The following is a 144,179-nucleotide window of genomic DNA, read 5'->3' as shown; positions in this document are numbered from 1 at the left end:
CAAGGCGATCAAAAGCATACGGTTTTGTAAGTAAATGGATATAAGATTTTATGATCATCACTTCAAGCATAACAATAATAGTCTTATATGTATGATAACATGTCTCCCCGTGTAAACTTTGCATGAAACTCATTACTTCCATGTAGTCATGTTTTTATACATCATTTGTGAATCAAAGTGTCAGAAGAAGCACTTCTCTCAACTTGTATCGTTAAACCAACTTCATCACTTGGCCTTTAATCGAAAAATGATCAAAAAATTGGAAAGTAGAATAAATTAAAGTCAGCAATAATCACTTAACTTGATAGAAACAACTCACTGTAAACAAAACAATTTGAATTATGTTAGTGAATCAATCTCGAAAGGCCTTTTATCCAATTAAATTTCATTGAGTCCAGAAAACAAGGGAAACTATGAATGAAATTTAAGAATGATATTAAAACATCGTGAAATCATCTTGAGATAATCTCTTGCGATACTTATCAATTCCCTTCTTTTTTGTTTGGTTACAACTTATCAATTCCCTTCTTTAAAATATATATTTTATTTTCCATGTGAAACACCGTTAAATATTTGTTCCCCACTCGTTGCAGATTTTATGTGCTTAAATATGCGGAAGAATATTTTTATGAACCAATAGAAGAAAGTCAATATGATAAAATTCTGAAAAGTAATGATTGATTTGAAAATATCAATATCAATATAATTTTTTTTATTAAATAGTTTTATATTATTTTATATGTAAATTAGTTAGATTAAGAGATTAAAAATATAAGAATAAACTGATATTCTAAATCCATGACAAAAGAAAGGAGAAAAAACTGTTTGTTCTATATTTATGGCATAGGTGGCAGATTTGAAAAAATTTGTGAGAAAGATTTGAAAGAATAATTATAACGTGTGTATATATAATGGAGAGAGGAGGATTTAACAACAAATTAAGGGTTTCTTCCCTCAAAAAAGAAAAAAAAAAAAAAACAAATTAAGGGTTTCTTCCCTCAAAAAAGAAAAAAAAAAAAAACAAATTAAGGGTTTCTCTCTCGCTCTCGTTTGTATTCTGTGGCTCGCATCCAAACGTCTTCACCTTTCTGCAATCATTCCAAATATATTGTGAAGTCAAAGACAAATAGATCACTAGAATGGTAGAGTCCAACTCAAAACGACAGAAAGCATCGGAAGAGAATGATGACAGGATCAGTAGTTTACCAGACGATGTCCTCAACCACATCCTGTCATACCTTCCGATCAAAACTACTGTTGCCACCGGCCGTCTATCTCGCCAGTGGCAACACCTTTGGAAACATCTCCATGTGCTAGATTTCAATGAATATGATGACTACCACCGCTCTGATAACCGTAAAGAACAACTCAGAAGGTTCGTTGTGTTGGTGAACAACGTGCTCCATCGTAATCGCCATGGCATTCGGAAAATGCGTCTTACCTGTGCTCACTCCCTTGTCGATGACGACAATTTCCGTTCCCATACAGTTGACACTTGGGTTCGTTCTGTCATTGGGCCTCAACTCGAGGAACTCGAACTCGACCTCGATCTCTTTTCTGACGACTTCGATGAACCCCTTGATGGACCCGACTTCGATGAACCCCTTGATGGAACCGACTTCAAGCTTCCTCTGAGCCTCTTCACTTGCCCTAACCTCGTTTCACTCAGGCACGTGCTTCTATTTTTTATTGCTAGTTTTTCTTTTTTAAATGTCAAATGCCATTGTGGGAAAATTGAATCTTATACCTGTACGTCACACTTATAACAGTGTTTGAATTAACTTATCCATCTTCCATAAAAACTAAGGTTGGTAATGATAGGCTTCTGTGTCATGACAAACCATAGGAACAAAGTTAGTGCACCAAATTCAAGAACAAGTACTTCATAAAAGATGTCTTGCAGGGAATCCACTAAAAAAAATTCAAAGGTTAACTTGAGAATATTTTCAGGTATTGAAATACTAATCATTTTCAAAACATTGTCCCTAGCAACAAAAACTAAATTGAAATTATTTAGTCTCTTGTATAAACCTTGGCTATACAAAAAGTTGCAAGATCGACAAAAGACACATTAATTCTTGCTACATCAATCTTAACCCAACTATCACCAAACCAATGCTTAGACTTACTCTTCCAACCATAGTTTGTTTACTGATAAATGAAACCCAATATTTTGCTATGCACAAGACACAAAATTGTAACACCCCCTGATTAACAGCTAGAGAAATGAGGGTAACCCATAGTATTTATGTAAACTTCTACACACTAAGGGTCTTGAAGGAGAAAAATGAGGGCATCAAAAGTGTTTTGGAAGTTCTCTGCATCTATAAATTTGGTACATGTTCCCATAGTAGTTAATTGCGGATAGTAGTGCGTATCGGCCGACCCTAAAAGTGGGATAGTGGGATATCGTATAGCGGTATGACAAATAACGGTCACCAATATTTGATCATTTTTTTGGACAAATTATTTGGATAATACTATAAAGTTTAAAAAAAACTTATATTTAATATAAAATTAAATATAACACTCAAATCTCATAAAACATTCTTAAATCAAAACGCCAAAAACCAAAAGACAGAAGAACAACAAAAAAAACATAAAAGAACAGAAACCATAAAACAAAAGAAAACAGAGGAAAAAAAAAAACAGAGAAAGAGAGAAGAGATCTCCAAGTTGCGTTTTCCAGATGGAAGATAGAAGAGTGTGTTTCATGGCACATCTAAGAAGAGAGTAAGGGTTGAAAAATGTTAGGGTTTACAAAATCCCCAAAATACCCTGAAAAAGGATTTAAAAATATGGTCAATTTAGAAAATTTCTACTATAATCAAACAGTGGTTGAAGTGGCCACTACGCTCTGCTACACCACCGCTATAGCAGCTCAAGCGGCCGCTATATCATCCCGCACTGCTACGACTATTACCGTAGCGGTGTGCAGACGTTACGCTACGCGCGGCCGCGCTATAGCGTCGCTATTGACTACTCTGCATGTTTCTCCATTTTACTAGCTTTAACAATGTACATAAGGTTGTCAAAATCGGGACTCGTAAAATTGCAATCAAAATCGAAGGATTTTACTCAAGGACTTTGGTAATATCGATATAGGATAGCAAAATCATAAATTGTAAAATTGCAATTAAAATCGAGGATTCTACCAAAACAAAAAATAATGCTAAATATATGTTATGAAATTTCATATAATATAATTTGTTTGTTACACAGTATTCGTAGTGAAATTCATCTAAACATTCAAAGCTCTACGACAATAAGTTTACCATCACTGAAGATACTGCTAATTGACATCTTCGGTTATGTGCAAATCCCTATGGTGAATGCACTTCTATGTGGCTGCCCAAACATCGAAGCTCTAGATCTTAAATTTCTAACCAATAGCTTGGACAATGTTTTCCTTCCACCTACCTTGAAAAGGCTGAAAATTGAAATAGAGAGTGATGAGGTCGGTCCTTTGCTTGAAATAAACGCGCCAGATCTTGAGTACATCAACATTTACCAATACAGATTCAGCGATGTATTAAACATGAAAAACTTGCACAATGTTGTAGAAGCAAGTCTTTATTTCGTGCCTTTGTCGTATGATTTCGTCGACCCATTACTCAAGCTCCTCAACAATCTCTCCAGGACAAAACATCTAGTTTTGAGAGTTTCAACAACCAAGGTTTAGTTTTATTTCAGTTATTTGTTGTTTACTTCATCATTTATATATATAGAGTGAGTTAGTAATCATGATTTCTATCTATATAGTTCGATATGGTTTTGTACTAATTAATACTTGACAATGCGGACGAACAGTGGCTGCTTGGTGAACCCCGTGATCTACTTTTTCAAGATTTTTGCTATCTGCTTCATTTAGATATCATTCTTCCCTGGTTTGACTCCAATTCTCTTCTCAGCTTGCTTCACAAATGTCCTATTCTTCAGGTTCTTAAAATTCAAAATTATAAGGTATGTTTAATCAAAGCTTAATTTGATCTACAACTTTGATGCGAAATTAACCAAATTTTATAAAATAGATTACATAAATTAGAAGTAGCATCTTATTGAACAGTACACCACTGAATAAATAACATGATTAATTCATTCCTATGAATATTGCATCTTATTCAAGACCTTTTGTTGCCTACAGGAACAGTCACCAATTTTAGGATGGGCTCCACAGCCAAGTGCTCCTAATTGTCTCGTATCCTACCTTACCTTTATTCAATTTAAAAAATTTCAAGGATTTTCAGATGAGATAACATTTATTGAGCATGTTTTGCAAAAAGGACTTGTTTTAAAGACAGTGATTATTGCTGATATTTCTCTGGACCAAGGTAAGAAGTACGACATTCTAAAAAGATTATCGAATGTGCCAAGAGCCTCAGAAATGTGTCGTCTTACATTTGACTGAGTAGTATCTCCAAATAAAGAAATGGTGTGAACTCTAGATCTTGATGCATTTTCTTTGTCATAGTACACCAAATCAAATCTTGGTAACACTCAAAGTTTCTAAATTTTCTTTGAACTCGTTAGATGTTATGCAAAAGGTGCAACTTGTTGCAAATTAACTTGGTAATTTTCTATTTTTTGATATTATTGTCACACCAACTAAAGCTTTGTTTTTTAGGGACATTAATTAGTGTTCACTTTGATGGATCATAATCACCTTTGTCGATGAAGTACTTTCTTTTCTATTATTAGCTTATTACAAACCTTGTATTCATGAGTTTGATCTTCTATACAATCTAAGGTGAGCATAAAATAGTCTTGTGGTATTTGCATTCAAGCGATTTTTTTTTATGTTCGTGGATCAATTACGATTTTCATTCTCTGTAAATGATTACGGAATAAATTAGCGGGTTCAATCATAATTTTAACATTTCTGTTATGTATTTCATTAGCGAAATTGGAATAAATTACGTGGATCAATTATTTGTTGATGTCTTACAATAGGCACACTGCAACTGCAAGTACATAGGAAGAAAACTTTCTTTTGCACAAAAAGAGAAGTATTAATGTAGTTTACATTTGTTTGAATTACTCGGTAGAACCATGTTTGCTCAGATGATTTGGGCTTAAAAAGATGATAATGGTAGCAAAACTTTTAATGTGTACTCTGCATTTCATTCGGTTCAAAAATCTTTTGACAACTACTATGTATTTCCATATTTTGATGGCTTGTTGGCTAAATGAAATTTTTTTTTTCCTATTGATTGAATTTTTTCTGTGTCGTGAGGAGAATACAGGAAAGCCATTGAAATGTTGATCTTCTCTTTTAACTTTAAAAAATGGCTTTCTAATCACATGTTTGTAGTGCCCACCCTAAATATCTTATAGTGTGTCCGCCCCTGCGTCGCCTCTGTGATAACCCGTTTATGCCCACATCGATGCCATTGTGGTTGGTCAATCCACACCGTCGCTAATTTTTGCCGGTGGCCAAGGATACCACCACCCTTCCCCTTTTTTCATCTCTCTATCTCAAAGGTGAAAGCCAAATGTGTAAGGCTTTCGCAGCACTATCACACTTACCACATACCCCAATCTTTGTTTTTCTGTTCATCCACGTTTGATATAGCAATAGTACATTCAAGCTCTGAGCATTGACATTAGACACGACACTGACTCGTCGACATCGGGAATTTTTTTTAGAAAAATGAATTAACTGAATGCAATAACATGTGACCATGTCAGTGTCGAACACTGGACCAGACACACTTACAATCAGAACTCAGAAGTATCGGTGATAGAAAATATTCAAGATCTATAAAGCATAGCATATATATATATATACTTTGTCTTAAGAGGAATCCAAAATTTGAATGTATCATCTAGATAGCATATTGACTGTTAACCTTCTTTGAAAGCATCCTTGTAAGAATAATACAAACATCTTACATTATGTTATTGTGTTAAGTGTTAACCATTTGAAACGGAGTAAGAAACCATCGTAGATCCACCGAAAGAATAATGACAAAATGGTAACTTTTTTTTTGTGAACTGACAAAACGGTAACAAAATACAAAACATTTATGTGTGGAATGAATCCACGCATATATACTTGAATGTAACATAACAAAATGTCAGCTTTTTTTTGCAGATTTATGTCTTGTATTAAATTTGAAAGTTGTATATTACATTCTCAATTTTCTAGAAAAAATGACTGTGAAAATCACAAAAACAAAACTACTCAAGGTGACATGGGGAATTTTGGAAGCTAATTAAATGCTATCTCATAAACTTACTTTTCATTGTGTACTCTTTCTCCTCTGTCAACAAAGCATGTTGAATGCAAATCAAAGCCATGTTAATATGAATTCAATCATGTTCAATGGTGAATAAATGAAATGTCAAAGAAACTGAAACAACACAAATAATGTAAGGGTTAAGAAACTGAAGTTAACACAATTGTTTCGCATTCACCTATGTTTTCAACTATGTAAGAAAAATAAGAGAATGTTGTCTAATGAAGGTATCTATTTAGAAGATGATTATTTGGCAGCCGGCAAGAAGAACCCATCAACGTGAATGTTTCATCCCAATTGTTCTACGTGTCACGATATAGCACCGTGCAGCAATCAGGCCATCATGTATCATATTTGTGAAACAAAGCGACCCTTTTAAGTCACCTTCTCCAAACCGCGTCTCTCATTCTCTTTTTAATAGCCACGCATACAACTGTCATGTTGACATATATCTCAAATCGTTGTTTGGCAGCTTAGCTAAACAAGGGAAACTATGAATGAAATTTAAGAATGATATTAAAAAATCATGAAATCATCTTTGAGATAATCTGTTGCGATACTTATCAATTCCCTTCTTCTTTTTTTGGATACAACTTATCAATTCCCTTCTATAAAATATATATTTTATTTTCTATGTGAAACACCGGTAAATATTTGTTCCCCACTCGTTGCATATTTTATGTGCTTAAATATGCGGAAGAAAATTTTTATGAACCAATAGAAGAAAGTCAATATGATAAAATTTTGAAAAGTAATGATTGATTTGAAAATATCAATATCAATATAATTTTTTTTAGGCTTAATTGGACATTTGGTCCCCTAAATAATTATGAGTTTACATTTTGGTCCTATAAATTGTAAAACTCACATTTTGGTCCCTTTGGTTTTGCTCCGTTAGTCAAATTGATCCCCTCCGTTAGTTTTTTAATGTTTAAAATTTTTGATATGATATTCGTCGTTTGATTGCATGTCCATTATACCTATAATGAGCCATCGGTACCTAATTTTTCCAGCACTATCATCTTCTCTCTTCTTCTCCCTCACTCTTGTTCATCATCAAATATTCATACATTCATGACAATTCACAACAACCCATAAAAAAGAAGAATTTAAACCCAAAAAATTAATAAAAACTTGGAAACACACAGATCTAATTTTTTTTTCAGATTCTGGAAATAAACCACAACAACAATCAGTTCCCATTTCTCCATCAATCTGAGCTTTCTTCAAATCAAATCCAAATATATTTCACAAAACCAATCCAGCAAAACAAAACACAACACAGTAAAGAAAATTCCGGTGCGGCGCGGTGGTGGGTCGTTGTCCGGCATGGTAAACAAAACCAATCCAAATTTGTTATTGTCCATTGTCCGGCGCGGTGGTGGGGTCGTTTTCCGGTGCGGTGGTCGCCGAGAAAATTCACCAGTTCGTGGTTTTTCTTTTTGGGTTTTGTAGAGAATATGAATGAGAGTATGTTTATGGTGGTGGTTTGTCATGAAACAATTTGTGGTGATCTAGATCTACTTAATAAACCAAAGTGAGAAACAGGATTTTGTGAAATTTCTCGCACATAAATATAAACTGTTGAACAACTAAGTGACAAGTCAAGAAAATCATTTAAAAATACATATATAAAATATTGGGATGTTACATTTAAATAGTCTCACATCGGACAAAAGATAGTCTGAACATGTGTTTATAAGTATGGATCATCCTCACCTCACAAGCTGGTTTAGTATGGTTGTGTAAAACCAACCATGATTTCTAAGCGAGATGCATAGAGAAGAAATATTTCTTTTTGGTATGACAAGTCATTCTTCCTCATTTACAAAACTACTACTAACCTCTGGTAACTATTTATGCAGGACTGGCCTAAGGTTAAGGCAACCCAAGCCCTCGCTTTAGGCCCCCATATTTTGGACTTAGAATAAAGGTCTCACAATAGACAAATTTATGTATATATACAAACGAATAAAAGCCACACAACAAATTAAATGAATTCTACAACTTTGTCATGAAGCAAAGATGGTGGACATGAGGCTTTATGATGCTTACAAGACGTGAGGCCCCATACAACTTTACACTGTGCACTATTTGCCTGTCAATGCTGCACTTACAACACTTCCACTTACATAATGCAATATTTATTTTTCTTTTTAATTGTTAGAAAATTGTTGTTCACACTTGTTATAAGGCTGAAACACACCTATAAATGACCGTAATACCCATCGGCACTTAACTGCCACCGGTTTCACTATTCCTCGGCAGTTAAGTGTCGATGGACTGTTCCATTAGATCAAATAGTCAGTTGCTCCCCCTACTCACTATTCCATCATCAAGTTCCATACCACTTACATCTAAACCCCCAAATCCAATATCTTTTTCATCAAATCTTGATCCAAAATCATTGAAGAATCAATCCTAGGAGGTATCAACACACTTTTAACAATAAAAAAAGGTTTTGTTGCTTTTAATTGGTTTATTTTTTGTTGTTTTTGTGGTATTTGCTGTCAGTTTGCGTTAAACACTGACATGGGGACATCAGCACTTACTGACATCCCGTGTTGTCCATTTATGCACACAACATTCCAAAGAAATCAATCGCGTCATTAAACACTTGCAAGACATCTTCCTTGTTATTACAGTGAAGAAATAATTTGTCACTCCCCATAAGTGTCACAACCACATGAAGAAACCCCACATCCTCCACTCGTTGTTGAATAGGCAACATAGAATCCCCTGTTACAATTGTCGCTATAATACCGAAACTTGCCCAATACCAATCCTCCGGAAAGGACCTATACATAAGCATACGTTTCTTTAAAGGCTGAACCGCCGCATTATGCAAAAGCACATTTTCCACCAATTTTGTTGGTGTCTCCTTCAACACAATTTCCTCCGACTATTGCTCGCTCAAATCCAACGAATTACCTACACCTCCCACCTTTTCCTCTACCATCAAATTGTTGTAGATTGTTCATTTTAATTGGATTCAGCTAATTTTGTTAATTGTGGATGTCGGATCAGATTTCTGGTTATATTGTTCGTGGTGTATATGATTTGTTGCCATCACAGGAACAACCTCATGTTCATCAAAATATGGAGTTAATTTGGCATAAACAGGTTCCCTTAAAAGTTTCTATCCTTGTTTGGCGACTGCTGAGGAATCGTTTACCTAGTAAATCAAATTTGGTGGCACGTGGAATTATATCTGTTGAAAATCGGTTTTGTGTATCGGGATGTGGGCAGGTTGAAGATGTGAATCATTTATTTTTGTCTTGTCCAATTTTTGGTGCATTGTGGCCTTTGGTGCGGGCTTGGCTTGGTGTCGAAGGGGTAGATTCTCATGCTATCTCAGATCATTTTGTTCAATTTATTGAATATGCAGGTGGTTTGAAATCGCGTCGATCCCTATTTCATTTGATTTGGTTTCAGTGTGTCTCGGTTTTATGGAAAGAACGGAATGATAGGTTATTTCAGAATCGTCAAAGTTCTATACCACTATTGTTAGATAAAGTAAAATCAAATACCTTATGGTGGTTGAAAGCCAGTAACATAGTCTTTATTTTTGGTACACATAGTTGGTGGTCGAACTCGCTTGTAATCTTGACAGGGTTGTAATCTTTTGGTGATTGTTTTGGCACATCTTGTGCTTCAACAATTACAATGTTCATAGTAATATATTCCATTTTTGTTTCTTCAAAAAAAAAAAAATCAAAATAATATTATAAAGATGATAGAATAATTTAAATGAAATATTTTTTAAAAGGAATTTAAATGAATGAAAATAGTGTAAGAAAAATTCGGCTCAAACATATATGTATCCCTTTTATTTTATTGTGCAAACATTTATTCAAAAAAAAAAAAAAAAAAAAGCCGTACAGTCCAAAACTGAAAACACTGAGGGAAACCCTAACGGTGAAAGCGATCATGGTTCGAAAGTTCGAATTCCACCCGCGCTACAAGGTTGAAGTGAGCATGTACGGTTCATGGTTCCCTGCCACCATCATCAGACGTGTCTCCTCCAACAAATTCTTTGTCAAGTACGATCACTTAAACGTGAGACCAGCGGTTGTCGGAGTTCACCAGCTCCGACCAGTGCCCCGGACGGTGAGGGATTGGGAAGTAAAGATTGGCGACAAGGTGGAGGCATTTGGGAAACAACGGTGGCGGGAGGGCCACGTAAGTGAAGTTATTGGGAGTACTGGAAAGTTGTTTAGCGTGCGTTTTAATGACTGGAAGGAGATGATCGTTTCAAAGGAGAAGCTTAGGGTTCATCGTAAATGGATTAATCACAATTGGGTTCCCCGAATCACAAACCAACAACTCAAAAACAACAGTAAGGTATTTCTTTTTTTCTTTCTTTTTTTCTTTTTTAAGATAGTAATAATTTACCAAAGTGGAAAAAGTTGTTTCGATTCATATGTTATTTTAGTCCTTAAATAGGACAGAGTTTTATTTAATCATGATTTAAAGAGAACATCTTTGAATGTGTTTTTAGTCGGTTAGATTATCTTTTGTTATCAAAATAGCTTATATAACAAATACTTGTATTTTCGGTGCTTAAATGTTTAATCAAGTTCTTTATCCAAACAGGAATTTTGTAAGGAATTGAAGAGAGCGAGGCGAGCAAATAAAAGAAATATGATCAGTAAGTTACCTGACTGCATACTGCTCCACATAATGAGTTTTTTGAAAGCTCGAGACGCTGTTCGAACTTGCATCTTGTCTAAACGATGGAAGGATCTTTGCAAACGTCTCCCTACTCTCACATATATTCCATCTTCTGCCCAAAGTTTTAAGAACTTTAGCTCTTGGGTTCGGTCTAGTAGAGATCACTCATGTTCCCTACTTAATCTTACTATTGAAAATTATTATATAAATGGAAGTGAATCAGACCTATATACCCTCCTACAATATGTTCTTTCTCACAATCTTCAGCACTTGAATATTATGATAAATCCAAGCATTACTCCCAAATATGAGTTCCTCCCTTTAATCTTTGGCTCTCACTCTTTGACATTTCTTGAGCTTTCTTTAGTTAACGGGTATGCGAAGTGTCCAAAATCTCTTCACCTGCCTGCATTAAGAACCTTGCATCTTAAATGCTTCAACTTTGTTACAACTCACTATCACTGTGCTGACCCCTTTTCAAACTGTCATGTGTTGAACACTTTGCAGCTCAAGTATTGTTCTTTGATTGATGATGCACAAATCCTCTGCATATCTAATCAGACATTATCCAATTTGACTATATCCTACGTATTAGCTGACCAATTTTCGCTTTCTACTCCAAATCTTAGTTTTTTTACTATCTCGGAGTGTGCTATTTTTCGGCAACTCTTATCCTCCACATGTAATCTTTCTTTTCTTCAACAAGTAAATATTGATTACTTCTCCGGTGGTGACGGGAAAGCTTCAATCTTCTTAAAATGGCTGCAAGTGCTTGCCAATGTCGAGATTTTGAAAGTTGATAATGGTGTCATTCAAGAAATACTACGTGTAAGTTACTTAGCATACTTTCATCTGTCTTCTTTGAGTGAATAGTCATTTGAATATGTCAGGCGTGTAATAAAAATCATCTTCAAATATGTTAGCTTGATCTATGAATGAAATTAATTACAAACAAAAGAGACACTCGAGGATGCTAGCTATTGAACAATTTGGTCTTCTATCTTTTTTCATTGCACAATTACTCTTTTGGTCTATTTACATATGAATTTTCAAGCTTCAAATCTAAGATTCATATGCAAACATATATGAAAGACCGTAAGTTTAAAGATTAAGAGGTCATAAGAAAAAAAATCATGGAATTAAAGCTTGAAAATTCATATGCTAATTAACCTAAGGGTAAAAATGCAATGAAAAAAATATATAGACCAAATCGTGTTTCAATATATAGACCAAATCTTCTTTGCAATCACGTGTTAGTTATTTTATTTATTTATCTTCTTGTAGTACTTACTCAGTCATGCGTTTCAAGATATCCATTTAAAAATGTCTCCAATTCACTCTAATTGTGCAGGAGTGGCGTTCTAATCCCATTTCAAAGAAAGCTCAACCTCCATGCTTTTCTAGACTGAAGTCGTTCATAGTGCACAGGTCTTTAAATGCCAGTGTTCCAGTACGTCAGGTGGATATATTCGAAGTAGCGGATTACTTGCTTCAAAACACTACTCCAATGCCAAGCGTTGAAATCATAAGAGGAAATCTTTACATCCTTAGACCTGGTCGTTTTCCCTGCAGATTACCAATGATGAAATTAGTGCAGTGTTCTTATGGTACAAATACAACAATAACTGGTTTTCTTTAAACATATGGTTTTAAATATATTGATTTGGTTGTATTTGATATTGGTCCTGCTTTAAATTTAAATTTAGACTGTCTGTGTAAATTTTGTTTGATTATTCTTGTTCAAAAAAAGTAATGAAATTAGAAAATTAGCACTACTTTGTATAAGATTACCGATTTAAAACTCTGAAAAAACTTATAAAACAACAACTTGTTATATGACAATATATATTTTCACCATTTCATATCATCAATATCTAATAATTGCAAGTTACTATTAGAACATTTGTTTTTCATCCAAACAAAATATGAGAAAACAATAGAAAGTAAGTGTCGATAAAAATATACTCATGTAAAATCAAATTTAACTGTAAGTTAAGAATGCATAACTTATAGTGTTCCACCAACAAGGGACTATTTTTTTGCCATGTATGACAAGGGACTCTAGTAAATACCTTCTATTGTAAATATTGGTTCAGTCTTGCCACAAACTTCCTTATGCTGCTATCGGTTCGGCTGCAAGTTCATGCCCTCTATTAGTGAAGATGGACATGTGTAACATCGATTTCGTAAGTACAAATTGGTTTTTAATTTAATGAAAAGAAATGCAAACACATCCCCTGCTTTCAAATTAGTGCACTGTCGCCTTGAATGAGTAAACTAGCAGGCGAGTTATTCTGATCAGTATTCTTTTTATGCTGCAATAACCTTTGTACCATGTCTTATTTTCTTCTTTTTAAGACCTGAAAATTGAATGGTACATGCGCGTGAAATGTATTCAATTAAGCTTGAACTGGATTGAAATAGTTTCTGCTAGAAACTTTCTTGGTTTGTGATCAATATATAATTTGTTTTGTATGTATATGAATGGAATAACTTGATTTTGAAGGTGAAACTATTTACTTCCAATTCCAGAATCTTATTCCAATTCATTAGCAGAATTACGCTTCTTCCCTATCATGTACTATTTGAATATAACAACACAAAGTTTTTTATGTAATGTAAACATTAGGTTTTTTTATTGTGCAATATTATTCAGATTGTTGTAGATTGTTCATTTTTATTGGATTTAGCTGGTACCCGAAACCACCTGTCCTATATCTTGTAGCTCAAGATACGGACGAAGATCTTATGTAGGGTTTAAGTTATTTAGGGCCTAAGTCATTAAAAGATCTATAAATAACCACCTTAAGATCATTCCCAAGGCATAACCTAAACAGACTAAACTTATCGATATTGTACTCACTGCTGGTACAATTAGATTATCTTTTGTTATCGAAATAGCTTAGAATAAATACTTATATTATTAGTGCTTATGCTATAAACGTTTAATCAAGTTGTTTATAACCAGGAACTTCGTAGGGAATTGAAGAGACAGTTGCGGGAAAATAAAAGAAATAGGATTAGTGAGTTGCCAGACTGCTTATTGGTCCACATATTGAGTTTTCTTGAAGCAGAAGATGTTGTTCGGACTTGCATCTTGTCTAAACGATGGAAGGATCTTTGCAAACGCCTCCCTATTCTCACATATATTCCGTCTTCAGCTCAAAGTTTTAAGAACTTTTATTCTTGGGTTCTGTCTTGTAGAGATCATTCATGTTCCCTACTAAATCTTACTATTCCATTTTATATTTAGGAAGGTGAAGAAGACCTGTATAAACTCGTACAATACGCTCTTTCTCACAATCTCCAACACTTGAAAATTTATATCAATCGAAGCATTAAACCCAAATCTGAGTTACTCCCTTTAATCTCGACCTCTCACTCTTTGACATTTCTCAAGCTTTCATATAGTAGGCATGGCTGGGTTGTAGTGTGTCCAAAATCTCTTCAATTTCCTGCATTAAGAACTTTGCATCTCGAATGTGTCAACTTTGTTGCAACTCACCATCACTATGCCGACCCTTTTTCAAACTGTCATGAGTTAAATACTTTGGTACTTGATGATTGTAAATTGATTGAGGACGCACAAGTCCTTTGCATATCTAGTTATGCACTTTCAAATCTAACTATATCTTACGTAGCACTAGCAGCTCACCAATTTTCACTTTCTACTCCAAATCTTAGTCATTTTACCATGTCGGGTAGGTCTATTTTTCATCAACTCCTGTTCTCCACTTGCAATCTTTCTTTTCTTCAACAAGTTAAAATGCATGGCTTGTCATATGATGGCAAAACATCAATCTTCTTAACATGGCTCCAAGTGTTTTGTCATTTGGCTAGTTGCTACTGATCAACTTGGTCTTTAAATGTGTTTTCTGTTAGTTAGTTTAATCCGCTAATATGTCTTTCATTTGATAGTTTGATCTATGGATGAAATTAATTAGTAATTACTAACAAAACTCAAACTTGGGGATGCTATTGAAGTTTTTTTGCATTTGGATACTATAATGTGACATTGACTAAAAAACTTTTCACTCATTTATTTTAATGTTCATAATCTTTTTGCATTGACGTGGTAGATTTTCTTTTTTCTTCTTCTAATTGTGCAAGACTGGCGCTCAAATCCCATTTCAAAGAAAGCTCAACCTCCATGCTTTGTTAAATTGGAGTCATTGAAAGTGAACAACTCTTCAAATACAGGCTTGCATGATGAACAAATAATGGAGGTAGCGGAACACCTGCTTCAATGCCTAGAGTGTGCATCAAAAAATAAAATGCAGAACAACTCTTTAGAACATCATGTGCCCAATGTTTTGTATAGATTATAGATCTTCATATTATTTCCTCATATTTCTTAGTTTTTCTTTTTCATGATTTTGAGGGTTGATGTCTCTCAACCTTTTTATCTTATTGGATTAATTTTGTTTTGTAAGTACAAGTTTAGTAGTTTTTCAAAACAATTGTACTGCTTTTTCTTTATTGTACACCTGAAATGAAGAATTTTAAGTGGTCCCAATTAGTAGGGGCTAAGAAAATGTTGCAATTCCTGTGAATTTGAGAATTTACTCCTTTTTCTTGTCAAAGGGAAAATTGTTCTATGAACATCCCAATCAACTTATTGGCTTGTACTCAACCCTTACTAGCTAATTCCTGTGGATTTAAGAATTTTAATTCTTGGGTTCTCTCTTGTAAAGATCACTCATGTTCCCTACTTTTTTATTTGAAGGACTCGTGTTCCCTACTTAATCTTACTATTAATCTTTCTATTCGGGAAGCTGAAGAAGACCTATATATGCTCTTTCTCACAATCTCCAACACTTGAAAATTCATATAAATCCAAGCCTTAAACCCAAATCCGAGTTACTCCCTTTAATCTTTGGCTCTCACTCTTTGACATTTCTTGATCTTTGTTATAGTAGGAATAACACGGAGACAAAGTGTCCAAAATCTCTTCACTTGCCTGCAGTAAGAACCTTGCATCTCAAATGTGTCAACTTTGTTGCAACTCACCATCACTATGCTAAATAAACACAAATTATGTCTCTCGTTTTAGACTCTTCATAAATTATTCTTATAAAATATTGTATTTTATTAAAATATAAAATATATATAGACGTGTCCGTGTACTACGTTTTTTAGATTAGTCGTGTCCCGTGTCCATGTCCATGTCCGTGCTTCATAGTTTTTAAGTGTTGCCCTGATTTTTTTTGGTATAAATTATCTTGTAGTTGAGTTTTCTTGAGTTATGGAAAATATAATGTTAAATTGATAACTATGAGCCTTGCATAATCGATATTTGATGGTTTAATTGAATTAATTGAAGAGAAGTGCAGTGTAATTGTTTAAATTTCTGCTGACTACTATATTAATAGTCTTGATTAGTTTCAGTTTGTGCAATTTAATGCTTTATTTTTTTAGTGTTGCAAACTTTGACCCCCTCCAATTAGCTTTATGTTTTTCATATTATAATGTGATTCAGCTTCTAGTATGTTTGTAATTGTGATTCAGATTATAATGTGTATGTTTCATACCTAGACTAATGTTTGAATAATGTAGGTCCAAGACCTTCATTTGATTATCCGAATAACCGGTTATCTGTTTCTTTTTGGTTTTTTGCTGCACTACTTGATCACAAATTTCAGTGACTTTCAATTGGCATGTTTGGGGAGTTTCTTTCTGCATAAAAGTGTTTTCTTTTTATTTGGGCTTCCATTTATTTGGTTTGAGAGGGCAGAATGGCTCTCAAAGTACAAAATTCGGTGATATTATATGATATGAGTATTACTGCTGCAGCGTAATTTTTTTTTTTCCGGCCATCGATTTAGAGCATAGTATCATCAAACTAAAAAACGAAAGGCTAGTGTTTGAACAAACGACTTTTGCTCTGCGGTACATTATTTAAAAAAATGTGTTGTCAACTGGCGGCTACTTTTCGTAGCGCTCTAGTGTTGCGTAGAAAGTTTAAACAATGAATTAATGTTATACCTTTCATTATCAATCAATTTTAGCTTGTTGAAATCTTATTAATCAAATATCTAGATGTTTAACAGATTGATCTACCTAGTTTCACTATTCAGTAACATTCACGCAACAGAATTTGCTGCAATTGCACCTGAAACTGTTAGTTACTAATTAGCTACTTAATGAGTAACAGTTCTTAAGTGTTACGAAAAATACTCTCAAGTGTTATTGATTCAACAATAGCTTCAAACTTTGGAAAGTTTGGTTTTAATATAAAGCTATTAGAAATAGCTTCAAACTTCTATCATTTTGTTAACACTCATATTAATTCAACAATCTTAAACAAAAAAAATTGAAGTATTTTATGAATATGCAAGAAACAACTCTAAAATAACGTGTCTGTTAATCCATAAAACATCATCCCAAATATAACCTTTTATTTAATGCTGATGAAAATCATAACAAGAAGTAAAAAACCACAACCTTACACTCAAAACAGAAGAGTATCAACTTATTAAGTTTATTTTGGAGTTGAAATGTGTTCTTTTTACAACTTAAAAGGTTGCAATGCAGAGTTCCCATCAAGCCCCTTTGTCAAGTGGTGTGACATGTATTCTGCTAAGCTAATATCTGTATAGATTGGGGGGTTCTCTTCTGAGAACAAATCTTTAATAGGACCATAAATCTTTGATGAAGCTTTATCTAGATCATGGGAAGTTCCAAAGAAGGCAGCTACAGAAACTCTTGGGCCTTTATGATTTGATAACACACGATGATAAACACTACTGAAATTGTCATTTGATACAAGCTGTATGATTAACAAATAAATTGATATAAGTATATAGTCGTTACAATGTTATCTAATTAACTATGAAGTCTGACAGTAATTTCAATTTTTCTCCAAAATTTAGGGTTTTTTTTTGTGTTAATCCTCTAGCTCTAAAGAAAAAGGACCCTGGTATTTCAGAGTTTGGTCAGAGGTAAATAAAGTCTAACTGAAAATTGTTCCATCAAGAATTAAAGTCAGGTTCTCTGAAACAATTTGTCATTGGAGAAGCTCGTTAACCTCTTGAGCTCAATTACTATATTAATTCAGCTCATAGAATATGGATTTGAATTGTTTGTTTATATATTATTGAGACTTGGATATGATATCATAATTGTTTATAAAACAATATTAATGCTTTTTTTTTTAGCAGAAGAGAGAATTTGTTAGTAGTATAACTCTAGATCAAACCGTAAAGATTATTCCATACTCCTTTAGCGACCTAACAATACCATCGAGCTAATATTTGAAAATTGTACTATAGGCATTTATTTTTTCTGCAAGAACCCTGAAAGTACCAAAATGTTTCCAACAGTAGTTAACTATTGTTTGCTCTTTTTTAATGGCAGCTAATTGTCGTTGCATTCGGGTCTTATATCAGAATAGTAACATCAACCCCCCCCCCCCCCCCCCCCCCCCCCCCTTTCTTTCAAACACATGAACTCCCTCCAATCTCCCTTAAACCAATATCTATCCAATTTCTTTCTTCAAAGTCAAGCAACTTTTCAAGAATCTAACATTTGTTCATAATCCATTTGTATATACATTGTTAATTCTATATGGTCATTTTATTTTAAATTGGTGATTTGTTAGTGTTTAGGGTTTATGTAAATTTTTTTTTTTTTTTTGGTAGTAAATGATCAAATCTTTGTATGTTTTTATTGTGAATGTTGTTGAGACTAAGAAGTTCAATGTGGTAGTTTAAAACTTGAAATAACACAATGAACTCATAATGTATATTTAGCACTACATGTGTTTGATGAAATGCTTGAATGAGTTTTTTATTGATTATTTTTCATTTTATATGTTGTGAAGATATGGACAAACACATACCAGGAAAAGAGGCCATGACCGATAGCGCACGCAAGGATAGAGTGGCGGCGAACCTAATTCCTATCATGGGACGTGGTTGTAGGCATGATTTGGAGGGGAACCCACAGACGGATGCGTCCCAGGTTGTTAACCCATCTTAGACTAGTACTATGTGACTACTCGGGAGGAGTACAACCAGGCTGAGAAGCATCACGAGGAGGTTCAGCCTGAGCGACACGACGCATCGCAGCCCCACCACCAACTGATGCTTTTACTAGGGGACATGATGATAGGTCTCTATTGCCGCCATTCTCTAATCATGTTGCTTACATGATTTAGAATTATGTTGATGTAAGTATAATGTTTAATTTGGTTAATATATTTCTAACTCATTATGTTTTTTTGTTATTATATTTTTAACTGTTTATTTTTCCCTAATTATATTACTTTATCATTCAAATGTTCATTTTCGTTAATATATTTTCAACTTTTTTTTTTTGGTATTTCATAGTCACACCGTATGTGTAAGGCCATCAGGCATGAAAACAAGATAACTTCACTTACACACCCACCAACACATATGAACTGGTTCTGGACTCCAGTTATAGGTTTTCATCTTATCCCACTTCTTCATATTTGGTTCTCTACTTTGAGCGGTGACATGCTTACCACCTTGTATGAGAGGCGGCATGAGGAGACCAACAACTTACATCTGCCTACTGGAAAAATGACTGTCACACTTGATGGTGCGGCGTGTCTTCTACATCCGTATAGAAGAGAAGATGATAATGCAAAGGGAAAATATCTCCTTGGATAGGGGTGTCCAACTGATGACTAGCTAGCTAAGTGTTGGCGAGGACGTTGCGATCGATGAGTGTGCAAAAAAAGTTGGTGCTTTTGTAACTATTCCATGGTCGAAGAGAATATATGAGGAACTCCTCAATAGGGAAACTCAGTTGGAGAATGGATCTGGGAGGGAAGATGAGATAAATAATTGTAGGCAATGGTGTGTGAGAGCTTTGATGCTATATATGGTCAAATGCACCATATTCAATGATAGGAGCAACAAGCATGTTGAACTCAATTTTCTTAAGCCTATGCAGAATCTTGACACACTTCATGAGTGGTCATAGGCTGGGATATCGTTGGGAAAGAGCGAACAACAATTAATTGTCGTTGGAAATATTTTGATCTTTTTGGGGTTCCAGAAAGGGAAAAAAAATGAAAGCCTAAAGAGAAATTTTCCTAATACTCTGCCAACGACATCGACCTTGACATTATGGTTGTATATAATTTTCACATGTTCAATAAAAAAAATCAACTAATTAAAATTAGGTAGTTAGGAGAGGAATTTATAGGCTATGCCAAATCAATCTTTGCATCAATAGATATGTTATTTTAGCATAATTCAAGACCCAGTCGTGACATAGTACGAATCATAAGCTTTGTTAGGTCTAAAATTTATTTTGGCAGTTTGGTATGGCTTTTTTTTATGGAGAAGTCAGGTATGACATGTTAGCTCAATTAAATAAATATTTTGCATTAACATATTTAAATAAGTCGCCTAACCTTCTCTGTCAAAAAAAAAAAGTCGTATAACCTTCCTTTAAATAGGCTTACCTGTAGAAGATCTCCTATGTTGACAACAAGACCTCCGTGCGCAGGAGCAACATCAAACCATTGATTATCTCTAAGAACTTGAAGACCACCCAATTGTTCTTGTAGAACTATTGTCATGAAAGAAGGATCAGTGTGTTCGGACGTACCCATGGTTAATTCAGGTTCAGGACATGGTGGATAATAATGACCTTGAATGAAAAGTCCGTCTAGGTAATTCCTTTCTTTGAGGTAAGATAGATCCAATCCAAGAGTCTCTGAGAATAACTCAAGTATGGTACCCCCTAATGTCGTTATTTTCTTGGAATATTCAATTATAATGTCTCTACAAGTACACAAACAATTAATAAAATAATTTAAATAATTTGAACCTATATCAAAATTAAAGGCACTTATATCATAATAAAAGAGCTTTTCATCATATTGTAATACAATAACTTTCGGTGTTAAATTTCCAATGATACCCCATTTCCAATTATAAGAGTTTTACATTGTAAAATGACCATTATTGTCTCTTTAATTAATGATAATAATTCCCACTTCATTAATTTTTAAACTTATATTTATATCCCAATGGAATATTAATTATAAGTTATGATGGCTGGGGAGAAGGAGTTAAAGAATAAAATGATAAGAAATTTGAGCACTAATCCTCACTTCCAAAATAAGAACAATCACTATCAACGCTAACATTCAAAAATGCATAAAAGCTTTAAAAATTTATTGATTACCTAAATACTTCAGGAAGTTCCTCGTATTTGGGCGGATTGGGAGTCATGAAACATCCAACGCTATCTCTCCAGTTAGCAAACTTGTCTCGATACAAGCTAATAGTAGATAAATAAACAATTTTCTTTTCCATATCACGGTTGTAAAATTGTTTTCTTACTTCGGGATCTTGTTCATGAAACCTACGAATTCCATCAATTGTTTCATCCAATACATTAATGGGAATTCCATGATTAATCACTTTAAAAAATCCCCACTCCTTGCATGCAGTTCGAATTTGGTTAATTACTTCAACACGACGAGAAGGATAAATGTGGATGTCTTTGAGATCTATGATAGGAACACTCAACATTGAATTATTGATTGAGTTTTCAATGATGTTCGCTTCTCCAGAATAAAACATGCGTGGGATCTTTGTTACCCCACGCTCCATAAGACCTCTAACACCAAGTTTTGAATCATCAAAAGCTTTCACTTCAGCATTTCTATCATATGTGGAATCATCGGTTTCATGTGTCAAATTTGAGGTTTTGACCTCCATAATGAGAGAAAATACAAAAATTGAACCTTTAGAAGATAACTTTGATTTTCTGAATGCAAGGTCATATAATAGGTGTTAAACATATATAGATGTATATTTTTGTCAAAAAAAGGTAAAAAAAAGATAAATGTATATTAAATATGGGGGCATATCACATGAGAATGGCTTTTGTATGTGAGAATGGTGAGAATGAATTGCAGCCATTGGATTAAATTTAGATGGTGGAGATTTTAAATTTCAATTTAAACAACGCATGTGCATCCCTTTATTGTATTATTTTCCCTCGTCTTCAACACCCTCCTCCGCCCCTTCAATGGCTTCATGGCTTCTTTGTTCATTATCCCACCAGCCACAGTGATACCATACGACCATGTTCCTTCTGTTTGTGTGTCAAATTGAATTGATTTCGTTGAGCACTCTTGTCTCAATTCATTGAATTGAAGATTTTTATTTTTATTTTTTTGCAGATTTTGATTTGAATAGTTAAAATTAACTAATAATTACTTTACTTGCATCGTTCAGAGAAGAAAAGAAGGGGCAAGATTTGAATAGCTAAAATTAACTAATAATTACTTGCATCTCTTGTATTACTATCCCTCTTTTTGACCATGCTTTTTCGATTCAGTGTTGTATTACCCCTTTTTGAATTGATGAAGATGACTTTGTTCTTGAAGATGAGGAAAAGAAAATCAATCGTGTTTATAAAGATCCAAAACAAACAAACATAATCAAACTCAGAAACTGCATCAAGCAATTATTAACAAGCCATAGAATTTATGGCCATGGAGGCAGAGAGAAGACAACAATTATTATTGTTTATTTTTTATTTTTGAACAGATAAAAAAATGGGTTGATGAGAATTAATACAATGCAGGTGTTGTTTAAATTGAAGTTTAAAATCTCCACCATCTAAATTTAATTCAATGGTTGCAATTCATTCTCACCATTCTCACATACAAAAGCCATTCTCATGTGATATGTCCCCCGTTAAATATAGACTTTCTTTTGACCAATTTAATATAACATTCATTCTTGGTCAAATTCATTTAATACAAATTCAAAGTTTTATATTTTTGACCAGTTTAATATACTATTCATTTAATTTAATACTTTCCCTAAAAAAACATTAAAATAATACTTCCTCCGGTCTAATTTATAAGAAACATTTGACTTTTTTTATTCATTGTATAAATGATGTATTCGGTCTATATTTTATACAAAATACATCAATCACTCAATGAATCTAAAAAGTCAAATTTTTCTTATAAATAGGAGCGGATGGAGTACTTACTCCCTCCGGTCCTTATTATAAGAAAAAGTTGACTTTTTAGGTTCATAGAATAAATAATGTATCTTATTGTAAATATAGACTAGATACATCATTTATACAATGAACCAAAAAAAATCAAATGTTTCTTATAATAAGGACCGGTAAATATTGATTTAAAAAACCAAATTAAAATATGAATTATCTTGAAAGTTTTTAAGAGTGTGTTTAAATGGAGGGTTTACAAGAAGAAGGGAGGGGAGAACTTATATTTCTTTTTTAAATTACATATACTATAAAATATTTTTAAAACGTTGAAACAACAGCATGATAAATGATCATATAATATATCAATCATACTAGATTTATTTAAAAATAATATTTTATAGTGTTAGTAATTTAAAAATAAAAATTGAGTCATCTCGTCCATTCCCCTCATAAACCTTCAATCAAAAACACACTCTAAGGTTAACAGCCAAATACGTAATAAAAATCATTTAAAAGCAAATCTATAAGGCTATCCTCTGCATTTTGGCATCCTCTGCACTAAATCTTCATCATCCTTAGTTTCACCAGATTCTTGCATTTTGGCATCTCTTGGATCTTCTTCTTCGTCCTTGAAAGAAGAATATCCAATTGTTTAATATAACTTTGCTACTCTCAGTTGCTATTGTTAATCTAATTTAGTTACTCACTTTTGTTTTGCTATGTTATTCCAAATAATTTTAATCATTAGCTATTGGGTTCTTTTTTGTTATGCATGTATACAACAACAATATATCTTCGTTTTCAACTTTTGTATGCATGTTTATAAACATGTGCATCCTGATATTTTTGTGTATAATAAATATATGCATACTAATAGATATATAGTTTCATATGGTTTTTCCATGCAAAGTTGCAGTTTTATCCAAGTTATGAAACTTTTATGTCAGCTAACAAAAGCCAACAATAAACAAAAAAAAAAAATCCTTAATAAAAAAGGACAGATTGTTATGAATAAAACCATAGAATAAAACTTTGCTTTGACATTATTTATTTATGCATTTTTTTTAAAGAGGTTGCATTTTTTTAAGATAAGTTAACCATTAACATAAGGGTAAACAACCTTATATCATATGTTTAATTGTATCCTTTACTATTTATATTTAATATTGTTTGTAAGTGTTGTTTTGTGCTATGGGCACATGCCACTGTTTTGTTCTTCAGGGGATCCATCACAGACAGCCAGCAATGTACTTAAAAAAAAAAAATTGCCTTGGTGTTTCATGATGTCTAATTTGGGCCTCAAGTATCTCTATCTTGGGCATCAGGTATCTCTAACTTAGATCTCAATTATCTCTAACTAATATATAGTATACTAATAATTTATACAATGAATATTTTATATTTTAATATGCCCCTGTAGTCGAAACGGGATGTTGACGAATGTTGAGACTATATCTGAAATCATCAGATAATTGTAGTGGAAGGCCCTTGGTGAAAATGTCAGCTATTTGATAGCTATATGGGACATGCATAACACATTCTTGACCTTTAGCAACCTTTTCACGCACAAAAGGGATATCCATTTCAATTTGTTTTGTGCTTTGATGTTTGATAGGATTACTTGACAAGTAAACAACACTAATGTTGTCACAGTAGACATGAGTGGCTTTGATGATCAGACATTGTAGTTCTAACAGTAAGTTTCAAAGCCAACAAGATTCAGCAACAAAACTAGCAACACCATGATACGTACTTTGCTTCAGCACTAGAGCAGGATAAAGTTGATTATCGCTTTGCACACCAAGAGACCAAATTATTTCCAAGGTAAACAGAATATTCGGACGTTAATCTTCTAGTATTTGGACACCCTCCTCAGTCAGCATCTGTATAAGTGGTGAGGGTATCAACTAGGAAAGGAGAGAGGTGTAGACCATGGTGAATGGTACCGTTAATGTACCTAATAATACGCTTCAAGGCAATCATATGTTGTGTGTGAGGATCGTGCATAAATGGATACACTTGTTGGACGATATATGCGATATCAGGTCGTGTGAAAGTTAAATATTGTAATACATATGCAAGACTCCGATATTTAGATAGATTCACTACTACAAAATTGGGAAAATATAACGCCCTATAATATGGATTACTTGAGAGGCCACTGAGTTTTGCTTTACTATCTACGGGGCGTATAGACATGTTTGCAAAATGACATGGCAGCTTCTCAACAATCTCTTCGGCATATTTATGTTGAGTGAAAAAGAAACCACCTGAATGTCTAGTAACTAAGATACTCAAAAAATAACTAGCTAATAGGCCTTGAATCCTTCATAGAAAATTCACAAGTGAGCTTAAACATGATGTACTAACGAAGAGTATCAGATGAAGTAGTAAGGATGGTGTCATCGACCTATAAGAGAATGTATGCCATGTCATTGCCATTGTGATAGACGAACAAGGAATGGTCACATGCACTACGTGAGAAGCCCAATGTAGCATCAAATTCAGTGAAGCGTTGGTACCATACACGAGGGGCTTGTTTAAGGTCATATAGCGACTTCTTTAGTAGACAGACATATCAATATTGTGAGGATCACGAAAGCCAAGAGGTTGATGCATATAAATAGATTCATTAATGTTACCATGTCAGAATACATTCTTGACATCCAATTGATAATTACAAATTTAAAATTAATTTTCACTCAGACCATCCAAAATATATCTTCAATATGTTTTTTTTAATGTTTTGTGTCAAAAATTTATTATTACGCTTTGTATACATAATACATTTAAGCTAAAACTAAGGTGAACACTTGTGAGATTTTTTTAAAAGAAAAGGAATTGAGAAAAATATTGTTTTTGGTTTTTTATTTTGTAGTTCACTTCCATGAACATCCCGATCAACTTATTGGCTTTGGACATAATTTGTTATTGTGATCAATCCCTACTTAATTGGTGTGTATAATTTGTTGGGCTTAGCTTTACTAGCTAATTGCCAATGAGAGTTGTTTTTATCCTTCTATGACTTCTTTTTTTTAAAATAAAAAATTAAACTAACTCTGACCTCGAGGAGCAACACATTTTAAAATCTCAAGTCAACAAGACCGTATTAACTCAAATTGATTTTCTTCTATGACTTCTTGAAAGTTGATCTACGTCTTGAAGTCAGTTTTGTTCGGATTTATTCATCCAAAAGTAAAAAATATATAAAACTAAAATTATACATACATACATACATATATATATATATATATATATATATATATATATATATATATATATATATATATATATGGTGTTTATTTCTCTTGCGAAGTGTGATCTAATTCTTGTTATGAATCAACTTTTAAGAAGTCGTGAAGGGTTGAAAGCTATACCCCATTTTCTATGGTATTTTGAAAGTTGCACTACCAAAAATATTTAAAGCTCAAAGGATCCTGGTTTGACCATGTTTATGAAGATTTAAAAATACTCCCTCCGTCCTTATATATAAGACCCTTTTGTCAAAATTACGGTAATTAAGATAGTGGATATTTGTATTAAAGTTGTTTGTAATCACTATTGTTTTTACAATTTTATCCTTTAAGAAAGAAGGTTAGTTTATGTTTTCAACATGTTATTTATTGTTGATTGAAGAAAAAGATGTATAATAAATAGAGGCATATGTAAAGAAATAATTAATGTAGTTGGAAATAACAAAAGAGTTTTATAAAAAGGGACAAAAAAATTCTCAAAAAGGTCTTATAATTAGGAACGGAAGGAGTATTTAATTTCTGACGTAAATTGAATGAAGGCATAAGAGTATAGTGACTGGGTTTATATTTAATTTCTGACGTAAAAATAAAACTGTGTAAATATTTGACATGAGAGTAGTAGTACACAGATAATGACATGTGCTTTTGAAAAAGTGGGTAATAACTTAGTTAATTTTTTTCAGTGTTTTGACAGTATAACTATAAATACATCAAAGGATGATATATAAAAAAATTGCATAACATTATTTTAGCATTAAATTAGATAATTGTACTCCAAAATTAAATCCTAATAAAATACTATAGACCTAAACTCAATCATGTCACAACTCCATTACTCCAATAGTGGAGTGGTCGTTGAAAAATTAATTAAAAGCCACAAATGGAAGGGTTTATTGTATATAGTTGCAGTGTCCTTTTGTGGTTCCCATGGGCCAAGTCTGGAGTATAAAATGGCTGCTAATTGTGAGAATCTATATAATTTTCTCATACTTTAAATTACGAATGTTGAGAATCTAATCTAATTCTAATTATAGTAATACTTTAAACTTGTATTGGTTCCAAGTTTTAAAATAATATTAAAGTGTATCTTAAATTTGTTGGGTTATTTGTAGGTTGTCACTCCAATTTATGAGTGATATACTATAATATTTTTTCGAGTTATGATACATAAACATCCTTAGGTGGCAATACATCCTTTGACACCTACATAAAAATCTGACATGTGGCCATATGGACCCCGCATAAGTATACTTTCTCTTTCTTCTTCTCTTCTCTCTTCCTAATACATGGAGTGTATGCAATTAAAAGGTGTTTATGTAACATTTTCTTATTTTTTCTGATTGATCAATCATATGCAAAAAGAAAAGGATTTGTGATGTGGGTTCATATCAAAATTCTGAAGCTATGTTTGAACATTGCTTTCTACTACCAACTCAGTTTTATGTATGCATGTCTTAAAATCAAAGCTACTACAGGACTCGTTGATTTCACTTTTTCAACCAACCTACTTACCAAACAATACCGGTTAGTTACCACATGCAGTGTCGTATGCATTGCGACGATAATGACGATGGAAGTGGATAAATTATAGTTATTATATAATTAAAGAGAACTCTGATTAAAGAGTCTTAATCCAAGTTGATGGCGACTCAAAGGTGTTGGTGGACATGGTAATATGAAAATGCAATAGTAAAGGGAATTTTTATTTTTTAAAAACAGATCAGAATGAGATATATTACTTGGTAGATTATCCTTCCGGCACAAGGTGTATCAGAAAAGAAAGTTAAAATATATAACAAAAATTCAACAACAAAAAGCATGGATTCGTCAATACCCGCACATAAGAATGGGTTTTGACACCAATCATGAAAGCTATAATCAAACACTATAGAATTAGCCTTAATCCACCAAAAAGATAGTAACTTCACTTTTTCCAGTAGTTGAACTGGAGAGTTCTCTTTACCACAGAATATCATATCGTTTATTTCCTTCTACAGCACCAAAAAACTAGCAAACTAGACCAAATGCATGAAGGAGCACCTAGATTTGGTACAACCTGCGCTATTACCAAATTGATAAAAATGATCAACAATATTATATGGATCTGCTGAGTAAACACAAAGCCAGTTCCGAATAAACTGTCAAATTTAACCAAACAAAGGACAAGACAAAAAAAAAGATGATTCTCTAATTCCTGAAAACTGCAACCAGCGATGCACATCTGAGCCTCTGATGTAATAATGCCTATACGGTACAAGTTTGTCTTAGTGGGAAATCGATACCGAACAGCTGCCAGCTGAACACAGAAATCTTCAAATGAACATCCTTCCTTCATAAAAGAGTCGCAAGGACATGATCGATGAGGAACGACCTAGCAGTGAGAATGTGGTACACCCCACTAACTGTGTACCCAGCAACCGGATAAGGAGTCCACCTCCAAGTGTCATTAATATCAACATGTAACATAACAGACAATAGCAAATTCCTGCACTCTACTAACATATCCTCCTCCCACACCCACAGTCTCCTCCGCCGCATCCAAGCCTCACCACCTGTACCCCACCCCCAAGCAACCATTTGAGCCACTATACACAATTTATTATTTGAAATTCATATTTTTAAAGCGATAAATGAAATATTCTAGGTTTGAACCACTGCTATTGCATATATTATGCAATGTTGTTGTCAACTGAATTAATTTTATGAGGAATTTTAAATAATTTTTAATCAAATGATAGATCAATATTGTAGCATCATAATAAGCGAATGGATTAAAATTGAAATGTTTTTAAATAATCAAATCCAATATTATTTTTGTCAAATATTAAATTAGACCGCAATAAAATTGTGAGAAGCCAAAGAATATTTCGTAAAAAACATGTAAAATTAAATCAAAGTCTCGTTAATTTATTTTTCATTGTAATCTATTTATTAGAATTCACCTTTTTATATTAATAAATGAGGTGTTGAAACTCGAACATTAACTCGTATATATAACAATGAATTCTTCCTAGCAACGGAGCCATGCTCAAGATGATATAATTTGTTATTTTTCTAATCCAGTTACTGTTATATATTTTGATCCAAACTCACTTTTTTCTCTAAACAGGTTTTCCTTTCTCTCCCTCAATAATGTTTCTCCCCAGCCACTACTTTATGCATAAAAGAACAAAACAAAAGTCCACCTAAAATTGCCGCCACTGCTACCTAATACAAAATATTCTGTCCCTCTCATAATAAATATCATTTTATGTAAAAAAATATTTTAAAGTAATTATCATTTAACTTATTCTTTTATTTAAATCCACTTAAACTTGCCGCCACTGCTACCTAATACAAAATATTATGTCCCTCTAATAATAAATATGAAAACAAATACTTTAAAGTAATTATCAATTAACTTATTCTTTTATTTAAATATTCTATACTTTATTTGTAAGGTAGTGCTTATTATTTTATATAAATGTATTTATAAATTAAGTCATCACATCTCAATCGATAGAGACAATGCATTGTTATATATGGGGGTTGAGTCATCTCATTCACCTAAAAAGGGAGTTCTAAGCAGTAGGATACTTGAAAAAGGAAATTAATATTATATACATCATTATCAAATTATTTCATTATTTACTTATGATAAAAATTTGATTTTCTCTACTTTCAAACAAATTTGATCTTTTATAGTAACACGTGATCTGTCCTATAAAGATCAAAGAAAAGTAACAGTGATTTTTTTGAAACTACGGTTGTTGTCGCGGTGGTTTACGATGTTTCGGTGCGAAAGAGAATAAGTTTCGTCGCCGAAGAAGAATAGTGTCTGCAAACACGTTAGCACCCCAACGCTCAAGTCGATGTTTGGAAAAGGTGGATTATGTGCTAAAATTGTGTGAATGAAAGTAAGTGTACCCGAGCGTGACACTGAATCACACTTATATAACCATGGATAGTGATAACTGTCTCTAAGTTTTGTGCGTAAATGCTAGAGGTTGTTGGACATGGACGGACCTGACTCATAATATTGGTGGGGCATAGTTTTTTTTTCTTCAAATAATTAAATTACTTTTTTAGCCAAAACCTAAAAGCTAAAGTCAATTTCAATTTTAATATAGTAACCAAAATTGAGAGTTTATACAAAAAGAAGAAGGAAAAAGAGAGATGACCTAAAACAAATTGTCTGATTAGCAAAATAAAATAAAATTGGGAGTTTAAAGAATAAGAAAAGATTGCCTGCACATTACTTAAAAACAAGGACTCTACAATAAGGTTTAAAGCAAGAACAAATTTAGTCCTACATCGGGGCCACTCTTAAGACATTGAGAGATGAGTTAGGTTATAAATAAAGAGTGTACTAGCTCCAAAGATACAAACAAACAAAACACTATTGGGTGAGTCCCTTATTGTGTTACTTTGTTAAACTAACGTTCAAAATTTTAACCAAAAGCAACGCCCAAATGAAGAAAAAAAATATATTGGGCGTGGCTGGGCTGGTGTGGCACTTGCCACACTAGGCCTAGTTCAAGTCCGTCCTTGCTGTTGGAGATGATCTGAACGATGAGGATTGGCCTCAACACATTCACATGCGATGACACACACATGACTTTTCGTGCACCTTTACGGTGCTTTCTCAGGGAGAATCCGAACCTTGTCATTTTGGGCCGCTTTTATTAGGCTTATTTGCATTAGACTTTTAGCCGATCCAAAATAACATCTAAAAAAATTTGGTTACACTTCAAAATGACAAATATGTTATTCAAATTTTATATTGTAAACAAAACCCCTTCCAAACCAAGAATGCTCATTTTCTTAAACTCGAAAGCGTGCATCTCCATGAAACTTGAACGTTCATCTCCACCTCTCAAACCCCGAAGCATCCATATCTAATCTTCAATTTATCAAGTTCTTTATGTATCAAACTTTGTTTTTGGTTAAAAAAAAAAAAGAAAAAAGTATTTTTTGTGTTAAACCCAAACAGACCTAATCCTATAATAAGAATATTTGTTTGAGTTGGACCAACGAGTCCTTAAACATAATTAAAAATATATCATAAATTTTTATAACTAAACGATATTCTATTTCCTACAAATTTTAACATTTAGATTAAATTTTGGTATTTAAAATCTTTACATTTGAATTTACTTAAAACATTTTAAGATTAACACAAAAGTTTTAAACAATTATTTTAAAGAAAATATTAACGAGTGCCATGAATTTAAAATCATAAATATATTACCTAAACAATATCACTTTAGATTTGAATAAATTGATTTAGGTTAAACAAAACTTGAACTCATTCAGAAAAAATGCATGTTGAATTTGGTGACTGTGTTCCAATTGTTAATCCAAATCCATGAACTACCCTTATCAAAATCCAACCCTTCCATATCAACATTCTTAACCTAAGTTGTATTCATTTATCTTGAAAAGAAATAACATTAATAATCAACAAAATAAATAACTTTGTAAAGAAATAATATATTTTTCTCTCTCTCTCTCTCTCTCACATTGTACACTGAACCAGTCCTCTATGGGCGACAACCTCAACAAAAACAAATCTCCCTCTCTCTCTCTCTACAAAACCAACCAAACTGCAAAATCAAAATGATCTCATTCTTATCGAACAAACCAACTTTCACATTCACATTTTCTCTCACTCTCTCTCTCAACAATGTCTTCATCTTCTTCCACTTCCCTCTATCTCACCAACCCCCATCTCACGCGCCACACATCATCCCCATCCACCACGCGCCTCTCTTCTCTCCCATCCACCATCACCCTCAACCGCACACCAACCCCAACAACCCACCTCTCTCAATCCCATCATCTCCGTCATACCGCCATCCATGCATCCGTCTCCGCACCACCGTCAACCACCACAGACTCATCTCTCGTTGAGAAATCAGTCAACACGATCCGTTTCCTCGCGGTTGATTCGGTTGAAAAAGCCAATTCGGGTCATCCTGGTTTACCTATGGGTTGTGCTCCAATGGGTCATGTGCTTTATGATGAGGTTATGAGATATAACCCCAAGAATCCGTTTTGGTTTAACCGTGATCGGTTTGTTTTGTCCGCTGGTCATGGTTGTATGCTTCAGTATGCTTTGCTTCATCTTGCTGGATATGACAGTGTTAAGGTAACGCCAAAAAATTATCTGGGTCAGGTTGATTTGTTGAAAAGTTTCGAACTTTTGTGTTTTTTTGTTTTTGGTTTGAGAATTTTGGTTGTTTTGGTTTTTTGGTGTGTTGTGATCTTTCTAGTACTGTCATTTCAGATCAAAAGTGTGTTTCACTGTCCCACACGACATATATACGTGTCTTTATATGTAATCACTTTATTTTCTGAGAAGTATTTTGTTGTGTTGTATCTGATGTCCATATTTGTGTTTATAGTTATGTTCATGTCTTAGTGCTTCATAGCCATAGGTTGTGATTTGATGTGACTGTTTGGGTTAGGAGATTGGATTCTCCTGCCTCTCTCCACTGTCAACGTGATAAGGCATTTGAGACATTGGTGACCGTCTGATCGAGATTTGAATGGTTCATAGGAAAATAGATTTTACTTCTTATTTTAATTTTTAAAATATTAAACTTGAATATGAATGGTCCAATCTTGACCGAACAGCTACTAATGTCGCGAAGGGAAGTCTGACTGAGGGAACGCACCTGATCTTTGGTCTTAGTCAGTGGGTATGATGTGATGGATGTAGCTCTCATATTTTAGATTGAAGTATAGGAAATGGTACTGACACACACATATAGACACCTTTTGTGTTCGACACTGACACATGTATTTGCATAGGATCACTTTCTTTTTTATAATTATTATTATTACTAGTTTCATTGTTTTGTCTGGTGTCTTGTTTTTTATATTTGGTCTGATGTTTTTGTTAAGATCTAGTAAGTATCCTATTTTAAGAAATAATGTTTCTGTTGTTGTGGGTAATGGGGATGTGAGTGTTTGTTTCCTTGCATGTTGTTGAGTTCTGTTTGTTTATGTTGAAAGTTGAAAAAGTTTTACCATACTGGCACTTTTTGATTTTTGAATAAAACTAAAAGCAAATTACTCTTTTTAACACTCACCGGTAAATAGATTAATTTATTACTTTATTAAAGGTGTATTTTGATCTATTAAGGGATGGTTAGCGAGTTAAATATGAAAAGAGTGTAATATTAGGATTCTTTTGTTTTTGATCTTTGATTTACGGGAACTTGGGAAGTATTTATTTGCCTTTTCTTTTGGACTTGTTAACCATAAACTGAAGTGTTGTTATTATGTTTTGGTTTGAATTTTAGGTAGAAGATTTGAAGCAATTTCGTCAATGGGAGAGCAGAACCCCTGGACACCCTGAGAATTTTGAGACTCCTGGAATTGAAGTCACCACAGGTTCGATACAACTTGGAGTTTGTATTACCTGTTATGAGTTTCAGTGTCGTTTTTATATATTTTCTATTTTCATGATTAGGATATCATGTAGTCTATTTGGTTGCTGTTGTTTGTTTGTTTAATCTTTTCTTGCAAATTTTCCAGGTCCTCTTGGTCAGGGAATTGCCAATGCTGTTGGTTTAGCCCTTGCAGAGAAGCACTTAGCTGCCAGATTTAACAAGCCCGACAATGAGATCATCGATCATTACACGTAAGATGACTAACTCTTGTATTTCTCCTTTTCATCTTCTCTAAAATAATGGCCTTAGTTGTCTTCTGTTTTGCTTACGATACTTGTTTTCTATAGGTATTGTATATTGGGTGATGGTTGTCAAATGGAGGGAATTGCAAATGAAGCTTGCTCACTTGCAGGACACTGGGGACTAGGAAAGCTAATAGCATTTTACGATGACAATCACATTTCTATTGACGGTGACACCGAAATCGCATTCACTGAGAGTGTTGAAAAACGTTTTGAGGGACTTGGGTGGCATGTTATTTGGGTAAAGAATGGAAACACTGGCTTTGATGAAATTCGTGCTGCCATTAAGGAAGCAAAAGCTGTCAAAGACAGACCCACATTGATCAAGGTTAGTTTTAAAAGGCTAAAATATGATAGGTTTAGCTAAATCTGATATGCTTGTGAAACCAACATATTAAGATTCTGTTTTACAAGATGATGTGATTATACTCAGTTCCAAAATAAATGTCGTTTTATCTTTTCAAAGTAATATTAATTTATTTATTCCTATTTACTCTTAAATTAATAGTGTGTGCATCACTTTCAAGTCATTATATTCTACTATGCAAGTCATTATATTCCACTATGCGGCTATGACAATTGTTAATAGCCAATGGTGAATGAAGATAATTTTGTAACATTGTCACATTTATTCATTCATTTGTTGCTTTTCTTAATCTATCTAAAAAACCTTGAGCGATATTTTTCTGGAATGGAGGGAGTATTGAAAAACGCTACCAAAGTGATTTCTTTTACTGAAGACTGCATTGTGTTCCCCCGAGAAGCTGAAAACTAGATAGAATATAGAAATGAATTGAAGTAGCAAGTTTTGTGCCTATCAGTTTAATTAAGCGTTGTTTGTTGCTGTTTGCTGATGTTTATCCATTTCACAGTTCACAACAACCATTGGTTATGGTTCTCCGAATAAATCCAACTCCTACAGTGTGCATGGAAGTGCACTTGGTGCCAAAGAAGTTGATGCCACAAGAAACAATCTTGGATGGCCATATGAGCCTTTCCACGTGCCCGAGGATGTCAAAAAGTATGGATGATGTAGTTATAGATCTCCGTTTTCTACCACACTGTTGTGATTAATATGAAACTTAATAAGAATTGCTTTTTTGATTGCAGGCATTGGAGTCGCCACATCCGTGAGGGTGCTGCTCTTGAGTCCGAGTGGAATGCCAAGTTTGCTGATTACGAAAAGAAATACAAGGAGGAGGCTGCAGTATTGAAATCTATCATCAGTGGTGATTTACCTGCTGGTTGGGAGAAAGCACTTCCGGTGAGTAAATTCCAAAATTTTATCTTTTTTCATAATATTTACATGTGGAGTATGTATCGACCAAATTGATCAAGAATCTGATGTTAACGAGTGTCATATTGATACCGTTCCAATTTCATTTCAGACTTACACTCCAGAGATCCCTGCCGATGCCACCCGAAACCTATCGCAGCAAAACCTTAATGCCCTTGCGAATGTTCTTCCCGGTCTGATTGGTGGCAGTGCAGATCTTGCTTCTTCCAATATGACCTTGCTGAAAAAGTTTGGTGATTTCCAAAGTGATTCTCCAGCAGAGCGTAACGTTAGATTTGGTGTTAGAGAACATGGAATGGGAGCAATCTGCAACGGCATCGCTCTTCACAGCCGTGGACTTATTCCATACTGTGCAACCTTTTTTGTTTTCACCGACTACATGCGTGGTGCCATTAGGCTTTCCGCCCTATCCGAAGCCGGTGTTATATATGTCATGACTCACGATTCAATAGGACTTGGAGAGGATGGACCAACCCATCAGCCTATAGAGCACCTGGCAAGCTTCCGGGCAATGCCAAATATCTTGATGCTCCGTCCCGCTGACGGTAACGAAACGGCTGGAGCATACAAAGTTGCAGTGCTTAACAGGAAGAGACCCTCTATCCTTGCCCTTTCTAGACAAAAATTGCCTAACCTTGCCGGAACTTCTATTGAAGGAGTTGAAAAGGGTGGATACATCGTCTCTGACAACTCAACAGGAAACAAACCTGATGTCATTTTGATTGGAACCGGTTCCGAATTGGAAATTGCATACAAAGCTGGTGAGGATCTAAGAAAAGAAGGAAAGGCTGTTAGAGTTGTTTCCTTTGTTTCTTGGGAACTTTTTGATGAACAATCACAAGCTTACAAGGAGAGTGTTCTCCCTACTGCTGTTACGGCTAGGGTTAGCATTGAGGCCGGATCAACATTCGGGTGGGAGAAAATTGTTGGAAGCAAAGGAAAAGCAATCGGCATTGATCGTTTTGGAGCTAGTGCTCCTGCAGGAACAATATACAAAGAGTTTGGTATCACTAAAGAAGCTGTTATTGCTGCAGCAAAAGAGCTTATTTAGAACTATTAGTTTTTGTTCATTTAAGAACTTTCTCTTTTATTTTTCTTCTGGTTTTGCTTTTGCTTTTGGGTTTGATATATCTACACAGAAAAGGGTGTTTCAATAGCATCATGTTGTTGCTTGAATAAGAAAAAGGTTAGATTACTGTTGCTTATGATTGTGAGTTGTGAGTTAAGCTAAGCAACATTGATCAAAGTAGATTACACTAATAAATTTTTACGAAATAGTAAACTTTTCAACCGATTGAGTTGACATTGTTAAATCCAATGATGTTCATGACTGTTCAATTGTTCATCTATGTTAGTTGTATTTTCTTTCGGTTGTTGGCATTGTGAAATTGCAAATAAGCATATGTGTTTGGAAGAATTTATTTAAGTTGTTATAGGTTTGATTTTATGTTTTATGATGATAGTAGTTTTTATGCATTTGTATATAATGTGTTTTATATTTTCGTTTGACGAAAGGAAGGGGGAGATTTTAATATAGAAAATGTGATTTTTTTCCCCCAACCAAATAGACCCTTAAAATGATTTTTTTTTTTCCTCATAAAAATGAACTAGAAAGTTGCATTTCCATAAGGAGGTAACATTGAAGAATTTGAAAGTTGCATTTATACAAGGGTCTTTGTAGATTGGCTTATAGCTTGTGTTTGTTTAAGAAGGTAACCTAACTCATGTACCTCACTCAACATGCCTCCAAATCAAGCTGATCATGTTTGAGAACTTTTAAAAGGGTGAATTCAAGAGGCCATTCCTATCACTAAATCGTTTTACTTTTCCCCACCAACAATCAAATCAATCTTATAACTCTTCTTCGGCGTTATTTTCAAGTAGGGGTGAGAATAAGTCAGACCAATTTACAAAGGTCTACGATCTAGTCTACGTCAGATCCAGGTCAGATCAGACTTATTAAATAAAGAAGACTTAATTTTTTTTAACCATAAAATTTAGAATGATAGAGAAGTAACTTGCAGCACTAATTAGTTAGAACTACTTGGTAACTAATTGCTTTCTTATAACAACTTTTAGGACTTGCAAGTGTTTTTAGTTAGAGATTAGTAAGCATCATAGCTAGGTAATGGAGTCATTGCATTGTAATGCTTAAGAGTATGTTTTGATAAGAGAATGTTTTGAGATAATGTAGTTTTTAAGATATATTCAAATTCTTTTAGCAAATTTTTTCTGTTTGAGTGATTAATATGGATAATTTTCTATGATTCATTGATTGCAACACATGATAACGCTTCTCTTTTATGCAACAAGAGTGGGGATATAACATTATTATAGATAATTTTGTATGATTCATTGACCAATTTTTCATTATAGTTTAAAAAAGATAAATTTGTATCAGTTGAAAAAAAAAAAAAGGATATTTAAAGGGATCCCCCACCAAAATTCCCACATGGTTGGTGAGAACAAGAGTGTCACCCTCACCACACTTGCCTATTCTCACCAACCCACTCACTCAACCTCTTGTTTATTTTTTTTTACGTGTATCCACTCCCCTCTCACCTACCTACCTTTTCAATAGTATATGCTTTTTTTTTTTATCACTTATATATACCTAGTCCTCCTCTATATTTAATGTTCATTGTTTTTTTAAGGAATGTTCATTTGTTGATCGCATAAAAAAAATTGACCTCGATAAAGTTTTTTTCAAAGAAATTGTAATGGTACTAAAATTGATATAAGGAAATCTCAATTAATTGATAATGTTTTGCTGTGAATACACAATCACAGAGTATAATTGCAGGAAATAAAATTGCATGAAAATAAGGATATTAAAATGAGAGAAGCGGTTAGGAGAAGAATATTGACATCACACATATAACATATTCCTTCCATATCATAAATGTGAATGAAAATTGATTCAGTTGATATAGAATTGATTATTCACAAAATCGTGGATTTAGCACCCGTTTTTGATGTATGATTATATGTAAATACTTTGGAGTTCAACTTATCTAATTTTTTATTTTTAAAAAAAATCACACACGAACGCGCCTATATATGGGTTAAATATGTTTTTCTCGTCCTTATAGATATCGTCCATCTTCCATCTTCCATCTTCTTCCAATTTTTCTTCCTCTATTTTCATCTTAGCCACACACTTTCATCATTTCTTCTATCCATATCGACCATTTCTGCTAAAAATTCACAAATATGTCATAAAACGTTAAAACACCCATGATATCTGCAAACAAGAGTGTTGATCTTAGTGGTTGAGAGGATTGAGACGAAAAACATAAAGATTTCCAGCACGATCGATTGTTACATCTCCATGGCACATTCAATATCCTATTTCCTCAAACATGGTTCTTTAATTAGACAACTAGAATACATGTAATCTACATTCCAAAAAAAAAATGGTTCTTTTGCACCATCCTAGCTTATTTTCATATATCTTACATAAGAGTGTGCCTCCTTATTGTTCTTTTGACACCACCTTTTATCATCACAATTGTTGCACTTTTAGCGGATTTCATCTATGCAGTACTTGGATATGATCGAGGAGTAAAACCACCATTTTTTTTTGTTCCGTGTCAGTTTATAGTGCATGTGTCAATAATTGGATGACTATTTGTATCATTCTACTCTTACATAATTCATTGATTACAACAAAATAACTATGATAGTTCAATACAAAATATTTAAATTGGGAACTTTCTTGAGTGTTAACAAAAATATACGATGCCATATTTTACACACTCTACCCTACATTCAGCAATTTATCCTTAATGATTGCCTCAAGAAGCAATGTAAGCATATGCACCTTTTCTTTACACATCTCCATCGAAAATAGGGAAGAAAGACAACAAGAAGATGGAAGAACCAAAGTTTTTAAATTTGAATTTTTTGTCTTCTCATTTTTTTAGCTTTGGTCCATCTACAAATTTTATTTTTTTTTGGTTTTGGTTCCTCTCAGCTGTGACTGATCATCCACTTTGAGATCAGACTCGTTTGCCAAATCATCCACGGCCACATCATCTTCCATTGTCACATACACGATTTTGCAACTGATGATGATGACAGAGATCAAAACCAAAACATTTATAACTTAGAAAGTTTGTTTTAAACAAAAATAGATACATTGACGAAAACAAAAAACACATAAATTTACGGAGACAATTTAGCAATTTAAGCCAAAAATATTTTTATTTTATAGTATTATCTTTTCTCTCAAAAAATATTGTATAATTTTTTTTTTCTCTCAAAAAATATTGTATAAAAAATTTATTCTGTCATATCCAACAATTAATTTATTAATTTACTAAAAAAAAACAAACCATTATTAATAATTTCATTGAACCTATTCTTACATCTATGCAATCCAATATCATCAAAACATCACACATAGTCAAGATTTGAAAACATATCCCATTTTTCCTTGTTGGTAGGTGAAGTTCATGAATCAAAACTCCATCATTTTCACTCAAATTATTTTGCTATAAGCAATTCACCATTGTACAATTATTTGACAACTAAAACCCCCCTTTCATCTCAATCCAACAACCACCCCTTACACCAACTCCCAAAAGAGAGGCATAGAGAGAAAAAACAATAAATTGAATACCAAATCACAAAGAAAAAAAAATAAAAAAGTTTGAAACTTTATGCAAAATTGAAATGGCCCAGTTAAGCAAAATCAACAATCTAGTTCAAACTACTCAAAATTTTCACAATTCAACAAATTCCAACAAACTCAATTCAGCAAAATCAGTTTCATTGAGGTCAAGCATTTGGGGCTCTTCAAAATCATGGAGTTTGAAGCACAAAAATGGAGTCTTTATTGGAAATTGTGATGTGGGTAGGGGGAATTCTGTTGTGTTGAAGGCTTCTGCTAATGTTGCTGCTGCAGAGAAGCCGTCGACGGCGCCGGAGATTGTTTTGGAACCTATTAAGGAGATTTCTGGTAGCATTACATTGCCTGGGTCTAAGTCTTTGTCTAATCGGATTTTGCTTCTTGCTGCTCTCTCTGAGGTGAAGTTTTGATTTTTTTTGCTTGAATTATTTTGTATTTAGTGCATGTTTGGTTATGTGGTGATGAAAATTGATTTTGAAGTTTTACTTTTACTTAAATTATTTATGTATTTAGTTTGTGGTGACGAAAATTGATTTGAGTGAATAGATTCGGTAAAATTGATATTGGTTAAAATTGATTTGAATGTAAAATGATTTATGTTGGGATATGTTTGTGTAAAAGTTAAAGGAACAATATGTAAAAATCAATTATAGAATCAAAAGCTCCAATTTCTAGCTTCAAGTTAGAATCCATTATGGAGGCAGAATCAATTTTACTTGAGAGCAACCAAACATGTAAAAAATTAATTATTCACCTCTAGAATCAATTCTGGCTCCTCCAGAAGTGAAACCAAAATTACACTTTTGTACATGTTATGGTTCTGTGATTAGAAGCTGGAATTTGATACGTAGTTGATTTTGAGTATTAATTTGATGTTATGTCCAAACTACTTATTTGTACATTTTGTGGATATGTGATTACACGCTGGAATTTGATGTGCAGTTGATTTTGAGTATTAATTTGATGTTATGTAATTTAATTTGATAGTGAAAATGAAGCATTCTTATCCCATGAAAATAATAGAGACAACATAAAGTGTTATTTCGGGTGAACATAAAGTGTATTATAAGAAATGGGAGTAGAATTGTGTCTAGGTTGTTTGAATAGGTAGCATAAAGGCTGGGTATTGGACTAGATCATATAATTATTATTATTTTGGATTTTCTTAAATTTAGCCATGAAAGATCTACAACGGTAAGTTATAATTTGGGAGGAACATTCTCTGCCCTATCAGGACTTCAAATGTACACATTCGGAAAAAAAAAATACAAATTTTGTGTAATCCGAAAGTACCTTCCTCGACGGAATATGTGGTCCGGAAGTACACTTCCAGAAACATGGGGTGGAGAAAAGTTTTACCTATAATTTTTATGTCTTTTAATTCCTTAATATATGTCCTGTTGAATAGAGACTATTCTACTATGTTTTATTCAGGGAACAACTGTTGTAGAGAACTTGTTAGATAGTGAGGATATTCATTACATGCTTGAGGCATTAAAGACCCTTGGACTTCGTGTGGAAGATGACAAAACAACCAAACAAGCTGTTGTGGAAGGCAGTGGTGGGTTATTTCCTGAATCTAAAGATGAAGTTAATTTATTCCTTGGAAATGCCGGTACTGCAATGCGTCCTTTGACGGCAGCCTTGGTTGCTGCAGGTGGAAATACAAGGTTTGTCGTTTAAAAATATATTTAGTGTTGTTAAATAGTGGCTATAGAGGCACTATCATATATTGGAATTTGAACAAATCACTATTTTTCTGCGACACACTAGCACTTCCGCGCAGTGCAATTTAAACAAACCACTTTTATTTTCTGCTATCCGCAGTTGCCAAAATTGTGTTGAAGTAATAGTCATAGAACTGACCACAACAAAGTACATCTTCTCCTTCTATCCTGTTATAAAGCTCATCCATATTAGTCAATCTTCTTAAAATAAACTCTAACTATGTGTCTTTGTTTAACATGTCAAAGTCTAGCCTATAATGCATTTTATGAAGAATGCACCAAAGGATCATCAAAGTGATGATCTGCAACCTCACTACTTTCTTTTGTAGGAATTGTATATTTTAGCATGTTTTTTGGTCCGAGTCTCTAAATAGATCAATTCAATGTTTTATATATTTCAGATACATACTTGATGGGGTGCCCCGAATGAGAGAGAGGCCAATTGGAGATTTGGTGTCTGGTCTTAAGCAACTTGGTGCAGATGTTGATTGTTATCTTGGCACAAACTGTCCACCTGTTCGTATAATTGGGAAGGGAGGGCTTCCAGGGGGAAAGGTAAGGCTACCATTAGTTTTCATTTGAAGTTGCCTTGATACTTTATCTTTTCTTGTCCGTCGGTACTTTATTGATTGTCGATTTCGTATACCCACATGGCCACATTTCACAGTAACTGATGTGAGAGTTATCCAGTATTTCAAATGCACAGTCAAGTGCAACATTACAATTTGTTGTGCTCTATGAACTTCACTATTGGGAGAGTAAAGCTCTAACTAAGGAACCATCCCTTCCACTTCTTTAGAATAACTATTGTAATACACTACGGCCTTGTTTGGACAAACAACTTAAATAAGTGATTACCATACAAGTGCTAACGTATAAGCTATTTCTTAACAAAAGATAATAACGTCGAACTGTTTTCATATAAGCTAAAGCTGTTTTCTAAGCTATCATGGACATGTCATAAATTGTTTTCATAAGCTATTCCAAACAGTCTCATAAGTGCTTATGCCAATAGATAAGCTCAAATACATCAATTCAAATAGGCCCTAAGTGGTTTTCTAATCAGACCCCTCACTTGTATAGCCTTTCTACTATTCATATGTCTATTATGGATCGACTATCGAGTCACCAATTTTTCTTTGAAAAAAGAATTAGTTTACATACTTGCTTTAGAATATACTAAGCTTTTTAAATTATGCATTCACCTCCTTATTCTCTCCAAAGGAAATATCGTAATCACTGTCATTTGATCCATTTTTAATCTTATTATCCCATCTCACATGCAGGTGAAACTGTCTGGATCTATTAGTAGTCAGTACTTGACTGCTTTGCTTATGGCAGCTCCGTTGGCCCTTGGTGATGTTGAGATTGAGATTGTTGATAAACTGATTTCTGTTCCGTATGTCGAGATGACTTTGAAGTTGATGGAGCGCTTTGGAGTCTTCGTAGAACACAGTGCTAATTGGGATAGGTTCTTGGTCCATGGAGGTCAAAAGTACAAGTAGGTTTCTACGGTTTTGAGGCACATCACTTTTTACCGTCTTAATGCAATGAGATTAATAACTGTTGTTTTTCGTATCAGGTCTCCGGGCAATGCTTTTGTTGAAGGTGATGCTTCAAGTGCTAGTTACTTCCTAGCTGGTGCAGCAGTTACTGGTGGAACTATCACGGTTATAGGCTGTGGGACAAGCAGTTTACAGGTATTTATGCTGGACATATTCATCTGCGACTATTTTTTTAGTAAACATTTCCTTGTCTTTTATAAGAATCAATATCATCCTGTGAACAATGGGACAATCTTTAACCTCGCTCTTTTTATATATTCTCTTTCATTACTTTCCTACAATACTTATTAATTATTATTCTATACTCTTTAACACTAAAAAGAATCAAACAACAACAACAACCAAGCCTTATCCCACTAAGTGGGGTCGGCTTAACACTAAAACGAATCAATTGTCAAATAAAGAATTCAGATCACCAGATAATGATATTACAGTACTGGAACTGGTGATTAAGCTCACTAATACATTATTGGCAGCGTCATTTTATATGGAACATTGTAGGGACTTAGGTTTCCTTTTGTCTTTGTTCATGAAATTCTATCGTCGTTTGTATTTCTAGTTTCTTCATTGTAAGGTCTCCTGTCTTTCCTTTCTTTTATCTATACTTGTTTTCATTACTTTTGAAAACTTCCTTTTCCTTTTTATGTGAATATGATAATATCTTTCCAAATAAAGAGGATAAATGTTTAAATATTCCCTTAAACTGTTCATTAACATAAGAAGTTCAAACTTCAAACCAGAAAAACAGAAGCAAACGCTAAAGAAGTATAGTTCATTGTGTAGAGTAGTTTTAGTTGGATATCGATCAGTTTCTATAATTTTGAAACACAAGAATTTCGAATAATATTTAAAAAAAAATCAGAGTACAAATACTAATATGCTTATATAGACTACACTAAAGCTAACATACCTGGTTAATAAGTTGAATGCAATTAGTACACTAAATACAAAATATATGACTATGTTTTCAACTCTCCCCCTCAAGCCGGAAATTGATTCAATCATACGACTAGCTTGCAAGTAATTTAGCTGAATTATTTTGTTGGTGCTTTCTTTATTAGCATGTCTTTGAGTTGATGCTTCGAAGGAAGTACGTAGATTATAGTTATCAAACCACTATCCAACTTCTCCTTGATGAAGTGTCAGTCTATTTCAATGGGTTTCATTGTGTTATGCTGAACAAGATTATGAGCAATAATGATAGCGGATTTTTTTATCATATACGTACAGTACTTCTGTTTAACTTTGTCCAATTTTTTAAAGGGAGATGTAAAATTTGCTGAAGTCCTTGAAAAGATGGGAGCTAAAGTTACATGGACAGAAAACAGTGTAACTGTTACCGGGCCTCCACGGGATTCTTCCGGTCGGAAAGTCTTGCAAGGCATTGATGTCAATATGAACAAGATGCCAGATGTTGCCATGACACTTGCAGTTGTTGCACTATATGCTAATGGTCCCACTGCTATTAGAGATGGTATGGTTTAGCTGTTATTTTGTGCTTTAAGAGCTTATTTTAATACATTTGTTTTTATATGGCCAAGGAAATTATTATTATTCCATTAATACTAATATCTTGATCTTATTCTAGAATATCTTAGATTATGTCTTAGGATTATTTTCTTGACTTAGAGTATCTTAGATTATCTCATAAGATTAGTTTTCATATTTCTTAATTATTATCATATTGTTTCACATGAATAATATTTTCATATAGTATTTTTCTTACTGTATATTCCAGTGGACCATTTTCACATAATCACATCATAATTTTTTCCTCTAACACTTGTAGGACATAAGTGCCAGTGCTGCATATACTTTATACTATTCCCTACTTTTATGCACATGAACTATCTACTATATCATTTAGCAAACTTGTTTGTAGCACATAAACATATTTATTCTGTATTTCACCTATTTTTCAGTGGCAAGTTGGAGAGTTAAAGAAACAGAAAGAATGATAGCAATCTGCACAGAACTCAGAAAGGTGAGTCTCATGCTCCTGCTTCCTGTGTAGTTTCTTAAGTCACTGAATTTTCACATATAACTGATTTATTAACTTAACCCACTTGGGTTGGGCCGGTGGTGTTGGCTTGAGACCTTGGAGTGTGCTCATCCTCAAGGTCTTAGGTTCGATTCTCCCCGGTGTCAATTTGGGTGGGCTAGTTTAGCTTAAAAAAAAAACTATATTATTAACTTTGTTGATATTTCAGCTCGGAGCAACTGTTGAAGAAGGTCCTGATTACTGTGTGATAACACCACCTGAGAAATTGAATGTCACATCAATAGATACATATGATGATCATAGAATGGCCATGGCATTTTCTCTTGCTGCTTGTGGTGATGTTCCAGTTACCATCAAAGATCCCGGTTGCACCAGAAAAACATTCCCTGATTACTTTCAAGTCCTTGAGAGGTTTACAAAGCATTAAGCATTCTTGTATATTAAGTAGGCAAGAGAGAGAGAGAGAGAGAGATAAAATACTCACAAAGTTGTGAGCATTTTTTGGCTTGTAAGAATTTTAAAATAAATTGTATTGTTGAAATGAGGTACCATTGATTTTCTGTATGAATGTAGTTTAATTATTAATACTAACTTCGTGTCTATTTCATATTACCATGGCAAAAATTGATTTTAATTGAATTGATTTTAGTTAAACATGAGTTTAAAGTAGAATGATTGATGTTTAGATTCGTTTATGCGAAAGTATGTTGAATAATAAATTTGAGTGTAAAAATGATGACCGGCAAAATTTAGCTTTAAGATGAATTTAATTTCATAGATAAATCAATTCTAATCAAGGACCTTAAACGCATCCCGACCTGAATAAATCTTTTCCGGAGGAATGTCCTTCCGATTAATGCCTCTTGAAATTGTGTGTTGTGTGATGCAGAGAAGGAAATGGATAGACATCTATTCATGCATTGCAATGTGTGGTTGAGGGTGCTATATTGGTTACAAGGGGAGATGATAATGCGCCAAATTTGTTCAACCTTTGTAAGTAAGTGTTGGAATAGTATGTCGAGGAGTAAAAAGGAAACAAAGGGGATGAGACTCATTTGACATTCAACGATTTGGGTCATATGGAAAGTTAGAAACAATTGCATTTTCAACATCTATTCAAGTCTTTGGTATCGCTTTTGTTGATTTTAATGATAAAATTAATATTATTTACTAAATTATATTTTCCGAGTTACACTTATTTTGAATAGGAACTTGATTTATTAAAGAGTGTTTTGAGAATAATGACATTTAATAAAATGAAGATAGTTAGATTTTACTTATATTTTTTACCACTAACTATGAGTTCTTTTTGGTTTATATTTTGAGGGGAAAATGATCATTTTCTTATTTGTTGGCAATTTACTTGAAGCGTTTCTTATCTGATGCAAAATTGGTTTATAACTGATGTTTTTTGTTTGTGGTAGTGCAACACTAAGCTCTTTTTTTTTCATAGGTTCCCTCCTATGAAAGTAATTATATTCGAGGAGTATCAAACACTAAATATAAATGCTTTTTCAGACAAATTAAACAATTGAGAGATTTAGCTACCGGAGATATTAAAATGAAAATTTTGAGAAGGAAAATAATATCAATATGCATTTCAATGCACGGAAGAATATATATAGTCTACATAAATTATGTAATGTCCCTACCAACTGAGCTAAGCTCTCATGGATATGTTAATTGACTTTTACCGACTTATATATGCACTACATGAGATTTTTCTTCACCTTTATTCTATGGTTTGTCATATTATTAATGCAAACTCAATATTGACTACATGATAATATGCCTCGCAATCTAACTTAAATTTATATTAACAGTTATTGGGTTGCATCCAAAAAAAATAATTGCAATAGGGTTTTACATTCTTTTGCTTTTGAAAATTTATAGGATATCCTCAACCAGTTAAGGTTTGTGTTTGTTTTTCTTACAACTAGTTAGCGGGAACAACATTTTAAAACATGACCAATGACATCTATGTTTATAAAATTGTAATTTTTTGTTGAGAGGCACCTCGTAACTTTTTTGTTTATCTATGTGAAATGATTTATACATGAGTTTGGTGAATGATGTGAATAAGATGAAATATGTGAATGGTGTGATTTATGTAGATGATGTGAAAGATGCAATTGAAAGATGAATTTTTTTCAGAGCAATAGGAAATATATAATTTAGAGAAGGTTTACAGCTCATTTTGTTTCAATTAACAATTGTCTGGATACAAATGAATATGAGCTAATAAAACTAACCTCAATAAAACTATTAAAACAGCTTTTCGAGTGAAATAATACATAGTTTTTAATTTCATTTGGCAAATTTTTTTGACACTATTATTTTAGCCACACTAAAATATTAGTTTTGGATCTGTCCTTGATTCCACCTCTAGATATCACATGATTAAGAAAACCCACTTCTCGCAACCAGAAATCACACTTCGACAACTTAGCATACAATTTCTTCTCCTTCAAGATCTCCAATACAATTCTCAGATGCTCTGCATGCTCCTCCTCCAACTTCGAATACACCAAAATATCGTCTATGAACACCACCACAAACTGATCCGAATAGGGATGAAAGATCATATTTGTGTATTCCATAAATACGTCTGACGCATTAGTCATACCAAACGGCATTACCGAATATTTATAGTGTCCATACCTACCATTTGATCCATAAGATCGTCTATCCTTAGAACTGATCCATAAAATTTAAGCATACGATCAAAGTGTCAAGATTTTGAGAAGGAACAGACAGTTAAGATTCTAGCAATTAATGTCTTTTTTTTTGTTTCAACGTTAAACAATAATTTTTCTTACATATTAATGTTAATTGATTATTGTAGGCCAAAATGTTTCACTACATGAGATTTTTGTTTGCACAGTTATTCCATATTATTAATGCAAACTTAATGCCACATTATACGAGATTATGCATCTAACTCTACTTAATATTGTCTTCCAATTAAAATTATTATCAGCAGTACTAAGTCCCTTCCAAGAGATAATACTAACAGAGGTTATGCTTTCGAAAGTTGTAGGATACTCAACTACCAAATATTTGTTAATAATAATAATAATCCTGACCAAAAGAAAAAAAAAAAAAAAAAGGCGAATCTCAAAGAAACTGCACAGAAAATTTTCATGTAGTGCAATATTAAGTGAACAACAATCACTTAGCATCAATATGTAACTCAATAGATTCTTCAAGTTATAATTGTTGATTCCTGGGAATAAAATGATAGAAATGTATATGTCTATGTTTGTTACAAGTTTACTAAAATTTATTCCTTGGTATAAAATATTCTTGGGAATAGAAAAAAATTTCCAAGGAAAAGGGTGGGAATAAAGTTCCCATGGAGATGAGAATAAATTCATAAATAATTTACCTATTATAATCCCTATTTTTATGGTTCCTATGAATATTATAAAGCTAACCAAACATATTTTTCCTAAATTCCTTGTAATAAAATTCTCATCTTTATATTCCAAAGAATGTTATTCCTAAAAATAAATTTGGTAAACTTGAAACAAACACACCCTAAGGTATCTCGATGTTTAATTGAAATAATAAAAAAAAAAGATGTTTTAGTATTAATGTACCTTTCATTATCCACTTTAATCTCAATGTTTAAGTTTTTTTTTTTTTTGAGGGAATCTCGATGTTTAATTGTAGAATTGATCTAAAAAAGACATCCATATTTGGTGTCTACATTAGATGTGGAAATAGATACATGTCAAACGTATTAAAATAGGGAAAAGATTGAAGAAATGTTATGAGATTTAACTTGATGAGAATGAGAGAAATGTCATTGTGAGATCAAATTGATCATTGATAAGACTATGATCACAAAATAATCATGTAATGAGTTGTAAAGTTTCATTAATTATCTTTAGGTATAAAGGTGGATTGTATGATAGCTAAAGTCTAAAGAGGTTGTCCAAAACTTGTAAGGTCAAGGAGACCAGAAATGAAGAGAAAGTGTGCAACATCTGAGAGGTATCTCAGACACCATTATTAGATAATCTCACATTTTATGGGGACTGTTCTAGCCTAGTTAGAGTGAACCAATGTAACTTCTTTGTGACAGCTTCTTTATCCTTTATTTGATAGTTTTGCAACAAGCACAATCATCTAATCTCTTCTCGTATCAAAATGAATTTGATACATACTTCAAACCAACCGATCAAAACATCTTGTCAAGGTTGAGAAGCAATAAAAAAAGATTATTTGTTTTAAATTTTGATATTCGATCATGTATGTATGAAAAAAACTTTTGGGAGCGGTAGCACATTGTTGGTCTTAATGTAGTCCTTGTGATGCTCTTGTTATTTACTTTGGATTTCGACAAGTTATATATATATTACTGTTGGTAGAAATTCTCTAGATATAAATATTTTGGGAATATGCACGATAAATAGGAATGAGATGTATATGACGTAAAATATTCACATAAATTTCATTCAATAATAAAAAATGTGTTAAAAAAAGTATTGATGAAGTATTTGTTGAAATTAAATTATCTACAATTACAAAATCATTCATTTCACATAATCTAGATCGTCGAATCAAAATTAAATGGCCAATATTTTAACTTAATATTCATTTCAAAATAAAAAAGTTTAAACATAAACTATTCAATCTCAATCTAGTATTCTATCTTCGATTGCATGATTGTATGAATTGCTAAGAATCCAAATCCGACTATCGATGTCATTATTGCACATATCATCTCTGGTACTCTTCACTATGGGCTCGATTCATAGCCTATATTCACTAGGGCATGGCCTATGCAGTTTTTTTTTTACTAATCTTTGGAAGAGATTAATTTTTATGCATCGATAGTATAAATTTGTTTTACTTGCATATGAATCCAATCAAATTATAACATATGAATATTTATAGAGATGTTTAAAGAAAGAAATAACATAAAAAAGTGACATTATAAAATGATTTGATTGAATGCATGTGTAAATTTTTTTTACAATATCTATGTAAAACAAAAAAATTCCTCTTACTAATGTTTTGATGCAAAATATTTATGTTCCTCATGTGCATAGTATTAAGAAATTTATTGCTCATTGAAATATTGCATAACTAAGGGTGAAGTTCAGGACTCCATTCCACACTTCACATGGCCATCTCACTAAATCAATACTAAAAAAAATAATCATTAGTAGCACTAAAATGTGGGTGTTTTTAATAGATACATGTTATACTGCTCTAAATATTTATAATAAAAGATATGATATAACAATAAAATATGTACAAAGTTAAGCTTAGGTTTAACTCTAATCAATCATGGAAATGATGATAAATGGATTAAAAGAAAGGCAACCTTAATGAACTTGTAGCTTTGTCTCTCAATAAATCTCACATATTCACATTGCACATGGAAGGAGTGCTTAAGAGAGATACTATATTTTGTCCCTTACCTAAAAAGAGAGAGAGAGAATATTAATGAATTATTACAAAGAGTACTGCCACCACTTTTTTTTTCCTTTTTTTAATTTTGTTATTATGCTTTTAACTTTATATTGTTCATGTGTTTTTGCCTTCTCTGATAGTGATGATTAATAGGTGTCAAATTATAGTGATTGAGATTTTAGACTAAGACATGTTTTCAATTACTTACTATAATTTGTTTGTAAGCACTATTATTGTTTCCATTTTTTTTATCAAATCCAAATTACTTTTCAGAATTTATAGTAACTTAGTAAGTATTGGTTCATGTTTGGAAAATTTGCCTAATTCTTTTAAAAGATATTGAAGAAGAAAAATTATTACTAACAATGGTAATATTAATGATCATTTTACAACTTTTTCATATATGATTTAATCTTGTCTATTGAGATTACAAAGTCAAACACTTTTTAATGGCTATGCAAGTTGCAACGTAAATTAATTTCTATATACATAATTTTGATTCGGATTAAATTTGATCAATTAGAATCTGAAAATCAATACAATATAACAAAAAGTTCTTCTTGTAAAAGATTGAAGAAAATTATTATTAATTAAATTTATCGTAATGATTATTCTATAATTATTTTTTAGGAGATTTAAACTTGGTGAGTTGAGCATAGAAAAATATTATTTGTTTTACCAAATTTTAGTTTTTTTTTTTTTCTGTTCTGTTAATGTGATTTTCATTGAATTGGATCCATCGATAAAAGTGCCTACTCACACATACATACACAAATGTACTTACTTATGAAAACTCCAATATAAGATCCACCGATTATAATATGACACATTTTGTAAAACTATAAGTGTTTATTATATTAGTGAAGGAGGCTATCTTGTCTTGATCTTGTGATTATTTTGCACTATACCATACGTGTACTAGTGGTGCACATGGTACTTTGCTGCCCCTAACATAAATTGCAACATAAGGATTCTTGGTAGATGCTCATGCCTTCATTTTCAAGTTTGTTTGCATTTCAAGTTGTCCATTCAATGCATCTCTCTCTCACACACAACTAACAAAAAACAAAAATGTGCTCCAACCCTAACAAAAAATGTTAGATTATTTTATTAATCAAGGATGATGCTAACTAGTGTTATTGGAGCACTAGTTAAGGAAATAAAAAAAATATTTTTGTATTGAAAAAATATTTATTTTACATTTTTAAAAATTTAACTACACAAGTTTTAAGATGTTTTTATTATTTATTTATTTTCTTAACAAAGTCTCAGAAGTATTTGTTAGTATTTTCCTAAGTGTTTTGAGGTAAAAAAGCAAGTGTTTTGACTTAGCTATCGAACAAACTCTGAATTATCAAGACTAATCTCTTCTTCATTAGGGAGATTATCATATTTGAGATGTTATCGAGTGTTAAATGTGGGTGTCTCTTTTATTTCAGAGATTAAAACTTTGATTCGCTAGATTGTAACAGCGTATTATCTTCGTTTAGACAAAAATTTCATTGGGTGAATAGAGTGACAATTGTTTAGAAAAAATTTAAATCGACGATGTTTCGTCAATATATTTTGGAGGAAATTGAGATGAACACTACCAAATCAATAAAAAGTAAAACATGAAGATACAATCGCTAAAAAAAAAAAAAATTTGTCAAAATAAAAAAATCGCTAAAAAAGTAGATGTCAAAATTGTACGGTAGCCTTAACGTTGGGACCAATGTTAACGCTATTGTGCTATAAATTTATTGCTATTGTGCGATTTTGATATGAAAGTTAATTTATCAATCATGTAAAAGTTAAAAAAAGTTAACTTATCCCCCATATGAAAGTTAAAGAAAAAAATATGATTGATCATTTTATTGGCTTGATAGAAAAGTCTGAATTGAATTTTCTTTTGGTGATAAGTTTGAATTGAATTTTAACTTCTAAGAAGAGATAAGTCATAGTGAACATAAGATTTTTATCTACTTAGTTTGAGGACTTTTAAATGATCCGTTAACGCAATTGAACTCGATGTTAAGAGAAAATTAAGAAGTTTCTTGATGAAAAAGTTACGTCAAGGCATCAAATACACTTTGTGCATATTGTTTACTTTGATTATAGGTAATGCATGTAATAAATAATTCATAAGCTATTAAAATATTTGGACCCAACAACGTGCAATTAATTTTCTTCCAAAATAACTAAGGTTTTTAATGAAAGTAAAAACCTATTTAGTGAATCTAGCCATATTTGTATCATTTCAAGTCAACTTTCTAGGCTATATAATGTTTAATTTGGTAATATAATAAGTCTCATTTGTCAACTTTGGGATGTATCTATTTACCTCTTAAAAGGAGTAATTTTTAGCATGACTTGCACCCAAATTAGTAAAAAAAGAAGTTATTTCTAGTTTGACTATCTAAATTCTTTGAATTTAAGGGTTACCAATACATACTTTTTAATTGGTGTAAAAATAGGGAGTCCATATATAGCAAATAAAAAAGCTTCAAAATCTCATCCATTGCATTGCACATTCAATAAACCAACCATTATGTTCTTTAATTCTGAAACTTGAAAACACATCCACCTCCCAATTAAAAAGGAGAGAACTTTCCTCCATACAACAATATCCTTAAACAAAGTATCTACATTAAAATATTTTATTAAAAAAAAGCCTACTAAATTTAAGGATCTCCAACCAATCAATTTAGCATATAGCATATTTTAGAAGTAGATGAAAAAGTAGACATCTTTTACCACCCATCCACTTGTATTGGTTTTCTTGAATGAGACACCTTTTTGTTCTTTCTAACAACACAAATCCAAATCTTAATTCATTGAATTAACCTTTGAATCCAAGTTTCCTCCTTATTCATTCACATGTTCTCTAAAACTTTCTACCTCTCACACTCTTAATCCAATTTTGTTCTTCAAAGTTCAAAACCATTTTTTTTTAATCCGTGAAATTATTAAAAACTAAAAAACCATAAAACCAAAAGTGTGCCCACCACCACTTCCAACCCATTCATTCCTACAAGAAAAATAAGATTCCCAAAAAAGAAACCTAAAAAAAAATTCAAAAAAGAAAAAGAAAGCCAACTCACCCAACTCAAAAGAAAAGAAAAAAAAAAAAAACCTCATTTTTTTTCCTTGTTATAATTTTAATATTTTTTGGTTCTTTCTATCACTTTCTTCAATCTCAGAAACAAAGAAAGAAAGAAACACATCACCATTTAGAACCATTAACCCAATTTCTTCAATAGAAACCCTAATTTCTCAAATTTGAGGGAACCTAAAGAATTTTCTCAGAATTTTCAATCGGCATCGAAATTCATAGTAATCGAGGTAGAGAAATCGTGGGTATCTTTCAAAATCTGAAATTTCTCTCTCAATTTTTCTGGGTCAGTGAAAAAAATTAATTTTACCGAGAAAATCTGAGATTTTCCCGAGAAAATGTCTCAGCTGAAGCAAATGTCGCACGCTGATAACAGTGCTCCGTCGACACCGGGAAAGTTCAAGATGGAGAAAGCTTCTTACTTCAACCGTGTACGGTGGCACGCTTCTCCGGCAAAGCTTTGTCTTTGGAGTTTTGTTTTCTCAGCTGCGATCTTGATCTTCTTTTTCCGTTCTCCGGCGAGTTCTCCTCTTCCGGCGGACCCTTCACGGCGATCATTGAGGAGTCCTTCCAACTGGGGTGGTCCCGTTTGGGAGAAACGTGTCCGTTCCTCCGCTAGAGTCCGGTCACGGAATGGATTCTCCGTTCTTGTGACCGGAGCTGCTGGTTTCGTCGGAACACATGTCTCCGCGGCGCTTAAGCGTCGCGGAGATGGTGTTCTTGGGATTGATAATTTCAATGACTATTATGACCCTTCTTTGAAGCGTGCAAGACAAGCACTTTTGGAACGTACTGGTGTTTTCATTGTTGAAGGTGATATCAATGATGCTGCTTTGTTAAGGAAGCTTTTTGAGGTTGTTCCTTTTACTCATGTCATGCATTTGGCTGCTCAAGCTGGTGTGAGGTATGCTATGGAGAATCCTGGTTCTTATGTTCATAGTAACATTGCTGGTTTTGTTAATTTGCTTGAGGTTTGTAAAAGTGTTAATCCTCAACCTTCAATTGTTTGGGCTAGTTCTAGTTCTGTTTATGGATTGAATACTAAGGTTCCTTTTTCTGAAAGAGATAGAACTGATCAACCTGCTAGTTTGTATGCCGCTACTAAGAAAGCCGGTGAAGAAATCGCACATACTTATAATCATATCTATGGTCTTTCTTTAACTGGTTTGAGGTTTTTCACTGTTTATGGTCCTTGGGGTAGGCCTGATATGGCTTACTTCTTTTTCACTAGAGATATTTTGAAGGGGAAGACTATTCCTATTTTTGAGGCGGCGAATCATGGCACCGTTGCGAGGGATTTTACTTATATTGATGATATTGTGAGGGGGTGTTTAGGTGCTTTGGATACTGCTGAGAAGAGTACTGGAAGTGGTGGGAAGAAGAGGGGGCCGGCACAGTTGAGGGTTTTCAATTTGGGGAATACCTCGCCTGTTCCTGTTAGTGATCTTGTGGGTATTTTGGAGAGGCTGTTGAAGACTAAGGCGAAGAGGAATATTATGAAGTTGCCGAGGAATGGGGATGTGCAGTTTACTCATGCGAATATTAGTTATGCGCAGAGAGAGCTTGGTTATAAGCCGGTGACGGATCTGCAGGCTGGTTTGAAGAAATTTGTGAGGTGGTATCTGAATTACTATTCTTCTGGGAAGAAAGCTGTTGAGTGATGATGGATTCTTTTTTTATATAGGATCTTTGAATTCTTGTTCATTATGATTCTTGTGATTGTTCCCTTAGCATTTTCTCTGCCCGTATTGCTTGAATCGCCATGTTTCACACTTTGTCAAAGATGTACCTTATTAGGGAGGAACCTTTGTTTCCTGCACTGAGGAAGTTTTGTTGTTGTTGGAGACTGGAGATTATTCGCCCGGGCACCCTATTTTCCAGTGCCAAAGAAAACAAGATATATCATCATATTCTCTTTTATTCTTTTTTTTATCCTCCTCCTGAATGTAATTGTTGTAGTTTTAGAAATGTAGCATTCATGACTGATAGAGAGCATATGCTGATTGGTGGCAGTGTATAATTGTTAAGGAAAATGAGTAAAATCATCATACAATAGTTTGATTTCCAGTTTTCGGACTGAATGAATCAATAAGACATGTATTTTATTTGCATATGTAATTTTTCAGCTATAATTGGACTCCTGTATTAATAATTACGTGCACAATTCTATTACTATCCATGTTGCTATCACTAATGTTTTGGAATCGGTTCTGTGGCACCAGGCTCCCTTTCCCCCTGGAACAGCCGGCTTGCATGCAGGTATGTTTTGTCCGTAGAAAAATCTTGAGAGTAACTGCATGTAGTTGTTTCCGTTATTAGATTAGTACTTCTTAAGTGTATAAAAGTCGAAGGATTTGTTAAGAAGTGTTGTCGGCTTGATTTTGAGTTTTGTTGCTTTATGGCCATTTGATAGGATCAGTTTTTTAAATAATTTTAGGAATCAACTTGCAATTTCATAGCTCTTTGGTCTCTTTTTATTTTGATGTTCTTAATTCATTTTCATATATAGTTTTTCTTTTTGGCTTGTATCACCTATGATCTCTGTTAAGGACATTCTTATCTTATGCATTAATTTAAGAACTTTTGCAATCTATTCCAAGTATAAGTTTTGTTGTTTCTAAATTGTACATTTAATATTTGTAACTTTCTTTCCATTTCCTTCATGTATGATTTCCATATTTGGCTGGTTTTTATATGGAATTATTTACTTTTGGAATTGACATTTGCAAAGAGACGCTGCTTCCAAGCATTCACTGTTTAACTGGATTCTGAAAGTTACCTGAGTTTGTATGTTTCTATTTATGTATAGTGAATCTTCCATTTATATGTATAATATGAGGATATTTGTTTTGGTTTATTACTTTATTGAATGTCATTCTTATAGGTAAGAAATTTAGCATATTTGGTAATCATGATATATTGAATTTCTCTAGTTGAAACTTATCTGTAGTCAATTACTTGTACCGTATGATAGATAAATTGATTGCAAACTAAGCAAATTGAGCTATGTAATTATTAATCTTGCCTTAGGTATTTATTAAGCAAATGGATGCTTCTTGAAAGTATTGCCTTAGTTTGTTATATACACTTACCATATTAATATTAAATGTGTTTTTTTTTTTTTTAGGAAGTTAAATGTGTTATATTGTTGAATTTAATTTAGCAATAACTTAATTGTCAAGTTTCTGCTTAGTAAAGAAAGTTATGGTCTAGACCAAAAAAAAAAAAAGAAAGTTATGGTAATAGAGAAGCTCATTCTTACACTAATATGTTGGCTTAAATGTAGTTTCTGTCCCCATGTTTTGCCAAAATTGCAATTTTGGTCATTTTATTTCTAATTGCGCAATTTTGATCCCTTATTTCAACAATCCATGATTTTGATTATCGAATTTAATGACGTGACAATAATAAATTGTTTACTTGTAGCCCTTTGTATCAATTTAATTGATTTCCTTTTTGCTCTGTATACTTGGTAACAACTCAACTATGACCCTATTTTTGATGACTACCAACATTTATGCCCTTCATTTTCATGTCAGGTAGCCTAATATATTGACGCATCATCAAATTTGATGGTCAAAATCATAGATTGGTAAAAGTAGAACAAATTAATTGGAGGATCAAAATTGTACAGTTAGAAATAGAAGGACCAAAATTGCGATTTTATCAAAATGTGAGTATTAAAATTGAATATAATCCTTATACATATGTGGGTGTTCTGAATTAACAAGACCATGAACTACAGTCACATTCATTTTCTGAATCAGCCGCAAATTTTCTGAACAAGGTATTGCATCAAATTCTGAAACACATGCACCTCTGTTACATGTGAATGTGATACAGTGATACTAGTCCAACTATAATGGGTTGGTATATTTTTAATAATTAACTCAACCAACCACCTTGAAGCAAATTGCTACCATTACTGGTGAAGCTTTAATTATGATACTACATGTGATGGTTACCCAATGCCGTTCCTAACACGACCATGTGGACATTATGGATTCAGTTAAAAATTACATTTCAATTTTATTTTATTTGTTAGTGTAGCATATGTGGACAAAGAAATTCTAAAATTATTGGTATAATGAGAAGGGGGTGTCATCTTCATTGAAGATAATATGATGAACATATCACATCAATCAATGTTTTAAAATTTTAACCAGATATGGAATTGAATAGATTTCTAGATTATGACTCAATTGCTTTAAGTTGTTTGAATCAAAACAAAATCACAATTGAACCCACTTAAGTATGTAGTTTCAGATTCATCTGTGTACAAGTATTTGTTGAAAGTTGTATTTTCCTTAAATGAATCTTAATATGGTTCTTGGGGATAACTAGGGTTAAAATAAGGAGATGTGTGCACATAGTTATTGAAGTGAAAAATCAATATATCTATCCCAACTGAGCCAAATATCTATCCCAACTCCACCAAAGGTAGTTTTACTTACATCACCGAATATATTTGAATGTTTAAAACTGAGCCAATCCTAAATAGAAAAACTGTAAACGGCACTAACCCAAACTAAAGCTGCAAAAAACTGCATTTGATTCAGATGTATTTGGATAATTTTCTTATTCAACCGTATGATTTGGTTCAGATTGCAGTTTTTATTTTACCAACCAAATTAAATTGTAACATAAGATAAACATTAATTAAACATATGTCACATAGACCAATATTCATAGAAACTCAATGAAAATTTTTATAAAATGACAAATTTTTTCTCTTTGTTAAGTCTCTTCTTTGTTTTTTTCTCATTAAATTCTACTTAAACTTTTAGAGAAAGATAAAATCTTAGTCTTGCATTTCTTACCGAATATGATTACCTTTTGTCTTTATCTTTAATTTGGGTCTATGTTGTTGTAAACATTGCTGGTTGAAAATGAAATTGAAATATGGGATGAAATTTAAAACATTGCTGAAAATTTGTTGTGTTTTAGCTTTTTAACTTGATTTTAATGTTGTAAACAAAAAATTGTATTTTCGAGAGAGAAAAAACCGCACCAACCGATCCAACCTAAACTACATCGGTTTGGTTTGAATCAGATATTATTTTAAAAGTAATCCGAACCAAACCAAACTGCATACATTTTTATCTTACAATTCAGATAATTTTTAGTCTCAAAATCGAAGTGTACCGCACCGCGAACACCCCTACTTTTACGTGCATATTAGAAAGTGCGAAAAGCATTCTTTGTTGTTTGATGCTCTCTTTCGATCAATGATCATGATCATAAATGATAGATGCTCTTTTACCCTTTTACTCTTTCGGGGGATGGGGGGATGTGTCAGAGTTTGATTGAGCTTCTATATGAGTCTACAAGTTTAACGTGTGTAGTAGCCCCACTTGAAACATGCAAATAGGTCCTTCTTAATAGTCAAATTCTTCTGCATTTATGAATGTGCTTTTTTATATGAATGATTGAAGTTGAAGACTTAAAAGTCTGGGAAATCAAAACAGCCAATGGGGTGAAAGTTTAAGTTATAACCAAGAATAGCTGCTCGAAGAAAGAAAGATAGGAAAATAATCATGAATTGGAATTTATGGAATGTGTAGTTATAGTTAGTTAAATTCTGAATTATTTACCATGCTTATGATATACTCCCTTTCGATCATTATTATAAGCAAAAATCAACTTTTTAAATTCATTCAATAAATAATTTATGTATATTGTTATGAGAGTTTTTTTTTCTTCTTCTTTTGGATAAGCATTGTAAGAACTTATATAACAAAATACTAGTAGTATTGATGTGGGAGACATAAAATTCCAATAACTTTGTTAGATCCACATTGGATTGTGTTTCAACTTTAAATTGTACCTACTCCATAGGGGACCAAAACAAAAACAAAAACATATTTATAGATATTATGTTCTTTTCACTATGAATGAACACAATTTCTTTAGTACACTAACTCACTTAGTTGAAAAGGTGGTGTTGAACAGAACTGTGGTTCAAATATAAAAGTTTATTTATGAATATTTTAAAAAGTGTTTTTTGTGACTAAACTATATATTTTTTTTTAAGGGCATGTGACTAAACTGTTTAAAAAGTTGAATAAGACATTTGTCAAAAAAAATAAAAAAAGTTGAATAAGACATATATAATTAGTGGATTTAATCAAATGGATTTCGCATAGTGAAAATATATTATGCCCGTGAGGAAATCCTCATAAATAATAATAAAAAATAGAGAGAAGTATATTCTTGTTTTTTTTTTTTTTTTACAGAAGTTTATTCTTTGTTTTATTAAAACTGAAAAAAAAAAATTGAACTAATCTATAACAATATATAAAAAGAATAGATTTCTTTTGAAATGCATTTTTTCTTTTTAATTTTACTCTTTCATTTAAATATTTTTTTGTTGACAAAAATAAAACGATATTTATTCGTTCAAATAAGGAGATGTGTGCACATAAAAGGAGATGTGCACATAGTTGCTACTCCAATATGAATTTGAATTCTTCTAGTTATTGAAATGTGAAATCAATATATCTATCCCATCGATTTCTATAAGATGATTCACATTCTAAGTTAACTAAAGATAGTTTTACTTACATTACAAAATATACTTTTACATATATCTTAGAATATAATAAATTGTCGATCAGATTGGATGGTTGAGATCTATAACTGCGTAAATATGCGAAAAACATTCTCCAAATATTGTATTGTTTGATGTTCTCTACGATCAATGATCATTCATGATCATAAATGATAGATGCTCTCTTGCTCTTTTACTCTTGGAGGGTTGTCAGAGTTTGATTGAGCTTATATATGAAAGGCAGTAAGTCTACAAGTTTAATGTGTGTAGTAGCCCCACATGCAAATTGGTCCTTCTTAATAGTTAATGTTCTTCTTCATTTAAGAATATGCTTTTCTATATGTATGATTGAAGTTGAGGACTAAAAAGGTCTTGGAAATCAAAACAGTTTCTTGCATAACAATCTACACAAGTTAAAAAGAAATTCATGAACATTTTAAGTTATAACCAGGAATAGCTGCTCGAAGAAAGAAAGAAATATTAAGAGCTTTATTAATAAAGTTAAAGTTGTTTGCTAAACGGTTATTATTTTAACCAACTTAAAATATATTTTTAGTTTTTTTAATTGGAAATAATTTAGTTCTCTTAATTAGAAATAATATTATTTCTAATTAAAATAAATAAAATAGTAGTTAATAAAATATATAAGCAATCACCTCTTGAATGATCCAATATTGGAAGTTTTAGCCAAAACCACCAAATAAAGAGCTATTGCCAACACCACTCAACCCATAAACCCCGATGATGAGTGAACTAGGGTGTTTTAGAGCCTTGATGCCAACAATACATCGTCAGATGAGGAAAATGATACAACATCCTCTTGACAAAAAGGATGGTAACCGACCTAGAGCTCTTGCCAACACCAGTCAACCCATAAACCTCGATGATGTGTGAACTAGGGTGTTTTAGAGCGTTGATACCAACAATACATCGTCAAATGAGGAAAATGATACAACATCCTCTTGACGAAAAGGATAGTAACCGGCCCAGAGGTCGAATATTCCACATTGCAGTTTTTCGGTAACATCTAAAGAAATTTTGGCGGTTATTCCACTTAATCGATGACGGTGGTAAATCAAGTTAGGGAAGTCCCAGCGATAGCACACAACTTTGGAGTGGTTTGGATCATTGTGCAACATGTTAACTCGTTAATGACTTATTCACTTCTTCCAGCCAAATTTTCTTCGCCATTTGACTTTGCTTCTTCAATGGAATGCTTGATTCTTTCTCTTGCAACCTCCAGATCTTTTAAATCTTTAGATATCTTCATGAAATTACATTTGTAAAGAAGCACATATCTTGCTTGTCTCAGACTATGATCAACGACTAACTCAACTAATTTTGAACCAACTATAGTAATATTATCCATTATACTGGGTTTGAGTGAAGCTTGCTGAAATTCAAAACAAAAAATAGAATGATAAACATGATAACACTTTGGTTGCTGAAATAAAGTATTGATCAAATTCTAAATCCAAATGAGTGAATCAGCTTAACTTAAAAATCGTTAGTGTTTTAGAGACTAAATCCAAATTTTATCATAAATACGTTAACATAAAATCAAAATAATTTGTACTTGCATGAAATGTAAATAACAAATAAAATAAAATTTGACAAGCTATTTAGGTACCATTTGGCGTGACTTTTTTCAATGTTAAAAATTACTTTACAATTGAAACAAATATTAAGAGCTTTGCCAATAAAGTTAAAGTTGTTTGCCAAACTGTTATTTAACCAACTTAAAATATGTTTTTTTTTTGTTGTTTGATGAAATGACACGCACGCACGCGTTCGCACACATAAGTTTTTTTTAATTGAAAATAATTTAGTTCTCTTACTTAAAAATAATTAAGAGAACTAAATTATTTCTAAATAAAACAAATTAAACACTAGTTAATAAAATATATAAGCAATCACCTCTTGAATGATTCAATATTGGAAGTTTTGGACAAAACCACCAAATAAAGAGCTCTTGCCAACACCACTCAACCCATAAACCCCGATGATGTGTGAACTAGGGTGTTTTAGAGCCTTGATGCCAACAATACATTGTCAGATGAGGAAAATGATACAACATCCTCTTGACGAAAAGGATGGTAACCGACCCAGAGGTCAAATATTCCACATTGCAGTTTTTTCGGTAACATCTAAAAAAATTTTGGCAGCTATTCGACTTAATTGATGACGGTGGTAAATCAAGTTAAGGAAGTCCCAGCGATAGCACCCAACTTTGGAGTGGTTTGGATCGTTGTGCAACATGTTAACTTCGCTAATGACTTATTCACTTATTCCAACCAATTTCGATGTCATTTTCAAATTCTTCGCCATTTGACTTTTCTTCTTCAATGGAATGCTTGACTCTTTTTCTTGCAGCCTATAGGTCTTTTAAATCTTTAGATAGCTTCATGAAATTACATTTGTTAAGAGGCATATATCTTGCTTGTCTCAGACTAAGATCAACAGCTAACTCAACTAATTTTGAACCAACTGAAGTAACATTATCTATTATACCGGGTTTGAGTGAAGTTTGTTGAAATTCAAAACAAGAAATAGAATGATAAATATGATAACAATTTGGTTTTCGAAATAAAATATTGATCAAATTCTGAATCCAAATGAGTAAATCAGCAGCTTAACTTAACTTAAAAATCGTTGGTGTTTTAGAGACTAAATCCAAATTTAATCCTAAACTTAATCAATATGTTAACAAAAAATCAAAATAATTTGTACTTACATGAAATGTAAATAACAAAAAAAAAAAATTGACAAGCTATTTGGGTATTTGACATGACTTCTTTCAATGTTAAAAACTACTTTACAATTGAAACAAATAATAAAAGTTTATCAATAAAGTTAAAGATATTTGCTATTTTAACCAACTTAAATATATTTTTTGTTGTCTGAAGAAATGACACATACGTGTGCACACGCACGCACGCGTTTGCGCATATATATATATGACCAAACAATTATTTAATAATCATTTCTTCGTTTCCCCTAAAAAAAAATCATTAATTGATTGTGCTTTTGATTTTGCACAAATTTCACTACTGATAAACTAATTTCAATATTTTAGTTTTCACACACAAAACATAAGTATTTATGTAGACACCATAAAACACCTATAACTGTGTTAGATCCACGTGACATTGTGCGTTTCAACTTTTAATTATACTTTCGACCAAAAAGAAAGTTTTTAGATAAAGTTTTTGTTCTTTTCAGTTTTCACTATGAAGGAATGAACATCATTTCTTTAGTACACTGACTACTAGCTTATATTTGAAAAAGTTTATGTTGTAATACATGATCGTGGAAGTAAATCAACCCTCCATGTAACTTTGTTAGGGTAGTTGAGGTGGGTGGAACAGAAGTCTAGCTCAAATAAAAAAAAAAAGTTTACTATACATATTTTTAAAAGTTGAATAAGACATATGGCCTAAGTAATAAAATATATAGATATTGATGGAGTTAGCGTAGTGGAAATATATGAAGTCCATAACACAAGAAAATGTGTATGAGATACTCTTATTAGAGAATATATGTAAATTCCATCCGAACGAAAGAAAAAAAATTAGTACGTGAACATTTTTGATTCAAGGATAAGTACTTGAATATAATTTAGGCTAAATATAATTTAAATAGAGCATTAATACCGCAATATTCTTTTAGGGGATTACCACGATCTTATTTTTGAGGGAAAATACCACGATCTTAGAAGTTACACCAACAAAAGATGAATATTCTAAAGGCAAAAATACACTCGGTATCCCCACCTTAATTTTAAATAATGATGATATTGTCTTTTATCTTTTTAGTTTCATGTTATTTTTGTATTTTTTTAAGAAATTAAATTATACCATCCAAATTGACACTAGAGAGAATCGAACTTAAGACTTCGAGGAGGAGCACACTCCCAGGTCTCAAGCCGATGCCAACAGACCAACTCAAGTGGGTTATTTTTGTCATTTTAAGTCATTTGCATATGAATTTTCAGGTATCAAATGAGTAGTCATAGATTTGAATACTTAAGAGTATATAGTGAAATAAAACCATATATTTGAATCTTTAAAATTCATAAGGAAATTGATCAAAAGGATGAAAATGATAGAAAAAGGAAAAAATTGTTACTTGAAATTAAGTTAAGGCATAACGAGAGTAATTTTTCCAGTTTCAAAAAGTCATTTAAGTTGTTAATTAAATACATCTATTTAAAGTTTTTTAAGTTTAGAAGTTTCAATTAGGTCTTTAAAAGGGTAAGATGTATAAAATTAACAACTTAAAAGGCCTGTTTGAAACTTAAAATTTTTAAAGAACCATAAGATGTATTTGGCCTTTTTCTAATTTTAAACTTAGTGGAGCTACAGAATTTTAACTTTAATATTTGTCAAAAAAAATTAACTTTAATAGAAAAATTAATAATGAAGTTTAAGTTTTTTGTGGAAAAAATGTTGTAATTGGCTTGTAATAATTAGATAAAGTCCACTTATTTCTATCAAAAAAGAAAGAAGCGTTCTTTCAAGTTACGAAACTTATTCTTAAAAATATTCCTTGAAATACAAGGATGACAATTTTATAAGGATGTCAATTTTATTCTCATGTATTTAGAAAAAAAATATGTTTGACATATATTTAATATTTTCAAAAACATTTGTTATAGGGAGGTTAATATATAGTTACATATTGATTAATTTCCATCTTTATGGAAACTTTATTACCACTCTTTTTTGGAAAAGTTTTTCTATTCGTAGAAATATTTTATATACAAGAATTTAGTGAACTTGTAATAAAAATATGTATGCATTTTTCATATCAGCTTTCACACTTAATATGTTTGATCTAAAACAATGGAAAAGACACTGTGTGTCTTACATTAATAATACTGACATGGATGGTTACTTGGTAAGGTGCATACATATAAGCCATAATTGGGGTCTAAAGGTTTCAAATAAATTCATGGTGTAGTGATTAATCCAGCAAATGTGCGGTTCTATCACGTAATAAAAGTTATCAATGTAATGGAAATTAGTGTTGAATACCAATTTAATTCTCTAAATTCCATGACAAGATATAAATTCCAATCCCATATATCTATTTTGCTATGAAAATCAAGATTATATAGATGGAGTAAAATATGGTAAAATAAGGATGAGTTGGTAGGTTTTGCTATAGCTAGCATTATTTTATGCTATTCAAAATTGTAATTATCAATTACATTATACAATCTCGTTCTTTCAATATTTCTATTTGGTATCAGAACTTGTGGATTTTAAGGGCCACCTATCGATTCATGCATCAAGCCCAAAGAGTGCTGCTGGGCGTGACGGCCGATTCACGCACCAAAAGCCCAAAGACTGTTTGGCGTGACGGGGGTGTATTGGGAAAAACTCATGTCCTACATCGGATAGATAAGACTTTTGATAAGAGTTTATATAGAGGAGACAATCCTCACCTTATGAACCGATTTTTAAGAATGAGTCAGGCCTCCAATTTCATTAACCTATGCCCCTTTCGGATGTTACATAAGTGTATTTTGAACCAATAAATGAATGCGTCTATTTTCATGGCTTGATCGATTGAAAAAATTCATTAAGCATAATTACCCTACAACACCTCAATGAAATCTATAAATTTGTCATGTTTTGAAATCTTTGTTTTATCTTATAGATCCGACGTCAAACTTTATCCTGTTGATATCCCTTGGTCGTTGTTTCTTTGAATTTCAATTTTTCATACCTGAGGAAAAGATGAAGGTCTAGTCAATTGGTACTTACAATCTTTATCCAGGATTATTGCGACTTCCAAGTGGGAACCATACTTCAACCCCTACACACAAAAGGAATCCCATGTGCACTTCCCCAAGAATTTTGGCTTACAGAAACGCTGTTTTAAATAGCAAGTGTAGTTGGTACGCCCTTGTTGTTTGATGAAGCAAGGAAGAAGCGAGAATTTGGCCACGATGCTCACATTCTTGCCGAAATTGATCTATTTAAGAAATTTTTTGATGAGGTGATGGTGGAGCGCGAACGATTTGTGTTTTTTGTTTACATTGTTTATGAAAGATTGTATGAGTTTTGTTCCAATTGTTTCAACATAGGGCACTTAGTTTCTCTTCGCAACAAATTGCACCCAGAGAACAATGAGGATAGGGTGAAGCCGGATAAAGCCAAATTGAAGGGTGATTATTCTACATGGCATGTCTCCATTGAGGGAAAGGACAAGTCAGTAAAGGAAGATGAGAGTAATGTATTGACTCATGAGGACCAACATGAGTGTGCAATGAAGAGGAATGACAAACTGGGGTTAACGATAATGCAGGGCAATCTTAATGGGTCTCTAATTTTTGTCCAGGATGACGGATGAATTGTGTTTAAGAGGATTGCTGTGTTGAAATTTGCAGATGAAAATATGATAAACACATGAGGAACTTATTTTGCGTTATGGATTTGAAAAGATGAACTTATTAAGCCCTGACATATCTGAATTCAATGGAAAGAACGACTAAGTCAACAAAACTATGTTGCAAGTACCCTTGCTAAGTGGTTGAATATTTTATTTTTGTCAATAAATCGTTGATTCTCTTTTTTTTTGTTCAAAATAAATCGTTGATTCTATGTTGCATGAGACTGTATACTGAAGAGAGAAACTTCCATTGCTCAATAAATTCATTATTGATTGAGGATATACGAATGAGAAAAATATGTCAAAAGACGCTACTGTAGATTGAAATTGAAACCATTATATAAATTCATTATATAGATATTCTCATAATATCCCCTCAAAAAATGACATTCTCATAGTATATATGGCAATACATACGCTACTTTTGAGATAATTCGCAAGATTTGGCAACCCACTTATATATAACAATGAGAAAAATGTGTAGGGAGCGGTCAGTTTTCTTCAAATAAACATATACAAACTGGGAGAAAATGGAAGGAGCTATAAGATCAAACGGAACTTTAACAACCCTATAAACTAAAGTTAGTGTATCACACCTCTTCTTTGTTCAAACATCCTTATAAGCTAGTTCAATAAACTATCAGCAAACTATTGACCTTGTCAGGTGAAGGAATCATCATATCAAGTGAGTTTACGCCAAATTCCACCCTTTGAAGCAGTTAAGCACTTCACCCGATGAAAAACAAAACCTGTCTTTGGAGGTCTTCCATCAACAAGAGAATTTTCATATATGTCTTTGCACTCTTGTATGACCTGATTAACAAGAATAACATCGTCATTTCCAAAATCAATAACCTAAAAATTTCTCTGGAAAAGAACTTTCAGTTCATGATCAAATTAGGATTTTTTTTTTTGGTACAAAAGAGGGCCAAAGGCCCACAAATTAGAAAAATTTATTACTTCATATATATTTCCTTCTTCCCATTGTATTAAAAGTATGGGTCAACTGGTTCCCCAAAAATGATGCCCATAAAAATTGAATTCAATGTTAAAATTATACAGACCATGTTAAATTTTTAAAATTTTAGTTTGGGGAATATCTCAAGAAATTTTCTGGCACAGAAAACAGGAACATTTAAAATATTCTACAGTCAGTTGGTCATAAACACAACCAAATAAACACGGTCAAACTCTTATCCGATGAAGATATTTCTGGAGATCAATGTTAAGCAAAATGAAGACTGAATTTCATTTACCTCCTTGGCATCCTTCCGAGGAATTCCTTCTCGTAGACCAACAAGTTTCTCAACAACCTCAGGCTACAGTGACATAAAAAAACAGATTCATCAACAAGGTCAACTCAAAGCAGAAATCACCATTCGCTTATAAATCATATAAAAGGTCCTTTTCAAACTTAGTATTTCTATATTTTAATTTCTTTAAATCATATCAAAAGCCTTTCCAAAGTCAGTATTTCATTTCTATTGTATAAAGAATTGAAACTTCTATTTACAAATAAAAAACATTAAGTAAATAAATTATTTAAAACATATTGGGCATAGTCTTACCGGGCAGTCAGGTTGATGTTCGAGTATATTTGTATAGATGAGTGTAAAGGTATCCAGGCTCTCCGCTGAAGCAAGTTCCCTCAAGTCGCTAAGTACACTCACTCTGTTTTCAACTTTCTGATACAGAATGTCAAGGAAATTAGAGTAAGAAACTTGTGAGCGGTGCACAACAGAGACTGGCATAATATTAACATTATGATTAGAGGACAACAGAGACAAAATGTCTAAAAGAGAGCTTACAGAAACACTGATATGTTCTCTAAAGAAGTCCATGATGACCTCCTCATCTAGTCTCATCCGTTCAATAGTTTCTTCCTTGATGTAGTTTTTCTGCAATTAAAACTACAAGTGAGACTTTGGCTTGTTCAAAAAAACAAAAATTACAAGTGAGACATTAAATGAACAGAAAGCTGATACGGAAGAAGAAATGCACAACTTTGTCTTAAATAAGTACTGACTGTTGCTGTTTCATTGAGAGTATAACCTGTGTTAAAAGACGGTCAACATATACAACCACTGTTTCTTCTAGGCAAGCTTCAACAAATCTCCTGAAAGATCTTTCTTCAATGTACCTTGAATATAAGAAGTTAAAAATATTAGTTTTCCATAATAATCAAAAGAGGAGGGATCAAATTACACCAAAAGACCACTCATTTTCAACCCTCAATGTTATTTACATCTTGAATATAATTTGTCAAGTTTAATGTGACTCCCAAAAAATTTATTTTCTCTCCCACACGCACACACCATAATCATATTTCTTATTTTATCTAAAACCCATAATCATTTTTGTTCTTAGACCACAGGGCTTGGTTTGATCCTCCGTGACCTGACTTGTCCCTACCCTGTTGGAAAGTCCTCAAAAGTTGAAGAGTTATATGTTGCGAGGTTGGCTTCTTCTTTGGTGTTTGTCATGCAATTATTTTCTCACTGATGGTTCATATGAGTGGCTCCTATTCCCACTAATGGTGATTCTGCTGGTGACTCTATTCCCAGAGATGAATCATATTAGTCATGACTACTTTTCTTGTTGATGGTCGTTCTGATTGCAACTGTTATCATTTATGACTTCCGCTAACCCAACACTTGGTCTCAGATGCTCTAACCTCATTCCTTCATTGGTTTGGCCTTATCTCCGTCTCAGACGCACTGGTCTAGCCCCACCTTTGTCCCAGAGGCAGTTTAGTTTCGAGTTTGAACATTTTGAGTCTCCAACATTATTGGTTTGAAGCTTCCAGATGTGATTTCAAGAAGGCCAAACCTTCATTTGTTTGATTACCGCATCCCTGAGTTGCAGTCCCAACCTTTAAGTTTTCTTATTTGTAGAGAAATGCAATGTTTTCTTGTATTAAGTAAGCTGTAGTTTGAGGGGGACTGTTAGAGCATTTTATTTTATCTCTTGGGATAAGATTATAATGTTAGAGTATCTTAGGTGATGCCCTATAAATAGATGTTAGTGTTTAGTCTTTTGCAGTAAGTCATAATCAAGTTTATTATAACATATTTCTGTACTTTAGTTCTTATCAGTTCTATCAAATGGTGTAATAGCTTCCAAGATCCCAGGAGCCGCTCAATGTTAAATCAGTGAATGGAGAAGCAAAATCTTGAGGAATTGATGACCATGCTTAAATATTAGATGATGGTATACGAAGGAGAAGTGACTAGTCTGTGTGATTTGTTTTCCTCTGTTTTCTGCTTAATCTGCTTAGCAAGGGTTGACTGGTTCTTTGTGTTGCTTCCGAGTTGTATTCCTCTGTTTTTGTCCCGTCTTATTTCCATAGGTGTTCGGTGTTATTGCTTTTTGTTTTTGACTAGTCTAACCAAAATTTTAAAATGAAGCTTTCAAGATTACAAGTTTCATCATGTATGCCAGAGCAAAAACCTGACAGAAGCACGTGTGTACGAACTAAGCAAAAACCAAATTACTGAGATAAGCAAGTTGACTCACATTTTTACATCAGTAAAATAGTCGCCAAATGTTGCAACCAAGTACTCAGTAACCTGTCCCTCGCTCCATTCTGACATATGCAAAGCAAACCAAAAAATTACTGAGATAAGAAAATCAACTCACTTTATTATAGAATTGGTAAAATAATCGTCAAATGTTTCAATCATGGACTCGGTAATCTGTCCCTCACTCCACTCTGATATATGCAAAGCGAAAAAAATAATCATATTAAAAATATCAAATATAAAGCATGTGATTGATTAAATATAAAGCAGTAAATGAACCGTTTCTATATTGAACATTAGCAATAGAATGAGATAATGCTGGATAGCAAGGTACAATGAATCCAAATACCCAATCACTTAGCTGCAACTATAAAGAACTAGAAACAATAACCAATATTAATTACAAAAGCTTTTAACGATGGTTCAGTCAGTTATATCATGTTTCAGGCACTGCAAATCTTATTCAAGGAGAATTCATTATGGCACAAAAGAAGAGTTGAACAATAAGGATTTGACGTCATCCTCAAAATAACATTTAGCAAAACCCACGTAAGAGGGCCGCAAGGTGATGGTGAAAATTGCTTTACCTTTATGGTATAGTTTGACAAGCAACTCCTGGACACCAGGATCTTCAAATATTACACTTACTGTTTGATGCACAGCTTCCTATCATCAATAAGAATATTCAAATTATCAGAATACAATCTCTTCCAAGCAACATATATCATCAAAATGGTAAATGCAGTGAAAACAAACAAAATTCTAGTATAAATCCAAAGTAAAATACTCTTTAAACAAACAATACACATATGCTGGTGAGTGGATGAACTGACATGTGAACATAACAGACAGGCATGCTAGTACTTTCCAGCACAAGAGATCTTCAAGTAGTTTATTTTAGATCCATACTTTTTGTTACCCTTTTTGCAGAATGAATCCATGAGCCATGTTCATATTTGGATATAAAAGCAATATGGAAAACATTGTACAAATATTGGACTGACTGTCTGATTAACAACAATGGAGGAAAAAAAAAATGTGCACCAGGAAAATAGAACACATTTGCAAATGAATTAGCCTTTCAGAGGTTGTCAACATGTAACAATTAGCTTTCTAAAGGTTTAAATAAGTTGGTGTATGGAAGGTAACAATTACCTTTAAATGAGGGAACTAATAAACATCAATTTTTTAAATTTCTTTTAAATAATACATGCTACAATTTAGTCAAATTTAGTAGGCAGCATGCAACTTACAGTGTAGTGGAAATCTTATCTAATCTAATCTATCTAAGGAAACCATGGAAAAACAAATTAATATAAATCAAGAAATAATAACAATTAAATACAGTCAACAAGTAGCATATAGAAAGTTGCAGTCTTTCATACCTTAGCAACCTCCAAAAAACCCTTACAGGTATCTTCAAAATTAACCTGTAAAGAAACAGAAATTATGTATGAAGTCAATAAAAAGAATGGTTAGTGAAATCGCAGGGGACTAATGTTGTCTTACTACAAGGATCACAAGGAGTTGATAGACAATACAAGTTTCAGACAATGAATGACAGATCCCAACTAATAAGGCAGAGTAGTGGTCTCAAGGTTTGGAGAGTATTCTAGGAGGAAAAAATAAGAAACTATAGATTTAGTAATCTGTTTCTATTAAGGATGCTGATATCTTTTACTATATTATTCTAAGTTTCTGATTATCCAGGATGTTTGTTTGTTATTCTTGTTTATTTTATTAGAACAAAAAAGAGAATGGGGAATCTGGGAGAAGAGAGAGAGAGATGAATTTATTTGTTCATTGCAAATGAGTTGCTATTGTGTACAGATGATGACATTAGCTATGTACAGTTGGGCTTATCCTACACCAACTTTGAGTTGGTCGCCGCTGTCATACATAACATTTTACACAGCAGCTAACTCAAGAAGCCTTTCTACGTTAATGACTAACTGTGCTTATATCCATATTTTCACAGGTAGGACTGGTTAAGCCTGGTCCAGCTTTAGTTGAAACCATTGGATATCAATTTTTACTTTTATTTTTTAGATGGTTTTCAATCTACAACTCATAATTTCTCCCTTCTTCCCCACCGTCACCCTTTCTCTCTCCTCCCCTCCCCTCCCCTAATACCCCTCCACCTCTCTGCCCTTACCCGGCCCACCTCTCACACTTGCCCCCTTCATCTGAGTACTAGCCATAAAATTCTGGATTTCGCTTCTGCTTCACTACCATTGGTGGTTTCAATAATAGAATTGTGATTTTCACTTAAAACGTAATAACAAAACAACAATTATGTCAACAAAGCAATGTTTACAACAAAAGTAATGAAATTAGGAAAAACAACAAACTAAAGCTCCAAACCTGCTCTGCATAGTTCTGTGGAAGGGCTTCTATGGTGCTATTACTGAGCTCCATTGCAAGATCATAGCAGCGCAAGTTATTGTTTATCTAAATAAAACATTAAATTGCAGCTATATCAACAGAAAGTACTATTTGGAAACAGTCGTGTGTTGAAATAATAAGCCGGGGCAATCTTTAAGCACTTTAAATAGTAAGTTTTTAATGAAAAATTGTGTATTGAATGCATTGGAAATTGTAACAGTTGACATTTTAAAAGAATAATTACTAAATTTGGGATGCTTAAAGAGTGCCCCGGGGGCACTCGTTAACAAGACCCTTAAAAAAATACACTAACCATAGCACATAAAGGTTCCAGACCAATTTCAGAAGCTGGTTCTTGAAGTCTCTTCTTTTCAGCTGCTTGAAAATCAATCATCACCTGTAAAATAACAGTGTCATCTAATTGTGTTAAAAATGCTTATACTAATTGTTGTACGAGAAAACGATTACAATGCACATCAATTACTGTAAGAGTTTGGGATTAGGACCGAACTTATACCACAAAACCAGCTTGCAAGGTCAGGATTACCCAAGCATTATAAGCATTACAAAGGGCCTTATCTTGATAGAGTGTATCCAAGCCATTCATATAATTAGAGAATCAGAAAATCAATATACATCTAATTCTGTTTCTAAATTCTCCTAGCTCTCTGAAATTCTATATATTTCTAGGCGATGCAGATTCTAAACCTACCCCCCTCAACCCAGCACAATATAGGTGTTGTACCTCTGCAACGGAGCCAGAGAAGTGATCAAATAGCAGACCGCATTGGTGGCTGCAATTAAAGTGGATTTCCCAAAACCCCAACTCACACCCATGCCCAATGGTCCTTTAGTGTGGATGACGCGGGCATCCCAACAACGTATATAGGATAGGTACTGATACCATCATAGACTTCAGGTTTAGGCTGAACTCAACCCCACCGAACCAACTTGCAAGTGAGAAATGTCCATGTATCATAACCACTACAAATGTAATATATTTACGCGATGTAGGGAAAAACTAACTCTCTCTCAACAGCACACTGAAGGAGTTGTGCCGTTGCAATGAAGACAAATGAAGTGGCCCAATAAAACTAAGCCAGATTTTCCAACAGTTACATTACATCTATATCTTATCTGACATTACCTGAATCGTTGCCAAGGAAATTCGGTATAACATGACATCAGTGCTATTATCTCGGACAATTTGAACTTGCTCTCCAAGTATCCTGAATAGATCGACAGCAGCTGGGGTGTATAGCTTCCCATCTTCAGTTTTCTTTGGGGGTTGTGTTTTATCTGCTTCCAAAATATTCAAGTACCATTTCTAGAAAACATTAAGAGCAAAGCTTAGTGAGATAAGGAAATCATCCACGGAACACCATAGATTACCAAAGCAAAATGAATAAACAAGAAAGCTAGGATTACCCTTGTCGTAGCTTGCATTCGCTCAACATAAGAATTCATAAGAGGATCCATTGCACCACTCTCAGAGCACACTTGGGCCAGAGACTCATCAACACCCAAGCCAATCAGGTTATCTTGGTATTCAACCACCCACCCAGTTACCTACTTGAGACCAAAACAAAATAAGTATATTTTCACATAAAAGTTCAGGGGGAGTTAAAGAAAATAGAGAGGGGAAAAGAGAAAAGGTTACAAAGAGATTTACATGTATCAAGGAATTATACCAAAGTACAGAAATAGAAAAAGAAAAACTCATTGCAATACCAAAGATAAGTGCATTAAAGAAGTGGCAGATTCAACCCAGGGATGGTGTCGTAAGGACAGAAGTATATAATTGGAACAATGAAGGAAAGACAAAGTAGTTATTTTGGGCAGTTAAAGTTAAAAAAGGTAGGTAGTTAGAGGGGACTGATGAGATATATTAATAGGAGGAAATAAAGGTAGGAGGACCATTGAAGAAATGCATTTCAATATAATAGGACAGGTACTCGGTTGAGGAATGAAACCCTTGGAAGAGACATGTTTTCTGTCTTCTGTTTATTTTCAGTCAACAAAAAATAATATCTTTCCCTTATTTTCTATTGTCGGTTCCTAACACATCACAGTATCACACCGTTTGTCTGTAATATGAATGAATTGGAAATCTAGAAAAGTTCTTCCCAAATGCTAAAAAAAAAAAAAAAAAAAAGTTGGATCACTTTATCCAAGGAGAAAATGACATTCCAAGCATGTAGGGATAGTAAATTGTACATTCATAAAACTATAGTGAAATACCTTTAATATCTCAATATTTGTTAAATCATTTGATCTGTCACTAAGCAACCTTAGCATCTGAATAAACCTCTCAGTGTACAGATTTACCATTAGTTGGAATATTTCATATCTGCCAGAATTGAAAAAACATAATTAGAACAAATAGAATATGTACATAAAGATATCCCATACAAGCAAAAGCTTCCTTAGTTTAAGAGAAATGTATTCAGACGGAATCAAGAGAGCAGCAAGAAGAAAAGTAGAACACCAAGTTCAATGATTGATGAATTGATTTTTCTTGAGTCTATTCTTTTTTTAATATGGGACTCTTTTATCACAAGATGTAAACACAGATTCCAATTTTAGGGGAAAAGTTAAGGATACAATAGAGTAAAAAGGAAAGTGGTTTTTGCTTAACCAATTAGAAACTTGTAGTTCATGAATCAAATATCAATGATAAGAGTTCTATTATACTTCAATTATTGGTATAGAGGTATAGGATCAGCTTAGGACGAGTGCCTAGTAAAATATTCTTTATCTATGGGTAGCATCATCTCTATTTTCCCTTTCTCTCCATTGTCACTCTTTAAAGCACTCTTGTATATTAACAAAATTAATGACCCACAAATTTAATTAAAAAGATTATAGAATCTTAATAATATAAAACTAGACATTATACACAAAACATATATCATACTCCCTCCATCCCGGATTAACTGAGCCATTTGCTCATTTCACACAAATTAAGAAAAATGTATAAATGAAAGAGAGAGAAAAATTGTTTTAAGTCCTCTTGATAAGTATTGGTGCATTCTCCACTATCATAAATGCAATGTATAATATATTGAATTGGGAGATGAAAGTAGTATAAATTAGAGTTATAAAGGGAAAAAGGTAATTAATATTGTATTGAAAAGTGAAATGACTCGGTTATTTTGGGACACTTTTTTTTTTTTTTTGCAAATGGCTCAATTATTATGGGACAGAGGGAGTACCAAAAAAGAAAAGAAATTATACAAGGAAGCAAACCAAATCTCATAACGAAATTATTAATTAGCACATAGCAGAAATTATGTCAAGAAGCGGAGAAGATTAAAAAGGTAGTATATTCAAACCTTGGAGGAAAGCAGGGGGCAACATAGTCATAGATATCTCCAAGTTCCTCACCAATCTATATACCATATAAGAAACAAGGTTGCAGCACTAATCAGTAACAGGGAACAAAACTGGATCTCAAGTGGAGCAAGCAAAAACGGTATTAAATTTCAAATAATTTACCAAAACATTTTTATCGTAAATAAACATGAGATCTAGAGAAGAATTATCTAATACGAAACGACTTTGTAGCATTAACGGGTTAGTATAATGGACCAGTTCTACGAAAATATTGTTAAGAATGATGGGAAAAGATTTTGACAACAGACATGCATATTGGGAAATAAAAGATTTTGCTTTCAATAGTATTGTGTATATGATTGTGGGAATGCACACCTGTGATTATTTCTTTCCTTTTTAGTTACAGAGCATTAATGAGAATTATTTTACCCTGACTCTTATGCCAAGACTGATGTACAGAATCGACCCTGTATTATTATTTATTCACTCTCACTGTACGGTTTTTATTAAGTAGAAACTACAATTTATTTTTCCACTATATTGCCTACTTTCAACCATAGTTAATCCCAATCTATGTAAGGCTACATGGGCATTGTGGATTGTTTTTGAATCACGTCCATCACACTTGAGATCACTGTCACTATAGTACTGAAAGGGTTAAAACCCATCTTTGTCAAGGGTCTCTGAGTGTGAGTGTGTATGTGTACACTTTGAAGGACTTTGTTAACTATGTCTTATTTATATCGATGGTGATAGTGTGTTTAGAATTCGACGGTGACTTTTGAATTGTTAACTATGAATATCATTAATTTGGGTAATTTTATAATCGTAAGAAGCCATCAAGCCTATCTAGCATTCCACTAAAGCATCTTTGGGTGTACAAAATTACAAATATTATCATGCATCATGATCAATCTATCAAAAGAAGAAAACAACAAACAACTGATATAGGCTGGGAGAAAGGGGAATAAAATTAAAAAGTCACTGTAAGGATAATGGAAAGTAAATAGCTCAGAAGCTTAAATTCAATCAGTCAAACATTACCACTCGAGCTTCCTCTAATGCTGCTTTCAGGTCCTCAATCACAAGCTGATACATAAATGAAATTGAAAAAAGTTGCTTAGAGTATGGCAATGATGAAGAATTATGCAGGTGTGTTTAAGAGAATACGAGTGTGTGCATTTTCTTGCAGCAGGAGAACTGGAGAGGGTGTGTGTGGACCAGTAAAACTTAGTGACCTACCTCATTCAGAAGTTTGTCGAAGCGTCCTTCAACAGTCTTCCGAATTTGCTCGTAGCACTTATCCTTATAGCCTTTCCCCTGAATCTTCAATTTTTGTTGTGTTAAATTTTTCGAAGAAGCCATTGCGCTTGTAGATTTTCTGTGATTCATTAGCATTAACAAAATTGAGTAATGGCAGAGGGGGAAGGAAAGAATTTTCCTCTTTACAGAACAATTTGGTAAGGGGTTAAAAAAATCCATGGATCAGTTTTATCGATAACATTGTATTGGAAAATGATCCATGAATTTTCACTCATTTTTGCTCCCATACCAAAATGACCCTAAGACATTATAATAATGTTGAGAAATATTCACAATAAAACTTCAGACATAAAGTCTCATGACAATACAAGCAGGCAGAATGTGTTCAAACTACTACCAAATACTGATTTACTTTTTGAAATCAAACGTGTGGATAGAATTTAAATTACCCGAAAAAACAGGTATTGAGAGACAAGCTCAAGGTGCTTGACCTCCACTCTCTTGGCCAACCACCTTGACCTTGAGGGGGGGTATGTTACAGTACAGAGTAAGGGATATAGCATGTAGCACATTCTATTCCCACCCAGTAGTTAGATCAGGTTATTCAGCTGTTAACATAGCTGTAAGTAACTGAATCGGTTATTCTGTTATAGCTGTAACAGAGAAACTCCAAGTATAAATACAATGCATCATTCAGAATGATCTATCAATTAAATAATTTTCAGTTATCATATTCTCTGAATTGACAGGTATCAAGAAAAAATACAAATATATTTTTTGAGCAGTCCCAAGTAAAAAGATGAAATTTTTTAATTATATTAATAAAAGTAATAATGATCATTTACCAAAAAAAAAAGTAATAATGATCCTTCCAATAAGAAAGAGGTATGTAAATAAATGATAAGAAATCCTCTTAGAAAAAATAAGAAAACCTACATCACACTTTCAAGCATTCATGCATGAAGATGGCAGTTAGGGCTGTTGGTTCCATTATCAAAGATTTTTACGATCCTAAGATTTACAACATATCTAGGATAATGGAAGTCAATTCAAACTATTATAACATACATGGCACTTCTATGAGGATTTGCGGTTGATGCCAATGCACCATCCCCTTCAGCCTCAGCTAAATCCTCTGCAACCTGTTGATCAAGGATTTCTTGCATTTCAACAACCCTAGAATAGGTAAAACACAAGGAAAATGAGATTAAATTTGAGTTTAGAAATTCCAATTATACAACCAACCATTTAAATAAAGAAACAATGAAAGGAATGAGAAATAGAATTTTTTTAAAGGAAAATGCAACAGTCTATCAGCAACATACCGTAAAGCACGAACCAAAGTCTGTGGGCTGCAAACACAGGAAAATAAAACAAATAACATGATTAAAATAAAGAATAAAATTGAGGATAATATCACAATCACAGTATATAACTTCATGTTTAACAATGCAATGCATCAAAAAGTTCTCTTAAAATTTGTGCTTAAGGCCCAACTCACTCCAGATAGCCAGTGAGGATTGCCCAAGCCTTAAAAGGGCTACATAGCCCGTATCTCTAGCCGATGTTGGAATCTCATGCTCAAAACTAGTCATCTAAAGTCTGGACTAATGCAGGAGGAATAACAAGATCTGAACACAGCCCTTCATGGCCAGGACTGGACATCTGGAGCATGGTAAGAATGTGAGGGCAAAAATAGAGACATCTGGCCCAATAACCAATCTGGGATAGGTTATATTACCATCTTAGAATTTGGACATAAGGCCTAACTCACCTAACAAAACCAACCTGTAATTTGTAAGGTGAGGATTATCAAAGCCATATAAAGGTTACATAGACCATATCTCTAGTCAATGTGATATTTTGAACACACCTTCTCACACTCAGGATTGGACATCTGAAGCGCGAACTAATATGGGAGGAACGACAAGGATCTAAATAAGTGCTAAAGAAATATAATATAGATCAAATGCGTAATTTAACGAACATAATAATCAAATATGTCAAACCTAAAATCAACAGAAAACACAAGACTTTTGAATCTTAAATAGCACTCAATGGATAAAGCTCAAGCAGTTTCATAGTAAAACAATGTGCAACATCATTTGCTATGTTCATATTGAAGAGATGGCACTGACCTTTCTTTAGAAAGTTTATAGAAATTGCCAACATGTCCCCATAGTGTCTTCTCAAAGTTCTCCCAGGTTTGATCTACATCTTCAAAATATTCTCTACAACAAATACAAAAATAAGATGTTAACAATAGATATCGTTCGAAATTGTGTCCATAAATAGTTACTGTTGGATAGTGTCATGTAAATATTATAAAGAAAAATGCTAAGAATTGCCCTTGGGGCATTGTTTAGGAAACCAAATGAGGTAACTTTTGCATAGAAAATGATGTAATTATGACTATGACAAGTGTTTGACTTGTATTTCCAAGACAAATTTTCCTTATATGTATTCCTTAAACAATGCCCTTAGGGCACTTGTTAGCATGACCCTATTATTAAATAGGATAAAGTTAACAAAGTTTATTTGTGTAACACATGGACTCACTCAGATGCTTTTTCATTGTAATTCTCTCAAAGATACAAACTACTAAGCCTTAAAACTATAGATGAACAACAAAACAAAATAACTGAATCTCAAAATAAATTTTAGTTGGAGGATAAATAACCAACACATGTCTGGCCAATAAATAATGAATTTAGTAATGAGAATTCTGTATGTATATGGGGAGAAGTAATGGAACAAAATAACATAAATTAGACCCCTTATGGATACTAGCGTGTAGACGGGAACTATCAGCTTTACTCGTTCTCTCCCTTTTAGTTCCTCCTTTATATATAAGGTATAGAAAATTCAATTATTCAATTGGATAAAGGGAAAGGTTATAAATAAAATAGTTTAAGTGAAGGCAAAAAATGGATAAAGAATAACAAAATTGTAAATAACATAGTTTGAATAAATGGTAAAAATGAAAGAGAAAAATGCTACACCAAAATTTTGTATCCCCTTTATATATACTATATAGTAAGAATAGATACATATATAATAGTTGTTTGATTGAGTAAAAATTAGATAATTGTAAATGAAATAGTTTAAATTAAGGATAAAATTTGATGAGAAATAAACTAAACAAGAACTTGGGTTGCCTTTATATACAGTATAGATATTGAATTTACAGTTCTAAAAATCATTTTAAGAACTGAATTGCATGTCCAGTTCAATCAAATTGCAAATGCTCTTGATGAGTTTAAGTTTTTCCTTACCAGTTTTGTCTAAGAGTTATCAACATGTGTTCTCAGTTTCAATCCAATAACAGTGTAACTATAAAAGAATCTCACACTTTAGTTCATTTTCATTACATTATTATATTTCACAGGGTAAAGATATACTTTTGTCAAATGTTTTTTGGAGAAAAAAAAAATCTTCCAAACCTTCCAGAATGACATTCTTTAGAACCTTTAAAGCCACCAAATGCATAGCGCACCCCTCACACAGATTTTCCAATTGATGACAATAAATTATAACATTTTCACATAGTTTTGGATCAAATATATAAAGTATATTAAAACTTATTTTATCTATTCCTTAAATAGAAAGTTGAATGAATCCTGTTATATAAAAAATAAATATGTTTGATTCAGTCTTCTCAAAAACTAATTATCTACTCCAAAAGAAAACGCAATATTCCTGTCGTACAAAATCAAAATAATATACCAGCCATTAAATAAATATCTGGTAAAATAGCTGCAAATTGGGTCATTTCAATTTCAAGACTGCAATACCTGAAACCGTAGTTTAAAAATGTAGATGCCACTGATTAAGAATACCAGTGGGTCATAGCATAATTATAGATGAGAGCTTATGCATATATGGAAATTAAATCCAAATTATGTGGTGGTCCCCTCCAGGGTTCTCACAAAGCCCATGAATGTGGACACAGAACATAAGTAGACACAAACCTCAGTCTTCCAACCTCTTCCTTGTGAGATCCTGCTGCTGCTAATGCAAACCTTCGCTTTCCATCCAGAGCTGTTAACCTCTGCAAAATAATAAAAGGTTAGAGATATTATGGTAGGTCAGCTATAGTTGAAAGGGTTTATTTTATGAGCAGAGTGAAATAGGCTAGTGTCAGAGAGGTCATAACCAAATAAAAGACTAAATAAATGTAATTGAATGATAGAATAGAAGGCATTTGAGAAGGGATAAGATTGAATGAACAAATGTAATTGAATTGAAGGTAACATGTATATAAGAAGGGGTAGCCGGGTATGAGGGAAAGAGGCAATTATGTCATCGAAAGAGTGGAAGAATCAAGGCTCTCTCAAATTCCCTGAGCATTGTAATTCGTTCCTCTAGCTCATATTGAGCAGAGACACCTCAGTGTTCAATAAAGATCTTTTCTTTTTCAAATCTTTATATCAGTTGATTGTATCAGTAAAATCAAAAATTGACATTTAGGAAAAAATCAATATTTTGCAGTATAACCAAGACCAGCCTCCCTACTTAGTGGGATAAGGCTTGGCTGTTGTTGTATAAGTAAGACTTTTAGGATCCAAGACCAGCCTAACCTCGTAAGTATTGACAATTTCTTTGTCATCAGTCAAAGAATCCCGAGCCTCCGCTGCCTCAACAGAAATGGACATCATACCTTCAACATCCTATCAGAAGACCAAGAAGTCAGCCAAAAAGAAAAAAAGAAATGAAATATGACTCATATAAATGCAACTAGGTTCAAGTTCAAAACATGTTTACTAAAAATCATGACAACTGCAAGCAACTAGATTCCAAGCTCAGACTATGTTTACTAAAAAACATGATTTATCAATTCCATTCTAACAAATGGAAGATTAACTAAGTTATGAACCTACGACACAGTAAAAGCAACACTTGACAGAATACACTCAATACAGAATGGAATCTCCTCCTTTAACCATGATTCAACAGGAGATAAAGTGAGAGAAAATAATCAATTTTGTTATAATTGCAGGTGATAAGCTCAGTCCTACAGGAAAAAACAGGGAGGGGGAGTTCTATAACAACTCTAAGACTATGAAGCAATATAATGAATGTGAGACTAGCAATAAGGTTAAATAAAAGATAGAAAAAGCACCTTCAACGTTGTGTTTAAGTTATTTCTTGCATTGCTAAGTATCTTTATCTGGTCGTGGTTTTCAATTAATGTTTGGCATTCCTGACATAAGCTGATGCACCAGGAAAATCACAGTAAGCTAAAAGAGAACAATATCAAACGAGAAAGTTTACAAAGAGAAAACACCCACTCTCAAAGAAGTGAAAACAGTTTCATTCTATCTCATTGTTAACATACTTCTCAATGGCGAGAAAGTTTTCCCGAAGCTGGTTTATTGTCTTCTCAGAAAAGGAAAGTGATTTCAGTCCTGCCTGTGACTTCTCAACCTGCAGTAGAGTGTTTTCAGGCAAAGCACCAGAAGATATAAGATTGTGGAGCCCCAGTTGATTAAATATAAAGATCAGCAGAATCTACAATGCAGTTCATGTTTAATGGCTAAACTTTGGGACATAATAACAAAACAGTAATCGCACAAATACTACCAGCAATGCCATCTGTGGTTATTAGAATTAAATATCTGCTGTCCATGTTTTGAGATATTTTGAATAAAAACTGCCCTTCAGTTTATGTGTAAGGTAGTAGTTGCGCATTATTAGACTATGTTCACTCGGCGAGTGGTCCTTTAGAAGTTAGATCATGTCAGTCTTTTGCTCCCATAGATTAGTAAGAGCGTATTTTTTCTTTGGTATTAACCTATTTATCATCTATATTAGTTCCTTACAGGCTGCTTTACTAAGAAAATCTGCTTTACTAAAAAGTTTGAATTTTTTTTGCATATTCCTACAAGATGAAGTCAATTACATAGATTAAATGAAACTACAGTATTTTGTCAATAACTTTTCAGAAAACAAAACAAGGTATAATCCAAACATACACACTGACTTTGCAAATGATGCACATCATTTTACAACAAAAAATGAGCACTAGGGTTTGCAGCTACTAAAAGGTACGTTATTCTTTTCTTTCAATAACATGCATCTAACAGTATAGTATTCAGTCAATCAAAAAGGGAAGAATTTACCTGCTCTGCAACCATTGTACTAAGTTGTGCGTCATTGGCCTGAAAACAATAAAAAAAAAAAAACTTAGACTCAAGCAATAAAACTTTTTGTATAAGGCTTAAATAGGTCTTTCGTCCCTGCAAATATAGGCCATTTGAATTTTCGTCCCTGAAGTTACTAATCCTTCCAATCTGCCACTGCAAAATTTAATCATTTGACTTTTGGTCCTGATTAGGTTTTTTTTGCTGAGGTGGGCTGTCATTAGCAACGTGGTGCCCATGTGGCAAGGGATGATTGGGCGAGGCGGTTGGCTTAAATAGGTCTTTCGTTCCTGCAAATATAGGTCATTTGAATTTTCGTCCCTGAAGTTACTAATCAGATGTAATTAGGACCATTTTTCAAATGATTAATATTTGCAATGGCAAAATGGAAGGATTATTAACTTCAGAGACGAAAATTCAAATGGCTTATATTTGCAGGGACGAAAGACCTATTTAAGCCTTATCTAGTAATTGTAAATGTCATTACAGAGTACAAACACCCATAACAATAACATCAGTAAGATTTGCTATAAGATATATAAATAGGCCATAGCTATAAAGCTTGAATAGGTAGCCAACTCGGGAGGGATATAGAGTCACTGTGTTTCTGGTCAAACAAGATAAAATTAAACAAATAATTAAATATCTAATGAAAACTGAAAAAACAACAACAACAACAACCAAGCCTTATCCCACTAAGTGGGGGCGGCTACATGGATCAAATGACGTCATAGTGTTCTATCATAAACCAAATTTGGATCCAACTCATTGACCTCTAAATCCTTTCTAATGGTTTCTCTAATAGTTTTCCTAGGTCTTCCTCTACCTCTTGTCCTCTTCTAACTTGACTCTCCTCCATTTCATCTACTCTTCTTACGACGGCATCTACGGGTCTTCTCTCTACATGCCTAAACCATCTAAGCCTATTTTCTACCAAATGAAAACTGAAAAAACACTGTGCGAATATAATTGTCGGACTTATAAATCAATTATAAACTAAGAAAAGCTTATGACACATATAGAAAAAATTCTAAATCTTATTTAGAAATTGGTAAATTAAAAACATGATAAATTTACAATCTGATACTTTGATCATATTAGTTTTTCAGGGAGGTAATTACTCCATCATCCTTTCTATTTTTTTCATCTTACAGTAAACCCTATATTCAAAAACCTACATAAAACCCATCCTATTTCATATACATGTTACACTTAGATCTACGTTTGCTATTTTCTGAAAAGTGGAATAAGACTCTTACAGCATATTTGTGTTTGATATGCATTATAATTTCCCCTGTTAGAGTAAAGTCTTTGAAATGATTAAATATCTGATTAGTTAAAAGTATAAGATAACATTAGAATAACACAAGAATAAACAAGAAAATTCAAGGGTCATATCTTTAAAATAATAAGAATTAATTTGAAATTATTGGGATGAAAAGCTATAAAAACTAAATCATGTGAATTACTAATAAAATAAATCAAAACTAAATTCTTAGAATCAATTTTGCAAGAATTGAATGCTAAGAAGAATCCAGTTTAAATTTTTCCTAACATGATCTTAGTATGTAAAATAAAAAATTATGCAAAATAATTATCTATTTCTTTAATACTTTTCAATATGTAACTACTTGTCATTCTATTCTCGAAATACTAATACATTAATCGTACTAGTATTTCATGCGACAGTTTTATTAAGTTTTTTTATTGCAGCGACTTTAAAATTATTCTCTGTTTTGAAGAAACAAAACTATATGCTCTTATGTTTCTCTAATGTTACTACTATATCAATAGCATTTATACCCTTTAAGTCTATATTCTGCAGCTTTGTTTTCTATACAAGACCTGCTTGTTGCGGATTAAAATAAATGATTTTGGCATTCAAAAATTTTGAGATTATTTTTTTGAGATTTTTCATAGATTTAAAATAAAAAAACTATTTTGCGTTTGTTCGCCGAAATGAAAATCATTTAAAAATCATCGATCGAAAATTATTAGTATGATCTATGAGAAGCTACTAAACAGCTTCTCATTTGAAATGTTTAGATTATTTTTCAGATTATATATTTTTTTTTAAAGTTGTAACAAACGGATGAAAACTCTTAAAAGTGATTAAAGCATGGGTACTCCAAAATTCATGGCATACCAAAATCCGGTACTTGAAAAATGTAGTGTTACACTTCCTAATAAATTTGCAATTGATTTTAGTCCAGGCACTCAGCCTGACATCTAATTCATCTACCATTGTTTATGAGTCACCTTTGGAATTAATTTTTGGTGATTTGTGGGGTCCTACACCCTTTGTTTCGTCATGTATTCCTTATGATAATTTATATAATATATAATATCTTATATAGATGTCTATTCTCGCTATTCATTGTTGTATCTCTAACTCTAAATATGAATCAAACAAAAAAGAGAGGAGAGCAAATATATTTCACTCACATTCTGGAGGATTTAGGCATCAACAATAGACTCACGTTGTTTTCGTAATTTCTTTCAAGCACATACACAAGTTCTTATGTTAAACTTGAATAAATTCTTTCAAATAGGCTCTCATAGTCTTCATAAGAGCCTAGCTTTAGTACTGAATCCTCTTACTATCCAGTGCTACTGTCATAATATTGGATCTCAAATCATGGATAAAAAAGCTGCCCCAAACAATGCGGCATCAACAGCACCAATCCTTCCAATTTTTTCTCTCCAGTCACTTTTCACTCCATTCAAGAGCATCAGCCCAAGAGACAAAAAGTTAATGTGTATTACACCAAAACCGCATATCAAGAATCAAGGATAAAATCCATCCCCTCCTTAAAACTCTATTGTATAGAACTCCAAGTTAAAAAAAAATTAATTTGAGCCCCTGGCTTCATCTCCTACTTGACCAATACAAAGTGACCAATGTTGTCATTTGCAGATTGTTGAAAAAAGTGGTTTGTTCAAATTATGCTATAGCCGCTATTTGACAATACAACATCAATCAAGCCTAATCCCACTAAGTAGGATCGGCTATATGGATCAAATGACGCCATAATGATCTATCATATATCTATTGCGTTAATTAATCTCCAGGTCTTCCACAATAGTTATATATAGTTTTTCTAAGTCTTCCTCTACCTCTAACCATTCAACATTACTCTTGTACTAAATTATCTATCTCGAAATAATAGCAGTATGTTAAAATTCTGTTACACTAAAATGCTATAGTACTGCAATAGCCGCTATTCGATAAAACTAAAAGTAATTCGTCTTTTGATGAAACAACAACAGCTACAACTATCAAATATCCAATACATCCCTTAAAAGATAATATCGCACCTATATCGGCCAAACCAAAGCCCAAGAACCAAAAAACAAAACAAGAAGTCCAACCAGCTAAAAACAAAGCTAAAATATTGCACAACGCTATGTTTGGTTCCACGTTTGAAACAGCCAGAATTGATTCTAAAGGTGAAAATTTGATTTTTGCAGCGTTTGGTTCCATGTCTAAGAGTGTCAGTTTTGTAATTATTTTTTTACATCTAACATGAAAGCTACCACTTGGTTGCTTCTATAAAATCACATCCATGTCCGATACGCCACACTTCCAAACACATCTTTTTACATGTTTGATTGCTCTCACATACAACTTATTTTTCCTCCATAATTGATTCTAACTTGAAGCTATGATATGCAGCTTGGGTCCAAACGTGACTTTGACATTGAAATTTATTGTTCAACTGTATCCAAACATAAACCACTTTACATTCAAGTGATTCAACTTACTCACTTTTAAGTAAAATCAATTTTACAAAATCAATTGGTCTTAAAATACATCTAACATGAAAGCTACCACTTGGTTGCTTCTATAAAATCACATCCTCGTCCGATACACCACACTACCAAACACGTCTTTTCACATGATTAGTGCTCTCGCACATAATTTATTTTGCCTCCAGCATTGATTCTAACTTGAAGCTATGATTTGTAGCTTGAGTCTAAACGCAATTTTTACACTATTCAACTATATCCAAACATAAACCACTTCACATTATTCATCTCACTAACTTTCAAGTTAAATCAATTTTAAAAACTCAATTCATTCAAAATCAATTTTGGTCACCGCACAATCAAACATGCACTAAATCACAAATTCAATCACGCACATAAAACATAATTACATAACAAATAAAAAAAATAAGCAAAAGAAAGTGAGTCAAATAGATCTGAAACCTGTTGACGAGAAATGTAATCGGCTTTGATCGATGCAATTGACTGAAGAAGCTCCGGAAGAGGCAACAGTTTCGCAACTTCACGAACAGATGCTTCTTTCGCTTCAACACCGAGATCCTCCGCCATCATCATCTTCTGAAGGAATCAAGCAAAACACACAGTTCTTGAAGGATTCTAAGATTCTAGAGTTCGTGTGGAGAAATTCTTCACCGGTGATTCGATGAAATGTGAGAATTGAATTTGAGATTGGAGTGTTGGTGTGATGGTGATTTGAGATTTGGAAATGGAAATGGGAATTCTAGAGAGAGAAAGTGACAGTTATAGAGAGAGAAAGGTGGTGGTGGAATTGTCAATGTGAAGAACAACTGGTCAGAAATTGGCCGTGTCTGACCGGTGAAGATAGACGAGTAGTTTAGTCGATGAGAATATTGAATATTTTGGTTCAATTTTGTCTCATTTTTTATTTCATTATTATTGTTAAATAGTTTTTTTTTTTTTTAAATATAATCTGCTATTGATTTACTTTTTTGGTGATAAAAGATGGTTAACATTTAGGATACGAAACTCTTTTGTGTTCGATTTTTAATTGGTCTTTTATGTTCCTTGATGGAGCAACAATTTAGTCGAGATCTTGTTTGTTGATGTTTTCAAATGTCATTTTATTGTTTTTAAGCGATTAATGTGGATGGAGGAATTATGTCTCTTGATTTTATTTTATTTTTTGTCAAGTAGCTGAAACTCACACAATTAATTGTAGAGGAGTGAAGTGTTTGGGGTTCAAACCTCAACCCCTGCATATAATATGCAATATCCTTATCAATTGAGTTAAGCTCACGGAGATGTCTCTTTATTGTTGACTCTTAATTGTTGCTAATAGAATGTTAGATACTGTTGTCTTTTGTTTTTGAGTTACACTAAGAAACCTATAAAAAGATTGATAAAGAATGACTAATAAAATTATTAATATATATAGTGAAATAAGTGTAGTGTTTGATTATATGTGTCTAATTACACAGGAAACTATTGAGTATTTATATGTAAAAATTATATCTATCAGCTAAACCATGTGGCATAAAGTGTCAAGTCTCTGCTAGGTTAATTTTGCAGGTAGTGCGTGACTTTTCCTCGTTGAGGGGACTGTGGTGCACCACGCTCGACTATGTGTCTCCATATTCACGACGTGATCTTTTGACATAGTCTTTGGTGTGCAGCTCTACCACGGACATGCTTCTTCCCTCATTGTTCTTTGCGGTTAGTGGCGCTACAAACATGAAACATGGGTTTTGTGCATCAGTATTCATTGTCACCTAGCTTTGACTCAGTACGAGGTCTTGACAGCCCCCGTACATAGTTTTACTGGACTTGAGAAAGAACCAGCTTCTCTCGCTCGGCTATCTCTGTATTTGTATAACCTTCCATATGTTATGAAGTTTTTTCGCCTAAACGTTTAATTGTCAACCTGCTAATGTTGGCTAAAAGGATACTTTTTTTTAGGTGTAAACAAATCATGCAATATTTGCACTATTACCGTTTCGATCTAACTCTATTAGGGTGTGTTTGGTTTGAAAGAGAAGTTGGAAAAAGAGAAGTAGATAAGAAAGAGTTTGAGAAGAGAGAAAGAGAAAGAGATAAAAAAATATATTAGATTTGATGTGTTGATCGGTATAAGAGAAATATAAAAGAAAAATATGTTATTATTTTTAAAAGGACAAAAATATCTTTGAGTTAAAGACAACATATAATTCATGATTAGTTAAAAACCAATGGCATGTGAGACTTTTTAATCTTCTTCTTTTTTTTCTTCTCACTTTAGAAGAGAAAACAAAAAAAATATAGGATTCACTACTTATTTTTCTTTCTTTTCAATTTCTTTTCTTGCCAAACAAGAGAAGGCTAAGATTGTAAATTATAAAAAAAAAAGTAAAAACATAGAGCTACCAAAATTGCACTTAAATCTATTTATATAATTGGTATCTCATTATAACACCATGAAATAATTTGTTAGAAATAAAATAAGTAAATTACAAATTTTAAACATAGTCTAAAAAAAGCATCTCAATTAGAAGTATTTTTTGTCAAAAAAGAAAATTTAAGAAACCAAAAAACAAATTATTGATTTAAATACTCTATTAGTTGGGATCCATTATTTATTCAATGGAAGCCATCATTAGATATTTATTGAATTATCAGAGTCACTCGTCCAAATATTTTCTTTGTAGTTAGTGCGGCAACTCAATTCTTAAATTCTTCTTGTCAAGAATACATGAATGTTGTAATTTGGATTCTTAAATACATCAAAGATGCCACATGAAAAAGTTTCATTTACAAGGATAAAAAAAATACTAGGATAATTGGTTACTCGGATGCTGATTGGGCAGGTTCATTCATTGATAGGTGATCCAATAATGGGTATTATGTACTTGTTGGAGGAAACTTGATATCTTGGAAGAGCAAGAAAAAAACTAGTTGCAAGATCAAGCGTTGAGGCAGAATATAGGGTCATGGCACTAATAACTTGTGAGCTCATTTGGTTGAAGCATTTACTCGAGGAACTTCAATTTGAAGAAGCACGACCAATGACACTTGTATGATTTTAAACCTTGATTCACTATGGAGATGAAGTTAGTTTTGCTTGATTATGATTTTAAACAACGCGTAGGCTTATGTCAAGGCGACCCAAGAATATGGAGGTTTTGATTGTTATTAAAACTCACATATTTCATGTTATATATATATATATATAGATAGGCAGGATCTATTGACACCATGTGCAAGTCTTTAGACTTACACCAAATATAGGCCATTAGATTATATTGATCCAAAGGATGATATCACACTATCCTTGTAAAAGAAAAATTAGAGAATGGATCTTTACCAAAAATTGAAAACAAAAACTATTTCGCCAAAAATGATCTTTGCATTTTATCGTGATAAATCAAAGCCATTGTTGACCTCCAAACAACTATAAACAAGCAAGCACCATGATGGTTATAACCACTATATACAGCCACAAACCTTTGCCATTCATTCAACATTCATATGCTTGCGCAAGATCCTTTCTAAACCCCGTGATCATATGTATGTTCATCATATAACAAACTCAAATATTCAAAAAGAAGTTGAAATTTTGCGCTAACTAACACATGTAATTGATGAAGAGAATAGATTACCCAAAAACCAATTTTTTTTTGGTCGAATGCAATATAGAACCACAATCAGGGTACATTCACACAAAAACCAATAACCACAATCAAGCTATATTTGTACAACCACTTTTTTTCTTTGTAAAATTATGATTGTCTCAAAAGTTATCAATCAAACGGTTGTTCAAATAACAACTCTTAACTATAGCCTCAAACTTATCAACCAAAACAGGAATTCAAGCAGACATTTAACAAATACGAAAACACGTTTAGAATCCAATCAAGTCTCAGTGTTTCCCTTGCTTGAGATGTTTTGGCGATTTACTAATCAAAGTTTCATATGCTCAATAATTTGATCTTTTATCGAGTATCAAACATTATCCATCTCCCTTAAAATAAATATATATCCGGACAAATTTTCACCAAAACAGATACTATACCAATCTTCAATTATAAATTCAATTGTAAGACCATGGCAATAGCAAATTTAAAACTAATGCGATTGAAAGAGAGTATATCAATTAAAGGAACAAGGTCCATCATCAAAACTAACATCAAACGAGTCTAAACATGAATTTCAAATGTTCCAAAATTTCAAAATCACATGAAAGCAATTCATTTGCATACAAAAATAAAGTACACAGAAAGCACAACTACAATAATATCGCCGATCATCTCTTCAAGCAACAAGAGTGCTGGCAGTTGTTGATTCGCTGCAATAGTGGAAAAACCAAACAAGTATTAGAAATGAAATGCAAAATGACAATTCCTTAATTAAGAACAAAAATAAGAAAGAATAACAAAAACTCTAAAATGAAGTAACACATTAAGCAGAAATTCCATAGCTGATCGTAATAAATTGATTAATGTCACAAGGAATATGATACAAAAATTAAGATAGAGAATACTGACTGGCATGTGAGACTTGTTTAAAGATAAAATGTGGCATAATAATGCATTTGGAAAAGCTTGTTTAAACTTATCTCATGGTGAACAATTATATTACAGTTTGGACATACCTAAAATAATTACTTATGAGATTTCCTAAACTTATATCAACTTACTTCCACAAGCTACAAAAATATAGCTTACAAATAAGCACTTAGAAGTTAATTAGCTTATTTAAAGGTTAATATAAATAATAGCAAACATGAAAAGACGAGCATTTAAACCCAAGAAAATTTAGGCATTCAAAACCAAGCAAATAAAGAAATTCAGTATCCTTGCAAATCAATCAAGCCTATAAATCTTTAAAAAACTGTCATTTAGAGATGATGAAGACTGAATACTTACTATTTCCATACTGGTGGAAGCTTCTTTGTCTTCTTATAGTAACGAGCAAGGCGATGGATCCTGCTCTCGACCAAAATTAGCCTGAACTTGGAATCCTTGTCCTTCCTGTTCCTCTCCAAATGCTTCCTAATAGAGACAGCCTTCTTGATCAGGTGATACAGATCTTCAGGAATTTCAGGAGCAAGTCCTAGCATAAGAGAAATTAAAGAATAGTTAAGTCATCAAATTCAAAACACTATACGCAAATCAAGTTAAATCGAACAAACAAACGAGCAAGTCAGCATACCATGCGCCTTCAATATGCGCAAAATCTTGTTTCCGGTTACAGCCTTAACCTGAGCAATTCCATGGGAGTCACGAAGAATAACACCAATTTGAGATGGAGTTAGACCTTTCTTGGCAAACTTGCAGATGGTCTCGTCAACCTGTGCAATTCATGAATATCAGAAAATGGAAATCATGATTGCAGCAGAATTTACACCCAGATGCCCACAACATTAACATAATAAGCATAATAATCTAATAAGGAAATTGAAGATTATTTAATAATATACAATCAAAACCAACGTTTACAGACCACAAAAAAGTGGCATGTTTGAATTTTACAACACTAAAGTGCCTCTATAGCTACTACAAGAATGTTAACCAGAGTGCTGCACGGGGTATATCGGTTGTTTTCGTTTCTATTTGATTAATTCTTTGGAATGTACTAAGTGCTTACAAAGAACTTTCTGAATGAGACAACCTAAACATAAAATTGACATAAAGAACTTCCTGTCAAGGATGACTTCATAACAAAAAATTAACAACAGAAAGATACTGAATAGCGATGATAATAAAAGCAAAAAATTTGATATATCAAACAGAAAATCCCAACTTTTGATACATACATTTTAAAGGTCAAATCAATTAAAAAAAACTAAGATAAAATCCAAAAAAAAGTATTCTAAATTGATCAAGTAATCTGACAAAATCAATGAGTTAGAAAACAAATGTAAACCAAGTAATAACAATTAATGATGAGAACCATTGAAAACCCAATTTTCATCCCCAGAAGCTGTAATGCTATACGGTAACCCCACATCACTTCATACCCCAATTTAGACAACACATGAAAATAAATTATCAATTAATTAAAGAAAACAGGAAAAAAGTGCAAAAAATCAAAAGCGGGTTTTAGATAATGAAAAGAAAAGGGCTCAGAAAAATAATGGGTATGAGAAAATTATCAGCACTGGAATATCAGAGTGGTGCATGACTATCTCTATGATTCATCATAGCCCATAAAGTAAACAACACAGCATACAAAAGAGCATATTACAGAACAATAGAGATTTGTTTAATTTTCACAACGCTATAGAGCCGCTAAAGCATCAATTTGAAAACACTGATCAGAACTAAAATCCAACTCACATGACCATGTCAATTTATAATTTAAATGCACTCGGCTTAGGCTCTTTCAATGAATCAATTGAATAAACCAGACTATGTTAAAAAAAAAAACACAATTTCAATTTTTTCAGTTACAATTACACTTACTGATCTATTAATATGAATCAGATATGTCAAAATGAAGATAAAATGCCAATGTTTTTGCTAGAGTTACCTTGCCAAACACAGTTCTATTGTTTTCGTCACAATATAAAAAGTAATACTAAATCATGTATCGAAAATACAAAAACAATTGATGCCACTAAAGTGATTAATGAAAGACAAAATTAATTGAGATTGTGATGAAAATCAATAAAGTTAAGTGTATAGTACTGTTTGAATTGGCTTGAGCTTTCCTACTGACATAAGCTTTATGATACTCTCAGGGAGAATCTATGAAAACAGCTTATGACTAAATTCACAAGCTTTTTTCAACTTATTGTCATAGGTCTTATATAACAGCCTATAGCACATTCAAAACAATTAAAATGATTTTATTTTTTACTATAAAAAAAAAAAAAAAAAAAAAACTACTGCAAGATTATACTTAAGGCTTATTCATCACGATAAGCTGTAAAACAAACAATCACTTAAACCGAGTATCAAAAAACTAAATCACTTAAAAGAAAAAATCATTGAAATTCAAAATTTCATAACCAAGTAAAACAAAAAATCAAACACACATTAACAAATCACACATTAAAAATCTCATAAAAACAAAAAACCATAAATTTATAAAAATAAAAACACAAAATAAACAAAAATTACAGATTTACAATTAACAGAAACAATTTTCCAGCATTTAACAAGAAACCCAATAAAAATAAAATCAGATAAATTCAAAATTAAAAAATTAATAAAAGGGGTTTTGATTTTCATACATCCTGGGTAGAGATCTTGAGCCAGCTTGCTGGTGTTCTCTTGTAAGGAAGAGCTGAACTTGAAATACCCTTTCTGAAACACAAAAACAACGTTAGACAAACAAAAACAAAACATTAAGTGATTTTGAGGAATCTATCAATCTAAACAAAATCGAAGGAAAAAAAACATACCCGCCACTGTGCATACGACCCATGGTGAATGATTGAGATGAGGAAGAAGAACAAAGGCTCTAACTACTACGCTTCGCTGCTGCTTGAGCTTGTGCCAGTGACAAAAGAGAAGAGTAGAGAAACCCTAATATGAAGGTAAGGGAAACGGGTAAACTTGGATCGGCCCATGTTTTATTGGGCTTGGGTTTGGCCCAGCTTTCTCAAGCCACGTTTTCATGAAAATTGCTGTTTACACTCTTGTGAAAGATAAGAAACACCTTAAATTGACGATTTTTACCTTTTTTTTCGACAGTACCGTCGGTTAAAATCCACAGTTAACTTTCGATAAGGTTATTTTAGTATTTAAACGGTGTTCCCCAGCATCCTTTGATGTGGGAACAACATTAAACCGTTTTTATACATTTGTTAGAAGGAAACAAGTATTTTAATTCAGAAATAAAAAGGTTAAATAATATTTATCTTTAAGTAAAAGAAAGGTACTTTTCCTTTGCCACTTGAACACAATGATATTCATGTAGATTGGTTTAGTATGTAATTGTATTCATCCAATTTTATGTTATATTTTTATATTGATTTATTTTAGAGTAAATTTAAAATGTTAAACAAATTTTGTTTAAAAGATATTGAAACATAATCAAACTTTAAGATAAGTAAAAATTTACGTTTGTTTTTGGATCATTGTGGCATCTGACTGTGTAATAAGCATGTTGAATCTATAAATAGGTTTCCTTTTTTTTTTTATTTACACAAGTCTTTTCTTTTATTTAACATTAACACTTATTTAAATAACAAAAACACATTAAAAAAATCAAAAATAGAATAAACAAAATAAAAAATTCTTTCAAGAGAAATCAAGTTCAAGTTCAATTATTGATAGGAACAATTCTTGACCATATTTTATTAACCTTAGACTCCAAATTACTTGAACCTCCTTCCCATAAAAACCAAAAGGTTAACATCAACAAAAAGAAAAAACAATAAACTTCATCAATACTTAAATCTCCAAATCCATCAAACAAAAAAGTCTAGATCCACACCTTTATCATCAACAATTAAGACACTAATCCTAATAAAAAATATCATTAACCCATAAATTCATAGATCAAACAAACTCATGAACCCAAAAATCCATCAAATAACTTTTTCTTTAATTGTTCATCTTCATGAAAAATCTCAAACCAACCTAAAAAAATGCAATTCTCCAAACAAAACTATAGCAAAGCTACATTCTTAAAAATTTCTTCAAGTTTTTCACTTTTCTCAATTGGGTGTATGAACTTCCAATAAAAATGAAGGCGAGGAAGATGAAGGAGCAAACCTCTTTTAAATAAAATTTGATTTTTATATGTTTTTGAAAGATATGAAAAACAAAGTCCACGTATAACAAAAAAATGAAAAATAAATATAGTTGCACACTTAGCTAGTTGGCCGTCGAATAAGTTGGTTTGTACATTCGAATGTCATTAAAGTTTAGAAGCAAATAATCTTCAAATTACATTACAAGGTTTGAATCTAAATATTAGAGAGGGCGAAAATCAAAATTTCACTCTGATAGGAGAGGGAAAACAATATTAAACCCATATAAAAACATAGGGAAATGTTAACGAGTGTCTCTGGGGCACTCTTCAAGCACTTTAAATAGTAAGTTTTTAATGAAAAGTTATGTATTAAATGCATTGAAAATTGTAACAGTTGACTTTTTAACATAGTTTTAAAACTCGGCTTGGACATTGACTCGGTAGGGGTGCTGAGTCACTGGGTCAATGGTTGAACCATTGGGTCATTGGTCAAACCACATGACTAAACCGGATCAACTCGGATGACTCGATTACATAACTCGGTCTTGAGATTAAATTTATATAACTATTTAATCGGATTGAATCGGTGACTCGGTCACTTTAAAAACGAAAATAATGACACATGTAAAATAAAAATAAATATCCAACAATAATAGTTTTATAGGCTAATTGCTCAAATTCAAAACATAGTCTTAACTCAACAATTTTAAGTTATGACCTGGTGGTTTTAAGCAATGACCTAGTGGTTTTTGTTGTCATAGTGGAATGTTTTTCTTATATCAAAAAATAAAATAGAATAACAGTTTTTTTTTTAATCAAAATAAAAAGTAAAAAAAAAATTGAAACATACATGAAGACTTGAAGAGTGTACCAGCTTCAATTCTTTCAAAATGTATGTATACTGCTTTGACAAAAAAAAAAAAAAAAAAACGTAAAAACAAAGGCCTAAAGGAATACAAAGTGACTTAATTGTTGGCCTAGCGTTAAAAAAAAAAAAACAGAGTAAAAAAAAGGCCTATATTTAATATAAACAATAGTAAGTAGAATTTAACACAAAAAAAAAAAAAAAAAAAAAAAGTGGTGTATTGGTTAGATTCCTTTGCCTAGTTGTTGGTCCTGATTTCAAGTCTCACTCATGCCAATTTTCACAAAACCGCCGGATCATTGGTTTTCATCGGGTTTGGCCAGTTTTCACCGGTTTAACTGCATAGCCGATCCAATATGCAGACCGAACCGGACACCCTACCGGTTCTCGGTTGAACCGGTCCGACCGGCCGATCCAAGCCGGTTTTTAAAACTATGCTTTTTAAAAGAATAATTACTAAATTTGGGATGCTTAAAGGGTGCCCCTAGGGCATTCGTTAACAAGATCCAAAAACATAAGGTGGTAACTATATATTTTTTTTTTTATGTTTGCTTCAAAAATGCTTTGAAGGGTAAAAAAAAAGTTAGAGAATTTCTTATCCCAATCCTCCATGCTTCTCTCCCTATTGGTTCTTCTGTTTGACTATTTCTCTCTATTGATTCTTTTGTTTGAATGATTCTCTCTATTCGATTCTTCTATTTGATTTATCCTCTCTTTTTCTGTTTGGTTACTTATCTCCTCGTTAACTCTTTTGTTCGGTTGTTTCTCTTTGTTGGTTTGATTCTTCTCTATGATGGTTCATCTCTCGGGGTGTAGCTTCTTATTTGGTTACTCGTCTCTACAATGATTTTTCTCTCACAATTGTTCCTCTCTATAATGGTTACTAACTTTTGTTTCTCCTCTTTGATACTTATGATATAAGTTTGTTTGATTTATTTTCAAGAGTTAATTTAGCTTGAGGGTATTGAGTATATATTATCGAGTTTGACAAACTCTCAATGTTTCATATTATTGTATCGTGAGTTTGAATGAATGTGTTAAATAATAAGTAATTGAGCTTATGTTATTAAGTCATTTATATTTCTAAGTTATAGTCCATTCAATACTATTATATTTTCTCTTATAATCTTTTGACATGTTATGTCATTGTAATCTTATGAAACCAAGCCGCTTTATTTTGTTATTCTCTCTAAAATCATGTTTCATATATAGTTCAAAAGGAGACTCATATACACACAGTTCACGTTGCATTATATATGTATTTAGAAGGAGACTCCTATACAACATGCAATACTTGTTCACATGGATAAAAGAAAAGTTTAAAACAATGTCACACGGTTTAATTTTGATATCAGTAAAATTTTACATGGACTACTTATCTACAAAGATAGAATGGATTAAGAAGAAATCCACATTACAAATTCAGTCCCCAATTCATACAATATCCAAGATATGGGGTGAATCTCAAGTTTGATTCGTGGCATTTTAGAACTATAGTAGTTAAAAAAATCTCTGAATTTGAGTTTTAAATAACATTTATATAATCCTTCAACAAAAAAAAGAACATTTATATAAAACCTTCAAGGACTATTTAATTAAAAAGAAAATAAAACTTCTTTAAAGAGTGATTTTGGTGACTACTAACCAAACGTTATATGATTTCAAAAACTATTTTGCCGCATAAATCTGCCTCCTTTAAAGTAAACAACTCACTTTAAAGTGTAAATTGGACAATATAAATTGTCAATTAACAAATTAAATGTAGATATTGTAGGCATATCGTAAAAAATTATGAGCTTGTTACAATAACAACCTTTGATTTCTCATTTTACCCTTTATCCACTTTAGAGGATCCTTGTCATTGCAGTGTTTTCACAACTGGATGGGACCTGCTGATTGCTTGGTTGAATTGTGGTCGATTTTGAGTTTGTTAGAACCGGATTGAACCATGTTGGTTCAGTCGATCAATTATTTTGTTTTTTTTTTTTAAAACTAATTTTTAAATACTTACTTATTTACTAAACACTGATTCAATCGTTGTTTAACTAATTGAACCATGATCTAGAGATCTCACTCTCACCGCTTGATCTCCGGTCCAGAAGAAAAGTCTTCAAAATCATATCATTAGGTTGAATATGCATCTTTTGGATGAGTTTCACGGCTTTTTCGACATGTCCGGCTCGGCTGTGCATATATCCACCATGCATAGTGATAGTGTTGGACTTTAGGTTCCAACTTGTACAGCTTTTGCATAAGCTCAAAAGAGATCAGTCCTTCTTTCAACATTCCAGCATGCATAGAAGCACTCAATACTCTGATGAATGTGATGTCATCGGGTATAATACAAGTCTTTCTATCTCCATGAAAAATTCAAAAGTCATTTCACTCACTCACTCCATGAACAAAAGTGAGAATGAGTTTGGTATTTCAATGTAGTTTAAGTCTCTTATGTGTTAATGTAGATGTTCAATGTAGTTTAAGTATTAAAATTTTAAATTGTAGAATTTAGTTTAAGTGTTGAACTTTCCATAAAATAGAATGTTAATTTACACATATTATATTATTAGAACACCATCCAATAATTCTAAAATTTTTGTATAAAAAACATGAAATACTCAATACTCCCTCCGTCCCAAAATATAAACAAAAATATGTCAACATAAGTCGATATAAATTTTGAACCAAATACATTAACTTTTGCGATATCTGTTAACACTTTAGTCTCCCACTTGTTTATTTGTAAACAAGACTTAGGCTCCCAATTTTATTTTATTTTTGAGCAAACTTAGGCTCCCACTTGTTTCTTTGTAAACAAGATTTACATTTTCACTATTTATGTCATTGGATTTGGACATAATGAAATATTTTTGCTGTGATTATAGGGTTGTGCTCGTATAGTCGCATATGATTTTCCTTCGTCAAAAACAGGTACATACTTTTGCTTTGTTTATTCTTTCAACTTCATTTATTTGAAGTAAAATTAACTTAATTAATTGATCCAATTAAAATACAAAGTTTTATGGCATCAAGTGGCTCGACAAGTTAAAAAAAGTGGCTTGTACATAACGACATTCCTTGATAAAAAAATAAAGAAATTTTATTTAAAAAAAAAAGGTGAGATAAGAGGTTTTGACTTAATAGAAAAAATGAAAATGATAGATTCGTTAGTACAAACGTATAGTATGACAAATTGACAATATTCGTTCATCTATCAAGTACAAAATAAATTAGAGTCGTATCATCATTCTCATGTTAGATTAATTGGTTCTATATGGTAGTTGCTTGTTTATATGGAGATGAATTTTTTAATTATTGATGCATATGTAAAATTGATCTATATGAATTTTTTAATTATTGATGCATATCAAGTACAAATAGCATCTGATCTGTTAAAAATAAATAAATTGTCGAATACCAAAATAAATATTTTATAATATCTAATAAAGAGATCCCATAAATGTTTAAATCCCTTGACATAATTTGGAATGGACTAAAGTACGTAATTAACTTATTTTGTATTTTTTTTAGAACTTATATAAATCTCACTAATCATTTATTTAGTTTATCCCTTTTAAAAATTAATTATCTTAACTGTTGCCAACAAATGACAAATATATTTAGTCTAAAACAAAAAACAAATGACAAATATATCTTCTAAAAAACATGTTAGAAAAACACAAACAAACACGTCATTTTCTCTTGTAAATAAATTACTTAGAAACATGATCAAAGTGGGGACAAAAAATACTTAGTGTATCAAAACTTGCTGAATTTTTTTAAGGGGACTGAAAACAAATTTTAAGATATATCCCATTAATATTTTATAATTGGCAACTTTTACGGTACACTCACAAAATGAGGTGTATCGGTACTCCTCCTTCTTAATTTTATAAATGAATGATCATTTTTTATGTAGTAAATAACTATTTGTCAATATTTATATTTTATAGAACAACATTTCATAAGAAAAAATATCATTTAATTGTTTATAAGAATCATAGTAACTTTTTTTTACATATTATCGTAAAAAATAATGAATGTTCTCAATTATGAGTGATAAAAATTTAAAAAAGTAAAAAATTATTTCGTTGACTATAATTATAAATGATAAAAAAATAATATCTTTTTTTTTCAAAAAACAACTCATTTAACTATGAATTTAAAGAGTTAGTGTACTAGTACACTCAAATATAGTGAGTGTACCATAGAATTTACCTTTATAATTTGGTTAACACTTTTACCTTTTAAAATTTGAAACCTTCAAATCAATCTATTTTTTTAAACACTTTGACGTGGATTTGCTGTTAGATATATCATGTATTACTTACCTTACATCATAGAAAGGAATATTGTTTAATAAGATTGATGTTTGTAGACGATTGAGACGTATATATAAAATGTCACCCTTCCCAACTTGGTTAAATATAAATTGATAAAAAATAATTTTGTAGACGAATAATTTTGTTTCTTATGATCTTAGTCAACTATAGTTGTGCCGTACTTCACCCCATTTTGTAAATTGTTTTGTGAAGGATATCGATTTTCAGTTCAAGGATTAAAATGTCTATTTTCTACTTTTATTTTAATATCTGTGATTGTGACATCTTATGCATGTCACCTCATGCATTTCTGTGACTGCTTTTATGATAGTGAAGTGCAGAGTCAAAGACCAAAATAACCATTTATTTCAAAGTTTATTCTAAGACTTACCACGATGACAAAACCAGGATAGATGGCATGCCATATCTCCCTAAATCCTGTCCATTGACATCGTTAATTTATAGTCATATACTCTACATATAGTAAAAAAAATTCAATGGATGAGATCATATAAGAACAACTTGATTTTTTTTAGGGGATAAGGACAACTCGATAGTGGGTATTTATTGTTTTAGTAGAAATTTTAATATTTGCTAGAGCTGGTCAAGGAAGGCTAAACAATTCTTAAAAATTGTAATTGACTCAATTAAAGAAAATTCTTAATTCGCACACCAATTAAGTGTAATAATCATCTTTAGTGTCCTTTTGTCAATCACCAATTAAGTTTTACTTTAATGTGTTTTGTTATATTTGCACACACACAACACACACACATAACTCGCGCGCACACACATATGATGAGATTAATTTAGGAAATTGTTAATAGTATGATAAGAAGCAATGTTCAAATAGTCTATTTTTGAGAAGGGTAAAATTAAAACATTTGTCTTTTTTTTTTAATCGGCAAATATTATTAAACGCTATCTCCGCAAGATATAAGGTGTGGACGAGACAAGATACAAATGATGCCGCATATAGACGGTACATCATAACCACCTAAAAACACTCCTGAAGATAAACTCACAAAAACACATCACCACCTAAAACAGACTCCAAATAAAACAAGCACTGTAAACACAGTATCCACCACATCCCATCGTCACTACTCACCCACAAAGAACACCCTCAAAATAAAACTCACAGACCCTAACACCCAAGCTGAGCCACATTACGAAGAGCACCTAACTGATGGATCAAGCAGCTATCACAAACCTCGCGACCTCCGATCCACCGAAAGAGCACAAAACAAAGCCCAAAAACCAACTTGAGTCAAAGAACTGACTTCTGATCTCGGATCAAAAGTGATCGGCCCACCAGACTTTAGTACCAAATTAGCAGGGCACCCCTCGCCCCCGGTACACCAGAGAAAAACCAAATCAAGTGAAACAAAGATTACAGCTAGACCTCGACTCCCGATCTCGAAGCCAAAAGAACCGGCCCACCGAAAACCAACACACAATATGTAAGACGAAAGACATGGCATGCAAAGTTTAAACAACAAACGAATCAAAAGGAAAAGGCTCAACACAAAGCGACACGCACCCTTCAAACTCGGTAAACACCTAAACCACCCAACAATCACAAACAAGAGCTAGTGACGACGAACATGGACCCGTGTAACAAAGGTTGCTTCCAAAGAAAATCTCCCCAACAAGCACCCGCCTCCTCACTTAAAACACCAACCACCACCGCACATCATCACCTTCACCACACTTCACCACCACCACGCTTCAACACCACTACAAATCGCCATCCCCACCACCACCCCTGCAACACCAAGGTTCAGCAGGAACAAGAGCAAGACAATGAGGTTGATAGTCTCCAAGGGGAGTAGGACAAAGACTACACCTCCAAACCCCCTCGCCAAGAAACAGGCAGCAACCTGAACACAGACCAAAAGGAAGATGAAACCCAACAACAAGACACGGGCATCGACGTCGGTCTGAAGTGGAGACACAACCTAGATCGTAAACATACATCCGTCAGTGACGAGGAGAAGGCGTCTGGCGCTGGAGTAAACAACAATCAAGCCAAAAAGCTACAAGAGACCACCAACCCGACCCAAAAAGATCTGAAGATACATAAATGACTACTACCGTCAACACGGAGCGTCGACGCACCAAACCTTTTCGGGCATTATAGAACAATGAAGGAACCACGCCAAAATTACCTCCCAGTTGCACGAAAAAAGAAGAACAACAACACAACACAAACAACACGAACAACACAAACGACACCAACAACACAAACAACACGACCCACACCAAACCCAACCACACCACTGACGAGGTACAATCACCCACGACACAACCACCACAACAACGAAAACACCACAACAAAGATGCCACCACACAACCATCAACAACACAAACAACCAACAATGTTGTCTTCCCCTTCACCGGCGACAAAAACACAACAAACAAACGCTGAAGCAAGACAGAAAGGTGAGAACACAACCACCATTGGAGCGGAAAACCGCCTTCGGTGAGACAGGAAAAGCCACCGCCGGAGAAACAAACAACAACTGTCGGCGGACCACCTAAGCCACCACCACAATCCACATGTACAGGAAGAGGTGATAGATCTGATGAAGCCGATTGAAACAACCAAATAAGATGAACAGGAAACAAAAAAACGAAAATGAAAACGAACACACGGAGCTTAGATCTAGCCACAAAGGAAAAACGAAAAACAAGGAAGGAAAACGACGGTGGTGCGGCCGTTGCACCACCACAATCACCTACTACATATTGAAACAATACGGTTTGGATATGCAGGGAGGGGGCGGTGGTGAGTTTTTAGAGAGAGGACAAAGAGAAAAGGTTCTAGAGAAAGAAACTGTTTATATCGAGTGGCACTATGAACCTATTTTTCATATTAGAAAGATCAAAATAGCAACCGGGGTTGGGTATTTTGAAACATATTAGTCTCGTACAACACAGAGAATCAATGTTCAAATCTTAATTATAAGAAGTATATATATATATATATATATTGTCATTAAAAAAAGTATTTATATTTAATGATCAACACGTCTCATAATCGTATATAGTATCCTCCTCTAGAGAGAGCATATAAGGAAAAAAAAGAATAAATTAAAACGCTATTAAATTACCAAAAAATATTTTTTGAACAAAAAATTTCCAAAAAAATAATATGTTACAAAGAAACTTACGTTTTATTTTCTTGTTCATTTCATATTTTATTTTTGACACATATATTTCATCCCTTTGTTAGATTTCAATAAAACTAATAGCTTTTTATTTGTTTGTTAATAGATAAAACAACTATCAATATGACCATATTCAAGAGTTCAAAATACTCATGCCTAAAGGAAATGTTACGACACTATAACAAGATGAGAACCTAAACCGAATAAACACCATAACAAGATGAGAAAACAAAGCAACATCGTATAAAGACGACAAACAAAACAACGTCACTCTAAAACAACAAAGTCATGAAAGAAAAAAAAAAAAAAAATATATATATATATATATATATATATATATATATATATATATATATGAGTCAGGATCCGTTGACACCAGATGTCAACGGATTCGTTGACACCAAATCTTAACCGTCTATTTTATTTGATCAAAGGGTTATATTTATCCATTTAAAACCTCACATGAGCAAATTTCGCCGATGATACACCGTATCTTTATTTTCCTCAAATCCCTAGTTTGTGTCTCATAATTTCGCATGTGTTTTTTTTTGTTTTTGGAGAGAATGTCTCATAATTTTCATTTCCTCTTATTTCGAAGAGCTATTTCTTCTGTAATTGAAGATCTTGTTCGTTCACTTGTGTTTTTTTTTTTGAGAGAATGTCTCATAATTTCTATTTCCTCTTGATTTGATGCTATTCATCTTTATCCAAATACCCTTCTTCTAAACTTATTCCCATAAAAGACACATTATTGTTTTCAATCACTGAAAGTCTTGAATTGAAAACAGGGTGCATCGTTATACCCCTCCTTATTCTTTTATGGAAAATTTGTTATTCATTATCCACATCTCTATTCCCTATCTGTTAATTTCTCATACCAAAATAACAGCTCATAAAGAAAATTTGTGCCAATATTATGGAAAATATTGCAATTGAAGAAAAAAATAATGAATTTAGGGGTATTTCGATGGGTTTGGTATGAGAATATGATGTTTAAATTGATTGGATTTGGATATATTAGTTTGTAAATTAGCTTCCAATTCTAGGTGTATAGAAAAATAGTAAGCATGTTACGTAGCGGAATTGTGTTTTTCAATTCTTAAGAACGACAATCCTATACACCAGAGAAAGGATGAGTTAGTTTAGAAACTGTTATGAGCCTTTGATTAAATAAAATAGACGGTTAAGATTTTGTGTCAACGAATCCGTTGACACCAGGTGTCAACGGATCCTGACTCTGTCTCTATATATATATAAATCACTTTATTTAAATAAAATGGATGAATAAAAACAATTGAGAGATGCTTTCACATAAAAAATTAACCCTAAATCACATTTATTTGGCGGATAAAGAAGAAAAATTTAAGTTTACCAAATTGGATGCCGGCTCAAGAGAGGAGAAAAATTTGACTCAACTGATACATTTATCTTGCAGAAATTTGTAGGAACCTTTTAGGATTAATATCACAAAATCACATGGATGTCAACTTGAGCCTAAGAGGTGCATTCTTTGTTTGTGTGCAAATCTCCAATTGAAGTGAATGACAAATAACCATAATTAGTCCAATTGTATAAGTAATAAATTATACATTTTTTTGCTAAAAAAAATATACATTTTAGAAGCAATTTTTTAATATTCCAAAAAAAAAAAATACATTTTAGAAACATAATTAATTAGTCCAAATGTATATATTTTTTCGATAAAATACAAACGAGTACTTCTAAAAAAACAAACGAGTAAGTTGATTTTTGACACAAAAAAGTAGTAAAATGATGACATTCACCAAAAAAGAGTAAAATGTTAAATTGTATTTTTGGTCCCTTAACTATTTAGGTAATATTTCTTTGGTCCCTTAATTAAAATTCGATTTATTTTGGTCCCTTAACTTCTCTCCCTTAAACATTTTCGTCATTTCTGTTATTTTTAATTCAAAAACGTTAGGTTTTCTTCATTTTCTTTTGGAATTTTTCTGGAATTCTTGTTGTTGAAGATAAAAAAGAGGAGAAGAAGATGAAAAAAACCTAACGTTTTTGAATTAAAACTAACGGAAAGAACCAAAATGTGTAACGAGAGAAGTTAAGGGATCAAAATAAATCAAATTTTAATTAAGGGACCAAAATGATATTATCTAAATAATTAAGGACCAAAAATACAATTTAGCCAAGAGTAAAATAAGGACTTCTAGTTTTTTTTTTTTTTTTTTTTTTTTTCTTGGGTCAAGAAAGGACTTTCTACTTCTAACTAAGGCAACTTTGTCAAACATAAACCACTCAAATTGACAAACGGACATTAAATAGAATGATAAAACATAATTTAATTCGTATTGCATAACGACAAGTTGGAACTTTAATAAAGGCTACCACTAACTGTAACATTCATAATCCTAATCCGACATCAAAATTGTAAATACATTTTCAAGTATTTTTTTGGTTGTATATACTCCCTCCGTCCCTATTTAAGCTCCCGTTTGACTTAATTTTTGTCCATAAATGTAAACCCTCTTTTAAATTACTAGATGTATTTATTATTTTTTTCCTAAACATATTCATAATTAATACTATTAATTTGTCTTGAAATATGAAAAATTAAATTTAACACCCCTAATTAATACTACTAACTAACTTGTCTCTAAATGTGTATTTATTATTATACTATTTCTTACTGTAATAATTGTCTTGAAATATGCAATGAATGCCTACATTAAGGGACGGAGAGAGTATAATGAATCAAATTCAATAAGTAATGAAAAAGAAATTTGAAGATTAAAAAGGCTCATTCCAAAACTAAACTAATTAAAGATATACTCTGACGAGAAGAATGTTAAGAACATTATCTTTTTAACGTTGTCGATTTTAGCATTTTATATAAGATCTATTCTCAAAATGAGACATGTAAATTTTAGTATATAAACAAATTAATGTTAAAAAAAAGAATGTTTTTAATAGTCATCTATTTTAAAATGTGTTTACAATTTCGATAGATCAACTATAATAAAGTGCACTATCATACACATTTAGAGTCCATTTGGTTCGAGGTAAAAGGAGGGGAGGGAAGGAGAGTCGAAACAAAATCCCCCATTTACATGTTTTTAATAACGTGCACTATTATACACATTTAGAGTCCATTTGGTTCGAGGTAAATGGAGGGGAGGGAAGGAGAGTCGAAACAAAATCCTCCATTTACATGTTTTTAATAACGTGCACTATTATACACATTTATAGTCAATTTGGTTCGAGGTAAATGGAGGGGAGGGAAGGAGAGTCGAAACAAAATCCTTAGATTATTTAACGTGTTCGAGGTAAAATGTTTTTAATTTAACGTGTTTGATTAAATTTTTAGGAGGGGAGAGAATGGGGAAACAAAATCCTTCCTAGCTATACTTATTTTTTGCTTCCCCTAAATTTGAGTTTTTTCCCGAAGAGGGAGGAGGCACGCTCTTCAAAATTTTATTACATTGTCAATATTATCCTTAGATTATTTTAAAATTCCATAACTATCCTTTATTACAATTTTTATTATTAGACTATCTATCATTGTTATTTCTTACACCGATTCAGACATGATTCATCATGAGTAGTATTCTCTTTTCGATCCTTTATCATGATCATGTATTTAGCCAAAATATATTTGATCCAAAATTGAACCGAAAACATTTGGCTGTGACTTATATCTACGACAACACTATTTTCTTTCCTTTTATATTTTTGGCTTATTATAATCTACACGTTCAACTTGCCTTGGCAAAATGTCAACTCTTCTCTCCCTCTCTCCCTCTCTCTCTCTCTCTCTCTCTCTCTCTCTCTCTCTCTCTCTCTCTCTCTCTCTCTCTCTCTCTCAATTCATATATTCATATATATGCAACACCACTTATCAAGTTATATACTCACCTAACCCCTTTCCCCGTACGTCAACTTGTACCTCTGTACCTTCCTCCATCTTTGTTCTTGTAAGACACAAAAGAAAGTGAAAGAAAATCAGGAAAGTGAAGATAACAACACTCACACAAGAAAGTGAAAGAAAATCAAGAAAGTGATATTTTCCATCATGAAGCTTGTTTGGTCTCCAGAAACTGCCTTAAAAGCTTACATAGACACTGTTAAATCCGTAAGCACCGTTCAACCTCAACAACAAGTAAGATCAATCACATATTCATACTTGTTTTTCTTTCATCTTTCTTTGTCCCTTTCTTTTTTCCATTTTAGTTACCTTCTTTGTAATTGTTTTTTTGTTTTTTAATTTCTCAAATATATACTATTATGTAACGTACATCAAGAACAATCGTAACATTTTTCAATATTCAACATCATGAGTAAAAATCTTATTCATCAAATCAAATTATTATTGATAAGTAAATGATCCCCTTCAATCACATATGTCTACATAATTTTCTTTCTTGAATTCTTTTTTCTGAGTAAAAAATATCTTTCTTTCTTTATTACTCCCCCTTTTCCATTTTCATTTCCCTCTTTGTATATTTTTTTTCTTCTTATATATCAAATTATTTATTAGTTTCCGCAATCACATCACATGATAGTATGTATCAAGAATAATCGTAATTAATTTTTTTGACATCAAGAATAAATCGTAATCAATGTTAACACGTTGTTGTTATTTGTCTTAATTTCTATTAAAAAAATTGATGATCTTTTAATATGGTATTAATTATTTGAGATTTTCTTTATTACAGTGTGAGAAATTCAAGGAATCCGGAGTAGCTGAGCTTCTATCATCCATGGCAGCCGGATGGAACGCCAAATTCATCGTAGAATGTTACTCCCACGGCGGTCCAATAGCCGCAAGTGTTGGCCTAGCGGTTGCTGCTCGCAACACGGGTGCAAGACACGTGTGCATAGTCCCAGATGAAGGGTCAAGATTACAATACACAAAAGCCCTAGCCGAGATGGGTGTAACCCCGCCACCGGAGATAGTTCACGGTGAAGCGCAGACGGTGATCAAAAGTCTTGATGGGTTGGATTTTCTTGTGGTGGATTGTAGGCTTAGGGATTTTGCTAGGGTTCTTAAGGTTGCAAAAGTGAGTACTAGAGGGGCAGTTTTGGCATGTAAAAATGCATGGCAAAGGTCAAATGTTTCTTGGTTTAAATGGAATATGGTTCTTGAAAGAGGCACACGTGTGGTTAGATCGGTTTTTTTGCCTGTTGGAAAGGGTTTGGATATTGCTTACATAGGAAGTAGAATTGGTGGGGGTGCAGCTTCAAGTAGTGCTTCAAAGAGTACTCCTAGCCGTTGGATCAAACTCATAGATCAAAAATCAGGAGAAGAACATCTCTATAGAGAGTGATATGTTTAATTTTTTTAATCTTATAATTTAACAGTTAAGGGTCGTATTGTACGTTATATATGTGAATATTATAAATAAAATATAGGAATATGCTTATTGATGAAGCATATAATTTTGTAAAATATTTAGTTTGACATGAGTTTAGAGATCAAGTTTGTGACTCGGTTTGAGATTAATGTTGAGATGTAGAGAAAACTGTTTAGGCAACTCATATTTTGAATTGACTTTTAATTAAATAAAATTGGTCACACATCTGGCATCTCTATAATAATTAGGGACAAGAATAGAGACAAATTTTGTCTTTTTTCATCTCTAAATTTCATCACTTTCAAATTTTGAATTGACTTTCAATTTTATGATTTATGAGAATAGGGACACATTGTCCGTCTAAAAATTAAAAAACTTCTTTTTTGGTAATAAATATTAGTAATACACTTTACTATACCACTCTATATCAATAACTTAATATCAGATTACAAGACTAGAGTAACGTTTTTCTCAAGAAAAAAAGAGTAGAGTAACGTTTTAGAATGATGAATATGATGTAAAAACGACGTATAATTTAAAATGAAGAGAGTAATATTTATTCAATAAAGCCAAGTATCATATATATAAATGGGCGTGAAGTACCCTTTAATTATGCTCCCATTTCATTTGATGATACTATTTCGCTGTTAAAAAGAACCAAATTGCCAAATTGCTTTTAAAAAACCTCATGGATATATGCTTTTGATGCAAATGAAAAATGTGCTGGTGGGTATATTATTATTTAAAAATTATTGTGTAAAGTATAAGTTTTGTCCTAGTGATTAGTTTAATGCAATGCACAGTTTCTGTCTATGAAATTTTATACTACTACTAGTAAGTAATTTTGTAGAAGTTTGACTTCATTGATATAGTACTTATTAAATTGTTAGTTTTTTTATATTGCTTAATTAAGCATATGCTCATTGGCCGGTTGCTTAATTATATAGTGAAATTGAAACTATTGGCGGCGGTTTTGCACTGGTTTATATATAAGGTAAGATCCACATACGGTCACGGCAAAATTATGGTGCATAAGTAAATCCTTATACACCGTACATAAATTCAGAAATAGTTTTATGTACAACTCACATAAACTATTTTCACAATAAAACAGTTTTGACATAATTTTATACAAAACATACTATAATTTTATGTAGGGTGTTGGAAACCATTAAATATATCTAATGATTTTGGAGTATAACTCACATACATTATTTTTGGATTTATGCATGATGCATAAGGACATAACCGCAGCCCTCTCCACGGTCACAATCGAGGGCTTTACATCCGTTAGCTAGAATTGTCCTTTTGTGCTATTCCTTGACCAAGTTTATATAGTGATTATTTATTTACATTTTGATAGGCAGACGAAAATCTTAATTGACCCAATCATACAATGCAAACTAATGTATCTATTACTAACTTATAATATCTAACCATTTTGTATTAAAATAATATTTTTTGAAATACAATGCAAACTAATGTATCGATTACTAACTTATAATATCTAACCATTTTGTATTAAAATAATATTTTTTGTTTACAATGTTATATGTACAAAATTTCCATTGCCGTTTAATGATAAACAATTTGTGCCGAAGAACATAACAAAGGTAAATTCTTTCCTCCTAAACAATTTGTTTTCATGCACAAGTTGGGGGTCGAATTTATGACCAACTACTTAAGAGACACAAATTCTTTACCACTTAGACCAATTCAATGTTTGATAAGAAAAACTTAATTTGTTTTTAATGTTGTGATTTTCAGTTGAGGTAATGCTTATAAGATAGTGCGATTCATAGGTCAATATCATCTATACGGTTAATATAGTTCCCTCTATAGCTGTTCCATGGTGGTTTTACACAACAGTTGCAAGTTTGTGGTGTCAAAAATGATATTTTATTTTTTTCAAACAAATTATTCTTTTATTACGTGTTATTTTGATATTTATTTAGGTTGGATGAATTCTTGGGTGAAACAACTCATGAGATTTTAATTTCATTTCGGTTGAATTTCAAATTACTCTTTTGAAAATCATGAGTTAACATAAAAAACAAAATTCAAGAGTGAAATGAGGTAACCGTTTACTTTATTTTAAAGAAAATTAAAACTCTACTCATAATTTACAACCGAAACAACTAAATTTTATTTTTGGAAATTTCAAAAGAGAATAATAAACCGTAGGTAAAAAATTAGAAATGGGTCCCCGTTAGCATAACTCAGTTGTCAGGAACATGCATTATTATATGCAGACGTTGGGGTTCGAACCCCGGACACTCCTATTTTGTAGCTGCATCACAGCTACTTATTTACGTGGGAGCTATTAACATTTTAATCATATTTGCTGTGATGTTCATGAATAGTTCCGAATATTACCAAGATTTTAATCTTTGGACTGTTGGGGATGGAATTACTTTGATAGTTACGGAATTATCTGGACTACAAGACCAAATCTGATTATTGAGCAAGACTACTTATTCACTTTGAAAAAGCTGAATTCTAGCCACTAGGCAGTGACTATTTGACCGAAAAAACCCTCATATTTTCTATCAATTATTTTTTTATTAAATGTTTCAAAGCGATCTATTATTTTTTAAGGTATCGGTGTAAGCTATTAGAAATGATCCAATATCTCGTTAGCACCTTTTGAGACAAAGATGAATCAATAAAGTTGTATCATTTTAATTATTTAAATATTTTTATTTTTATTTTTACTATTTTTTGTTGCAAAAGAACCATTCATAAATAAGATTCTTTGAAAATATATTTTCTATAGAATTAATCAAAACAAGTTAAAAAATGTATATGCCACTAATTATTAAGCAAAAATAATAATTTTAGTGACACTAGAAAAATGGTGTCTTAGACGACCGCCCCTCCCACCTATGATCAAGGACGCTCAAGGCCTCCCCTACTTTGAGATATTAATGCAGCAGAATGAGATATTCTCACTAGAACTCACTTGTTCTTACAAAGTAATCTATCATCTGAATTCAAATTTGTTCCACCTCAATGTCACTCACACACACGCTATAACTATCTCTTTCCACATTAGGTATGAGCAAATATAGTATTTACCCTTAAAATATAACGAGCATACTGCATTGGACATAAACTAATCAGAGAAGCTAACATTTGTCTCCTTGGGAAACTAGTTTGGAAAATGGTGCAAAAAAAAAAAAAATTATGGGTGAATCTTCTTTTCAACAATTATTCAAGTGGTCACAATTTCCTTCACATAGCAGCAGCTCATCGTAATAGCTCCCCTTCTTGGTCATCCATATAATTCGAGACAAAAATGTTCTAAAAAGTGGTTACACCTGGAGAGCCGGCTCAGGTAATTCTTCATTTTGGTACACTAATTGGAGTTCTCTTGGCCTACTCGGTACACAGGCACCTTTTGTTGATATTCATGATCTTCATCTAACTGTAAAAGATGTTTTCACCACCGGCGGGCAGCACACTCAATCGCTATACACCATCCTTCCAACGGACATAGCAGAAGTCATTAACAATACTCATCTCAATTTTAATGCTTCCATAGGTGATGCTTATATTTGGCCTCACAATAGCAACGGTGTTTACACTGCAAAGAGCGGATACAGTTGGATTCTATCACAAACAGAAACTGTAAACTATAATAATAGTTCTTGGTCTTGGATTTGGAGATTGAAAATTCCAGAAAAATACAAGTTTTTTCTTTGGCTTGCTTGTCACAACGCTGTTCCCACTTTATCTCTTCTCAACCACAGGAACATGGTCAATTCAGCCATCTGTAGCAGGTGCGGAGAACACGAAGAATCCTTCTTTCATTGTGTTCGGGACTGCAGATTTTCTAAAATTATTTGGCATAAAATTGGCTTTTCTAGTCCGGATTTCTTCTCGTCCTCTTCGGTGCAGGACTGGTTGAAGGATGGAATTAGCTGCCACCGTCCCACTACCTTTCTCGCAGGACTGTGGTGGATTTGGAGACACCGCAACCTCATGTGCCTTAACAATGAAACTCGTTCAGTTTACCGTCTCAACTTTATTATTAACAGTACAGCAGATTTGATCAACCGCTGTCTGCAAAGTGACACCAGCTCTCCCCCTCAAGCAAGGCTTGTCCGTTGGAATAATGAAGATCATGCTTGCTCTATTCTTAATGTTGATGGAAGCTGCATCGGAGATCCTATTCGTACTGGTTTTGGAGGTGTGATCCGAAACTTCTCAGGCAGTTATGTTATTGGCTTCACGGGTTTCATCGATAGCCCCAACGACATCTTGTTTGCTGAACTGACAGCTCTGCACCATGGTCTTACTATGGCAGCTAGCTTGGATTTTGCGGTTTTGGCTTGCTATTCCGACTCACTTCTTGCAGTTAATCTCATTCTGTTCTTGTTTTTTCTTTCTTTTTCTTGTTTCTTGCTTTTGCTTCATGTTTATTGAAACAAGGAACATCTAATCACCCTTTACAAACACCTAATATCCAAACACAGGTCCACACAAAACACAGGAATGCCTTTTTGATCATAGACTACGTACCACGTTAGTGCAACTATGGAACACTAGTACATATATATGTTTTAGTAACATTCATCTTGCAACACTTGTTTAATAGTTACTAATATAGAGATTTTTCTAACATTTTTTAATAAGTGTTGCATTAGTAACACTCTTTTTCGGTAGTGTTTATATCAAAACACATTCATATTCTACTAAAACAAAAAACATTTCAACTCTTTTAACACACACTCTCTCTCTCTCCATGCGTTCTAGCTAACCAGAAGCAAACGTTCGAACATGGCCGCAAAGCTAAATGTGCGATTCCAATCACAGGTGAATTCACAGTTCTTCAATTCCGAATTCAATTTCATCTTCGATTTCGAAATTGATTTTCAACTTCGATTTCGTTTTTCATTCATCTTCGATTTTATTTGATTTCGTCTTCGATTCCGTATACGAATTCATCTTTCTGTATTCCATTTCATCTTCCATTTCGTATTTGATTTCATCTTCGATTATGTATTTGTTTTCATTTTTGGTTTTGCATCTCCTTGCTTATTTTTCTTTCACTTTGGTTTGTCACGTTGAAAAAATGGTTGAGATGAAGTGTGAGTTTTGTATTGCGTTGGTTATTGTTTTGTTTTTGCTTTTGTTGTGCTTCATTGTAGAATGCTTGTTTTGTGTTTGATAAAATGCTGCAACCAAACTTTATGACACAATGCTACAATGCTTGTTTTCTGTTTGATAAAATGCTTCAATCAAACTTTATGACACAATGCTACAATGCTTGTTTTCTGTTTGATAAAATGCTTCAATCAACCTTTATGGTACAATGCTTAATGTTTGTCTGATAAAATGCTTGAACCAAATTTTATTTACTTCTCTAATCTCAGAAATGTGATTCTCCTGCATCTATGCTCTTAAAATGTTTTTCGATTTTGCAAAATGAACAGATTTGTTTGTTCGGAATGCGATTATGCGTAAATTTTAGATTCGATCTTAACTAAAATTTTGGAAACTAGGGTTGAAGAAATGGATATTAGTTCCTCGATGATACAGAAGTCGGTCAGTTTCCCGTCACGCACAACCAAACTATTGCTGCTTCAGCTCCGACAGTGGGTGGCTATCAGAGCTATTAGAAACCTGTAATAGTGCAAAAGCAGACTTAAAGGTATCCTTTCTGTTTGCCCTGATGGTATGATGTCCATGTTAATTTAGTTTCCTTGGAAAGGATTTTGCATAGTTTTCACATTTATGATAACTAGTTCTATAATGCTGCAATTTGGCATGAGAAATTTAGAATTGAACAAACAGTGTGAAAGCTAACCTTTCAAATTAGTTTACTTGGCAATTTATGTGTTTAGTTGTTTGGATGATTTATGTGTGTATAAGCTTCCCATTGGATAGGAGAAATGTAACTTTTCATGTTTGAAGCAATATAAAAACACAAGGAATCCTCACCTTCAGATTCATAGGACAAAAGTTCACTACTGGGTTTTTTCCTTGACTTTATTTTACTAGGAATCCTCACCTTATCATGTCACTTTGGTTTCTGCTCTACCTGTCAGGATTTTCTACTAAATTATGTTGCAAATATGTTTGTATGGATGATGTGCTTTGGTTTAAGCTTCTGAGTTTCTTAGATGCACATTGTATGTACTTAATAGTCTTAAATGTATGTACTTATCTTTCTTAGATGTTGAAATGCAATTAACTATATGAACTGCAATTCTGAACAAAATGTGCAAATTGCTCTTTCCAGTTAATCATGACTGACAAGGTTTGTGAATTTTCTATGTGAATGTATGTGTGTTCATTGAGTGTGTGTATATTGTATTATGAGATACAAGGCAATGAGGCGTGTCTTTTGTTTAGGATACTGCTACTAGAGTTATTGCCGAGGGTCTGTGACCAGATCAGACAATGGTGTCAAAAGTAATGACCCGAAATCCTTTATTTGTGGCATCAAATACGTTGGCTATTGATGCTCTTCAAAAGATGGTCTAAGGTTAGCTTCGTTCCTACTGTTAATACTTAATTCGATTGTTATTACTGGACTTTAGTTGTTAATACTTAATTCACATCAAATACTTAATTCAATTGTTAATACTTAATTTAGATGGGCTTTTAGAAGGTATGCTTCTTGTAGGAAGGATACTCAAAAATTGGACAATTAGCTATAGAAATAACATGTACATAAGGAATTAAAAAGAGCTTGTTTGATTGTTCTGTTTTGTTGCTCATTTCTGAGTATATTTTTTATCTTTTGATTCAACAATATTTGGTTTTACTATTGTATGTTGCTTTGTGATTGTTGATATCATTGCAAGTTTTTCTATGATGCTACCTGTGACTATGTTATAGTTTATATGTGACCACCACATAAGCATGCATTATATTGTTTGTTTTGCCAGAACAAAAAGTTGAATACTATAAAAGGATGTGAGAAGATTTGAAGAAGAAAGAAAGGAAAAGACATGGGAAGACAGAGGATATAGACTACAATTATACCTGTGACTATGTTATAATTATAGAGTACATGTTACATTGGATGAAAACTTGTAATCGTTTTATTATGTAATTCAAAATGTGTTGCATAGTGCATAGTTCATTTTCATTATGCAAGACAGGGGAAATTTTATAGAGTATGTAATTCAAATTGGTTATTAAAACTTGTCTCTAATATGTTAATTCAAATATGAATGAAGTCTAAGCAAAGAAAATTTTTGTAGATTAAAAAAATTATAGTCTAAACAATTATAGTCTACTTTTATATGTGACAAGTTCAACGACTCCAGTTTAGAAACTTCAAAGTTCATTTTGCGTAGCCTCACTCTTGAAAACTAGGCTAAGTTCAATTCTCTAATTTCACAACATCTACTTAAAATTTGTCAAATATCTTCTTCAGACATATCAATGAAATGACTCAAATCAAGTAGCTGCAAATTTGGGAATACTGAAGCAAACATTTTGATGTTTTTATCTTTTAACGCACCACTGTCTTGCAAACTAAGAGACTTTATTTGAGGGCTTATAACAATATCCATTAAAGAATTATAATTCTCTACACTTCTTATCCGGCTTACCCAACACTTGTTACTTGAAAATATTGTGAACTTGGTTCATTGTATATAAATTTAATTTCTCTTTTAATTTACTTTAATTTTTGTTTTTTCTTTCTTTTCCACCATATCAACTCCTTTCATTTTATTTAAACTTTTTTTGTCTTTTTCTCACGCATCTACTTTTTTTTCTTCCTAACCCACCGTAATTTGGATCTTTGACCTCTAGTAGGTGGTCTAAGGTATCCAACAGTAAAATCCCTTTATGCGACTAATCCGCGAGGTGACAATGGAACATCCACTTTTTCACATGGGATAGACTACCTATTAAATAATTGTTTTCATTGGGAAGTGCTATTTTACCAACTCTCTCGAAACTATGCTTTTTTTTAGCAACTCCCAACACCATGTCGGTGTTTTGTTTTTAAATTTCCCCTATAAAAAATAAGAGTAATTATGAAGTTTAAAAACTGAAGTTTTCTATGGGTAGACTTTGTTCAAATCCCATTAAATTTAATTTTACCTTTAAATTTACATTCATTGTGTGAAAATGATAAACAAATTTGATTTTTATAATTCGACAATTTTCTATGGGTATACTTTGTTAGTGGGTAGACTTTGCTAATATTTAATATAATGTTGAAAATGACAAACAAATATGATTTTTTTTTTCTTTATGAAAATCGACAATTATAATATAACATAGGGAGTAATTAATAATTCAAAAGATAATACTTAATTAATATTGTTATAAAATTTAGAATATTTTTTATGTGATGAGAAATCAAGTTATTCTAGAAACTATGAAGAGAGTTATTACTTCAAAAATGAATTGGTCTAAAATTGAAAGGATTTGGTCATCTTAAGTAGACAATCATGGATTTGATCGTTGACTCATACGTATGGTAATTTAGAAAAAATAGTGAGGAATGATATAGTGTTACTTTACTTATAGTTACTCGTGGAGTAACTCTATTCTCCTCATTATATATAATTAAGATAATTATATTATAAAAATTATTTAAATGAACTAAGTTAATTTGAGTTTATCAAAAACCTTTGACTACTTCAATATAAATTTTGACCATACAAATAATAGCAATCTATTAAAAAAACTTATAGCAATAAAAATATAAAATATTTGACCAAAATTGGCATTAATGTATTTTTTTGGGATAAGAAGCTAACCAAAAGAAAAGAAAACAAAAATCATTTAAAAACTAGTCTCTGTGATACATCTCTCGCCGGGTATCAGCCTGTAGCTGCGGAAGTAAACCCTCTGGTGGCTCCGAAAACATTTTGATGTTTTTATCTTTTAACGCACCACTGCCTTGCAAACTAAGAGACTTTATTTGAGGGCTTATAACAATATCCATTAAAGAATTATAATTCTCTACACTTCTTATCCGACTTACCCAACGCTTGTAGTCGAATATGATCTCTCTAAGTGAAGGGCAGTTCCTAATGCATGCAAACAACATCGCATAGTCTTGTTGTCGTTCATAGAGTGTAAAGGATAAAAACCAAAATGTTGATTTTTCAAGTAGAGCAGAAGCAACGCCTGCTTCTGTTAAATGAATACATTTAACAAGGATGGCCTCTTCGAGAAGCTTACAACTCTTAAACAATTGGAAAAGAAATTTTCCGTTTACATAGTAATGATCAGTGAGATTAACCATGCAGAGTTTGAAAAATGCCAAGGATAGTTGCTCTAACTCTTCTCCAAAGAGGAAGTTAACGAGATCATTGCAATGTACAGGGTTGCTCCACATAATTTGTTCCTTTTATATCATGAAAATATTTGGAAATAATTTTGTTATATTTGTTGACAACATAAATATTATAATAACTTTCAAATAGTTTATGTAAAGTTTCATTTAGACTGATGTTATGTTTCCATATATTTTCTTCCATTCAAGAATCTAACATATATTACTCTCTAAAAAGCTGCATAACTTATTAAAAATAAAGATACATAAATAAGTATATTCAATAAAATTATTGTGCATATATTTTCTTCCTATCTTATTTATGCTTTATACATAAATTAATTTTTGCATAACCCAAGTGATGTTCATAGTGAAAAACTTTTGTTATTAATCAGAAGGTTATGTTGTTGTGAAACATGAAGAAGTTTAATTAAAAAAAATGTATCTTATTACTTACACAAGTTATTTTACTTGTAAGAAATTATGCACATTTAAATGTAAATATAGGTTATCAAATTTCATAAGATTTATATTTTGACTTAATCTTTCCAACAAGAGAAGCTTTCATTAGTGTCAAATTGACCTTACTAATTTCATTAAGCATTTTTAATTATAGGTTATAAATTAAAAAGTGTTAAAATATTAACCCTTCTTTTTGTGACACTTTCACTGTAGTCTTCAAAAAATAAAACCGCTATTGGTATCTATTACTCCATCAAATAAAAACCTTTGACAATCCATCATAACAACTAGCTAAATATTTTCTCACTAACACCAATAAGAAAATGGAAATTAAAAACAAAAACAACATATAATAAAGACCAGAAAAATCCATTATTATAAAAACAACACCCACAACAACAAACCGAAAGTTATTATACTACAATATTTTGAGCTAAATTAAAAACATGAAATAATAAAAAAAAGCAAAAGTACTACCATCAACATCCCATCACAGTACAATTATGCACAAAACCCCCTGATTGATTTCCTGCAAGCCGATTCCATTGTGGCTCTCCTTCATTTGGGATCCAAGCATTGATTTCCATCATTATTCCACCATGAATAACAGGACCTCCAAGAAATAATAGATGATCTCCGCATGCTCGAAAGGCTAATCCCCAACCATTCATCGAAGTAGCTTGCTCGGGAAAGCTTCCAATGATGACCCAAGAGTTGTTGTCTTTATCATACTTCTTTACTTTTTGTTGTCCATAATCTGCAGCATACAATACATTTTTTACAACTGCAATCAAAGGAGGTGACCCAAAAGAAGGTGGTGTCTCAAACACTCCAGTTCGTACGGGGAACATGTTAGGTATTTCACACCATTTTTTTGTCTTCATATCAAACTCCTCCCCACATGTAAGCTGTGTTTTTTTGTCAGCTGCTATCCCACCAAGGACATAAAATTTTCCATCCATGAATACACTTGAACACATTTTTCTTGCTTTATTCATGTTTGGAAGGGTCTTCCAATTTCCAGTGTCTGCGTTATAGAGCTCAGCAGAGCTCAATATGTTGCCACATGGATCACAACCACCGGCTAGTATTGCAATTTCTCCAAGACTAGCCGAACCAAACAAGCATCTCGGAGTATTCATCATATTTCCAACTGACCACATATTTGTCAGAAGGCTATACTTATGAATGATAGGATCCATTAATTCCTTTCCAAAGACTAGAAGCTCAGTACCAACAGCCAACGATTCCCTATCTGCCAGCGAAAAACATGCATCACAAGTCATTTTTGGCAAATGTATCCATCGATTACGATTTGGATCAAAAGCCTCCCATTTAAGGGCTTCAGAAGAGAAGTACGCCCAATGTTCTACTATGCCCGCTTTTCTCCGTAACTTATATAGTTCTCCTGATCTAATTAGAGATCTAAAGCTCTTGTTTATTGCAGCAATTGAACCATAATCAGATCTTGACAACCGAAGAAGACAATGGATTGATATATCTCGACCGAGATGCTCACTAAGCAAATTTGAGTCAGAAACCATAATGTCATACCTTTTTCCATTCCCGTTGTCTATGGAATGGACAGGAAAAATGACATCATTTTGCATATCCTCTTCTTCATTCTTCGACTTTTCCTCTTCCTTTGGATCAACTACTTGCTTTTCTAACTCTTTTGACATACACTGCTTTTCTTCTACATCCAGCTGATGATTATTGCTTGGAAGATCCATCAAGTGAACAGCCTCAAAATTCAACTGGTTCTCTTCCTTATATGAGTTTGACATCAAACACACATAAGCCCACATAGAAACCTGAGTAAACATGCATACAAATGTCAAATTGTAAAGTACAATCAACAAAAAATAATAAACAATTTTAATCAATAAACAAATTTTAATTCAAATGAAGAAGAAATTTCATGTTGAATCATAAATTAATGCTTTATGGATACACAAATTTCACACAAGGATCACAAATATGGAAGTGAGTATCCAGTTTACGATACTATCCTATAAAAAATGATAATAAAAAATAAAAATTTAATGTCCTAAAAACTTATCATTTTGAAAGTCAAATACACATAGGTTACTTTTATTATAAATTAAAATAAATCAAAATGTAGCATATCCAAATTTAAGGTCTACACCATTCCATCAACAATCTTTAAAAAAAAATCCATCAGCAACAAAATAACTTTTGAGAAAGGTTCCCTTATAAGTAGAATTTGCATGACTCTCACTCTCCTATTGCTACACGATTATTTGTACTAAAAAATGAAACAAAAGGATTACCAAGTAGGAAAAAAAAAACACACATGAAAAAAATCAGATCAAAATAAAATGAGAGCACAAGAAGAAAAACTTACGAATTTGAAAGAATTGAAAAGTTAGTTCTCTATCTACCACTTCTCTATTCTTGAGAGTGTATATACTCTCTTTAAAATTTTATATTTCAGAGATCATATTGTTTGTGTGTCTATATTATTCTTTATTTATAGTGAAAATAATATTAAGTTATATTTCAAAGAAATGTGTGCACCTATGGTAAACGAAAACCACATAATGCAAATCACTGACGTCCGTTACTTGAAAATACTGTCAACTTTAGTTTGGAGCCTGAGTAAAGACAAACCCCTAACGTCTGTTACTTGAAAATATTGTGAACTTGGTTCATTGTATATAAATTTAATTTCTCTTTTAATTTACTTTAATTTTTGTTTTTTCTTTCTTTTCCACCATATCAACTCCTTTCATTTTATTTAAACTTTTTTTATCTTTTTCTCACGCATCTACTTTTTTTTTCCTAACCCACCGTAATATGGATCTTTGACCTCTAGTAGGTGGGCTAAGGTATCCAACAGTAAAATCCCTTTATGCGACTAATCCGCGAGGTGACAATGGAACATCCACTTTTTCACATGGGATAGACTACCTATTAAATAATTGTTTTCATTGGGAAGTGCTATTTTACCAACTCTCTCGAAACTATGCGTTTTTTTAGCAACTCCCAACACCATGTCGGTGTTTTGTTTTTAAATTTCCCCTATAAAAAATAAGAGTAATTATGAAGTTTAAAAACTGAAGTTTTCTATGGGTAGACTTTGTTCAAATCCCATTAAATTTAATTTTACCTTTAAATTTACATTCATTGTGTGAAAATGATAAACAAATTTGATTTTTATTTTATTTTTATAATTCGACAATTTTCTATGGGTATACTTTGTTAGTGGGTAGACTTTGCTAATATTTAATATAATGTTGAAAATGACAAACAAATATGATTTTTTTTTCTTTATGAAAATCGACAATTATAATATAACATAGGGAGTAATTAATAATTCAAAAGATAATACTTAATTAATATTGTTATAAAATTTAGAATATTTTTTATGTGATGAGAAATCAAGTTATTCTAGAAACTATGAAGAGAGTTATTACTTCAAAAATGAATTGGTCTAAAATTGAAAGGATTTGGTCATCTTAAGTAGACAATCATGGATTTGATCATTGACTCATACGTATGGTAATTTAGAAAAAATAGTGAGGAATGATATAGTGTTACTTTACTTATAGTTACTCGTGGAGTAACTCTATTCTCCTCTTTAGATATAATTAAGATAATTATATTATAAAAATTATTTAAATGAACTAAGTTAATTTGAGTTGATCAAAAACCTTTGACTACTTCAATATAAATTTTGACCATACAAATAATAGCAATCTATTAAAAAAACTTATATCAATAAAAATATAAAATATTTGACCAAAATTGGCATTAATGTATTTTTTTGAGATAAGAAGCTAACCAAAAGAAAAGAAAACAAAAATCATTTAAAAACTAGTCTCTGTGATACATCTCTCGCCGGCTATCAGCCTGTAGCTGCGGAAGTAAATCCTCTGGTGGCTCCGAAAACATTTTGATGTTTTTATCTTTTAACGCACCACTGCCTTGCAAACTAAGAGACTTTATTTGAGGGCTTATAACAATATCCATTAAAGAATTATAATTCTCTACACTTCTTATCCGACTTACCCAACGCTTGTAGTCGAATATGATCTCTCTAAGTGAAGGGCAGTTCCTAATGCATGCAAACAACATCGCATAGTCTTGTTGTCGTTCATAGAGTGTAAAGGATAAAAACCAAAATGTTGATTTTTCAAGTAGAGCAGAAGCAACGCCTGCTTCTGTTAAATGAATACATTTAACAAGGATGGCCTCTTCGAGAAGCTTACAACTCTTAAACAATTGGAAAAGAAATTTTCCGTTTACATAGTAATGATCAGTGAGATTAACCATGCAGAGTTTGAAAAATGCCAAGGATAGTTGCTCTAACTCTTCTCCATAGAGGAAGTTAACGAGATCATTGCAATGTACAGGGTTGCTCCACATAATTTGTTCCTTTTATATCATGAAAATATTTGGAAATAATTTTGTTATATTTGTTGACAACATAAATATTATAATAACTTTCAAATAGTTTATGTAAAGTTTCATTTAGACTGATGTTATGTTTCCATATATTTTCTTCCATTCAAGAATCTAACATATATTACTCTCTAAAAAGCTGCATAACTTATTAAAAATAAAGATACATAAATAAGTATATTCAATAAAATTATTGTGCATATATTTTCTTCCTATCTTGTTTATGCTTTATACATAAATTAATTTTTGCATAACCCAAGTGATGTTCATAGTGAAAAACTTTTGTTATTAATCAGAAGGTCATGTTGTTGTGAAACATGAAGAAGTTTAATTAAAAAAAAATGTATCTTATTACTTACACAAGTTATTTTACTTGTAAGAAATTATGCACATTTAAATGTAAATATAGGTTATCAAATTTCATAAGATTTATATTATGACTTAATCTTTCCAACAAGAGAAGCTTTCATTAGTGTCAAATTGACCTTACTAATTTCATTAAGCATTTTGAATTATAGGTTATAAATTAAAAAGTGTTAAAATATTAACCCTTCTTTTTGTGACACTTTCACTGTAGTCTTCAAAAAATAAAACCGCTATTGATATCTATTACTCCATCAAATAAAAACCATTGACAATCCATCATAACAACTAGCTAAATATTTTCTCACTAACACCAATAAGAAAATGGAAATTAAAAACAAAAACAACATATAATAAAGACCAGAAAAATCCATTATTATAAAAATAACACCCACAACAACAAACCGAAAGTTATTATACTACAATATTTTGAGCTAAATTAAAAACATGAAATAATAAAAACAAAAGCAAAAGTACTACCATCAACATCCCATCACAGTACAATTATGCACAAAACCCCCTGATTGATTTCCTGCAAGCCGATTCCATTGTGGCTCTCCTTCATTTGGGATCCAAGCATTGATTTCCATCATTATTCCACCATGAATAACAGGACCTCCAAGAAATAATAGATGATCTCCGCATGCTCGAAAGGCTAATCCCCAACCATTCATCGAAGTAGCTTGCTCGGGAAAGCTTCCAATGATGACCCAAGAGTTGTTGTCTTTATCATACTTCTTTACTTTTTGTTGTCCATAATCTGCAGCATACAATACATTTTTTACAACTGCAATCAAAGGAGGTGACCCAAAAGAAGGTGGTGTCTCAAACACTCCAGTTCGTACGGGGAACATGTTAGGTATTTCACGCCATTTTTTTGTCTTCATATCAAACTCCTCCCACATGTAAGCTGTGTTTTTTTTTCAGCTGCTATCCCACCAAGGACATAAAATTTTCCATCCATGAATACACTTGAACACATTTTTCTTGCTTTATTCATGTTTGGAAGGGTCTTCCAATTTCCAGTGTCTGCGTTATAGAGCTCAGCCGAGCTCAATATGTTGCCACATGGATCACAACCACCGGCTAGTATTGCAATTTCTCCAAGACTAGCCGAACCAAACAAGCATCTCGGAGTATTCATCATATTTCCAACTGACCACATATTTGTCAGAAGGCTATACTTATGAATGATAGGATCCATTAGTTCCTTTCCAAAGACTAGAAGCTCAGTACCAACAGCCAACGATTCCCTATCTGCCAGCGAAAAACATGCATCACAAGTCATTTTTGGCAAATGTATCCATCGATTACGATTTGGATCAAAAGCCTCCCATTTAAGGGCTTCAGAAGAGAAGTACGCCCAATGTTCTACTATGCCCGCTTTTCTCCGTAACTTATATAGTTCTCCTGATCTAATTAGAGATCTAAAGCTCTTGTTTATTGCAGCAATTGAACCATAATCAGATCTTGACAACCGAAGAAGACAATGGATTGATATATCTCGACCGAGATGCTCACTAAGCAAATTTGAGTCAGAAACCATAATGTCATACCTTTTTCCATTCCCGTTGTCTATGGAATGGACAGGAAAAATGACATCATTTTGCATATCCTCTTCTTCATTCTTCGACTTTTCCTCTTCCTTTGGATCAACTACTTGCTTTTCTAACTTTTTTGACATACACTGCTTTTCTTCTACATCCAGCTGATGATTATTGCTTGGAAGATCCATCAAGTGATCAGCCTCAAAATTCAACTGGTTCTCTTCCTTATATGAGTTTGACATCAAACACACATAAGCCCACACAGAAACCTGAGTAAACATGCATACAAATGTCAAATTGTAAAGTACAATCAACAAAAAATAATAAACAATTTTAATCAATAAACAAATTTTAATTCAAATGAAGAAGAAATTTCATGTTGAATCATAAATTAATGCTTTATGGATACACAAATTTCACACAAGGATCACAAACATGGAAGTGAGTATCCAGTTTACGATACTATCCTATAAAAAATGATAATAAAAAATAAAAATTTAATGTCCTAAAAACTTATCATTTTGAAAGTCAAATACACATAGGTTACTTTTATTATAAATTAAAATAAATCAAAATGTAGCATATCCAAATTTAAGGTCTACACCATTCCATCAACAATCTTTAAAAAAAAATCCATCAGCAACAAAATAACTTTTGAGAAAGGTTCCCTTATAAGTAGAATTTGCATGACTCTCACTCTCCTATTGCTACACGATTATTTGTACTAAAAAAATGAAACAAAAGGATTACCAAGTAGGAAAAAAAAAAACACACATGAAAAAAATCAGATCAAAATAAAATGAGAGCACAAGAAGAAAAACTTACGAATTTGAAAGAATTGAAAAGTTAGTTCTCTATCTACCACTTCTCTATTCTTGAGAGTGTATATACTCTCTTTAAAATTTTATATTTCAGAGATCATATTGTTTGTGTGTCTATATTATTCTTTATTTATAGTGAAAATAATATTAAGTTATATTTCAAAGAAATATGTGCACCTATGGTGAACGAAAACCACATAATGCAAATCACTGACGTCCGTTACTTGAAAATACTGTCAACTTTAGTTTGGAGCCTGAGTAAAGACAAACCTCTAACGTCTGTTACTTGAAAATATTGTGAACTTGGTTCATTGTATATAAATTTAATTTCTCTTTTAATTTACTTTAATTTTTGTTTTTTCTTTCTTTTCCACCATATCAACTCCTTTCATTTTATTTAAACTTTTTTTATCTTTTTCTCACGCATCTACTTTTTTTTTCCTAAACCACTGTAATTTGGATCTTTGACTTCTAGTAGGTGGTCTAAGGTATCCAACAGTAAAATCCCTTTATGCGACTAATCCGCGAGGTGACAATGGAACATCCACTTTTTCACATGGGATAGACTACCTATTAAATAATTGTTTTCATTGGGAAGTGCTATTTTACCAACTCTCTCGAAAATATGCTTTTTTTTAGCAACTCCCAACACCATGTCGGTGTTTTGTTTTTAAATTTCCCCTATAAAAAATAAGAGTAATTATGAAGTTTAAAAACTGAAGTTTTCTATGGGTAGACTTTGTTCAAATCCCATTAAATTTAATTTTACCTTTAAATTTACATTCATTGTGTGAAAATGATAAACAAATTTGATTTTTATTTTATTTTTATAATTCGACAATTTTCTATGGGTATACTTTGTTAGTGGGTAGACTTTGCTAATATTTAATATAATGTTGAAAATGACAAACAAATATGATTTTTTTTTTCTTTATGAAAATCGACAATTATAATATAACATAGGGAGTAATTAATAATTCAAAAGATAATACTTAATTAATATTGTTATAAAATTTAGAATATTTTTTATGTGATGAGAAATCAAGTTATTCTAGAAACTATGAAGAGAGTTATTACTTCAAAAATGAATTGGTCTAAAATTGAAAGGATTTGGTCATCTTAAGTAGACAATCATGGATTTGATCGTTGACTCATACGTATGGTAATTTAGAAAAAATAGTGAGGAATGATATAGTGTTACTTTACTTATAGTTACTCGTGGAGTAACTCTATTCTCCTCTTTATATATAATTAAGATAATTATATTATAAAAATTATTTAAATGAACTAAGTTAATTTGAGTTTATCAAAAACCTTTGACTACTTCAATATAAATTTTGACCATACAAATAATAGCAATCTATTAAAAAAACTTATAGCAATAAAAATATAAAATATTTGACCAAAATTGGCATTAATGTATTTTTTTGAGATAAGAAGCTAACCAAAAGAAAAGAAAACAAAAATCATTTAAAAACTAGTCTCTGTGATACATCTCTCGCCGGGTATCAGCCTGTAGCTGCGGAAGTAAACCCTCTGGTGGCTCCGAAAACATTTTGATGTTTTTATCTTTTAACGCACCACTGCCTTGCAAACTAAGAGACTTTATTTGAGGGCTTATAACAATATCCATTAAAGAATTATAATTCTCTACACTTCTTATCCGACTTACCCAACGCTTGTAGTCGAATATGATCTCTCTAAGTGAAGGGCAGTTCCTAATGCATGCAAACAACATCGCATAGTCTTGTTGTCGTTCATAGAGTGTAAAGGATAAAAACCAAAATGTTGATTTTTCAAGTAGAGCAGAAGCAACGCCTGCTTCTGTTAAATGAATACATTTAACAAGGATGGCCTCTTCGAGAAGCTTACAACTCTTAAACAATTGGAAAAGAAATTTTCCGTTTACATAGTAATGATCAGTGAGATTAACCATGCAGAGTTTGAAAAATGCCAAGGATAGTTGCTCTAACTCTTCTCCATAGAGGAAGTTAACGAGATCATTGCAATGTACAGGGTTGCTCCACATAATTTGTTCCTTTTATATCATGAAAATATTTGGAAATAATTTTGTTATATTTGTTGACAACATAAATATTATAATAACTTTCAAATAGTTTATGTAAAGTTTCATTTAGACTGATGTTATGTTTCCATATATTTTCTTCCATTCAAGAATCTAACATATATTACTCTCTAAAAAGCTGCATAACTTATTAAAAATAAAGATACATAAATAAGTATATTCAATAAAATTATTGTGCATATATTTTCTTCCTATCTTGTTTATGCTTTATACATAAATTAATTTTTGCATAACCCAAGTGATGTTCATAGTGAAAAACTTTTGTTATTAATCAGAAGGTCATGTTGTTGTGAAACATGAAGAAGTTTAATTAAAAAAAATGTATCTTATTACTTACACAAGTTATTTTACTTGTAAGAAATTATGCACATTTAAATGTAAATATAGGTTATCAAATTTCATAAGATTTATATTATGACTTAATCTTTCCAACAAGAGAAGCTTTCATTAGTGTCAAATTGACCTTACTAATTTCATTAAGCATTTTGAATTATAGGTTATAAATTAAAAAGTGTTAAAATATTAACCCTTCTTTTTGTGACACTTTCACTGTAGTCTTCAAAAAATAAAACCGCTATTGATATCTATTACTCCATCAAATAAAAACCTTTGACAATCCATCATAACAACTAGCTAAATATTTTCTCACTAACACCAATAAGAAAATGGAAATTAAAAACAAAAACAACATATAATAAAGACCAGAAAAATCCATTATTATAAAAACAACACCCACAACATTAAACCGAAAGTTATTATACTACAATATTTTGAGCTAAATTAAAAACATGAAATAATAAAAAAAAGCAAAAGTACTACCATCAACATCCCATCACAGTACAATTATGCACAAAACCCCCTGATTGATTTCCTGCAAGCCGATTCCATTGTGGCTCTCCTTCATTTGGGATCCAAGCATTGATTTCCATCATTATTCCACCATGAATAACAGGACCTCCAAGAAATAATAGATGATCTCCGCATGCTCGAAAGGCTAATCCCCAACCATTCATCGAAGTAGCTTGCTCGGGAAAGCTTCCAATGATGACCCAAGAGTTGTTGTCTTTATCATACTTCTTTACTTTTTGTTGTCCATAATCTGCAGCATACAATACATTTTTTACAACTGCAATCAAAGGAGGTGACCCAAAAGAAGGTGGTGTCTCAAACACTCCAGTTCGTACGGGGAACATGTTAGGTATTTCACGCCATTTTTTTGTCTTCATATCAAACTCCTCCCCACATGTAAGCTGTGTTTTTTTGTCAGCTGCTATCCCACCAAGGACATAAAATTTTCCATCCATGAATACACTTGAACACATTTTTCTTGCTTTATTCATGTTTGGAAGGGTCTTCCAATTTCCAGTGTCTGCGTTATAGAGCTCAGCAGCGCTCAATATGTTGCCACATGGATCACAACCACCGGCTAGTATTGCAATTTCTCCAAGACTAGCCGAACCAAACAAGCATCTCGGAGTATTCATCATATTTCCAACTGACCACATATTTGTCAGAAGGCTATACTTATGAATGATAGGATCCATTAATTCCTTTCCAAAGACTAGAAGCTCAGTACCAACAGCCAACGATTCCCTATCTGCCAGCGAAAAACATGCATCACAAGTCATTTTTGGCAAATGTATCCATCGATTACGATTTGGATCAAAAGCCTCCCATTTAAGGGCTTCAGAAGAGAAGTACGCCCAATGTTCTACTATGCCCGCTTTTCTCCGTAACTTATATAGTTCTCCTGATCTAATTAGAGATCTAAAGCTCTTGTTTATTGCAGCAATTGAACCATAATCAGATCTTGACAACCGAAGAAGACAATGGATTGATATATCTCGACCGAGATGCTCACTAAGCAAATTTGAGTCAGAAACCATAATGTCATACCTTTTTCCATTCCCGTTGTCTATGGAATGGACAGGAAAAATGACATCATTTTGCATATCCTCTTCTTCATTCTTCGACTTTTCCTCTTCCTTTGGATCAACTACTTGCTTTTCTAACTCTTTTGACATACACTGCTTTTCTTCTACATCCAGCTGATGATTATTGCTTGGAAGATCCATCAAGTGAACAGCCTCAAAATTCAACTGGTTCTCTTCCTTATATGAGTTTGACATCAAACACACATAAGCCCACACAGAAACCTGAGTAAACATGCATACAAATGTCAAATTGTAAAGTACAATCAACAAAAAATAATAAACAATTTTAATCAATAAACAAATTTTAATTCAAATGAAGAAGAAATTTCATGTTGAATCATAAATTAATGCTTTATGGATACACAAATTTCACACAAGGATCACAAACATGGAAGTTGTCATACCCCAATTTTTGACCCAAGATCTCACTGACACGCGTCATTTAACCCTGATCGGTCTCACGTTTCAGTGAAAAATTCGGCAGGAAGGTATTTTAAAATACCTCATTTTATTCCGAATCGGGTCCTCTTCTCTCAGTCTTTAATAATTTATTTCCATTAATTTCATTTCTTTTTTAAATCAATTTTTCTTTTAATTCCATTTTAGACAAGTCCAAAGTCAAGTCCGCATTTATTTTATTTTATTCTTATTTTTTCTCACTTATCATTTTTTTACTTTTATCTATTTACCATTTTTACTTTTATTTATTATTATTATTATCCGAAAAATCCAAAAAATCCAGATGCATAAACACGTCCAAATCCAACCTGTCACGTACTCATGTCCAGTTCCGGCGCGTCCGTTTCCTCAGCCACGCGTTGTGTTCATTCTCATCCCAATCCAACACAGCTATTGCTTCTCATCACAATCTGTTCTGATTTTGTGCGCATCCTTAACAAACCCAAGCATCGGCCTCTCACTATAAAAACCTGCAAACACACAGAATAAAAGATCCAGAGGAACAACAAGGAACGAAAGCAGCACGGAGATACAGCAAGGCGTGCCCAACAACAACACACAAATAGACAGAGTCGCAGCAAGAGAAAGAGCAGCGGCACAACACAGAGGCGCACAATCTAGCACGCACACAAACACACAAAACAGAAACCGAAGCACAAAGTACCAACCGGACAAACCAAACGGAGCCAGAAGCAAACGGACGCGTCGAATCCGAGTCGGAACGGACCGGAGCACAAGGCAGCGACCGAAGTTCACACCACCGCAAATCAACCAATCGTGAGCGGACCCAAAGACAACGCAAAAGGTAGTATTTTCTTTATCTCTTAGATCTAGGTCGTGAAAACAAAAAAGAAGAGAGCAGGAAAAGAATAAGCGAAAAAAGCAAAAAAATTAGATTAGGGTTCCGGCGTGGTGGCGCCGCCGCACTGGCCGGCCAACCACCGCCGGAACCCCCATCCTTTCCGTCGGAGAAGAAGACAGGAGAAAGAACAGAGAGAAGAGAGAAAGAACAGAGGGAAGAGAGAGAAATGAAAGTAAAAATGAAATAAAAACCGGATACCACATATTTATATACTCCTCCGAACCGGTTCGGTTCACCTGAACCGGTTTACCCAGAAACCCATTAGCCCAATAGCGCGCCCAGCCAGTTCTCCTGCAGCCCAATTCATTTTTTCTGCTTTCTGCACCCCCATAATACTGTTGCACCCCCTCCCACCTTGTGTTTGGACCCTTTTTTTATTTTATTCTTTTTTCGTATTTATTTATTTTTTTAGCATTTTAATTTCTATTGCAGACCTTAGAATGTAAATAGGCTTTTTATGTAATAGTCATAGATTTTATATTTCTAACTTAGGGTAGCCGCGTTTTTTTCTTTATGCTCCGTTAATTTATATTCTAATTTATTTATTCAAAAACCACAAAAACATCAAATAACAAAAATCACAAAAAATATTTTCATAAACAAAACCTTGATCCTAAATCAAGTGATCGTTTTATTTTTATTTCTTTCATAAATCAAAACTGCAATCAACTTTAATTCAACTTCAAGTCATTTTCTTTTAACATAAAAAATACAAACCAATTCTTATTTGCCACTTGGCTTTTCAACTTAAAACCTTTTTTCAAAACTAATAAAAAACACACCACCAATCAAACGTCAATTTCTACCCCGAACTACGAGGTTTTGATCCCTCACGGGTACGTAGGCAGAGGACCATGTCCTTCCAAATCAATAAAAAAATGTAGATAATTAGGTCTTTATTTTTCCACTTTAATTCCTTCTTTTCAAAAATGAGCAAGCAAGTTATAGCACATTAATTAAATAAAATCAAGAGGTTCCCGTAGAGTACTACGGACATAAGGGGTGCTAATACCTTCCCTTTATGTAACTAACCCCGAACCCAAAATCTTTTCAAAATGGGGTAGTTTGAACTTTTTTCCCCTCTTTCTTAAAAAAATTAAATGTTCAGTCGTGAAATAAATTAGCGAGTCAAAAGCTAATCAAATAGCCTTGATCTCCGAAAAATGACGCGACAGAAATGGCGACTTCACTGGGGATCCCCTAAGAGGGTTGAGCCTAACTTGGCCTTATTTAATTCTCTATGCTATAACTTGCTTAAAAACAAAAATAAAGATGGAAATAATTGTATATATCTTTTATCTTCTCTCTTTCTTCCTTTTTTTTTAAATATGAGTGGTGAGATAAAGCCCTACACCCGGGCTTGAGAGAAACATAAGATAGGACGGTGGTATAACCAAAGTGCCTTTCCGAGAGTCAAGTCTCGTGTTTAGGTTCATGTGGTATAACCCCACTCAATGGAGGAATCTTGAAAGTAATCTATGTTGGCATGAATAGTCGTGTTGGCATTATATTTTCAAGTGACCGTCGAAGTTGAGGACCTTTAGTTACCTTAAACCCATCTTGGCCTTTTAGGACGTAGTGCGGTGGCTAATCAAGAGTAGTCTTGAATTAGTTGATACGCGATACTACACTCAAATGAAACTTTCCTACGCATATTATTGGATCAAGAGTAGTCTTGTAACCTGATAACATTCGGAGGTAGTTAATGACTTTGGGAACTTGGTAGAACCCGAAATACAGGTACAAATGAAACCATAGTCCTTACCAAATGGCGTTGTTACCTTTAAGCTCCATCATTATGGACCTAACATCACCATGCATTCCATGTTCTTTAGCATAATCATGCATACATGCATTCATTCATAAAAACTTTTTTTCTCTCATTAATATCAAAGGACTTAGATAAGTTTCTTGTAAACATCAAAGATATGGATCTTGTAAGAAGGAACACCAAGAAATACAAACTCAAAAACCTTAACTAAGCTTTAGCTTTTGTTAAGAACTTTTTTTTCCTTGGTTTCGTTCTTACTTTTGAAAAGGGAACCAATTGCAACATTTTCACAAATTGCAAAAAAACAATGTTCTTTATCAAGTCTACAATTACTTTGACAAGTCCTTCAAAAAACGTGTCTAAGCATATCATACATCATTTTGCATTCATAATTTCAAGTCTAAGTCTTACACTGTGTTTTTTCTGCTAAAGGTCAATCCATCTCAAAAGAGTCATGGCATCCTCATCTGAAACCCACTCGCATTTACAACACTCGAACAATCATGAGGAAAAGATGGAGTTCCTCGAACAAGAAAATCAATTGCTTCGCGAGGAAGTGGCAGTCATGCGAACTAAGATGGATGAAATGACTGAATTGATGAAAGCATTGACGGCTGCACATAATCAGCCACCACCTCCTCCCCCTATCAGCACTCAGGCCGAAGCAATTGTCTCTATTGCCCCTGAATGGGCGATACCTGTCAGTATTCCACCAAATTCTATGCCAGAAAGTCGTCCTTGGGGTGTCCCTATTTGTCTCAGTGAAGTATTCCAGCCTATTGCTTCTGAAACTCGGATGCCTACTCATCAATATACAGCTTGTGTGCCTCCGCCTCCTGTGAGAGCTCCTCTAGCTGCCATGACTTCCATCCCACAAAATGAAGAACCCATCTTCCATTCAGGGAACATGGAGCCCGATGATAGAATGAATGACTTGCGGGAAAAATATGATGAAATGCATCGAGAAGTGAGGGCTCTCCTCGGGAAAGAAAAATTTGGAAAGACCGCTTATGATCTCTGTTTGGTGCCGAATGTCCAGATACCTCACAAGTTCAAGATTCCAGATTTTGAGAAGTATAAAGGGAACTCCTGCCCTGAGGAACATCTGAAAATGTATGTAAGAAGGATGTATGCATATGCTCGGGACGATCAGGTCCTAATTTTCTACTTCCAAGAAAGCTTGACTGGCCCCGCCTCAAAATGGTACACGAATCTAGACAAAGCAAAAATCCAAACTTTTCGGGATCTATGTGAAGCTTTTGTGGAACAATACAGTTATAATGTGGATATGGCTCCAGACCGAAGCGATCTTCAGGCAATGACTCAGGGAGACAAGGAAACATTCAAGGAGTATGCCCAGCGATGGAGGGATACCGCTGCCCAAGTCATCCCGCGTGTAGAAGAGAAAGAGATGACCAAGCTCTTCTTAAAAACTCTCAATCAGTTCTACTACAAGAAGATGGTCGGAAGTACGCCCAAGAATTTTGCTGAGATGGTTGGTATGGGTGTACAGTTGGAAGAAGGGGTCCGAGAAGGACGATTGGTCAACGAAAGTGTCCCCGCAGGCAGTTCAAAAAAGAAAGACCAAGAAGTGAATATGGCGAAAGGTCATCCTCGACGACAGGCTCATCCGCAATTAAATCCACCTCATCAGGCTCAGAAAACACCGCAGTATGATCCGATTCCTATGAAATATGCGGAGCTGCTTCCTTCATTGCTTGAAAGAAACCTTGTCCAGACCAGACCACCTCCGCCGATACCTAAGAAATTACCGGCTAGGTGGAGACCTGACCTCTTTTGTGCCTTCCATCAAGGGGCACAAGGTCATGACGTTGAGCATTGTTTCTCCTTGAAGATTGAAGTCCAGAAACTGATTGACGATGATGTTTTGCCTTTCAAGAATTTGAATCCAAGCGTGTAACTGCAATTGGGTTGATGTTTATGTCTTCTTCTGCTACTCGATTTGTTTCTAGTGATATGTTTGTTTTTTTACTACCTTTTCAAAAAACATCCTTTCGTCCCGCCCGAGATGAAAGTGAACTGGTGTAGGGCTTTTTTGCTTTAAGAATTGTCATCATTTATAAAAAAGGTCGTTTTGATCCCGACTTTGCTTTTATTTTGTGCTTTTTCTTGGAAAATGGTAATGCAAAAAACCAAAAAAATCTTTCTTTAATCATTCTCAAATATCTGCATAATCATAACTTATACTTACTTGTCAAAATCAATAATCAAATCATGCATTAATAAACCCGTTGAACACAATAACCATGTACTCTCTACCAACTTTGAGTTCCTTGTATCCGAAGCTGAAGAAGAGGAAAGTGAAGAGGCTCCCGATGAGATCTCTCGCATACTGGGGCATCATAGGCCGTCAAAGCTACAAAAAATCATGAAGATAGTTCAGAGGATGGCAATCGCTTACAAAGATTAGCTCGAGGTGCTATCATTTTCTTTGCTCAGATATCCTGCTTCAGTACACATTTCAACAGGGGCATCCCCCCTCCTTCGCTCAAGTATACAACATGAAGGTCGTGCTTCTCGCGGAGATCGAAGTCCCAACAATAGGAGTTCTGCTGAAATCCAAGTTTGAAAGAACTTAAAATCACAAGAGGTTGAAACAAACTTCCAACAATAAGGTTTGTCCCCGTGACTTTCAAGAAGAAGACTTTGTGCCCAAAAAGGTACTACATTTCCAACTAGACTCCAGGGGCAAGTGGACGCCTAACCATGAAGGCTCATGTGCAAGGACTTTTACAACTATGGATGGTGACAAACTTGCACTTCCTATGAATGCCGGTACAGTCAAGAAATACTCTGTCAAACATAAAAGCTCGCTAAGTTGAAAACCTGAAAAGGTGGCTTAGGCAAAAATAAGCGTCTCGGTGGACTGAAAACCCGAAAGGGCGGTCCAGGCAAAAATTAGAGACATAAACAAAAAATTATCCTGATAGATTGAAAACCCAAAAGGGCGATCTATGCAAAAGTTAAGGATCAAAAGACAAAGTAACTGCATCCGGTCAGACATAATCCACTTGGGGCATCTAGCTATCAAAAGACCTCCGATTCGAAGCATCTGCAGATCAAAGACTTGGAACAGGGGCATTCAAAGTTGTTAGGGAGAATAGCGGTTATTGTGTTCAATGTACCCTTCCCATTATATTTACCATTTTCCAAAAAAATTCAAAGATCCTTAGAACCATGCCATTGGCAGGTCACCACTCAATTCATCAAATTTGAGCCTGTGCCCATTTATTTGGAACTCTCATTTATTCTATTTGCATAATTTCTTCTATGTTTGATAGCAATACTTAAAGCAAAAATTTCAAAATACAAAAACTTTTTTTACATCTTTTGAAAGGTGTGAACAACAAACACATTCTCTTTGAACTCATGAGTAGGTGAAGTATACATCAGCATCCGCCTCGATAACGGTTACACTCCGGAAGAGAAACATGACTAAGTACTATGGAGAGGTCCTATACTTTGAACAAAATGCTGTCACAGTCAAAAAATACAAAAAATAAATACAAAGAAGCTCGCTAAGTTGAAAACCTGAAAAGGCGACTTAGGCAACAGAGAGCGTCCCGGTGGACTGAAAACCCGAAAGGGCGGTCCAGGCAAAAATTAGGGGCAAATACAAAAAAATATTCCCGGTGGACTGAAAACCCGAAAGGACGGTCCAGGCAAAAATTAGGGATTTTTCAATAAAACAAAAGGCATGACTGCTGAAGCATACCAATGGAAGGACACTCTGTGCCGGTTTACAAATGGCGACTTCTTCCAGACTTCTTTCATCAACAATGGGCTCACCCCCCAGGAGGCATCGGTGGCTACCTAGTGCCAGGTTCTTACACCATCAACGGCTCGATTTGCTCACAATAATATCATCTCCAAGGAGGGTTGCCGAGTGTTTGTAATGCAATGTCGGTCCGACTCCCATCTTACCTGTCTTGTCTCGGTTCATCGAGTCATCTGGCATATACGGTCTATACAGTCATGCATTCGCACATTCATACATTCAAATCCATACAATCATACAATCATGCATTCATCAATATATTCATACATTTATGCATAAATAACATATGCATAACATTAATTCGCACATAATTGCATCAATCATCCGGAATCTCGTTTTGGTCGTATCTCTTCAGTTCGGTCTTAACTTATCGTTTTGTGAACCCGCAAGTTTCTAACAAATGAACGCCTTGTTTTACTTTCTTTATCAAAAGTGTCATCCCCAGTGTGGCTGTTCCAGAGATGTCACCAATCAAACATTTCAAGTGGCAAGTCTCAACCAACGAACAACTTGCATCTCTCTTTACTTTATTTCAAGTAACAAGTTCCAACCAACGAACAGCTTGCATTTATCTCTTTGCCTTATAACAAGTCACCAAGTCCACCAACAGATGCTTGAGTTCACCCTTTTATCTCGTTTCAAACTATCAGAGTCCACTAACGGACCGCTTGAGGTTACCCTTTTATCTTGTTTTTTCATTTGTCTTCCTACGACTATTTTACGGATAGTAGACAATGTCTTGTTTCGTCTTACCTTTTTTACGGCTACCATACAGGTAGTAGGTAATCTAGGTCATTTGTCTTCCTACGACTATTTTACGGATAGTAGACAACGTCTTGTTTCGTCTTACCTTTTTTACGGCTACGGCTACCATACAGGTAGTAGGTAATCTAGGTCATTTGTCTTCCTACGACTATTTTACGGATAGTAGACAACGTCTTGTTTCGTCTTACCTTTTTACGGCTACCATACGAGTAGTAGGTAATCTATGTCATTTGTCTTCATACGACTATGTTACGGATAGTAGACAATGTCTTCTGTGTCTTACCTTCATACGACTATCTTGCGGGTGGTAGGTAATCTCATTTATTTGTCTTTATACGGCTATCTTACAGATAGTGGACAATGTTTTCTTTCATCTTGCCTTCATACAACTATCATACGGGTAGTAAGGTAATACAACTCTTGTCTTCTTACATCTACCATACAGATAGTAGACAACTTTTTTCCCCCAATAGAACTACAAAATTCCCCTAGCAGAGTCGGATCCCTTTCTCAAAGAATTTGGATATCCGTTGTCATTTCTCATTCGAGTCAAATCATCTTGCATTCATCACATCAATGCTTCCATGCACTCATACAATCACAAACTCATAACAATCATGCATTTACTGATAATCATGCGTTCATGCGTACACAACATGCGCACGACATCAATTCATACATAAACTCATCAATCGATTCGGTCATGTCACTTCGGTCCAGTCTTAGTTTACCATTGCGTCAAGCCGCAAGTTTCTACGAGTAAAGCGTCTTTCATTTCAATTTCAAATTTCAAAGGTGTCATGCCCAGCGAAAAACCGTGCTAAGTCATGTCACTAATCAATGTCAATTTCAACTTTAGTTTCGAAGTGTCATCCCCGGCAGAAAGCCGTACTAGTAATGGCGCTAGTTAATCTCGATGTCAACTTCAACTTTAGGTATCATCCCCAGCATAGCCGTTCCAGAAATGTCACCAACCCAACTTTTTCGAGTGACCAGTTCCAACGAACGAACAACTCATATCAATCTTTTATCTTTATGACCAGCGACCGATTCCAACAAACGAATAGCCTATGTTTTTCTTTCGAGCAACTAGTTCCAACAAACGAACAACTCGTGTCGATCTTTTATCTCTATGACCAGCGACCGATTCCAACAAAACGAATAGCCTATGTTTTTTCTTTCGAGCAACTAGTTCCAACAAACGAACAACTCGTGTCAATCTTTTATCTTTATGACCAGCGACCAGTTCCAACTAACGAACAGCCTGCAACAAGTGGCCAATTTCAACCAACAAATAACTTGTATCCTTCTATTATTTCATTTTCAAAACCACAAATAGACATTGGAGTCTGAACCATTGCACTTTGTTTCGAGATATCGAGACAATGAGGAACAACCATTTTCCCCAGTGAAACTAGATTCCCCAGTAAAATCGGATCCCTTTCCTCAAAGAATTTGGGTATCCCAGTGTCTTTTCATTCCAGTCGAGTCATCGTTGTCATCATGCATTCATAATTACATCATGAGCATTCATAGAATCTTAGGTCAAAATTGGCGCACTTTTGTATTTAAGTCTCTTCGGCTCATCGAATCAAAGATTTCATCTTCAAATCTCTGAACGAAGAAACTTAAATAGGGGCATCTGTCATACCCCAATTTTTGACCCAAGATCTCACTGACACGCGTCATTTAACCCTGATCGGTCTCACGTTTCAGTGAAAAATTCGGCAGGAAGGTATTTTAAAATACCTCATTTTATTCCGAATCGGGTCCTCTTCTCTCAGTCTTTAATAATTTATTTCCATTAATTTCATTTCTTTTTTAAATCAATTTTTCTTTTAATTCCATTTTAGACAAGTCCAAAGTCAAGTCCGCATTTATTTTATTTTATTCTTATTTTTTCTCACTTATCATTTTTTTACTTTTATCTATTTACCATTTTTACTTTTATTTATTATTATTATTATCCGAAAAATCCAAAAAATCCAGATGCATAAACACGTCCAAATCCAACCTGTCACGTACTCATGTCCAGTTCCGGCGCGTCCGTTTCCTCAGCCACGCGTTGTGTTCATTCTCATCCCAATCCAACACAGCTATTGCTTCTCATCACAATCTGTTCTGATTTTGTGCGCATCCTTAACAAACCCAAGCATCGGCCTCTCACTATAAAAACCTGCAAACACACAGAATAAAAGATCCAGAGGAACAACAAGGAACGAAAGCAGCACGGAGATACAGCAAGGCGTGCCCAACAACAACACACAAATAGACAGAGTCGCAGCAAGAGAAAGAGCAGCGGCACAACACAGAGGCGCACAATCTAGCACGCACACAAACACACAAAACAGAAACCGAAGCACAAAGTACCAACCGGACAAACCAAACGGAGCCAGAAGCAAACGGACGCGTCGAATCCGAGTCGGAACGGACCGGAGCACAAGGCAGCGACCGAAGTTCACACCACCGCAAATCAACCAATCGTGAGCGGACCCAAAGACAACGCAAAAGGTAGTATTTTCTTTATCTCTTAGATCTAGGTCGTGAAAACAAAAAAGAAGAGAGCAGGAAAAGAATAAGCGAAAAAAGCAAAAAAATTAGATTAGGGTTCCGGCGTGGTGGCGCCGCCGCACTGGCCGGCCAACCACCGCCGGAACCCCCATCCTTTCCGTCGGAGAAGAAGACAGGAGAAAGAACAGAGAGAAGAGAGAAAGAACAGAGGGAAGAGAGAGAAATGAAAGTAAAAATGAAATAAAAACCGGATACCACATATTTATATACTCCTCCGAACCGGTTCGGTTCACCTGAACCGGTTTACCTAGAAACCCATTAGCCCAATAGCGCGCCCAGCCAGTTCTCCTGCAGCCCAATTCATTTTTTCTGCTTTCTGCACCCCCCATAATACTGTTGCACCCCCTCCCACCTTGTGTTTGGACCCTTTTTTTATTTTATTCTTTTTTCGTATTTATTTATTTTTTTAGCATTTTAATTTCTATTGCAGACCTTAGAATGTAAATAGGCTTTTTATGTAATAGTCATAGATTTTATATTTCTAACTTAGGGTAGCCGCGTTTTTTTCTTTATGCTCCGTTAATTTATATTCTAATTTATTTATTCAAAAACCACAAAAACATCAAATAACAAAAATCACAAAAAATATTTTCATAAACAAAACCTTGATCCTAAATCAAGTGATCGTTTTATTTTTATTTCTTTCATAAATCAAAACTGCAATCAACTTTAATTCAACTTCAAGTCATTTTCTTTTAACATAAAAAATACAAACCAATTCTTATTTGCCACTTGGCTTTTCAACTTAAAACCTTTTTTCAAAACTAATAAAAAACACACCACCAATCAAACGTCAATTTCTACCCCGAACTACGAGGTTTTGATCCCTCACGGGTACGTAGGCAGAGGACCATGTCCTTCCAAATCAATAAAAAAAATGTAGATAATTAGGTCTTTATTTTTCCACTTTAATTCCTTCTTTTCAAAAATGAGCAAGCAAGTTATAGCACATTAATTAAATAAAATCAAGAGGTTCCCGTAGAGTACTACGGACATAAGGGGTGCTAATACCTTCCCTTTATGTAACTAACCCCCGAACCCAAAATCTTTTCAAAATGGGGTAGTTTGAACTTTTTTCCCCTCTTTCTTAAAAAAATTAAATGTTCAGTCGTGAAATAAATTAGCGAGTCAAAAGCTAATCAAATAGCCTTGATCTCCGAAAAATGACGCGACAGAAGTGAGTATCCAGTTTACGATACTATCCTATAAAAAATGATAATAAAAAATAAAAATTTAATGTCCTAAAAACTTATTATTTTGAAAGTCAAATACACATAGGTTACTTTTATTATAAATTAAAATAAATCAAAATGTAGCATATCCAAATTTAAGGTCTACACCATTCCATCAACAATCTTTAAAAAAAAATCCATCAGCAACAAAATAACTTTTGAGAAAGGTTCCCTTATAAGTAGAATTTGCATGACTCTCACTCTCCTATTGCTACACGATTATTTGTACTAAAAAAATGAAACAAAAGGATTACCAAGTAGGAAAAAAAAAAACACACATGAAAAAAATCAGATCAAAATAAAATGAGAGCACAAGAAGAAAAACTTACGAATTTGAAAGAATTGAAAAGTTAGTTCTCTATCTACCACTTCTCTATTCTTGAGAGTGTATATACTCTCTTTAAAATTTTATATTTCAGAGATCATATTGTTTGTGTGTCTATATTATTCTTTATTTATAGTGAAAATAATATTAAGTTATATTTCAAAGAAATGTGTGCACCTATGTTGAACGAAAACCACATAATGCAAATCACTGACGTCCGTTACTTGAAAATACTGTCAACTTTAGTTTGGAGCCTGAGTAAAGACAAACCCTTAACGTCTGTTACTTGAAAATATTGTGAACTTGGTTCATTGTATATAAATTTAATTTCTCTTTTAATTTACTTCAATTTTTGTTTTTTCTTTCTTTTCCACCATATCAACTCCTTTCATTTTATTTAAACTTTTTTTATCTTTTTCTCACGCATCTACTTTTTTTTTCCTAACCCACCGTAATTTGGATCTTTGACCTCTAGTAGGTGGTCTAAGGTATCCAACAGTAAAATCACTTTATGCGACTAATCCGCGAGGTGACAATGGAACATCCACTTTTTCACATGGGATAGACTACCTATTAAATAATTGTTTTCATTGGGAAGTGCTATTTTACCAACTCTCTCGAAACTATGCTTTTTTTTAGCAACTCCCAACACCATGTCGGTGTTTTGTTTTTAAATTTTCCCTATAAAAAATAAGAGTAATTATGAAGTTTAAAAACTGAAGTTTTCTATGGGTAGACTTTGTTCAAATCCCATTAAATTTAATTTTACCTTTAAATTTACATTCATTGTGTGAAAATGATAAACAAATTTGATTTTTATTTTATTTTTATAATTCGACAATTTTCTATGGGTATACTTTGTTAGTGGGTAGACTTTGCTAATATTTAATATAATGTTGAAAATGACAAACAAATATGATTTTTTTCTTTCTTTCTGAAAATCGACAATTATAATATAACATAGGGAGTAATTAATAATTCAAAAGATAATATTTAATTAATATTGTTATAAAATTTAGAATATTTTTTATGTGATGAGAAATCAAGTTATTCTAGAAACTATGAAGAGAGTTATTACTTCAAAAATGAATTGGTCTAAAATTGAAAGGATTTGGTCATCTTAAGTAGACAATCATGGATTTGATCGTTGACTCATACGTATGGTAATTTAGAAAAAATAGTGAGGAATGATATAGTGTTACTTTACTTATAGTTACTCGTGGAGTAACTCTATTCTCCTTTTTATATATAATTAAGATAATTATATTATAAAAATTATTTAAATGAACTAAGTTAATTTGAGTTTATCAAAAACCTTTGACTACTTCAATATAAATTTTGACCATACAAATAATAGCAATCTATTAAAAAAACTTATAGCAATAAAAATATAAAATATTTGACCAAAATTGGCATTAATGTATTTTTTTGAGATAAGAAGCTAACCAAAAGAAAAGAAAACAAAAATCATTTAAAAACTAGTCTCTGTGATACATCTCTCGCCGGGTATCAGCCTGTAGCTGCGGAAGTAAACCCTCTGGTGGCTCCGAAAACATTTTGATGTTTTTATCTTTTAACGCACCACTGCCTTGCAAACTAAGAGACTTTATTTGAGGGCTTATAACAATATCCATTAAAGAATTATAATTCTCTACACTTCTTATCCGACTTACCCAACGCTTGTAGTCGAATATGATCTCTCTAAGTGAAGGGCAGTTCCTAATGCATGCAAACAACATCGCATAGTCTTGTTGTCGTTCATAGAGTGTAAAGGATAAAAACCAAAATGTTGATTTTTCAAGTAGAGCAGAAGCAACGCCTGCTTCTGTTAAATGAATACATTTAACAAGGATGGCCTCTTCGAGAAGCTTACAACTCTTAAACAATTGGAAAAGAAATTTTCCGTTTACATAGTAATGATCAGTGAGATTAACCATGCAGAGTTTGAAAAATGCCAAGGATAGTTGCTCTAACTCTTCTCCATAGAGGAAGTTAACGAGATCATTGCAATGTACAGGGTTGCTCCACATAATTTGTTCCTTTTATATCATGAAAATATTTGGAAATAATTTTGTTATATTTGTTGACAACATAAATATTATAATAACTTTCAAATAGTTTATGTAAAGTTTCATTTAGACTGATGTTATGTTTCCATATATTTTCTTCCATTCAAGAATCTAACATATATTACTCTCTAAAAAGCTGCATAACTTATTAAAAATAAAGATACA

General features: G+C 32.9%; 12 protein-coding genes, 1 long non-coding RNA gene, 1 other non-coding gene and 2 pseudogenes across 16 annotated transcripts; 9 read left to right on the top strand and 7 right to left on the bottom strand.

Annotated features, from left to right (window-relative positions):
- The first annotated feature begins 1,013 nt into the window (after positions 1 to 1,013).
- On the top strand, positions 1,014 to 1,972 carry LOC11419946 (F-box/LRR-repeat protein At3g58930). The gene has a single exon (XM_003605101.3). The coding sequence runs from the start codon at positions 1,140 to 1,142 to the stop codon at positions 1,764 to 1,766; it is 627 nt and encodes a 208-aa protein (XP_003605149.1). The 5' UTR covers positions 1,014 to 1,139; the 3' UTR covers positions 1,767 to 1,972.
- A 1,238-nt stretch (positions 1,973 to 3,210) lies between these two features.
- On the top strand, positions 3,211 to 4,676 carry LOC11430454 (F-box/FBD/LRR-repeat protein At4g26340). Its single transcript, XM_039833884.1, has 3 exons — positions 3,211 to 3,676; positions 3,811 to 3,963; positions 4,145 to 4,676. The coding sequence occupies exons 1-3, from the start codon at positions 3,326 to 3,328 to the stop codon at positions 4,406 to 4,408; spliced, it is 768 nt and encodes a 255-aa protein (XP_039689818.1). The 5' UTR covers positions 3,211 to 3,325; the 3' UTR covers positions 4,409 to 4,676.
- Positions 4,677 to 10,115: 5,439 nt separating this feature from the next.
- Positions 10,116 to 12,552, top strand: LOC11430453 (F-box/FBD/LRR-repeat protein At5g53840). Its single transcript, XM_024780408.2, has 3 exons — positions 10,116 to 10,583; positions 10,836 to 11,741; positions 12,265 to 12,552. The coding sequence occupies exons 1-3, from the start codon at positions 10,170 to 10,172 to the stop codon at positions 12,550 to 12,552; spliced, it is 1,608 nt and encodes a 535-aa protein (XP_024636176.1). The 5' UTR covers positions 10,116 to 10,169.
- A 523-nt stretch (positions 12,553 to 13,075) lies between these two features.
- On the top strand, positions 13,076 to 14,763 carry LOC112420755 (F-box/LRR-repeat protein At2g42730-like; annotated as a pseudogene).
- Positions 14,764 to 17,298: 2,535 nt separating this feature from the next.
- On the bottom strand, positions 17,299 to 21,663 carry LOC11434538 (1-aminocyclopropane-1-carboxylate oxidase homolog 1). Its single transcript, XM_003605096.3, has 3 exons — positions 21,081 to 21,663; positions 20,353 to 20,674; positions 17,299 to 17,682 (listed from the first exon to the last, which is right to left on the bottom strand). The coding sequence occupies exons 1-3, from the start codon at positions 21,617 to 21,619 to the stop codon at positions 17,422 to 17,424; spliced, it is 1,122 nt and encodes a 373-aa protein (XP_003605144.2). The 5' UTR covers positions 21,620 to 21,663; the 3' UTR covers positions 17,299 to 17,421.
- A 10,015-nt stretch (positions 21,664 to 31,678) lies between these two features.
- On the top strand, positions 31,679 to 36,523 carry LOC11424367 (transketolase, chloroplastic). The gene is made up of 7 exons (XM_003605092.4): positions 31,679 to 32,258; positions 33,418 to 33,508; positions 33,653 to 33,758; positions 33,855 to 34,137; positions 34,682 to 34,830; positions 34,920 to 35,073; positions 35,198 to 36,523. Exons 1-7 carry the CDS (start codon positions 31,794 to 31,796, stop codon positions 36,155 to 36,157), a joined length of 2,208 nt encoding a protein of 735 aa, XP_003605140.1. The 5' UTR covers positions 31,679 to 31,793; the 3' UTR covers positions 36,158 to 36,523.
- A 2,963-nt stretch (positions 36,524 to 39,486) lies between these two features.
- LOC11419944 (3-phosphoshikimate 1-carboxyvinyltransferase 2) lies at positions 39,487 to 45,645 on the top strand. The gene is made up of 8 exons (XM_003605091.4): positions 39,487 to 40,137; positions 41,174 to 41,409; positions 41,868 to 42,021; positions 42,753 to 42,967; positions 43,049 to 43,166; positions 44,295 to 44,505; positions 44,954 to 45,015; positions 45,242 to 45,645. The coding sequence occupies exons 1-8, from the start codon at positions 39,784 to 39,786 to the stop codon at positions 45,458 to 45,460; spliced, it is 1,569 nt and encodes a 522-aa protein (XP_003605139.1). The 5' UTR covers positions 39,487 to 39,783; the 3' UTR covers positions 45,461 to 45,645.
- Positions 45,646 to 53,619: 7,974 nt separating this feature from the next.
- Positions 53,620 to 55,744, top strand: LOC11421272 (UDP-glucuronate 4-epimerase 3). Its single transcript, XM_003605090.4, has one exon. It carries the CDS (start codon positions 53,893 to 53,895, stop codon positions 55,213 to 55,215), a length of 1,323 nt encoding a protein of 440 aa, XP_003605138.1. The 5' UTR covers positions 53,620 to 53,892; the 3' UTR covers positions 55,216 to 55,744.
- Positions 55,745 to 66,830: 11,086 nt separating this feature from the next.
- Positions 66,831 to 87,813, bottom strand: LOC11424015 (exocyst complex component SEC6). Its single transcript, XM_003605087.4, has 25 exons — positions 87,364 to 87,813; positions 83,131 to 83,169; positions 82,347 to 82,435; positions 82,131 to 82,221; positions 81,589 to 81,678; positions 80,980 to 81,059; positions 79,147 to 79,239; positions 78,334 to 78,360; positions 78,077 to 78,184; positions 76,988 to 77,126; positions 76,790 to 76,834; positions 75,745 to 75,800; positions 74,651 to 74,759; positions 73,838 to 73,978; positions 73,557 to 73,736; positions 72,723 to 72,806; positions 72,389 to 72,475; positions 71,410 to 71,454; positions 70,612 to 70,690; positions 70,020 to 70,089; positions 68,556 to 68,643; positions 68,312 to 68,401; positions 68,072 to 68,188; positions 67,760 to 67,822; positions 66,831 to 67,316 (listed from the first exon to the last, which is right to left on the bottom strand). Exons 1-25 carry the CDS (start codon positions 87,493 to 87,495, stop codon positions 67,185 to 67,187), a joined length of 2,274 nt encoding a protein of 757 aa, XP_003605135.2. The 5' UTR covers positions 87,496 to 87,813; the 3' UTR covers positions 66,831 to 67,184.
- Positions 87,814 to 90,992: 3,179 nt separating this feature from the next.
- On the bottom strand, positions 90,993 to 94,434 carry LOC11425556 (40S ribosomal protein S13). Its single transcript, XM_003605085.4, has 5 exons — positions 94,283 to 94,434; positions 94,112 to 94,184; positions 92,086 to 92,224; positions 91,800 to 91,986; positions 90,993 to 91,219 (listed from the first exon to the last, which is right to left on the bottom strand). Exons 1-5 carry the CDS (start codon positions 94,303 to 94,305, stop codon positions 91,186 to 91,188), a joined length of 456 nt encoding a protein of 151 aa, XP_003605133.2. The 5' UTR covers positions 94,306 to 94,434; the 3' UTR covers positions 90,993 to 91,185.
- Positions 92,995 to 93,082, bottom strand: LOC112421497 (small nucleolar RNA Z221/R21b). The gene has a single exon (XR_003011823.1). It is a non-coding gene; the product is annotated as a small nucleolar RNA Z221/R21b (small nucleolar RNA).
- A 13,375-nt stretch (positions 94,435 to 107,809) lies between the features above and the next one.
- Positions 107,810 to 109,413, top strand: LOC11434079 (uncharacterized). The gene is made up of 2 exons (XM_003605077.4): positions 107,810 to 108,069; positions 108,626 to 109,413. The coding sequence occupies exons 1-2, from the start codon at positions 107,983 to 107,985 to the stop codon at positions 109,235 to 109,237; spliced, it is 699 nt and encodes a 232-aa protein (XP_003605125.2). The 5' UTR covers positions 107,810 to 107,982; the 3' UTR covers positions 109,238 to 109,413.
- A 4,516-nt stretch (positions 109,414 to 113,929) lies between these two features.
- On the top strand, positions 113,930 to 116,440 carry LOC112419503 (uncharacterized). Of its 3 annotated transcripts, XR_005645665.1 has the most exons (4): positions 113,930 to 114,082; positions 114,772 to 114,920; positions 115,625 to 115,757; positions 116,164 to 116,440. It is a non-coding gene; the product is annotated as an uncharacterized lncRNA (long non-coding RNA). The 3 variants fall into 3 exon arrangements; XR_005645667.1 differs by lacking the exon at positions 115,625 to 115,757; XR_005645666.1 differs by lacking the exons at positions 115,625 to 115,757; positions 116,164 to 116,440 and adding an exon at positions 115,157 to 115,583.
- A 2,907-nt stretch (positions 116,441 to 119,347) lies between these two features.
- Positions 119,348 to 120,790, bottom strand: LOC25480296 (F-box/kelch-repeat protein At1g26930). Its single transcript, XM_039833775.1, has one exon. It carries the CDS (start codon positions 120,788 to 120,790, stop codon positions 119,462 to 119,464), a length of 1,329 nt encoding a protein of 442 aa, XP_039689709.1. The 3' UTR covers positions 119,348 to 119,461.
- Positions 120,791 to 124,141: 3,351 nt separating this feature from the next.
- LOC120580238 (F-box/kelch-repeat protein At1g26930-like) lies at positions 124,142 to 125,643 on the bottom strand (annotated as a pseudogene).
- Positions 125,644 to 128,947: 3,304 nt separating this feature from the next.
- LOC120580234 (F-box/kelch-repeat protein At1g26930) lies at positions 128,948 to 130,437 on the bottom strand. The gene has a single exon (XM_039833774.1). It carries the CDS (start codon positions 130,393 to 130,395, stop codon positions 129,049 to 129,051), a length of 1,347 nt encoding a protein of 448 aa, XP_039689708.1. The 5' UTR covers positions 130,396 to 130,437; the 3' UTR covers positions 128,948 to 129,048.
- Positions 130,438 to 144,179: the final 13,742 nt, after the last annotated feature.

This window comes from Medicago truncatula, chromosome 4, assembly GCF_003473485.1.
Source record: "Medicago truncatula cultivar Jemalong A17 chromosome 4, MtrunA17r5.0-ANR, whole genome shotgun sequence".
NCBI classification, from domain to species: domain Eukaryota; kingdom Viridiplantae; phylum Streptophyta; class Magnoliopsida; order Fabales; family Fabaceae; genus Medicago; species Medicago truncatula.
The sequence above is the reverse complement of the archived record's forward strand: the minus strand, read 5'-3'. Positions and strand labels throughout refer to the sequence as shown.

Coding starts and splice junctions, on each gene's coding strand:
- LOC25480296 (XM_039833775.1), bottom strand. CDS start 120,790: ATGTGGGCTTATGTGTGTTTGATGTCAAACTCATATAAGGAAGAGAAC.
- LOC11430454 (XM_039833884.1), top strand. CDS start 3,326: ATGGTGAATGCACTTCTATGTGGCTGCCCAAACATCGAAGCTCTAGAT. Junction 3,677..3,810: donor TGAGAGTTTCAACAACCAAG/GTTTAGTTTTAT, acceptor GCGGACGAACAG/TGGCTGCTTGGTGAACCCCG. Junction 3,964..4,144: donor TTAAAATTCAAAATTATAAG/GTATGTTTAATC, acceptor TGTTGCCTACAG/GAACAGTCACCAATTTTAGG.
- LOC11430453 (XM_024780408.2), top strand. CDS start 10,170: ATGGTTCGAAAGTTCGAATTCCACCCGCGCTACAAGGTTGAAGTGAGC. Junction 10,584..10,835: donor AACTCAAAAACAACAGTAAG/GTATTTCTTTTT, acceptor TTATCCAAACAG/GAATTTTGTAAGGAATTGAA. Junction 11,742..12,264: donor TCATTCAAGAAATACTACGT/GTAAGTTACTTA, acceptor CTAATTGTGCAG/GAGTGGCGTTCTAATCCCAT.
- LOC11425556 (XM_003605085.4), bottom strand. CDS start 94,305: ATGGGTCGTATGCACAGTGGCGG. Junction 92,225..94,111: donor TCAAGATCTCTACCCAGGAT/GTATGAAAATCA, acceptor TGAATTGCACAG/GTTGACGAGACCATCTGCAA. Junction 91,987..92,085: donor GCGCATATTGAAGGCGCATG/GTATGCTGACTT, acceptor CTCTTATGCTAG/GACTTGCTCCTGAAATTCCT.
- LOC11434079 (XM_003605077.4), top strand. CDS start 107,983: ATGAAGCTTGTTTGGTCTCCAGAAACTGCCTTAAAAGCTTACATAGAC. Junction 108,070..108,625: donor CCGTTCAACCTCAACAACAA/GTAAGATCAATC, acceptor TCTTTATTACAG/TGTGAGAAATTCAAGGAATC.
- LOC120580234 (XM_039833774.1), bottom strand. CDS start 130,395: ATGTTTACTCAGGTTTCTGTGTGGGCTTATGTGTGTTTGATGTCAAAC.
- LOC11419944 (XM_003605091.4), top strand. CDS start 39,784: ATGGCCCAGTTAAGCAAAATCAACAATCTAGTTCAAACTACTCAAAAT. Junction 43,167..44,294: donor GTGGGACAAGCAGTTTACAG/GTATTTATGCTG, acceptor AATTTTTTAAAG/GGAGATGTAAAATTTGCTGA. Junction 45,016..45,241: donor TCTGCACAGAACTCAGAAAG/GTGAGTCTCATG, acceptor TTGATATTTCAG/CTCGGAGCAACTGTTGAAGA.
- LOC11424015 (XM_003605087.4), bottom strand. CDS start 87,495: ATGATGATGGCGGAGGATCTCGGTGTTGAAGCGAAAGAAGCATCTGTT. Junction 78,185..78,333: donor ACTTTGGTTCGTGCTTTACG/GTATGTTGCTGA, acceptor TACCTATTCTAG/GGTTGTTGAAATGCAAGAAA. Junction 68,189..68,311: donor GAGAACATATCAGTGTTTCT/GTAAGCTCTCTT, acceptor ATTCTGTATCAG/AAAGTTGAAAACAGAGTGAG.
- LOC11419946 (XM_003605101.3), top strand. CDS start 1,140: ATGGTAGAGTCCAACTCAAAACGACAGAAAGCATCGGAAGAGAATGAT.
- LOC11434538 (XM_003605096.3), bottom strand. CDS start 21,619: ATGGAGGTCAAAACCTCAAATTTGACACATGAAACCGATGATTCCACA. Junction 20,675..21,080: donor GAACTTCCTGAAGTATTTAG/GTAATCAATAAA, acceptor GTGTACTTGTAG/AGACATTATAATTGAATATT. Junction 17,683..20,352: donor ACATAGGAGATCTTCTACAG/GTAAGCCTATTT, acceptor TTAATCATACAG/CTTGTATCAAATGACAATTT.
- LOC11424367 (XM_003605092.4), top strand. CDS start 31,794: ATGTCTTCATCTTCTTCCACTTCCCTCTATCTCACCAACCCCCATCTC. Junction 33,509..33,652: donor TGGAATTGAAGTCACCACAG/GTTCGATACAAC, acceptor CAAATTTTCCAG/GTCCTCTTGGTCAGGGAATT. Junction 34,138..34,681: donor ACAGACCCACATTGATCAAG/GTTAGTTTTAAA, acceptor TCCATTTCACAG/TTCACAACAACCATTGGTTA.
- LOC11421272 (XM_003605090.4), top strand. CDS start 53,893: ATGTCTCAGCTGAAGCAAATGTCGCACGCTGATAACAGTGCTCCGTCG.